Here is a 114,845-nt window from a genome sequence, read left to right as displayed (position 1 = left end):
GCAACATCATGTACAGATATATGTATATCACATAGCATGTTTTCTGATACAGGAGGAAATATTAGGGGTTGGCAGCCTTGGTTGCAAAGGATAGAATTTGCTGCAAAGTTCTTGGCAAAGAGTTTGGCTTTGTCTGATGCTGATGAGATAACCTCAGGTCCATTTATGATAGTTGGGATAGAGCACACACTTCTGTTCAGGATTCTGTTTGCTATTTGCCAAAACTGGTGGGAACTAAGCCGCTGCTCAGCTACTTTGAACTTGACAGATTGAGCATACAATTCTCTTGCGTTCTTTATTACTTTCTTATAATGGTTGCTGGCAGTCCTGAAAGCAGCTTTAGTTTCCATACATCTATTACATTTGAAGCAGTGGAAAAAGTGATTTCTGTGCGCAATGGCAGCAGTACATTCTGGAAGGAACCATGGCTGGCTGTTAGGTTTTTGCTGGAACTTTTTCGAGGGTATGAAACGGTCTATACCTACAAATAACCATTCCGTCAGGTCTGATACTATAGAGGACACATCCTTTTTAAACATGGAACGCAGAGGTAGATCCGATTTAAATGTATGGAAGCTATCCTAGTCAGCCATAGTGTATCGATATACTGTATGATGAAGTCTGGAGACTTATTAAATTTCATTTTTATCTTAATTGATACAACAGAGTGGTCGGAAGATCCAAGAGGAGACTGAACAGAAACTGAACATAGTTCAGGGCAAGTTGTGAGAAAAAGGTCTAGTAGACTCGCATACTGGCCGTCATCGTCTGAGTGAGATCATAAGCAATGGAGAAATCATGACAGAACCTCCCCTCATCATCGGTCTTGTTTGAGTGGCTCAACCATTCCACATTGTGAACATTGAAGTCTCCACATACGTGAATGTTAGCTGAAGGATAAGCAGATAGGACATTGTCAATTTTCTCAGATATGCTTTTAAAGATAGTAACTCCGCTGTTGTGGGGGCAATAGAGAGTAAATATAAATGCAGTACTGTGAGCTAGTGCAACCCGGAAGCACATATAGGGTAAGTTAGGATCTTTTCTGGAGATGTCCCTACCACATAGAAAGCCATCTTTAATATAGGCACATATTCCATGCCCATGGCGATCTTAGGGGTCAGATTTAGAAGTTAAGTTAGAGTATCCTTTAATTACAAACTTATCTAGGGAAATAGTCTATCCAATGCCAGTTTTGCTTAAAAATAAAATGTCAGGTTTAGTCTCCTGTAATTGGGGTTCAACCTCTGGAAGGTTAGAACGTAGACCCCTGATGTCGGTGAAGGAGACATGGTAGTGGGGGTCTGCATTGGAAGTTGGAGATCTGGGTTTAATCATGTATTTTTTCTTAAATCTTGTCATGATGGAATTTTGGAATTTGTGGACTAGGTCGTCAGACTTGCTTAGAGCAAAGCCAGAGAGGGAAAGTAAGAGAGAAAAAGAAACGAATAAACTTTTTTTTTTTTTGTAGAACATGATAAGTTAAAGCCGTACATATGTGTTTTACAATGCTCTGCCATATCGCATGTACTTTTTCAAAGTCTCTCTCCATGCCACTTTCTCACGTCCATCTGGCCCAGCATGCAACTTGATTTTTTTGCTTGACTACATGCTGTCTTTTTTGCTTTTCTTTTTTTCCCCGTGACATCAGTGTGTGCACACTTGCCAATTTGCATACATGCTTTAACGGCTGCTGCTTATTTGTTTGTGTTATTCCGTCGAATATTGACACAGCTGAGCTGGAGCTCCACTACACCCAGACTGCTCATTTCCTACAGAAGTTCAATCCACGAGATGATTGAGGTTGGGACTAGGGTAGCCTGTTGGTGTTTGGTCACGTATCTTTTCCAGCCAGACATCCAGATGTTTCTTGAAAGTGTTGGGGACACTCTACTATTGTTGTATTTGGGAGATTTCTTTCCAAAATTTTCCATATAATATATCATTCTCTTCGATGTTGCAGTTACTTCAGCCTCTCCCAGTAATTAATTTAATCTACTCCACATATTTTGGGTTAGTCTGAGGTATTTATGTTAAGAGGGTACAAGTTCTTTGAGTTCACCGGAGCACATTCTATTATAACAATTGTAAAACAGACACAAGAATACAACATTTCTGTGATGGGACAGATATTGGAGTTTGGCTAATAGTGTGGGATCTATTGATTTTGAGAGTCTCTTTTGGACCTTGTTTAAGAGGGAGTAGTCACAGATGCACCAGCTCAAATGTGGCAGTAATACTCCATGTAGAGACGAATGGTGGCCTTGTAAAGATGCAGGATACTCTCAGGTGTGAGTAATTTCCTAGCATGGTAGAGAATTTTTACTGTGATTTTTGTTGAATGATATTTTTCTTTCTGTCACGGGTATGTTCATCATACAGAGTTTTCGTTAGGAATATGATATTTTCATTCTGTGGCAAGTTCATACATAATAGTTTTTGGCGCCACTATAGCATGATTCCTATGCTCATTTTCTGTTCCTACCTTAATATGATGATTCTAGAAAACAAAAACAACCGAACAAGAAAAAAAAAAAGAAACCCAACAAATAATGTAATATTCCCCCTTCAAGTTGATTTGATCATTTTCAGTTATAAAACATCAACCAGATTTGTAGGGCGCCGGAAATTACAATCATGGTTGTCTTTTAGCTGTAGATGAACCTGCCAAAGAAAACATTGGAAATCCAGTGCAAAATCGTTGGAACCTTGACACACGCACTGATGGGCCATGAATCTTTGGATTGTGTCAGGGTACTGATGGTAGGTACTTTAACATACACAAATGAGATGCAGCAACATTAATCTCTATCATTGAACACAAAGTAGAAGCAGGTTCAACAATACATTCTGATGAATGACCAGCTTATAGACAACTTTACCAAGCTGGGTATGATCACAAAATCGTCAATCACTAGGAACAGTATGTGAATCCAAAATCGTCAATCACTAGGAACAGTATGTGAATCCGAATACAGGTGTGCATGTGCACATGCAACAAATTGATAGGACTTGGTTAGACAGCAAGGTCGAGATTTTGAAGAAAAACTGAGGAATTTCATAACATCTACCCTAGTTGCACTTGGATGAACACTGCTAACGTGTTTTGAAAGGAGATCAAGACAAGTTTGTAGAAATCTTAAGTGGCATTAACTAAGTTTTTGTTAATTAATATTTTTACTAAATTAGTGAAAATTCAATTTTGTAATATTGAAGACTGAAGTTAATTCTGATTGTTTAAAGTTAGTTTTATAGGTCTTCCAGCATTTTTTATAGAATAGAATAAAATAATGTCAAGAAATATGTTCTTTCTATCTTCCTAAGATCCGAAAAATAGGGTAGGAAGCATTCTATAGTATCACCAAGTTTTCGGTTCTTCTTCATTATCGTAGCAAAATCCAACAACCAAAAAAATGAGTTTTCATTAAAAAAAAACAAGGATAACTAATTACTGTTTTTATTAATTTCAACAATAAGCATTTTTATCTACCTAATTGTCATGTCACAGTTAAATATTACTGCATTATTACAAATATAAATTTGTATATTACAAATAAATAGTTACGTGACATTCACCATAAATTGTAATTAGTAGCAAGACGGACGGAGTTACTTCCCCTGACTTTTCAAAAACTGTTTTCATTAATAATTAATTTTATATCTTATCGTTTTTCATAATTTTTGGATATCTTCATTACTGCAACATGACAATTCAGTTAATAGCATTGGTTTCACTTAAAATTCAATATTTCATTTTTCGAATCTTGCTTTGACCTTTTGGCCAAGATCAAAGTGTAGTATCTGTTCTTCAGATGCGGCACTTCCATTTCTCGTTCTCTTTCAGTGGAGGAGAAATCCTTCACGACTGAGACAATTTTTATTTTTGTACCTCTTCTCCACGTTAAAAAACGACCCTGGTGTCTAACTCTGTCCCGTGGGAAGGCATTGTAAATAGGTACAATCATAAGTCTATCAAGTCAAGGTCATATTTGTTACCTGACTAGGGTATTAAGACCATATGTTAAGGTTTTGATCCTCTTCTGTTAAAGAGTTTCAAGTAGCACTAGTAATTCACATGAAAAATATGAGGCTAAGGTCACTGGTTCAGTAGGAAAACTGGTATTCATATAGGTCTTTGTGGTTCTTCCATTCTGCAGTCAGGCATGACTTGAAGGCATTTACTGAGGGGGGCATTAATGGTTTGGGAGCTTAGCTTGTTCCAAATACGAGCCACTCTACTAGAAAAGAAAGTGGCCACGTGAGCCAGGATGATGCTGGATCTGCATCTTCAGATTATGTCCTCTGATGGATGGGTTGAGGACTGGAGTGAAAAAGCTGTTGCTACAGTTGGAGACAGTTAGGGTAAGGTCTGTTATAGTGAACATTGTCAAAACAATAGCAAAAAAAAAAAAAAAAAAAAAAAACGAGTTTTCTGCGTTTTTATTTTGGTGCTTGTTAAGATAAGGTCGACAGATCGATTTTTTTAATATGTTATTTAAAGCAAAAACAACGGTACTTACTTAATTGTCATGTTGAAAATAGTAATATATCCAAGAATTATGAAAATTCATTGAGTAGAAAATTATTTATAGTTAAAAGCAATTTTTACGGAAAACTGGGGAAATTGCAATTTTTCCTAAATGTGAACACCTTTTGCGAATACAGAGGGCATACTTATTTCGCTTTTAGCCACTTTAATGGTTGACATTTTGTTTTTTAAAAAATTACTTATTTGCTTCCCTACTGAGCAAATTAGGCACAAGGACGTTTTTTTAATGTGGAGAGTGAAGGAGGGGGGGACCAGTCCCCCCTGGGAGGGAACTGGATAGTGACAATTGGTATGAAGGGTTTCCCCTACATTGACCAAAACTGTTTGTTCAAGAGCAATGATCTGATATGTGGGGTGGCCCCCACATATTACTTTGATTGCAGTATCTGCCGAAACAGATACTACACTTTGATAACAGAAAAAAGATCTTGGCCCGAAGGCCAAGAAGAAAAAGGGTGAACCTTTTTAGTTTAGATCATAGTGATAAAACTTTTCTTTTTTTTTAATAAAAACACAATAGCAGCTGTTTTACTCGATGGATTTTCGTAATTCTTGGATATATTACTATTTTCAACATGGCAATTAGTAAGTACTGTTGTTTTTGCTTAAAACTACATATGTAGGAGAAAAGAAGTTTAAGTGAAATTAAATCCCTCTGCCCCAAACAAAATAATAGAAAAAGGAATAAACAAAATGACACCTCTTTCTCGTGTAAAATGCCCCGCATTTATTTTTCAACAAAAATAACAAGATGAACAAGCAAAGGTCCGATCGGTAAGAGTTCTTGAAAAATCATTATGATTAGAATGTTCAAAGTAGATGAAAAAAAATTCTTTGTGGAATTATTAAAATTAAAAGGTCACGTTAGATGAAAGTCCTTCGTTGAATTAATAAGATTAGAAGGTGAAAGTCTTGTGTGAAAATAATGTCCTTATTTCAAGGTTTGTGTTTTAACTATAGCAAAGTTCGCCTTATTCAAAGGTCCCATGAGGAAAGTAATCGGTTGTTATTAATTCTTATAGAAAATGTACGGAATGGGTGCGTATGTGCAAAAGTGTGATTTTGGAGTACTCGCGTGGCATTTGTTTCGACAAGATTTGAAAGCAACGATGAGAAGAAAACGAGAGGCATGTTCTTGTGTCACGTCGGACCGAGAGGAGAAGAAGAAAGGAGGAAAGAAAGAATGTTTGTTGCGTTTAAATACTTTTTGAACCGGCTCCAGCACAAGATTGCTGCTGCTAGTATTTGGTTTTTAGAAAAACCGTTAAAAAGACAATCTTCCAAATTTTTTCATTGGTCGCTTGCGTCACGTGGTACTGCCTTGAACTACGTTCGCCAGAAATATATCCATTTTACATTTGTTGTTGTGAGAAAAGCGTGTGGGCGTATTTGAAATTATGTCGCTGGTGGGAGAACTTATTTTTGCGCAAATGCGCGGGGAAATTAAAATTTATAAACATTCGTTTATTTGCGCACGAGCGTGTGTGTGGGAGTGAGTCACTCACTCACAGACAGCACACAGTTAGAAAAAAATCGATCTGTTAACTCTATCTTAACAAGTACCTTTATTTTATTTCATTTTATTTTTTTTTATTAAGGATAATTCTTAATGAGTCAACCTTTCACATTATTGCTCCCGGGCAACGCCGTATTTTTTTTAATTTCTCTCTCTCTCTCTCTCTCTCTCTCTCTCTCTCTCTCTCTCTCTCTCTCTCTCTCTCTCTATATATATATATATATATATATATATATATATATATATATATATATATATATATATATATATATATATATTTGTCACCATGAAAAACAAAACCTAAAAAAAAAAAAAAAAACAGGTAGTTCCGGTATGTAAGCTACGAAGTAATCGCATTCTTTGTAGATTTTTATTTATTTATACACATTTTTTTTTTTTTTGCTGTCTTAGATGTTTGAAAAAATAACCTACTTTTAAACGAAACGAATTTACAATTAATTTTACATGCCAATGTGAGTATAATGATTTTTTTTTATTAATTAGTCTATTTTTTTTGTGAAGTTTTATTATATTTTTATTTAATTTATTCATAAAATTAGCAAAAACTTTTATTCTATATTTCACTTTTACAAATTAATTACACCATGTCTTAATGTTTTTCTCTTCATAGTTTCTCTGTATTAATTATCGTCAACTAAACCGCGTTACATTTTGGCCATTGACAAAGTGTAGTATCAGTTTTGATACTATATATATATATATATATATATATATATATATATATATATATATATATATATATATATACAGATTCAAGATCAGTGAAGGAAAAACACTGGTGCTTGTGTAGATGAGCGATCTTTTAAGCCAACGCATTTTAGGTGAAAACATGGTGCTTATGCACTTTTGTTACCGCGCTATTTTTTTTTTTATTTTTTAAATAGTATTTTCAAGCTAAATTTAAGTTTTACCATATCGTTTATTATTAAATTGTCAAGTGAAAGTAAAACAATAAACATAGTTAGAAAACACCCTTCACTCACCATGTTAAGACTGGCTTTCTAAATAATAACGTTATTATTTCGGCACGTAACAAAAGTGCATAAGTACCGAAAACATTATTATGTACGTACGCATCATGTTGAAATTAGTATTGATGCTTCCATTCAGTGTAAAGAAACAATGGATACACCCTGTAAGGGTAGCTACGCCACGGAGTGTAATTATAACACAAGTGGCAAGAAGAAGCCCAAGACTGATTGGAAATAATGTCGAGATAAGCGGAAATACACAAATGGTCAGCGATTTTAGTACTGACGTTGCTTGATTTTGAATTGGTATAAATTACAAAAATTGCGGAGATGTGCAGCTAGATGTATGTTTAACAAAAAATCACCCTTAATTACGTTATGACATATTGTTTAAAAATGGCGAACTCTTAATTTACGTCAAGGGAGATAATCCATTTTTTCATACTAAATTGGTCGCACAACTGTTCCATCCACATAAAATAAATGAAAATATCGAAAAAAACTTTCAATTGTACGTATCCGGTTATGGAGCGAAGTTCTCCGAAAAAAAAATTGGGTTTGTATTACTGTACACATAGACTCGAAAAAGTTGTCAACAAACAAATATATAACAAATAAATATTATCAAAGGCAAGATAAGTTAAAGTTACTTTTCTACCAAACTGGATACATTTTTTGTTTTTATTCAATGTAACATGTTTATTCAGCTCGAAAAACATGCAGTGTTTACCGATGTATGTATGTATGTGTTGGAAAATTCAAAATGGCGCCCGGCACTCTCTTTAACATGGCAAGTTTGGGAAAAGGTGTTATTATAAATAATAAACTAGACAAAATACTGTTAAAACCCCGCCGAATGTATGTCAACCCATGTCACGGTAACATATTGAGCGAATTTCTAACAGTATTTTGTCTAGTTTATTATTTATAACATCTTTTCCTGAACTTACCGTGTTAAAGAGAGAATCGGGCGCCATTTTGAATTTTCCAATACATCGGTAAACACTGTGCTTTTCGAGCTGAATAAACATGTTACATTGATTAAAAACACGAAAAATATATCCAGTTAGGTAGAAAAGTAACTTATCTTGCCTTTGATAACATTTATTTGTTATATATTTGTTTTTTGACAACTTTTTCGAATCTATGTGTACAGTAATACAAACCCAAAAAATTTCACTTAATTTCATCAAGTAGGTTTTTTTTTTTTTTTTTTTTTTTTTTTTTTTACAGCGAAAAAACAATTTGTTATGATACCGAGCAAAAGGTTCGATGTTTAGGAAGAAAAGCTAGTATTAAAGATGGGGAGGGGGTGTCGGCCCTTTAACTGGAGTTATCTCCCCGTGGCGTGTTCAATAAATTTCATAATGACTGACTTTAACCGTGGCCTTCGTTATAAAGACGGTCTTGCTTCAACGCGCTCTCATAAAAACGTGGTTTTCCGCTCTAAAAAAAAAAAAAAAAAAAAAAAAGAAACTACTCGATCAAATTAAGTGAAATTTTTTTTCGGAGATCTTCAGTTCAAAACGGATACGTACAATATAACCTTTTTTTCGATATTTTCATTTTTTGATGTCTTGATTAAACTGTACAAGTACCAAACATGCAATAAAACTGGATGGTTCGAGAAATTCTGGCTTAAATCAAGTTCCGTCCGTTTTTGTTTACATTATTCGTCAGCTGATCATTTTTCTTCACGATGAATGCACTGGAAAAGTCCCTTCTGATTAACGTTTACCAGGTTTAAAATATTCTGTTATTCTGAGAAACAGCCAAGTTTGTTTGCATATTTTAAACCTGGTAAACATTAATCAGAAGGGACTTTTCCAGTGCATTCATCGTGAAGCAGAATAATCAGCTGACGAAGAATGTAAACAAAGACGGACGGAATTTGGTTTTAACCGAAATTCTATTTTACTTGTACTTATTTTTCTACTGGATCATTTTGCGTAATTTTGAAATTTATACTAATTTCGACATGACCCGTAACTAGGTAATAATGTTTTCACCAGAAATGCGTTTGTTTAAAAGATCACCGATCTACATAAATATGAAATCCTTCTAGACTGGGGCAGTTTTTATTTTTGTTCCAATCCAGAGTGAATCCAGGGAGTTGGATTTTACTCATATTAAAAACCGATCTTGTGTCTAACTTTGCTATCGTAGGGAGGGTATTAAAGAGGAACCTAACCCCAGTGTAGTAAAAAATATTTAAAAAGAAAAAAAGGTTATCGACCTTATAATCTAATCTATAATTTTTAATGCAAATCACTCTAGACAAGGCATGAAGCCACTTTATTGAAGAAGCTAACAAAACGAGAACAAAAGATTATTATCGCAAAAACAAGAGATACTTATTGGTCTTAGTTTTGAAAAGAACAAAGCTGTAGGTAGGAGGAAAACAGTGAGCAGGAAGAGTTCCACAATCTTGTAGTTCTAAGAAAGAAATTACTGAAATAAGAAGCTGTATTACAATGAAGTATTAAAACAGCAAATTGATGAAGACTACTTGACCAATGAGTTAAACGAGCTGAAACAAATGAAGCAGGGAATAGATCAGATAATTCTGAAGAACACATGTCATAATAGTATTTATAGAAAAGACTGAGACTAGCAACATCACGTCTGTGAAAGAGAGGTTGCAGAGAAAAAGAAGAAAATAGACTTCGTGGCTTAGTGGGGGGGTGCCCTTTTCTCTTCCTTGCAACCTCTCTCCCACAGAAGAGACGTTGCGAGTCTGTCTTTGTTTTATCGTTATTTCCATGGCAAGTGCTCGTCTGAGCTCCAATCTCTGGTCCCCCCCCTCACCAATCTTTCATGATAAACACCCGCCTAGTTGAAACCACTGTCAATAATTTTCCCCATTCTTTATCTGTGCCTAAATTAAAACGTAGATTCCGTGAACAAAGCTTCTTTCTCAGAAGTGCACGTCTGTGGAACTCTCTTCCGTTTGCCTATTTCCCACCTGACTACAACTTGGATGTCTTCAAGTCCAACATAAACAAATTCCTGATGAACCTCCCCCTTAAGTAAGACACTATCAAATATCCAGTACTAACGATTACTACGATGCTATCCCATTGATTACTGTAAATGCAATAACCCTTATCCCCGAGTGGCCTCCAGGCCTTGATAAGTGGTGACCACCATTTAAAAATAAAAAAATAGAAGAAAGGATAGGGGCCATCAAATTACAGCTACGTTTCTGCAATTTATGAAGAATTTTCAAATAAGACAAGGATGCACGAACATTAATGTAACAACGGTATTCCATACATGGTTTGATAGTAAATTTGTTAATATAGAGAAACTATTAAAATCCAAGTTTTTTTTTTTCCTGTGAGAGATATTTCAAGCAGGATTAAGTTGTACATACCCCCAACAAACTCGTTTAACAACAAAATCACACCCCTTCACTGTTGAGGTCCCTAAATGCCAGAAAGCTTTCTACTCTAATAGTTTCTTACCACGAACAGCTAAACTTTGGAATTCCCTTCCTGCTACCTGCTTCACTGACTCTATTGATATGCAGAAATTTAAATGTAATGTGAACAAACATTTTGTTAATCTTTCTGAAGTATGATCCCAAATAGTAGCTCCTTACATCGAAGTGGTGGTATTGCCTTGTTAGGGGTGAACGTGGGTAAAAAAAAAGAATCTGCAAAGAAAAGAAGTATAAATAAAAAAATTATGGTACCTATGTTCCACAAAAGAAAAAGGCTCGGTAGAATCAAATGGTGATTTTTTTTTTATACTTAATACTATTTTCTATTTCTTTCTATGGAAATCGTCCCAGACAAGGCATAAAGCTACTTGTTATAAGAAGCTAAAATAAAAAAATAATATTTCAAAGTCAAAAATCAGAAAACGGTAAATGAGAGATGGATAAATTCTGACCTAGAAAACAGCAGTTCTTCTTCCTTTGTCTAAACCATCGCCCATGAAATGTGCGGACTAAAGGACAGAATAAGAAAAGCAAGAGTTACAAAGCTGTTGAAAGTAACTCCAAGGTGAACTTTTTACTCTCCTATAAGTCTAACATTTAAACCTGAACTTTCATACCATACCTTAACTTTTCATACTTGACACATGCCAAGCAAATTCTTCCGGACATTAGAAAATGTCACCGTTGAAGAACAACACACAAATTCTCAACTACTGAATTCTTCTATTTACCACCATGGCAAGAAAAAATAAAAAATTCTTGTGATGTCATATTATGTCAAAATATTAATTTTTAGATTAGTGCAACATAGTGCATATGAGTGTGTAGGAAAATATCAGCAGCAGCAGAGGATGGCTGGCTTGCGAAGAGATTAGCAGCAGCAATAGCTGAAAAAAGCACATATGCAAATTAGGAAGTGTGTGGGAGAAGAAAAAGGAAAAAAGGAGAGGGGGAAAAAATGCACCACGTAGAATAAAAATTGCGTGTCGAAGAAAATGGACATGTAAAGTCGAGGACAAGAATGGGCTGACATGCGGTCAGAGGAAGGAGAAATGTTACAGACTAGATGGACATGTGGCAACGAGAAACTTTTTAAGATGAGAGAGTAACTGTAACAAAATCTTCTGTTAAAAAAGAAAAAAAATGTCAACCCGGATTTTTATCTGTTTCTTTCCTTTTGTTTGTCTACAGTGCGATATTATATTAGAAGATATATGTTAGTTTTATAATGGTTTTATCTTAGCCAAATAATCTTCTCATGTCAAAAAAATGCACCCAATGTCTTTATAATTAGCAAACACAGATTCAATGGACGCACCTTAGAAAATACCTTTATCTCTCATATTTTGTTTATTTTGCTGGGTGCGTTTTATCTTATCTTTGTGGAACAAATTTTGGTAGACAATTTCATATCCTTGTCCAGGTCATGGTGCAATAGTACTCTGGATGGGTTGAGTTAGCTTCCTCCAAAGGAAAAAGTTTCTAGGTATTATCAACTTCAGAAGTGATTGTCAGTTGCATGTGTATCCTTCTCCTGCAAGATTTTTAACGACATTAGTTTTTTGCAGGAAGATGTCGCTATCCTCCCTCATACAGTGTTTGGTATTCCTAGATGGTCACTCATCTGGTATTGACCTAGCTCAACGACAGTTAACTTTGCTTATATAATGAGAACTGGCATGTCAACATGATTATGTCATATATGGTTCATGTTATTGCATAAGAATTAACCCCCCACCCCCACACCACACCCGCCCAATAAATGTTGTAGGAGTACTCTTGCCACATCTGAGCAGGAGCTGCTTGACACGTCATATTCTGCCTTAACAGAGTTCAAAATCGGCTTTGAAACCTAATAGGTAACAGAACTGTTGTCTTCCCTGAAGGTTTTTTTTCACAGAAGAGACGTTGTGAGCCTATCTCTGCTCTATTGTTATTCTCATGGCCAGTGCTCATCTGAGCTCCGATCTATTGTTCTCTCTTCCCAAACTTTCACAAAAAAACTCTATTAGCTACAGCCACTATCAACAGTTTCTCCCACTCTCTATCTGTGTCTAAATCTAAATGCAGATTACATGAACGCAGCTTCTTTCCTAGACCTGCCCGCCTGTAGAACACTTCCATTGGCCTGCTTCCTGGCCGACTACAGTATGGTAGTCTTCAAGTCTAATGTAAACAAGTTCTTGTTAAACCATTTCCTTAAATAATCCAAATTCTACCCAATTTACACCATTAACGATTACTACACTATCAACTTACATTCAGTAACCCTTATTCTCGAGTGACCTTCGGGTCTTGATAAATGGTGACTCTCTTGTAAAGAAAAAAAAGAACCCTGTTATGGAGTAAGTTTGGATACCCATTTCAGGAATAATTGGATTTACTGAGAGAAAATATAGTTATATTTAAACATTGATGCAATGGTTTGTGGTATTTATTTGGCATCAAATTTGCATTTGTTGAGCTTTTTGACCTCAATAATCAGTCTGGCATAAATTGGGTCATTTTGGTGGCCTTTTATCTGGTGGACTGAGTCGTTATTATGGGTAGTCCTAGGAGGTCCACTATCCCAGGCCTTCCTTCCATCTGTTGGATGTTGTGATTGACATTTTCAAGTTAGCAGTCCCACAAGTAATTTCTCAAAGGCGAATATTAAAGAGTAGAAGGTTAGAGTTATGGGTAAGCCAGTCTACCCATTTCAGGAATAATGACTTATCCAGGAACAATAAATATAGTTACATCTAAATGTTGTGACTGCGGTTTGTGACAGAGTTAAGATCACAGACACATATCAGTCCGTCAGAAACTGGCTTACTTCGGTGACCTTTTATCTGGTGAGCTGAAGTACTTGTTCTTATTAGTCCAAGGAGGTCCATCTTCCCAATCCATGCCTCCCCTCTTCAGAGTACAGTAAGTTTATTTTCTACTGCTTGAGGTGCACTGACAAAGAAATGCTGATTGGGGTGCTCAGACAATTTTTATAAGGCTGGAGTGCTTCTCTTTTAGGGACACTGAGTTGACTCTCCCCACATTTTGATCTTGTATCACATCTTCCTGCAGTGGGAAGGGGAAGGGAAGTAAATATTGCAATTCGCATCATTCATTTGGCGTCGGTTAAAAATTGCAAAATGCAAGTCAGAGTTTTGACCTTGCCAATCATCTGGCAAAAATTTGGTCATTTCAGTGGCCTTTTTTTCTGGTGCGCTGAAGCATTTGTACTGAGTAGTCCTAGGAGGTCAACCCTTCCGGGCCTTGCCTCCTGTCTTTCAAGTGGAGATGATTGTTATATATGGTTCATGTTATTGCATAAGAATCCCCCCCTCCGCCCGTCCTAATAAATGTTATAGGAGTACTCTTGCCACATCTGAGCAGAAGCTACTCAGCACGCAAAGCCGGCTTTGAAACCTAATAGGTGATGCACTTTTGTCTTCCCTTCAGTCTCTGAGCAGGAGCTGCTTGGTGCTTACTTTCTGAGGTACCTTTACTGGGGAATGCTAACAGAGCTACTCAGGCAATTCTTAATAGATCAGAGTGCTTCTCTTTTAGGATTGCTGGCTTAGCTTTCTCTATCTCCCAGCCTTGTGTCACATCTTTCTGTGATAGGGAAGACATTCATTGGTCACTTGGCTATAATCACGGATACATGTCAGTTGAGGTTCCAGTCACAACAATCAGTCTGACAACAACTGGATCATTTCAGTGGGCTTTTATCTGGTGGACTAAGGTATTATTTCTGGGTAGTTTTAGAAAGTCCATCCGAATGGGAAATGCCGATGGGGCTACTAATGTTTGATATTTGGCAGGTGACTCTGGGAAGAGTGGCATTTGATGGGTTGTACACATGCAGATCGATTCTATGTAAGGAATGCGAAACTTTCCACCAATTGTCTATTGGAATGCATAATTGACCTGAAATATCGGTGATAGGATTAGAACACTAGACAATGGAAATAGTAAACATTCCAGGGTGAAAGAATGTTTATATAAATTGACACAATAGAAAGCGAAGCGGGCACAAAAACAGTTACAGAGCTAGGACGAGCTGACACATTTTCTTCACTGCCAAAACGCCCACACCACACTCCTGTCACACACCTTTACTGATGTCAACATCCGTCATAACTAAATCGAAAACAGTTGTCAGTGTGGAATGAACAAGATATTTTTATAAATCAGCTGTGTTGTGTTTTATTCACTGTTAGTGTGTATATATCGTAGACCAGTGACAAAAATCAATTTAGAAATTATATAAACTGAAAAACTTATTGAACTGGTCGCAGTGAATATATAGCACTAAGGCAATTTTTAATAGGCCAGAGTGTTGCTCCTTCACACTTCCGACCTTGTGTCACATCTTCCTGTAATGAAAAGGAATTAAATGCTGCGATTTGTGGTAGCTATAGCCTCAGAATCATGATGTGTACTTCTGTAACATGCTTTTGGTAATATATTTTTTTATTAATTATATCACAGTGTTTGTACTGATTATTACCGGTTTGCAATGCCACAACCACCGTACAATTTTTAGGGGAGAAACGGTTAATGATTTACCAATAGATAAAAAGAAATATCTACATAAAGTGAACTTTTATCTGCTTTATCTATATTTTTCAGCAAAAACAAAGTTATGCTAAATCTACTTGCTGTAATTATATTTTTTATATTTATATTTAACTAGCAGGGCTACGCAACGTTACCTGAGACAAAAGTGTAACATATTCATTTTTATTAAAACTCATATTTCTTTACCTCTCTTTAGCCGTTCCCCCTCCCCATTTGTCTCTCCCTCCCCGCCAGCCCATTCCTCTCCCTCTAAATACATGCAATTTTCCTTTGCATAAATTTTTCAAGGAATTAGTCAGTATAAGGGAATTAACTCCTTGATCCAAAAAACAAAGTTACTCCCCTTTAATTAGTACATGTATATCACAAAAAAACAGATCGTTCCTGATGCATTTTATGGCAGTTTAGGGTAAAAGAATGGATAATTTTTGTGTTCTTATTCAGAATAATTCATTCTATATTAAAAAAGAAAAATAAAGAAATATATGTATGATATACGTACCCTAGATGAAATTAAAATATCATATTCCAAAAATCACATAAATTGATGAAGTAGTTTTATTTTTAAATAAGATAATAAAATTTTATGAGTAATAAAAGAGCAGCTGTTTTGTCCACCATTTTGAAAACAATCTTAAAAAAACACAAAAGAAGTGAGTCAATAATTTATGCTTGTGAGATTTATTTTGCAATGTTTACGAATTGCCATTAATAACTTAAAAATGATTTCCTTTTTCCTTTGTTTCTTTTTTATAGGCGCAATTTAGGAGACTACAAAACTAAAATGAAGGTCACGTGGGATGAGGAAGAAGGTTACCATCGTTTATCGGACAATGACAACATGTCCGTGCTCGTTACTGAATTGGGTGAATTGGAAGACAAAGACATCAGTTTCATTTGCCAGCAGCTGAACATTATAGTTCACACTCACAGAAAAAGGCTTTTTGCAGAAATACGCAAAAAAGGTGAATAGATTGATTATTCGGATTTTGTGAATAATTTGGTTTATTTGGATTATTTGAATTATTTGGATTATTTGGTTTATTTGGATTATTTGAATTATTTGGATTATTTGGATTATTTGGTTCATTTGGATTATTTGAATTATTTGGTTTATTTGAATTATTTGGTTTATTTGGTTCATTTGAATTATTTGGATTATTTGAATTATTTGGATTATTTGGCTTATTTGGTTCATTTGGATTATTTGGTTCCTTTGGATTATTCGGATTATTTGAATTATTTGGATTATTCAGATTATTTGGTTCATTTGAATTATTTGGATTATTCGGATTATTTGGTTTATTTGAATTATTTGGTGCATTTGGTTTATTCAGATTATTTGGATTATTTGGATAATTCGGATTATTTAGTTTATTTGGATTATTTGGTTTATTTGGATTATTTGGTTTATTTGGATCATTCGGATTATTTGGTTTATTTGAATTATTTGGATTATTTGGTTTATTTGAATTATTTGGTTTATTTGGATTATTTGAAATATTTGAATTATTTGGTTTATTTGGATTATTTGGTTTATTTGAATTATTTGGATTATTTAAATTATTTGGATTATTTGGTTTATTTGAATTATTTGAATTATTTGAATTATTTGGTTTATTTGAATTATTTGGTTTATTTGGATTATTCGGATTATTTGGTTTATTTGAATTATTTGGATTATTTGAATTATTTGGACTATTTGGTTTATTTGGATTATTTGAATTATTTGGATTATTCGGATTATTTGGTTTATTTGAATTATTTGGTTTATTTGGATTATTTGAATTATTTGGATTATTTGGTTTATTTGGAGTATTTGGTTTATTCGGAGTATTTGAATTATTTGGATTATTTCAATTATTTGAATTATTTGGTTTATTCGGATTATTTGGTTTATTTGAATTATTTGGAGTATTTGAATTATTTGGATTATTTGGTTTATTTGGATTATTTGAATTATTTGGATTATTTAGTTTATTCGGATTATTTGGATTACTTGAATTATTTGGTTTATTTGGTTTATTTGGTTTATTCGGATTACTTGAATTATTTTGTTTATTTGGATTATTTGGTTTATTTGGATTATGTGGTTTATTTGGTTTATTCGGATTATTTAAATTATTTGAATTATTTGGTTTATTCGGATTATTTGAATTATTTCGATTATTTGGATTATTTGAATTATTTGGATTATTTGAATTATTTGGTTTATTCGGATTATTTGGATTATTTTAATTATTTGGTTTATTCGGATTATTTGGTTTATTTGAATTATTTGGTTTATTTCATTTATTTGAATTATTTGGAGTATTCGGATTATTTGAATTATTTGGTTTATTTGGATTATTTGGTTTATTTGGATTATGTGGTTTATTTGGTTTATTCAGATTATTTAAATTATTTGAATTATTTGGTTTATTCGGATTATTTGAATTATTTCGATTATTTGGATTATTTGAATTATTTGGATTATTTGAATTATTTGGATTATTTGAATTATTTGGATTATTTGAATTATTTGGTTTATTTGGTTTATTCGGATTATTTGAATTATTTGGTTTATTTGGATTATTTGGATTATTTTAATTATTTGGTTTATTCGGATTATTTGGATTATTTGGTTTATTTCGTTTATTTGAATTATTTGGAGTATTCGGATTATTTGAATTATTTGGTTCATTTGGATTATTTGGTTTATTTGGATTATGTGGTTTATTTGGTTTATTCGGATTATTTAAATTATTTGAATTATTTAGTTTCTTCGGATTATTTGAATTATTTGGTTTATTTGAATTATTTGAATTATTTGGATTATTTGGTTTATTTGAATTATTTGAATTATTTGGTTTATTTTAATTATTTGGTTTATTTGAATTATTTGATTATTTGAAATATTTGAATTATTTGGTTTATTTGAATTATTTGGTTTATTTGAATTATTTGAATTATTTGGATTATTTGGTTTATTCGGATTATTTGAATTATTTGGTTTATTTGGTTTATTTGAATTATTTGGTTTATTTGAATTATTTGAATTGTTTGGTTTATTTGAATTATTTGGTTTATTTGAATTATTTGATTATTTGGTTTATTTGAATTATTTGAATTATTTGGTTTATTTGAATTATTTAAAGTATTTGGTTTATTTGAATTATTTAAATTATTTGGTTTATTTGAATTATTTGGATTATTTGGTTTATTCGGATTATTTGAATTATTTGGTTTATTTGAATTATTTGGTTTATTCGGATTATTTGAATTATTTGGTTTATTTGAATTATTTGATTATTTGGTTTATTTGAATTATTTGGTTTATTTGAATTATTTGGTTTATTTGAATTATTTGAATTATTTGGTTTATTTGAATTATTTGGTTTATTTGAATTATTTAAATTATTTGGTTTATTTTTATTATTTGGATTATTTGGTTTATTCGGATTATTTGAATTATTTAGATTATTTGGTTTATTTGAATTATTTGAATTATTTGGATTATTTGAATTATGCGGATTATTTGAATTATTCGGATTATTCGGATTATTTGAATTATTTGGTTTATTTGAATTATTTGGATTATTTGGTTTATTCGGATTATTTTGATTATTTTGATTATTTGAATTATTTGGTTTATTTGGTTTATTTGGATTATTTATGTCATTAAAGGGTTTCTAATAATTGCAGTTTATTTTTACCATGTTTTTGAATTGTTGAGATGATTGATAATTTGTATTATTCGACTATTGTTCTCATCTTGAGTGTTATTCTCACAACATTTCAGTCGATGCAACCTCCAACCTTCTTCAAGTGTATCTTGTTGAACTCAGGAATCTATACAGAATTTTGAACTGAACTCTGAAGGAAATTTAACAAAACTCCTTTTCAGCAACAACATTGCAATGAACACTCGCACGTTCCCTCTCAGCTTGCAAAAAATTCAACTGCATCTCTTTCTCGATTTGTCTTTCTTAAAGTAGTTGTCCTCCTCATATGCAAATGAATATCACCCATAAAAAAATATAACTAATAACACGTTGTTTATTTTCCCACTGAAAATCAAGTTCTCAACATATGAAAACGCTAAGGCAATTTTTAAAAGGCCAGAGTGTTGTTCCTTCAGGGTTGCTGGCTTGATTCTCCACACTTTTCGACCTTGTGTCACATCTTCGACCTTGTGTCACACACTTCAAAACTTGTAACTCTTCATTTTCTTCTTCATTGTTACAATAAATAAAGCAGTTAATCCTCCTTTATATGAGGATCATTCCAAGTAAAGCCTCCTATTTTTTAACTCAAAAAGTTGAAGAGCTATGAAGATGAAAGTGGCACCATTAAAACGAGTGACCTTTTGTGATTCAGAATTTATTTTTCTACATAGTCACCACCATTCTCAATGCACTTTTGCCAGAAATTCAAGGACGCATTTCTACTCCTGACACGCATTCATAATGAGGCTTGCTTTCTTAGAGTCTCACACCATCAATATCTGGAACAGAGAGATGAAACTTTCAGGTCATGAATGCATAAATTCAGTCATCATAACAATGCAACTTGTAGTCCCCTCTGATCCATTTGGGCGGAATAAAAACATAGGATGCATTACTTTTGGAATAGCGCTCATATTTTAAACCACATTTAATCCATATGAGTAGCATGTTCTTGTTCAAGGTCCCGTTACATTACAGATACAAAATATGAGGTAAAATTCAGTTATAAGTGGATTTGGAGGTTGAAGGTTCAATCCTCAGTGCGGCCGATACTAAGAATACAATTGAAAATTATTTAAGACATCTACCTGGTCATAGTTGATGGAACGAGAGCATGCTATTCCCATGGATTAAATAAAAGAAATAAATTTAAAAAATCTCATTCCTCATGAGCACCCAAAATTTTGTGTTTTCATGGTTCCTGCTATCTTGGAATTGGTGATGAAAGGACTGAAAAGTCTGCAATCAACACTGGCACTCATTCTGCTGACAACACAACATTCATTGCCATTGTCTAAGATAAGTTGAAGCTCTGGAGATAAAAGATGCAAAATATTTTTCTCTTTTGAAGACAAAAGACGAAAAGAAAAAAAAATGAAGATTTTGTTTTTCTTGGCTCAGTTATTACATGGTCCTCATCTGACATTAGCAAAAGAATTCAAATACATGGGAACAAATGCATTGAAGACATTGCCAAGGCTGTTGCAAAGAAGGTGGACTCCTTTTACCATGCAAGAAAATCACTCACATCAGAGATCATATTATTACAAAGGCACCATTCGCTTATGCATAAAGTATTATGTTGTGACATATGGACAAGTGCATCTACCACTTATCTCCCACTCTTAGGGTAAAAAAAACATCTCAAATAGGTTCCGTGTTGTCAACCAAGCTCTAACCTCTGTCCCGTTGCCACACTGTCTCATCCTTGTGCCTTTTACTAATACTTTAATGAAATGTGCTCTGATGAACTCATAGCACTAGTGCCCCTTCAACATACCCTCCCTCCAACTAATCAGACAAGCAGCAAAATGCTAGAATGCCTTCTAATTTAATAGTTTCTTCTCTTGGACGGCTAGAATTTGGAATTCCCTCCCTGTTTCCCACTTCTCTGATTGTACTAAAGTGCCAAAATTTAAATATAATGTGAACAGACATCTCGCTGCTCAACTTCCCTGTTAGACATGATCCCAAATAGTAGTGGCAATATGTTTAGTTTGGGGAGAAAAAGAGTAAAAAAAATGAAAAGAGAATAAAAAAAAAGTAAAAGAATTAAAGAATAAAAATTTTTTGCATTTGAATATTTAAAAGTAGGGATATGTATCAGGAAGCACATATCAACACCTCTGAAGTTGCGTTCTTTATAATGCATTGATAGTCCATAGTGCTATATATGCAAGTGCAAAATGGACTGTATTGGCACAGCATGAAAGGAAGTGTAATGTCTCTGAAATTATATGTTAAAGAACTATATTTGGAGTAACTTTGCAAGACAGACTGAGAAATGCAGATATTAAAAAAAGGAATAATAGTAAGACAGGCAGTTGAATTATTGACAGCTGTGAGAAATAATTGGAGCTGAGATTTATTGGTTTTCCTTCTGACGTTGTTGAAGAGGTGTTACTTTAATTTCCTTACATTACAATCTAATTTTAAAAAAAGTTTTACAACCGTGCAAAAAATGGAAGCAAAATCTTTAATATGGGGGATAGGGTAACAATCAAGAACAGCAGTTAAGTTCAGCCAGCAGAAATCTCCGGTAAACACTAGTTCCCAGAATGCTTTGGAACCATATGCAAAGAGGATGCCCAAGGGCTAGATGATAGGACAAAGAATACTTAGCTCGAACATGTGATCGAAATTCATACCTTTAATTGCTTGCGGCTGGAGTCAGGGAGGACTGAGGATGTGAAAAAATAACAGTTGTTTCAATGAAATTCACGGTAAAATGAGGTTTATTTCAAAATTAAAATTTGTTGGATTTGAAAAAGAATCTAATAATAAATCATAAGGGTCTTCAGCGATACAAAAAATACAGGACTAATAAGTGGTTCAGAAGCTTTTCTACCTGATAGTGATAGGTTAATATTAGAAGTTATCAAACAGCAGCTAAGTGTGACATAACGGCAGTATCGTCTAACGGTGTGTACATAGTCCTATGTATAAAATATACACAGACATGACAGGAAAGAATAGACACCCATAGAAATAATTTATTTCAAGAAACATATAATTAATTGAACAAAATCAAAAATAAATGGTCACAAATTTACTAACTATTATTTGGTTTACATTACGTTTGCTGTTTTTAATGCTAAGAACCCTTCTAGGTTTAGTATTGATAAGTTAACGAATATCATCTTGAGAAATTTCTTGCCATGTCTGACGCAATAGTTCAAGCTTAGAAAATGGTTTCCTTTTCCTTTTGCAAAGGTTCTGGTCTAATATGTTCAAAGGTTTTCACTTGGGTTCATATCTGGGGACTGACTTTGCCATGGAAGTTTATTAATTCCATTTTGGCTCAACCAATATTGTGTCGCCCTAGCAGAATGACAAAGAGTTTTGTCTTCCATAAATAGGGAGTTAACTTGGTTCATTTTATCACTTGAGAATATTCGTAAGAGTCCTTCGAGTGATATTGAAACATATTTAGCAGAATTGATGTTTCCTTCACACTCCACCAGGTCTGAGCAACCATCATATCAAATTGCACCTCATGCCATAACTGATAAACCCTTATGTTTCAGCGTTGGCTGCAGTCTTTTTAAGTCAGTTTAAGTCAGATTCTTTCTGAGGGAGCCTTTATACCCATACCCTTCCACTGTCGGGAAAATAATGCAAATCATGATTCATCAGAGAAAATGACATTGGTCTAAAAGGTCACAGGTCTCTCCACCATCTCACGAGCCCAATCTTTTCTGCACTTGATATTGGCAGGACGAAGATGTTTTCCTTCTCGCATCTCTACCATAGTTTTTTTTTTCTTTTTTTTTTTTTTATTACATTTTCACCCCAAACAAGGCACATTGCCACTTTGTTGTAAAGGGGATACTATCAGGGACATAGGCATCAGGGGTAGTGTAGGGATTTGGGCAGCAAGCTGTCGGTTCACGTCACACTTGAACTTCTGCATGTCAGTACAGTTGGGGAAGCAGGGACCCGGAAGGGAATTTCAAAGTCTAGCTGTCCTGGGGAATAAACTACTGGAGTAGAAAGCTCTCTTACATCTAGGGATCTCTACTGTGAAGGGGTGGGATTTAGCTGCTTGTCGGGTTTGTTGGGGGTATTTACGTCGAGGGGGCACAAGTGCTTACAGTTCGTCAGAGCATTCACCGTAAAAGTACTTGTAGAACAGGCAGAGAGATGCAACGTTTCGTCGATGGGACAGAGTTTAGATGACAGTTTAGGACCTATCAGATTGGCAACTCTCTTTTGAACCTTATCTAGGAGCGAGAGACTAGTGGCAGATGTACCAGCCCAAATATGACAACAATACTCCATACATGGGCGAATAGTGGCCTTATAGAGGTATAGGATATTTTTGGGCATTAGTATCTTTCTAGCACGGTAGAGAGAACCCACCTTCTTCGCAGCAGTTCTGGCGATACTCTCAATGTAATTGTTCCAATTCATGTTTCCTGTGAGTGTTAGGTCGAGGAGTTTAAAAGATGTACTTTCAGATAAAGAGTCATTGGCCATTGCTATTGGTGATAGAGGAGGTTTCTTGTAATTATTGAAGGAAACGAGTTTAGTCTTGGCAGTATGACCATCCATTTATGTCCCCATTCCACTACAGATCGGAGGTCATCCTCTAGTGTTTCTGCGATTTCTTTAGATATGTGTTCATTTGTTTTCCTGTTGTGTCTGTTATAGAATGTGGTGTCGTCAGCATATATACCCATCTCGCAAACAATTTTGTCAGGGAGGTCATTTATGAATATTAGGATAGACCTCTGAGGCACTCCCGCATTTATATAATATTTAGATGTACGACCGTCGAGGACAACCTGGATTTTTCTCTTATCTAAGAAGGATTTAATTATGTTATGTATTCTTCCAATGATACCATATGATCTGATTTTCCTGAGAAGACCTTCATGCCATACCCTGCCAAAAGCCTTAGATATATCTAGAGCTCTGCTCTACCCTTCACCGTTTTGTTCAGTGACTGGTATATACGTTCTGAGATTACAGTTAGGACGTCTGCTGTGGAACGGGCTTGCCTAAATCCATATTGTTGGTCAATCAAAAGTTTAGCATCTGTAAGGTGATGGACTAGAGCTTGGTTAATTATGGTCTCAAATATTTTGGCGAAAAGTGGGAGGAGGCTAATGAGGCGATAATTTACTGGGTCAGTTCTTTCGCCAGAATTCTTGAAAACTGGTACTACAGAAGCAGTTTTCCAGCAGGCAGGAAAGCAAGATTCATTAAGGCATTTGTTGTACAGTTTGGAGAGAACTGGGGCTACTTCGGCGGAGCACTTTTTTAATAGCACAGCCGGGATGAGATCAGGTCCACATGCTTTTGCAGTGTCAAGATTTCTTATGATAGTATGCACCTGAGAAGGGGTGATTTTCAGATCGTCTAGTGTGGTGTCTGTCCGCAAAGGAAAGTCAGAGAAGGGGTAGCTGGCAGGGTCCAGTGTGGAGTTTGAGGCAAACCGACTGACAAGCATGTTAGCCTTCTCAGTTGCAGAGTAAACAACCTCATGATTGTTGGATTGTGGGGGAATTGTTGATTGCCCATTATTTACTATACTGTTGTAGATTTTCCAGAAGTCACGGGTTCCTAATTTCTGTGCTTCGATGCGTTTTTTAGTGGTTTCAGTAAATTCTCTGTTAGCTGTCGCTATTTCTTTCTTACAGTTACTTCTGGCTTCTATATACTTCTGCCTGTTTAAACTGGACTTATGTCGGTGAAATTTGCGGTACGCATGCTGCCTTTGCGCTATTGCAGCTGCACAAGTAGAAGTAAACCATTGGGGAGAGTGGGGCTTGCTATAAAATTTGAGCGTGGGAACATGTGCTTCAATTGCCATTTTAAACCATTCAGTGGCCTCATTTGCGCAATGTTCAGCAGGAAGTAAAAAGATATTTCGCCATGGGGCGTCTCTGATGAGATCCCTGATGGCTTCCCAGTCAGTCTTTTTATAATATCTCGTTGTTTTGAGCAGTGGCTCTTCAGTTTTGGCTCTAAAGTTTAGGGTTATTTCAACCATTACCACTGCATGATCAGCATTCCCAAGTGGGCTGTGGGCATTAGTCACACAGTCATCGGAAACTGTGGTCAGAAACAGATCTAGAAGTGATGCATGTTGTTCATGCTGGTCCGGGAAACAGGTTGGAAACGTAACCATCTGTGATAGGGAATGAGATATAGAGAAGTTATGTGTTGTGGTACCAGCTGTGTGATTAGTAAATCCAAGCCAGTTACTGCGGTGGACATTGAAGTCACCAAATACATGCACTTGTGCGCTAGTGTCGAGGGAAAGTGCTGTGTCTATGCTTAGCCCAGCTTGTGAAGATACCTGACAGCTGTTCTGGGACTGACACCAGCTTGTGTTGTGATGTAATAGGCTTTACACGGAGGACCCGCTTCAACATTTTTTTTCACAAGACGCAATGTTCTTTGCAGAGGGCTCAAAGTGACCTGTTGTGCACTCTTTGTCCTCTCTTCTGAAATTCTTATAGGTCTGATGCTCCTTTGGTTCGTGGCATGCTTCAATGTTGTTAGATTTCTTTTTTTTATTACATTTTCACCCCAAACAAGGCACATTGCCACTTTAATGTAGGGGGCTACTATAAGGGACATAAGCTACAGGGGTACTATGTGGGGAGTTGGGTAGCAAGATATCAGTTCACATGTGCACTTGTGAGTGTTTTACAAATACACAATGGCCATTCAGTAATGCACTACTAATCTCTTTACAATTTTTGGTTCTTCTCGTTCTTCGGAAGTTGGTAGTTGTCTTAGAGATACTGGAAACAAATGCTACCTGTGTATAAAAAAACACAACAACTTGTTAACTATAAATGTGGAGCTCAGAGTTGCCTGCCAAGTTATCGTTATTAGTCTACATTTTTGGCCGTCAAGTCCCCTTTCAGCTTCCCAGGATCTATCGCCAAACGAATCTCCCCTGGTAACTGACAACTCAACTCTCAACTTATGAGATTTCTGTATTAAATAATGAATATTGCTTTGTTCTTAATGCTGACCCATTTTGATAATACGAGTGCCTCATCTGTTACATTTGCCAAAAGATCAACCTTTTTGTTATTGTAAATATTAAACTTTTGTAAATATCCTTCACTATTTACTTCAAATATTTGACTTTTTTTATTATTGTTACAATTTATTTTCCTTTGTATTTATCTGTATCCAGTTATGTAAACGGCATCAAAACTAGTTACGTAACTGATCTCCTCCCATCACAGAGTCCTGATCTGCTAGATTGGCATGTTCATTGAGCGACGCTAACATTAATAATATGAGTTTCTGATTTCTACCCGTCAACAATCACTCTCTCTTGTCAGTTATTCAATAGACTTTTGTATAGTTATATAAACAAGGTTAGGGGTTGATTTTGTAGCCACGGCTAAAATTTCGGCTAAAAAATTGGAATTTGTCACTAGCCCGAGATATCAAAAAAATATTTTAAGGAAAGAGATTTGACTCCAATGAAGTGATATTTGAAACTGAGGCATATTTTGAAACCAAAAATGGGATCATTTTTTTTTTTAATGGAAATCGCTCTTGAAATCACGTGATCTAAGGAACTAACTAACAGAAATCAGTCAATGATAAGTGTTATATGGAATAGATTTTGATCTGGAAAGCAGCAATTCTTGCCTCTTTGTCAGAAACACCACTCATGGAATATGAGGACTAAAGGACAAAATAAGGGAAGCAGGAGTTTGTTAGAGAGATGTTGAAATCGATGTATCACCCTAGGAGGGGATTATGTTTATGAATAAAGTTGAAATTTAGAGATTGATGAGTATCGGCTTGTATGATGATTTCTCATTTTAAAATTTGTCTCTGGTTATCATCTTTCTGCTTTTAAAAGTAATCGTGTAATGATATCCAGAATTATTCGCAATTAACGTTAATACTTTTATTTTCTTTCCTTTTCAGCTATGGATATTTATATTTCAGGTAAGTTAAAAAATATATATATATATATTTATATATTATATTTTCTTTGTCTGTCCCACTTTCTTGTGAAAACTAATGATCTGATCTACCTGAAATATTGTATAGACCTTAGTTATGATAAGGTGTAGCAAACTAAGTATTATGGTATCTATTCGATGTGCGGTTAGCGATTAATAAGGATTGGTAACCACAATACTACATTGTAGAAGTTCTATTCGTTGGTTGGTTGTTTTTGTTTTACGGCATATCAACCCTTTTCGGGTTATTTAATGCCGAATCCAAAGATTTTGAAGAAAAATTTTTTAACAGAATATATTTGTTGTTTTCAAGTCGGTTTCTATTTAACCCATAGTTGGGACCCTAACATGTACTACCACTCCGGGTCAGAGTGGACCTGGGAGCAATGGTAATTAAAGGGTTGCTCCACACTCCCCAAAGCCCGCAAGCTGAGGCCTCACCACTGGATATAGTTTAAGGTCATATCCAGGACCAGAAGTGCTATTGGAAATTACTGGACCGATCTGGCTGTAATTTTGTATGAATTTTTGTTATGATAAAGTGCAGCGAATTAAGTATTATGGTATCCGTTTGATGTACAGTTAGAGATTAACAGGGATTAGTAACCATAATACCGCATTTATTCTAGAAGTTTTCTCAGAAAATACTGGGTCAATCTGTTTGAAATTTTCTAGGGATATCATATTCACAAGTGATCACCAGTTGCATGTATGTCCACTTATAAGTAAGCACCAAATTTTGAATGGACTTTTTGTTATGATAAGGTGCAGTGGACCAAGTATTATGGTATCCGTTTGATGCACAATTAAGAATTAATAAGGATTAGAATTTAATGCAAAATGAGCACAAATCCAACCATCAATTCTAACCCGATGGTCTATAACTTTTGCCAGTTTTTAATGGACAAAAAATCTAGTTTCACATTTTTTTTTTTTTTTTTTTTCAAAATTCATCGGATTATTAAATATTAGCATTTCAGCCCAGCGTTGCCCGGGGTGTTTGGAGGTGTGTGTTGAGCAAAAAAAAAGTGGTATTAGGAAAGCAGGTTCGAAGCCGTACCACGAAGGAGGAAAAGAATGGGAAAAAAAATGTGACGTCTTTGCTGTTATTATAACTCTAACGCCCTCTCTTGTTCGTGGGCCGGGCCGCATCCGTCGTTAACCTGGTTCACGGCAGCATACTTGTGATGTACTTCTGGCCGTGTTCGTCGCTCCCAGCTCACAGGACCATAGATGCAACCCAGAAGGGCTACATTCTTACTTGTCTAGTGGTGGACCCCTCAAGGGTGATCAGACTTTCACTGGTCACTGGAATATATCTCTCTGCTGGCCAGGGCACGCGAAATGTGCATGACCCTAAGTCGGTGTGGCAACATTGTCGATTTCGGCTGTCACTCTGGCTTCGTGCTGGATCCAGTCTATCTCTTCCATCATCTGACGTCAGGGCATACCTGAAATAAACTGCATCTTCATTCAGGCCGGCAATTGAGAAACAAAGAAAAACTCTGGTCCATTTTCGTAAAAATTAAACAAAATAATTATTCATAAATCATTTTACACTTGTTTAAAGTCGAGTTCTTTGATCCGAGCTTCATGATGCAGGTTGTATAACTTAAGTTCCTCTAATTAATTTCGCAGCTAAGAACAAAACCTTTTCGATTTAGCTCTTATGAGCCCCCCCCCCCCCTCCCCAGGCGGGATGAGAGCGATGTGGACGCCTCGATGCCAGCCAGTAAAAAGACCCTAACTCTAAAAAGCCAATCGATTTTATAAAACTGGCCTCTTCTCCCCTCTGTCATATTGAAGATTACTTTTATTTTTTTTTCTCTGAACCTCTTTTTTTCTCTATCCCATTATCTTATTCTTTTTCTTCTCTCGTGAACTCCTTTCTCTATCCCCTTATTTTATTCTTTTCATTTTCTATTTTCTTGTGACCCTCTTCTTCCTCTTTCATGACCATATCTCTCCCTAGGTTCAATTTATTTATTTATCTGTCCAACTAACTTATCACTGGCTTGGTGGCCTGGTAGTTAAATACAACAGGTGGACCCAAATGACAACATCTCCCAGACACCAAACCAGACCTTTTGAACCCAAGTCATTGTACCTGTCTCACTCAATTAGTAGTAAAATTCATTTTTACCAAATCCAACTAGAAAAATAATCTCTTGTTCCAATGAATCCTATTATCAGATTTTATATTTTCTTTTCATTCTAAAAGATACCATTTCTTCTCTGGTGGACAGAAATCTCATAAACATCTGTTTTTCCTCGACCAAGTGTCAGCATGGTCCACCCCCCCCCTAACCATACCTCATTCTCTCCCATCTTTATCTAAACAGGATACCTGGCACTGCCTGGGATCCCGTTACAGTTATGACCACCGCCAAACCGGAAGTGACGTAGGTTTAAATTAAGGCTAGACAATTGAAAAGAGGGGATGACTTTCGAAAATAATGGTGAAAAAAGTGACCCCTCCCTGTAGAAAAGTGCCTAGTTGAGGGTGAAGAAATTAATGTTTTTAGTCAATTTTTCGGTATTTGTCGTCTGAAGGGTGAGTTTCAAAACAATACTGATCTTGTGAAAATCCGTGGCCTCTGTCGAAAGTTTTAGGCAGACATGCAAACATACATACATACAGTTATATATTGGTAGCTCAAATTTTCGACCCAAACCGATTAAAAAGCTTGCCCTGTCTCTGAATACCCTTTATGTAAAATTTAAAATGTTTAGACCAGAAATTGTCTGAGTAATTTGGTAGAGACCGCAGAGGTCAAATTTTAAAAAGCTTTGACCCCTATTATGACTCCTTAACATTTATTGTTTTGGGCTCAAATCAAGTTATTAACTTAGATCCATGTCCAAGGAACCTATATCTAAAATTTCAATTGTTTATACCCAAAATTGGCGGAGGAGTTTGGTAGAGTTCTCAAAGGTCAAATCGTTGAACTTTGACTCCTCAACAGCCAAATTTCTGGCCGAAAACGGATTACAAAGATTTTCCAAATCTCCATACCCTGTATATCAAATTTTGAGTTTGTAGACTGAAAATTGATAGAGTTATTGTGTGGGAAAATGTACACGGACAGACAGACAGACACTTTCACTTTTATAGATATATAGATTAAGGGAGGAATTACATAATAGACATTAGCAAGAAACACTTGTGACTGTTATATCACACCGAAGAAACCTGATGCAGCATTCAACCTAAGAGGGATGAACTGATTTCTTTCAAAGGAGGAAGTTTCTAAGGAATATCAAATTCACAAATGATCACCAGTTGATGTATATCCCAGTAAGCGCCAAAGCAGTGTATGTCACGTTATGCCTTCTTTTTTACTGATCCCCAAAACATGGGTTTTGCAAGAAAAATGGAAAATCTAATCAAATCTATTACAGTAGAATGTCGACACCATATTAGTATACTTCGGTTTACAGATATAGACAATTCTCGAAACCCAGCTGGCAGGAACAAAAGGCTCACTTTGATTTTAAGTCTCACTCTCTCTACATCTCTTTTACATATACAATATACAGTGAGAAGGAACACAGACCTATACACCCGAGATTACAGTCTCTAAATATACATCATCTCTAGATTTGTAGTCAAAGTGAAGCGGGTGATTACTCTGATGTTTGTCTCGTCTGGTTTTGTAGGTATTGAGTGATACCACTTCTTCTGGCAGTTAGTTCCACATGTTCCCCACACGTTGGGAGGAAAAGTGTGCTCAAACAGAACCAGTTGCCCCCTTCCGATGTCGCTGCTTATCCAAACACAAGGAATGCCCACAGGTGCTACAATCTTGTTTCAAAGGAAGCATCTAGAGATAGCCCATGTTGTATTTCCCATGCAGATATTTGAAGACTTGGATGAGAACCTCTCTCATTCGATGGAACACTAGAGTTGGAATATCCAGTTGCTTCAGTTGCTCCTCATAGGACAGATCATTAGTAACCCTCTTTTGCACTGCTTTTATGGTTCCAATGCCGCATATATATCGCGGTGACTATACTGATGTTTTTTTGTTTTTTTTACATGGAAGTCACCACTTATCAAGGCTTGGAAGCCACTCGGGGATTGCGTGTACAGTAATCAATGAGATAGTATCGTAGTAATCGTTAGTATTGGAGATTTGATAAAGTATCTTACTTAAGGGGGCGGTTCATCAGGAATTTGTTTATGTTGAACTTGAAGACATCTGGCTGAAACTACTGTCAATAATTTTCCCCACTCTTTATCTGTGCCTAAATCCAAACGTAGATTCCATTAGCAGAGCTTCTTTCTCAGAAGTGCACGACTGTGGAACTCTCTTCCGTTTGCCTGTTTCCCACCTGACTGCAACTTGGATGTCTTCAAGTCCAACATAAACAAATTCCTGACAAACCGCCCTCTTAAGTAAGACACTCTATCAAATCTCCAATACTAATGATTACCACAATACTATCTCATTGATTACTGTACATGCAATAACCCTTATCCCTGAATGGCCTTCATGTAAAAAAAAAAAAATCCAAGTTGTAGTCAGGTGGGAAACAGGCAAACGGAAGAGGGTTCCACAGTCATGCACTTCTAATAAAGAAGCTTTGCTCATGGAATCTACGCTTTGATTTAGGCACAAATAAAGAGTGGGGAAAACTATTGACAGTGGTTTCAGCTAGAGGAGTGTTTATCGTGAACATATTCTAGCTTTGGACGGACTAGCCCCTTATAGAGAGACAAGATGGGCTATAAAATTCACAAGTGGTTCCCAGTCACATGCATATCATGGTCAGGGGAAAGGACAATATTAGATTTTGCAAATTTTTGCAGGGAGATGTAATTGGCATAAGTTCTGGTGATTGTCCAGAATACCTCCTCCCCATGGAAAAACAAAAATAAAGAAAAATCTGTATGATGTACATGTCTATGACAGAAAGGGCAATATCATATTCCAAAAATCGCATGAATTGATCAAATAGTTTTATTTTAATAAAGAAAATCATTTTTAAGTATTTAATAGGAATTTGTAGGTATTACGAAGATATACTAAACTGATTCGAAACTCTATTTTTTTAAGAACTTTTTTAAGGGGTAATTAACCAGTAATGAATGTTAGATTTTTTTAATGTTTTATAATTTTAGTTTCTGGAATTCTACCAAGAAAAAAAAAAAATGAACCGGTAATACTTACTGTAGTATTAGCTGTGGGCAAGCTATACTGGTTTCCTCTGAAGGAGGAAGTTTACAGAGAATATGAAATTCACAAACTGTTCCCAGCTACATGTATATCCTGGTCATGGGGAGATGATATACAACACCTAGCATTCCTTAATAGTCACTCATCTGGTACTGGCCAGGCTCCATGTTGCTTAACTTTGGCGATCTAATAGGAACCAATGTTTGAACGTGATTATGTTGTATTTAAAAGCAAGAAATAAAAATTGTTTGGAGTTATCTCCCTTGTTCAATTCAAACTGTTTCCAAGATGATGTCACAAGAATGAACGATAATCAATATCAACAACAACAACGATTTGTCTTTATTTTTTTTTATTCGTGTTTTATTTTTAGCTTTTAATTTTGATATTTGTGATCTTTGATGTGCAATATTTTCTTTCCGTCACGGGTACGTACATCATATAGATTGTTCTTTATGGTGGAGGTGGAGTGCTAATCCTGCACAAGCATTTTTGTTTCTCCTTCTTTTTTTGGAATTTGTGAGGGTGGGATGGGGTCAAGTACTCACAAGAGGGATGTTGCAATATATATAGTGAAAGAGGTGTCGGTGCTCATCTTTATATTAATATGTGTTATAAGACTAGTTCCAAATTCCTGCACGGTTATCAACTATGACAAAAAGCATATGAAGAAAGGCCAGAGTGTATAAAAGTTTAAATGTGAACATTATAATGTTTTCTTGGTGGATAATTAGTAATAATGACAATGGCAGAAAGTGAATCAGATGAGCCTACAAGTCCACATACTTCTCACAGGGAAATATATTTCAAGTTTCATCTCAAATCAAGGGAAATAACTCGTTAGTACTTGAATCATACTATAAACAGAGTATAGCATTGCCACATTCTAACAGATGAAAGAGAACAATAAATTGTTGCATCCCTCTGCCTGTTCTACAAATACTTTAACGGTGAATGCTCTGATGAACTACAAGCACTTGTACCCCTCAACATGAATACTCTCGATAAATCCGACAAGCAGCTAAATCCCACCCTTTCACAGTAGATATCCCTACGTGTAAGAAAGCCTTCTACTCCAACAGTTTCTTCCTCAGAACTGCTAGACTTTGGAACTCCCTTCCGAGATTCTGTTTTCCCAATTGTACTGACATGCAGAAGTTCAAGTGTAATGTGACCAGACATCTTACTTCTCATTTTCCTTCATAATATCCCTGCAACTTATGTCCACGGATAGTAGCCCTCTACTTCAAAGTGGCACTGTGTTTGGGGGTAAAAATTCAATTAAAAAATAAAAAAAAGTTGTGTTCTGTTCTTGTTTTATTTCTATTGCAGTATTTAAGTTACTGGTTAGCGTTCACAGTTCATGGGGTTGGTTTCCACATTCTAGGATTTTTATTAAGATTTTAGCCGATTAATTATCATTATTCATTATTATGGTTAAATTAACAATTTCTTAAATAAATTCGACATATTGATGTCCAAACTTCCAACTCTAAGACTCCACACTCTTTCAAATTGACTTGCACACAACTATATACATAGCACACCTTCTTCCAACTTGGTCTCCTGTTCGTTTCACATCTGTTTTTATTCATCTGCCTCATTTGCATATAAACAGTGACAGTCTGAGTCACTCACGTAACCATCAACCATAAAACCAACAGTGTCACCATTTTATCCTTTTTTCTTTATTTCCTTTTTTGTTACACAACTAACTCTTTGAAGCACGCGTACATGCTAGCCAAGTAAGTTACAATTTTCTCTACTTCCCCCGATTCCAATTTTTCCCATTCTTTTTTTTTTCAAAGTTTTTCAGGATCATGCCTAGTGATATTATTCTAAATTAATTGTATTTCCTTTCTTTTTGAATAGAATACCAATTAAGCGGACACACGAAGAATGCCTTAAAACTTTCACCACAGCGTAAGTAAAATTCATCATTAAAAATAAATGACTCCCTTTTAAATATGTCAGTAGTTTACAGAACACTGTAATCATCTCTCTTTCTAACATTTATTTACTTATACACAACACATGCAAATTTAGAATTACACTTATTTTAAAAAACAAAAATACAAAAAAAATCTTTATGATTTAAGTACTTGTAATGAAATGAAGATATCAAATTCTAAAAATCATGTAAATTGATTATGTGGTAAAATATTCTGCAGTCTCCCAATTTATGTTAACTATTCTTCTCCTTCTTCACAATTTTCGGTGTGACACGATAGTGTCATGAGTGCAAGCGGAGAAGTACATACTGCAGTGAAGGGGGTGTTTGACCAGAGAAGATGGGGTGGGGGAGTGCAGAGAAATGCAAAGACTTGGCTAATGATAAGGGACCAACTGCTGAGCTATCATTCTTGGTTTGTTACACACAAGCCAAATGGCATATTGACTCAAAAATGGGAACAGAATTAAAGATTATCTTTTTGAGATGTCGGGGAAGATGTTTTTATTTGGAGGGGCATTGCTGATAAAGATGCACACAGCGTTGAGTGAGGAAGTCCAGAGGGCTGCCACAGATATCAGTGTGAGCAACACTCCCCTTCCAGGAAAGAGAGGGAGACGTATTGAGTGGTTGAGACAAAGAAAGGCCTTGAGAGGAAAAGAGAAAGGATGTTTTTAACACCCCTCCCCTCTAGGAAGAAGAGGGAGAGGTGTCGAGTGATTGAGACAGAGGGAGGCCCTGAAAGGAAGAGAGAAAGGAGAGGTGAGGAAAAGGGGTTGGATTCAGGAAAAAGAATGCTGAAAAGAGTCGAGTTATAGGCAGCAAACTGAACGGTTGGGCTGGCCAAGCGCTCCCGACCTAATGTTATGATGTTAACTAGACTGTGTTAATGGGGATCCGTGACTTTACTTGTCTGGTCAGGCGTCGTTCACAGCTTGTAGTCAGTCACCTCGAATTAGACAGTATCAGTTGTGAACTGATGAGATTAATAAATAGTTTGTAATTTTTTTGTAAACCAAAGTTCTGTTTGTTTGTGGTGAGAACTCTTCATTTGCAGCAAACTGATTGAACCATCAGAGGGAATAATGAACATGGAGACTACCCAGTACAGGAGACGATTGGCTTGAGAGGTGAAGTGCCCCATTATGGAACGTGATGTGGTGAAGACGATCATCACCTTGTCACGGGACAATGTACAATAAAAAAAAAGCACCTGTCATATTGGGTGCAGTTCGATGAGGATAAGTTCCCATTATATCTGGTCCCGCGACAAGGATAGAGACTCCCGTTATATTGGTATGAAAATTCAATACACAGCTAATTCTTCTCCTTCTCACAATTTCCAGCCTCACAATTACATAAACATCTCACAAAACTCATTTCTGCCAAAAGGAATGCCTTTCTCTGATCAACAGGCTTTTTATTGAAACCGTCTGCATTTCATATGCATATTGAAGTCAAGTTAGTTATGATTTTCCCTACAGCCTTTCCCGTATCCCAATTTCTCCCATTCTTTATTTTCAAAGTCTCATTACCTCACGAGATCACCAGCCTATAAGTAAACGCAGCAGACATTTTTTTTCTTTCTTCTTCTTTCACTGCATGTTGTACAAAAATCAAGTTTATACTAATTTTTAATCACAGATCAAGTAGTTGTTTTTTTATTGAATATATATGAGCATACTAGCAGTAGGAAAAGTAACCAATGTCATTTTTGAATTTTGGCATATCGTCGATTTCTGACAGCCCATATCAGTGGTGATCTTTGCTTCCATCATTATTGATTGTCTCTTTGATGGTGGTCATGAACTCATTGGTCTTAATAGATGAAGAACTAACATTGTGACTTTTTCATTTTGCAGTAAACATGTCCTTGTTCTCACATGCTTTCCACTTCCTCCAAATGTCCATGAATCCAAACCATATCATCACTTCCATAGACACCTTTTTGGCGCAATAAAAAAACCTACTACTGCTTCTTGATTGCACTTGTGATGTTAGTCTGCATAAGGTTGTTAACTTTATCTTAAACTAAAATCAAACTGTTCCTTATTTAATTACATTTTTTTCGATTATCAATTTTTAATACTTATTGGAGTCATTCCAGTATAAACCCTATCTAAGAACACTCCCAGACATATAAAGTACATTTGTGTGAAATTTAAAAAACTCAATCTAGCCATTTCAGAGTTCATAAGAATGAACTCATAAACACAAACCAAGTGTATTATTAATATTATATATATATATATATATATATATATATATATATATATATATATATATATAGGGATTAATAATTGTGAAATTATCAAGTTTACATAGGGGGGAGACATAACAAAATCCAATTTTTTCATGTACAATCATGACCCGGTATTTTAGTTTTTAAAACAATGGTTACAAATACAACCGATATCTTTTAGATTTAAAAAAAATATTTTTACCATGAATGGTTTGGACACTGAGAGGCCTTCTTGCGTTTTTTTTTTTTTTTTTTTTTTAAAGCAACATGGAAACACTATCTCACAAAGATTCAATAACTAAATTAACTTCGATAAGCTTGTTGAAAAAATTTTGGTGTCTTTCCCCCCATCCACCTTTTACGCTGACGAGGAGACGATATCCATAAATATTTTAATTATTTCTTGATACTTTTATTTATTTGTAAATATTCAATGAATAAAAGGATATTGTTTCCGAAACGATCGTACATGAAAAAATTGGATATTTTGTAATGTTTCCCTCTATGTAAATTTGATAATATCACAACTATTAATCCCTCCCCTTTTTAATATATAGCTCTAGGTAACAACACCTATTGAGCTTTTCATAACTGCAATACTCCTTGCTCTTATAGACCTTGTCTATAACATATGTGTGTGAGGGGGAATTAGATTATGCAAATTAACATTTACAAAATGTATACTTCAAATACAACAAATGCAGGATACAAACAATTATTCCCTTATTCCATGGAGTTTCCAAAATTTGTTTTTTTTTTATTTTCAGAGGAAAATAATTAGCCAAAAAATGTTTAAAGACTTGCCATAACATTGCTAGTTTTCACAAAAAGTTGCAATAACAAGTCTATAATAATTTTGCATAATTTCATATAGATTTAAATATTCATATATTGATGCCCCATCTTGAATATTGAGCATTTTTTCAGGATATGATAAAACTAATGTTGATAATAATATTCATATTACCAATTTTAATCTTGAATATATTTCACTGTTTCATTTTACTTCAGTCAAAGTTCTCAAAAATTAAGAGGCTCTTTCCCTACTTGATTATTATATGAGATACATAGATATTTGAATATTCCATTAAAGTTCCTTTTTGCATCTCAAATACTGAGTTAGTAAGCCAGTGGAGAACATAATTTTGCTTTCCTTAACTGACCATTTAAATATGTTACAGTATATCTTTCTTGCGATGCTTTGATCCTACCGGGTTCCAGGGCAAGAATTCATCTAGTCTGGTGGAGTATCCAGCTTTGTGCTGTTACTTGAGGTAACATCACTTGAAGATGGTGCACCATTCCTTGTAAAAACCAATGTTGTTTAGTCATACAGAGTATACCTTATTTAGGCCACAAATACTATGTAATTTTGAATATTTATTAGTCAAGATTTACTAGTGAAAAGTATCCCTCTGTCGGGTTGTCCTGACAAACCCCTGTACAAAGAGACTTTAGAGATTCAAAGATAGTGCTTAGTAGGCATTCAAGTTCTCTCATATATGTGTGTGTGTGCGCAAAAAATGTAATTTATAATATATTAAGATATGTCTTACTTTCTTATTTTATTTGTGTATACATACATATATATATATATATATATATATATTTAGTAATGTGATTGATAATTTAAAATTAAAAATTAAAAATCTTTTTCATAAGAAGGAACACAACAAAGTCAATAATTTGTACGATCATTTCGGAAATGATGTTTTTATTGCGATAGACATTAAGTCATGAATAATAATTTTGACATATAGTTTTTTTTAACAAAGTCTCCTCATCAACAAAAATATTGGGTGTTTTTTTTTTTTATATAAAAGACACCAAATAAATCTAGCATTTTTTAAGTAAGGTAGATGTATCTGGAAAATATTAAAATACAAAGGAAAATAAGCAAAGTAATATGGGTTGAGAATAAAAATTAGAATAAAATTATAAATCTGAATTTGGTTTAAATATAAGGTTATAATAATATGTTTTTAATGAAATTTAACAATTATATAAATATATATATATTTATTTACCTTTTAATTAAATTAAGTAACTTTTAAATTTTAATTAAATTAAGTAACTATTTTCCTTTGTATTGTAATATTTTCCAGATACATCTGCCTTACTTAAAAAAATGCTAGGTTTATTTATGGTATCTTTTATATATAAAAAAAAAAACCCACCCAATATTTTTGCTGATGAGGAGACTTTGTTTAAAAAAAAACTCTATGTCAAAATTATTATCCATGACTTAATGTCTATCGCAATAAAAATATCATTTCCGAAATGATCGTACAAATTATTGACTTTGTTGTGTTCCTTTTTAAAAAAAAAAAGATAAACAATAAAACAATATCTTAAAATTTTGTTTGTTTATAAGATTTTTTTCTTTCTCTCTTTTGCACCTCAAACAAGGAGTATTGCAACTAGGATGTAAGGAGTTACTGCTTGGGATCATGTCTAATAGGGGATTTTGGGGAGTTGAGCAATAATATATGCCTATTCACATTACAGTTAAACTTCTGCAGTTTAGTACAGTCATGAAGCAGGAAACAGGGAGGGAATTTTAAAGTCTAGTTCTTCGACATAAGAAACTATTAGAGTCTGTAGTGGAACAAGATAAGAAAATAAATGAGATTTAGAAGCAACGATCACTACATTTGGATTAAAATTATTATTTTAATGTATAGATAATGAAAACGGTGCAAATATGACAAAGATACATTTTTACTTATGAATCACGTGTACAGTTTGTAAATGTTCAAATGTCAAACCTGATTTGATTGTTAATTTCCTCAGCTCATACAATTACGACCCGTTGATCTTGGAGAAGGTATTTGGCGACAACAGTGGCGAGATGCCCTCAGCATTAATCAGAATAACTTGAGCTTATAAATTCATGCTTGCAAAGAGACTGAGTTTGGAGTTTTGTTTTTTGAATGTGTCAGGCAAACAGAAGTTAGTCACACCACATAAGTATTAGCAACGGTTATAAGAACTATGCAACTAAGGGCAATGACTCGTCATATGGTTATTATTAAACTGGAAGTTGCTAATGGATTGTATCTGTGTGTGTGTGAGCTTCTGCTGATACCAGAATTTCGAAAATCTGTTTCTTACTAGTAGAAGGCTTTCCAGCATATAGGGACCTCAACAGTAAAGGGATGTAATTTTGCTGCTTGTTGGGCTAGTTGGGGTTATGTCTGTCGAGGGGGTACAAGTACTATGAGTTCATCAAAGCACATTATATTAAAATACTTATAAGACAGACATAGGGATGCAACATTGCAGCAATGGACAAAGATCAAAGCTTGGCTGATATGTGCAGAACCTATTAGATCTGAGACCTTTTTTTTTTACCATGTCTAAGCAGAAACTATTGGTAGCTGCACCAGTCCAAATATGGTAACCATACTCCATGCATGGATGAATTATAGCTTTGTAAATTTATTTATTTTTTTATAGACAAGCGAGTCATCACATCAAGACCCGAAGGCCACTCGAGGATAAGGGTTAATGAATGTGTAATAATCGTTAGTCGTGTAGATTAGGTAGAAATTGGATTATTTAAGAGGACAGCCCAATAAGAACTTGTATATATATATATTGGACTTGAAGACCACCATATTGTAATCGTCCAGTAAACAGGACTGTGGCACAGGCAGGCAGTTCTAGGAAAGAATCTTTGTTCATGGAATCTGTGTTTAGATTTAAGCACAGATAGAGAGTGAGGGAAATTGTTTATAGCAGGATACATATAATTAATGCTAACGAGAGTTAACAATGAAATTGCTGTACATGCCTATACCTCCTTCAGGATTCTAAAAATGTTTAAGTTTATATTTAATAATTTCTTATGTTTTTTCAGTTCCAGCCCAAGAAACAGTTTTCCAACACCCACCACCACGTAAGTAAAGCATACATTTATAACACTTTTTTTAGAAATCTTTTTTGTATTATTTGGATTGTTTTTTTTTATTGATTGTTTTTTTTTATTGGTTGTTTTTTTTCCACAACGTTTTGGCTGATGTAACCTCTGACCATTCTCAGGTGCATTCACACTGGATGTTATTGGTGAATGGTGAAAAATAGCGCCAAGTCTATATCTTTGGTTTAATAAGTCTGGGTCCATTCCATTTTTTTTTATGTTTATTTTTAATTTTTTTTTGTTTCTTTGTCCATTTCTTCCTTTCTTTCTTCATTTTGTTTCTTTCTTCTTTTCTTTCTTCATTTTATTTATTTCTTCCTTTCTTTTGTTTATTTCTTTCTGTCTTCTATTTGTCTATTTATTTTCTTCCTTTCCTTTTTATTTCTTTCTGTCTTCATCCATTTCTTTTTTTCTGCTTATTTCTTCCGTTTTTCTGTCTCTTTTTTTCTTTCTTCCTTTCTTCTCTTCTTTTTTATATATTTTTTATATTTTTCTTGATTTATCTTTTCTTTTCATTTGTTCATTTGTTTTTTTCCTTTCTTTTATCTATTTCTTTCTCCTCCTTCTTTTCTTTGTTACTTTCTTTCATTTTTATTTCTTTTGATATTTGTGAATTTTTTAGATGGAGATTGATAATTTGTATTATTCCGATTATTTGGACTACTATTCTCATCTTGATAGTTATTCTCACTACATTTCAGCCGATGTGACCTCCGACCTTCTTCAGGTGTATCCTACCAAAGTCAGGAATTTTTTATGTCACATTTCCTTGCTTTTAATCTTACCATTTTATATATTTTTTGACTGCAGAGGCACTAACACAATGGATGCTACATTCCAGAATTTGGGATTGCCCAAATAGCTATTAATGAACACCTTGCAGATTAGGTCGAGTGATTAAAAATGACGATTTTGGTTGATGTCTGATGCGTATAGTAGTTCATTTCTCGATTTTATGTAGCATGTCTGTCAGGTTTGTATTATTCAGACTACTGTTCATATCTCTTTGTAAAACTTGGGAATTAGCACAGAATTTAGAATGGAACTGTTATTTAATCCATGGGGGTAGCATGCTCTCATTCCATCAGCCATGACCGAGTATATATCCTATGTAATTTGCTATTGTATTCTTAGTATTGCCTACACTGAAGATTGAACACTCAACCTTTAGAAGAGTGTCACTTACAACTGTATTTTACTTAGTATATCAGTTATGCCAAGGTTTCTGTGGCGTAATGGATAAAGTACTAGGTTTTCAGTTCTAAAGGTTCCGTTTGAAACTCTGTATTTATTCCAGACTTCGACAGAAAGATACTAGGAGTTCAACAAGATATATTTGAAGAATGTTGGAGGTTACATAGGTCGAATTATTGTGAGAATAACACTCAAGATGAGAACAGTAGTCTGAATTTTACTTGTCTTTACATGAGGACAAAATTAGACACAGTCAGTCTTTAATGTGGGGAAAATACAGTTTCAAAATTTTATTTTTAGCACTATCAGCCAGCAATGGTACCTGGATGCAGGGTGGGGGTTCGGCTCTTTTTGACCTTTATAGAGTGGGAAGCCTGCACTTCTTGACCTGGTGTGGCTGGCATAGAGGCTGAAATACTTTGCCTCGTCATCATCATCATCACTGTTACTATCTGGCTGTCACCTTTCTTGCCTTGACAGAAGTGAGGGGGTGAGGAAGGGCTCCTTGCCCATTTACTTTAGATGATTATAGCTGGCCTTAGAGGAGGATGCTGACTTTGTTCTCCATCAAAAAAAGGTTTTGACATTAAATATAATGTTTTGGGTTTTTCCCCTTTTGAGAAAGACATTTGTTTGGAGCTGTGTTGATAGTTATTAAACTTTCAACGTAATTTAATTCACAGATACAACGAGGTCTTACCAACTGGAAAATTATTAGTCTCAAGAAAACCAGCAGAATAAACCGATTGTGTTTAAGGGGATTTTTTCTGTAAGAGACAGATATTAAATTTGCTGGCCTTTCTTATAAGAAGAAGACAAGCAGATTATCAGCACATGTTATCTCCAAAAAGGAAAGTCCCTCTTTGTTCATGGAACTTAAAAGAAGAAACTGTTCTTGGAAGATAATTTAACCTGAACTGGTTATAGAAAGAACTTGCCTAGGATTGTCTAAACCTTCGTGATGAAGGCTTTTGTAAAAGCCGAAAATTAAAAATTTTGGTACTTGTGCACTTTTGCCACCGTGTTGAAATTCATCTATCCAGCGTGGTCTCAGCTTAGATTGAATTCACTACATGAGTTTGTAGTGTAATTCAAATCTTGTTGGTAGCTGAATACTTGATGCTTCGCCAGAGCTATCAAGGGTATTTTTTATTGTGACGCCATCACTAGACGGGGGTGCCTATCATAGCTTAAGAGAGTCCCATCTACCCTCAAGAGAAAGATAGACTGTGCCAGATTATCAACTTAGTATTTTACCTTGCGGTACATACAGTGCCTCGCCTTCCCAAATGGTCATCCATTTGGTACTGGCCAGGCTCAACTTGCTTAACTTCGGTGATCTGGCGAGAACCAATGTGTCAATGTGATTGTGCCGTATATATAAACTGTGCTGAAATAATAAAGTTATTATTTTGAAAGCCATTCTTAACATGGGGAGGGCAGGATGTTTTGTAACTATTTTATGCTTCCACCTAACAATTTAATAAAAAAGAGATATTGTAAAGCTTGAATTTAAGCTGAAAAAAACTAAAAATAGCACAGTGGCAAAAGTGTACAAGCACCAAAATTTTATATAAATAAATATTTATTTGAAAAAATAAATATTTATTTGAAAAAATAAAAATACTGCACGAGTCTGATCTTCTAATTGTCATGATTGAATTTCATTTTCACCATGTTTCTAAACAGTGGATTTCTATTAATTTTAAAATTCTCACAATCTAAATGTTGTGAGTTCAATCCCTGCATAGGGTAGTACAGTGACGTGCAGAGAACTTTTTTAGGGCAGGTGCTCAAGTAAGAAAAACTCTCAGTGGGGCACAGGCCTATAATATATGTCTCTGAAAAAGGCATTTTTAAAATAGGAGTAAAAGGGGGAGGTGTTTGGGAACCTCTAGAACCCCCACTCGCTGCATGTCTCTGGGGATGTATATTTTTATTTTCTCTTTGATAACACTAAAATAAATTTCTCTAAACGATATCCAACAAACATTGATAGTTCATTGTTTGTATGTAAATAAATTCAATCTATTTATATAAAGTTAGAGATGTTTCTATGTACAGGATTTACTCCTAAACTAATTAACTAATCATTATGAATTTTGGAGCATAGTTGCGAAACATACGGTTCGTAATGTGGGATATATTTAATTTAATTGAAATTTATGCAAAGGGCACAAAAAGGGACAAACCTTCGATTTTTGTGAAGTTTTAACAATAAGTTTTTTATATTTAATGAATAAATATTCCTCCAATTTCAGTTTCTTTGTAATATTTTTTTACTTGGGAGTCACCACTTATCAAGGCCCAAAGGCCACACGAGGATAAGGATTACTGAATGTAAGGTGGTGGTGTAGTAATCACTAATGGTGTAAGTTGAGTAAAATTTGATTATTTATGAGGATGACTTAACAGGAACTTGTTTACATAGAATCTGAAGGATACAATTGGGAAGCAGGCCAGTGGAACAGTGTTCCAAAGGCAGGCAGTTCTGAGAAAGAACCTTTGCTCATGGAATCTGTGTTTAGGTTTTAACACAGATAGAGAGTGAGGAAAACCATATATTGTGGTTGTAGTTAATTGAGTGTTTTTTGTGAAAGTTTGGCAAGGGAGGGGGGGGGGGACTGAAAGATTGAAAATAGCGATAGAGCAGAGACAGGCTTGCAATGTTTCTTCTGTGGGAAAGAGGTTCCAAGGAAAAGAAAAGGACATCATCTACTAGGTTTTGAAGCTAATTTTGAAGTCTCTCAAGGCAGGATAGGACACTCCGAGCAGCTTATTTTAGGGTGTACCTGGCTTTTATACAGATAGACGATTGCATCAACAGTGAGATACCTACTGCAGCGGTAGAATGATCCAACTATTTTTCCAGTGATTTTGGCAACAGATTTGATGTATGTGTTCTATTTCAGACCAGAAGTGAAGTTCCAGAAGCTTGTCAAGACAATTTCAATTTGGGCATATTGGGGATCATTTAAAGGGTTTTAAGAGGCAACCTTCCATTTCAAAATTCAGATTAGTATTAAATTTGATATTAGACACCAATTACACAAGATTCCTTGAATTTCAATTTCTTGTTAATCCTGAAGTTTTAGAATCAAAATAATGGATTTTAATAGATTAACCTTTTTCGTGATTATGTTTGAAATTGACCAGATTTCATTCGCATATATCATCACAGTGCATATGCAAGCACTTTCATTGTATTAATATCAGTATATATCCACCACCACCATTTTCTTTTTACATAGAAGTTACCACTTATCAAGGCACAGAGGTCACTCGAGGAAAATATTAACCTGGCATAATATATATATATATATATATATATATATATATATATATATATATATATATATATATATTTAGTGTGAGGGATTGAATACTTGATTCATTTTTTTTTTTAAATGTGATATTTCTCTCTCATTCTTTTTTTATTTTCTTAAGAATTCTAAAAAAAATGAAAAATGATTTTTTGTGCTTAAATTTTTTTTCAGTTCCTCAACCAATTAGTTCTTATGAACGCACAACTAAAGACGTACGTATTTTGTTTTTTTTTATTTGGTTGTTGGGAGTGGGGTGTAGTGCTTGCCAACATGGAAACATTTCAACTTCAAAAATACTAAACTTCTCATTAACGTTAATCCGGCTCCATTCAGAGAATTTCCCGCATTACAAACTCTGACCAGGCACAACGGTCAACCACAGAAACAGATACAAGTGTTAGCCAATCTCAGTTCCAGCAATGAAAACCCAGGATCAGCTTGTCATCCTCTTTCGCTGCCCTGAGCCACGTTTTCAGCTAACTTTTGCATTGTTTTTTTTTCCAACCTGCTGGGGCTGGATCGATGACTTTGTGGATGAAGTCATCTGTATGACAGCAAAGAGCATGACTGAACCAACAAAGATGTCTTGTGAGGAGAGCTTGTTGTAGAAAGGATATATTTCCATGGGAACGAACAGCAGATGAACTGTTGCTGACGAACACGAAGGATGCATTCGTTGGCTCATCTTAAACGTATCTATTACGGGATAAATAAAATATGTGAGGTGCCTTCAATAAGTTTCCAGACTTTTCTCGTATGGGAATTTTCATTGATAGTACACCCATGAAACTCTAGTCCCCTTCAAAGTAATCTCCTCCGGCTGCAATGTACTTGTACTATTCCAACAACTGGATGGCCCCATAGAAGTCCTCTTGTGTGAGTGTATCAATGACTCTCTTCGCAGCCTCTTATCTCCTCAAACATCTCATAACAACAGCCTCTAAGGTCTTCCTTGAGCTTAGGGAATAACCAAAAGTAACAGGAAGCAAGGTCTTAACCATAGGGAAGGTGAGGAAGTGTACCGATGCCCATCTTTGTCAAATAATCTGTGACAAGGATGGAGTTGTGAATTGGTGCATTGTCCTGGTAAAAATGCCACTGACCTGATTTGAAGAGTGCTGGTCTCTTCCGGCAGAATGTGTTCCTGAATTCCCTTAAAAATCTCAACAGAGTACTTCTTCTTGACTGTCTGTCCAGTGGGAACCTGGTGCATATAGATCATGCCCATGCTCTCAAAAAAAGGATCATCATAAGTTTTTGGGTGGATTTGCTCTGACTGGCCTTTTTTGAAGAGCCAACATGCTTTCACTGGGAACTCTATCTCTTACATAAGTTCAGTTTCACATTATAAATAACTATGAAAGTACATGAGAAGGCCTTTGTAGTGACTGATGTTTACACATCAGCATCCAAAATCAAAATGCGTAAACCCGTTTGTACGTACATTATTTGCGCATACACTATCTTGAATAAAAACAAATAATTTTTAACCAATCAGAGAATCTTTTGAATCTATTCAAAAATGTTTTTTTCTGGGAGCCACTTCAATCCTTTAACAGAATCAAATTTTTCTTCAATAAACCAGTTGAGCTGAAATCCATGAACCAGCACCCTCTGTGCCTCTCTGTCAGGCTTTGAGCCTGCTGGCATGTCAACTCACACTTAAAAGCATGACACATAAACTGCTTGAATCCCTTCTTACCATCTGCGCACTATTAACCTATTCATCAATTGAAATATTCCCAACCTTTCTCACTGAACTTTTTTTCTAATATGATAAACAAGGAACATTGACTCTTGTTAACAGCTTTTAATGAAATATTATATAGTTGAGTCGAGTAATTTTGTTTATGATTTTCTAATCCCAGTAATACATGGCTCTTTAACTATCGACTTTGTCTTCTTCGATATCTCAACTAATGAATTCATCCTTGTTTTTACAAGGACTCTAAAATATTTATAAATATTCTATGTTTTTCCTGTTACTGTAAACTTTTATTTTAAACATATATAAAACTAGCTGGCCACTCAGCATTGCCTGGTCGTACAATACGCTTTAACATGATATTTTAATTTATGGAATCAATCTCCTGCTGATTATTATATATTACGAGGAATAATTTGCCTGGTAGACTAATTCACAAAAAAATTAAAAACCAAAATAATAATGATAATGTTGTTCATCAAATTCCATCCATGTTTGTTTATAATATCATGTCAGCTGATATTTGGGCTTGATGATAAATGCCCTGGAAAAGTCACTTCTGATTAATGCTTAGTTTTAAAATAAGATGAAAAAGCAAACAAAGAAATGGTTTGTGGCAATTTTAAATGATACCTCTTCTTTTATCGTAAATTAAACTTATTAATACAAAATTTTTTTAATTAAATGGTGAGGTACATCCAGGTTTGAACAAGGGATAATTCAATTTGTAGTCAAATGCTCTACCACTGAGCTATATTTCCAGATGACAATAAATCTGTTTTTTTTTTTAAGAAGAAACAATTTGCTGAGATTTTATCATTTCCCTTGGCCGGTGTAACATAAAATATTCCCCTGTAAAAGTTCTTTTTTATCTATAAGAGAGAAATTATTTTATCGGATTTTTTTGATTTTCAATACTTATCAGATGAATTTCTATATAAAACATATCTAAGAACACTGCCAAACATATATATTAGCTTTGTATGAAATTAGCAAAAGGCAGGCTCATGCATTTCGAAACCTATGAGGAGGGAACTCACACACACAAAGTGACTTTTATATAATAGTAGAGATATCTCTTTTGTGAATTATAGACCCCTAAACCTTCATGCTAGACCTTGTCAAAAGTCTTGAAGATATAAAGCACTACCACGCTAGATTCACCTGCAATATCCAGTGTGTTCAGAAATGATATCTAGGATACATGCAGTTGAATGGGATCGCCTAAATCCATACTGTTGATCAGAAGAGAAATTTCCAGGTGGTGGACTATCGCTAGATGATTCAAGGTGCAAAGATTTTAACAGTAGGAGTATACAGATCAGTTTTTTTTGTTTTTTTTGCCAGAGTTCTTGAAAACTGGTACCAGAGTGGCAATTTTTCAGTTATGAGGAAAGCAAGATTCAACATGTCGGAACAAATACATTGAAGACATTGCCAAGGTTGGCGCAAAGAAGGTGGACTCTCTTTATGCTAGAAAATTACTCACACCTAAAAGTATCCTGTACCTCTACAAAGCCACCATTCACTCATTCATGGAGTATTGATGCCACATCTCAGCTTACCACTAGTCTCTCACTCTTAAACAATGTCCAGAAAAGACTCTCGAATTTAATAGGTTCCGCACTATCAGCCAAACTCAACCCTCTGTCCCATCGCCACAATGTTGCATCCCTGTACCTGTTTTATAAACATTTTAATGAAATATACTCTGATGAACTCATAGCACTTGTACCCCACCGACATATATACTCCCAACAAGCAGCAATATTTCGCCCCTTCACTGTTCAGATCCCTAGATGCCGGAAGGCCTTCTACTCTAATAGTTTCTCTCCTTGGATGGACTGCTAGATTTTGGAATTCCCTCCCTATTTCCTGCTTCTCTCACTACTCAACTCCCCATAATTTCCTGTTAAACATGATTCCAAATAGTAGCGTCTTACATCCAAGTGGTAATCTGAAGTTGTCAAATTGTTTTATGATAGAAAATCCATGGAACCATGCACATGATGTTCCGATCCCATTTACGTCGTTTTTAGTTTTATAATTTTGAACACTCATGATGGAATAATGCAAGGAATGGTTTGTGTAAGGTAGTCCTTTCATTGGTATTTTTATTGAGATTTAAAAAAAAAAAAAAAAAAAAAAAAAAAAAGCAACTTTTATTATTATTATTATTTCTACTAGTAGTACTACTACTATTACTACTACTACTACTAATAATAATACTACTAATACTACTACTACTAATAATAATAATATTACTACTACTAATACTAATAATATAATAATAATATTACTACTACTAATACTAATGAATGGGAACAGATGCTTATCAGATTCTCTTATGCGGGTTTTTGTCTGTATTGGAAAATCTGGGAGGGAGTGGTTCGCAGTTTGATCAGTTTTGATCACACTGCTGTTCAATCTTATCTATTGCCATGCAAGTGATTTCATGGTCGTTAGAACTGTTAATAACCCATGGTTAAACGCACTCAATCTATTTTCCAGAAATTATGAGTTCCTAATTACTGAGATGCGATGCAATTTCTAGCCATTTCGATATACCTACCCTTAGCTTTGCCTTTTATGGTCTAACACAGGTTTCTTGATGCTGCAGATTATTTAGTTAACTTTTTCTGTTTGAAATGGCAGATTGCTTGGTGCCTATACAACTACACATGTCGAAGGAAAGTAGAAAGTTGACTTTAGGTTTACTTTGAGCAACCTCTAGTCCTCACATTTCATGAGCGACGTTTCTGACAAAGGTGGAAGAATTGCTGCTTTTTAGGTCAAAATCTACCCATTTAACATTTATCATTGGCAAGTTTTTCATCTTGAAGTTTTTTTTTTAGCTTCTTACATTAAGTAGCTTCATGCCTTGTCCTGAGTAGTTTCCATTAAAAAGAAGTGAACAATTGGGGAGAGTGAAGCTTTACTCATTCAGTTATCTCCCCTATATACAGCACGATTCATGTTGATACACCAGTTCCCGTTAGATCACCAAAGTTAAGCAACATTAAGCCTGGCCAGTACTAAAATAAGAATTCCAGGTGCTGTATGTGCTCTCTGCTTATCTCTGCATTGTTTCCTGTCGTCTAGCACTTCTCTGGACTCAAGCAGTGCCAATTCAAGAGAGGTGTGGTTGGAGATTGCGCAACTCTTGCCTCACAATTACACACGCAACTACCTTTGCAGGGGGTATCCATTGTCTCTTGAGATTGAACGGAGGCATCGTACCTCCCCTGCACATTATTTAACAGAAATAGAAAAAATTTTACTCCTCTCTGATGAGACCTCTGAGGGATTCCTAATCAACATGTTGGTAATATCTTGTCGATGTGAGTAACACTACTTTCTGTTTGAGGTCAAAGAGTTTATAGTGATAACAACCACTATTACAAAATGATAAGCATTCCAGAGTGGGTAAAGGTGTTTATCGAAGCGACACTCTAGATGGGTTGAATCAGCTTCCTCCAAAAGAAGAAGTTTCATGAAAATCTCAAATTCGCAAACAGTTCCTAGTTGTTTGCATATCTCCATCAACAGAGATGATACTAGGTTTTTGCAGTTCTTGTAGGGAGGTGGTGAAGTTTTTCTAGTATTCCAAAATGGTCACTCATCTGATAGTGACCAGTCTCAACATTGCTTAACTTCAGTGATCTAATGAGAACCAGTGTCAATGTGATTACTAGGGCTATGACAACAGAATATTCTTATCATTGCTTTGACTCTCGAGTATATATCCGACAATGTTAGGCACAGTTAATCAACCGAGAACCACATCACTCGATATAAAAGCATATAAGATATCAACGGATGCACACTCGAGAGTCAAAACAATAAGAAAAGAATATGCTGTTGTCCTAGTCATAATTATTACACCATATATCAAAGATACTTGGAGGCTCATCAGTTTAATGCCTGTTTTACATGCTGATATGTTTTGGATGGTTTATTAGCGAAACTAACCTATCTCTGACCACGTTTTTATTGATCCCTCTTTCTCTCAAGGCCATCCTCCTATGTTTTTTTTTTTTTTTTTTTTTTTTTACCTTTTCATGTAAACTGACTCTTGCTACTTCAGTTAATAAATCAGGAGATATATCGACAGGAAACTAGAAAAAGTAAAGTGAATGTTAGCAAAATTGGTATAATGTTAGCCTGTCAAAGTTTTAATGTGTTTTCTTTTTGTTTTAGGCTGAACTTCTCTCCGGAGAAACTGTGACCACATCTCTATGAAAAAAGTCTCATGCACAAAGCATGTTTCATTTCTTATTATTGCTGTCTTTCTCTACACACATGTATAAGGAATATTGGATAAACATGAAAACAGACGAGTAAAATTAATAAGCAAATATTTATGACAAGATTTGACTCATTCTAAAAATTTTCACATTTTGGAATGAAAATATTTTCAAACTGAAGCCCAAGAGACTAACCAACCAACAAAGAAGTGTTCATGCCTTGAAAAATATAAATATTGTGGAAATTAGAAAAAAAAACTATTAAGACTGTAAGGAAAATTGCTATAATGCTAATTTCTTTATTTGTTGTTAAAGTTTGATATGTTTTCCTTGACATTCATCACGGAAACTGATAACATTTTTATGCAGAAAGAATATTCTGTTTTTTACTCTTGCCCTCCCCTCTGTCACTACCCCCTTTCTCTACGAGCAGACAAAAACACACACTGCTTCTATTTAAAATTCTCTTCTATATAATTTATTGCAACAAAACAATTGTGACATGGAAGAAATGTACATATATATGTTCTATTTTTTTATTACCGTTTTATCTGTTTGGTTACATATGTTTCAGATGTTGGACCATGTTTATGATTTAACAGCCTTGTCAGACCTTACAGACTTCTGTAAGGTCTGACAAAGCTGTTGGATCGTAAACATGGTCCAACATGCATATGTAACCAAACAGATAAAACGGTAATAAAAAAATAAAACACATATTTGCTCTGCAATAGTATTGAGCACTCTCTTCAGGTTTTTACTAATTACCAGTTTTACCTTTTATATATATATATATATATATATATATATATATATATATACATAAAAGTTTGTTCATTTTTAACTATTTCTTATCCATCTGATGAAAGCTTAAACAGTAACAAATGACTGGAGTGCTATATGTTTTGGTTTTGATTTTAGCTGATGGCACCAAAGTCATTTTTTAACTTTTGAAATCACTGCTATATATTGTGTACAATAAAATATATAATAATTGGTATAGAGAATTTACTCTATAATAATAAATATGAAATATGCATAAATCAAAATATCGTGTTCAAACATATTTTATGACTGAGCAACACTGGGTGTTTAACTAGTAAGCTATATAATTTTTTTACAACATAATAAATGATATGGGAGAAATACGAAATTGTAATATAAAATCTAACAAACTATTTAAATTGGTTTTGTATTATTTTGATGTTAATTAAAATTCGTCTTATATCCAATGCAATTGGTCTTTATGTTTGTTTGTTTTTCAAATATTGCTAAGTTGAGATAAAAAGAGAATAAAAAAAAAAAAAAAATCAAATATACTTAAAACTATCATTATTAAAATCCAGCAGTTTGCAATAAATTAACATTACGTCTGAAGCAAGTAAAAATATTTTAGATACACATGTCACATCATAATTCTTGTGCCTCAAAATCTAAATTGTAAATGTTGTAAAGCTCCAACCCCTGTCCCTTCTCAGCCAAAAAACCATCATGCATCCAGTGGATTCTACCTTACTATTTGAAGAATAATGTAGTAGGCAAAAAAGAATCAGGAACACAGATAGGAAATAGTCAGTATCGCCCACCTCGTAATGATTTAGCTCCCAGTAGTCCATCACCAGGCGCACTTTGTTTTTTTTCTGCTGTATCACAGCCATCAGGGGAATTAAGCCTGGGGGGGGGGGTCCTAATTTATCCTCTGGGTATGGCACGAGCCAACCATTATCTATCCAGGTGTATTCTACACAGATTTCTGCCGGCACTGGGTATTCTGACACACAATTGTGTAGCCTTTCAGCGAGGTGGTCCTCAGACTACTTCCACGATGCGGTCCACGTTCGGTTTTGATGGTCAAAGGTGGCGGTGAAATCCAGTTCATTAATAGAAATGGCTACGCATTTAATATTTTTCCTGCCAACCAGCCGCACTGGTCCTGTAGGCTAGACAGCGACACCTCCCAGAGCTTTTATGGCGTTGATCCCTAGGAGTAAGTCAAACCCCAACGGTTTGCCACTCACCACCAACACATCGATTCTGGCAGACACACCTTCATCAGTGGATACAGAGACCGCTCCAACACCGCAGCACATATGGGATATTCCACCAATCGTTTTAACACTCACGTTCGTTTTTCTCCAAGACCGGCACCGGTCTGCATGTAAAATCGTCCTAGAGCATCCGGTATCAATAAGCGCCAAACATCGCGTCCCGTCAACATGAATGCTTAACCACCAGGAGCGTTGTGTTCGCATCTTGGTGGGGAAGGAGACTGTCACACTAACAGGAATATTCTGGGCCCTGTTGTTGGGTGAGCATGTGGCCACAACCACGTTCTGATTTTGTTCCCCAGTCGTCATCAAAATTCTTACTCTTGACATTAGCTCCCCCATGGTCAATGCTTCGATGTTTGTCACCTGTTGAAGAGAAATTGAGATGGCGTCAGGGAACCCAGTGACGAAAGTCAATTTTGTGAGTCTCTCTAAGCCATCTCCTGTGAATCCGGCCAATCCAACCAACTGCCTGATTTTGTTGGCGTAAACATCCACACGTTCACCAGCCCATCTGACCATAGTTATTTTTCTGTATGCTGCAAATGCGTCATCGGTAAATGCCTCTTTTAATCAGGCCTCAATCTGTCCTATCTTCTTTTGATCGTCCTCCTCCATTTCCATGTAGAGGGCCAGTGCATCACCTTCCAGGTATAAAGGTAGCAGACTCGCTACATCATCCATCTGCTGAAGTTGTGCGACAAGTCTCACTTTTTTCAGCCACGCTACAACGTCTCCCTTGCCAGAGAATGGCTTGATAATATCACTGCTTATCCACACCTTCGCCATATTCGGGCCGAAATAGCTCGAAGAAAAATGTAGTAGGCAAAAAAACAATCAGGAACACAGATAGAAAATAGTCAGTATCGCCCACCTATAGAAGAGAGAGATTTCTTGGCTGTAATAGTTTTTGAGTCGGCGTTAATCATTAGATGTAACCAAACTAAATGAAGAAAAATCATCTATATATTAATATGATAGCGTGTTTATTTTCTGTGTAATGCTTACATCTGGGTCGTTTAATTGTTATGTACTTTCATTTCTTATAATAATTTTACTAAGAATTCTTCATAAGTTTTGGTTTCAGTTTTGGTTTCGATTATAGCTGATGGCACTTAAGTCATCTATTTTTTTTATAAATAATTTTAACAAGAATTCTTCAGAAGTTTTGGTTTTGATTATAACTGATGTCAGATGGCACACCAGTAATCTATTTTTTTATTATAAATAATTTTAACAAGAATACTTAATATGTTGTGGTTTCGGTTACGATTATGGCTGAAGAAACTCAAGTTATATATATATATATATACATATATATATATATATATACATATATACATACTATACAAAAGCCCCCCCCCTCTTTGGGTTGAGCACTGTTGTAAATAATCTCACTCGCTACTTAATTTGGCTGAAAAATGCGAAGCTCGCGGTTTGTTTACAAACAAGCGTTTGAGCACTTTACAAGTGGCAGACGGATGTTTATTTAAATAGACATTCGGACAGATTAGTTGTGGGCACCGCTTCCGTGGTTGAGGGGTAGAACTGCCGACTGTCAACACAACGGTTCTAGGTTCGATCCTCGGCTTGGGAGAGGTGCTAGTCTAGCGGCACTGATGAGTTGTGATACAACGAAACAGGACTGTTGTATGTTGATGACTACAAATATATTTATATATATATATATATATATATATATATATATATATATATATATTTCATAAATTTTTATTTCGGTTTTGATTCAAGCTAATGCACCCAAGTCATATAGATATATATTTTTTTATTTTTGGAATTGCAACTTTATAATATATCAGAATCGATAGAACATTAACTCTATAATAATATATACAAAATCTGCAAGAATTAAAATATCATACTTATGCATACTTTACAACTGGGCTTTGAATGTTAGTTTCCCTATGTTTTCACAAGGACCAGTGATACTTGATAAAATTCAATTGTAAAGTTACACTCTTCTGGAGGTTGAAGGTTCAATCCTCAGTATAGGCAACACTCAAAATACAATTGCGAATTACTTAGGACTTCTACTCAATCGTGGCTGATGAAATGAGAGGATGCTCGCTAGATAGATTAAATAAAGAGCTCCGTACAGATTCCTGAGTTCAACAAGATATACCTGAAGAAGGTCAAAGATTACATTGACCGAAACGTTGTGCATATAACATTCAAGTTAGTCAGTTTATCTTAGCAGCATATCAACCCTTTTGGGTTATTTAATGCTGAAGAATTGGTTTTGTTTATCTGTTGTTTGTTATCTTCTAGATTTTGTTGGTGTTTAAATTTAAGTAAAAATAAAGCTTTTTTGATGGGTACCAGTTATATATTGTGTTTTTCCGATGTTTTTTTTTTCTATTTATATTTCATTGTATATCTTTGTTTCTTTTAAAGATTCTAGGATGTTTTCAGGATCATGTTTGTAAAAGATGTCTTTTAGTTTGTCTTGATAATATTTTGTTCGAGTTTGACAGAGATCCTTGCAGTTTGTTAGGATATATTTTATTGTGTAGAGTTGTTGACATAGGGTGCAGTTTGGTACTTCTTCACCTTTTAGTAGATACTAGCAAGGGGTACCCGGCGTTGCCCGGGTGTTTTTCGGGGTATGTGAAAAAACCCCGAAGCGTTGACGACGCGCAGTTGGAAAATAGTAAAGTGTTAAAAAAACAAACAGGTGCGCGTTTTTGATTGACGTGACGGCGATAGGTATTCAGCAGTTACGATTTTGTGCGGGACAGTTTTGAATAAATTGGTTTGTTTGTTTTTAAAAACACGCTCCCTGTTTATTAGGAGGAGCAAAATGAAAGCTACAGTCTGATATGACGAAATCGACATTGAACAAACGTTACTTAGTTCTCTTGAGACAACTGGCTTTCGGCCTGTGATTAGAGTCGAGTTTCGCTTTTTTTATACCGAAAACTGAATGTAACGCGTGCCGATGCGGGAAATGTGGAATAATTAACGTTTGAAAGTCAATAAAATTAAATAGACAGGCGAGCTCCGTGGGTAACTCTGAGATATTACAATTTATAGATGATATAAAAAGTTTTAAGAAGTTGTGAACCGAGCAAGCGCTTCTCTGAAAGAAGCCTTTCGTGGACATCGAGGAAAAGCGAACATACATACACACATACATTTTCACTTTTATATATATAGATGAGTGGGTGGCAGCAGTATGTCCTATTTGAAGTCTTGCTATTATTACTTCTTTTCTTGCCATTTTCCTGTTGGAGACTAACTTCTGCCCATTCTTTGAGGATGGGTTTGATTTGATAAAGTTTGTTTTCTTTACAGGAGTTCCATAGTTTTTGCCATTTGGATATGATGAAGTTATTGATTAATGGTTTGTCGTCAGTGTAAGGTACTTTTGTGTGGCTTGAGTTCATTTTGAGTGATTGTTCTGTATCTATTTTATCGTTTCCTGTTAGTCCAACATGGCTGGGTATTCAGCAGAAGGTAATGTCTTTGTTTTGGGTAATGAAATTGATTCTTTGTAGGAGATTGATGATCAGGGGATTGTTTAGATTTTTGTTTTTTAGTGATGTTAACAGAGATAGGGAGTCCAAAAGTATGATGTATTCGTTATAGTTGAGTTCAAGGGTAAGGCTTCAGCATTGAAGATTGATGTGTTGTCTGGTCGCGTTTTTGGAATATGATGTTATTACAAATCGCTGCACTCTCGACTTTATTCTTGTCCTTTGAGTCGTCAGTATATATGTGTATCCAATTTGGATGTTGCTCTAATATGTCATTTGAGTGGTCTATGTAAATTGTGAGGTGTGTGGTGTATTTTGATAGGTTTAAAATGATTCTGGGTGGTTTTAGTGACCAAGGAGGATGTTCAGGGAATTTCGATTTATGTTGTTTTTGTCTATTTGACAGTTTTTTTAAGTGAATGTTCCATTTTTAATCCAAAAGTTTTTATGTTATTTTTTTTTCATTTGATATTCAGGATAGAAAACACAATTGTAAGTTGGATTTGTAGAGTTCAAGAAAAGTTTGATGTATTATTGTATTATTGTAGTGCAAGTTTTTCTCGCCTTAGGTGGAGTGGACATTCATAGGCTTCTGCATATAAATTATTTACAGGAGAGTTGCTATAAGCTCCCAGCGTCAGACTGAGTCTTTCATTATGGATGGTTTCTAATGTTTTTAAATAGGATTTTCTGGCTGTTCCATAAATGAAGCAGCCATAGTCTAGTTTTGATCGGATCAATGTTCTATAAAGTTTTATTAGAACTTGTCAATCTGCTCCCCAATTGGTATTAGCAATCACTCTCATTAGTTGAATTGATTTATTGCATTTGACTCTCAGATATTTTATGTGAGGTTTGTAGGTCAGTTTTTTGTCAAAGACAATGCCTAAGAATTTATGTTCTTCAACTATTGGTATTTCTGTGTTATTGAGTTTAAGAGAGGGATCCAATTGCAGTCTTCATTGCTGGCAGAAGTGTATACATTTGGTCTTAGTTAGGGAGAATTTGAAGCCATTTAACACTCAAGATGAAAACAGTAGTCAGAAGAATCCAAATACAAAAGTTATTTCTCTTAGACCAAAGAAGGGAAAATTATTGCCCTTGGAGTAGAGTAGAGTCCACCATGACAGGTTGGGAAGTAAACAAAATAGATCTTGCATCACAGACTATAATCATGCATCGAGTGTCTTCTACATTGCCATTTAATCTGTATGCTGAATAAATCTGATAATGGTTATACTTTGTCCTCTGTTCATTTTTAAGTTGATATTAAACCAATAACATGTTTATCGTCAGGTATAATAATACCAAAACCAAACGCTTTTCATTTGTTCATTATGCAAAACTGGAGTGGTTTTTGGCTTATTTAGGAAAACGTGGAAGATTATTAGAATATCTTCACTTCTACAAAATTGTGTACATTTCTGTGGTGTTCATACAGAATTGCAGTTCCAAATAAATCAACTCTTTGATGTACTTACATATCAGACAAAAATAAATATTTACACCAAGCCATTTTCTGTGGTGGACACTGAAGTCACCAAATACATGCACTTGTGTCAAGGGAGAGTGCTGTATCTATGCTGTCAGAGACTTTGTTTATTAGGGTGCAGTCCTGGGTCGAGGGAGAGCGGTAGAGAAAATAAAAGTAACTAATGTAATGTTGCATGTTAAGTCTAAAGCACATAAAGGCTTGATCGTTCAATTCTAGGTTTGTTTCTCTAGGTATTACAAATATAGACTTCAAGTTTGTGCATATGTTTGTCAGAGTCCTTACAGCAGAGTGGGAGATATCCAGGCATGTTAAAATAGTTAGAGAGGATGGAGAACTGTAGGTTAGTCTCACTTAGTGCTAAGATATCCAGGATGTTTGTTAGGAGAAATGCTTCAACATCATCTAAATTAGTTCTAAGCCCACGGATGTTCGTAAATGCAAGCTTCAAGGAAGGAGGCAACTTGGATTTGTTTGTCTCTAAGCCTGGTTTAAGCGTAATTTTTTCATTGTACTGTCATCATATTTTTAAAGAGTTTCAGTTTAGGTAAGGGGGTGCTGAACAAGTGGTTATGCAGAATACCAGATATGCAAAACAAGTAGACTATCAGCTGATCTTTCATCAACTAGGATTGTGGCCTCAGGAAAGCCCACCAGGTATGAGTGCAGGGTCCATTTCCATGCGCGACTTGGCACTATAAACATCCCAATATTATACAACTGTTGATAGAGCAGCCGCTCTAAGTGCTACCAAAGAGTTAAGGCTCCTGTACTACCAGTCGGAAACAGCAACCAGGAACTGTCAATCCAGTACCCTCAACCCATCAGACGAAGGTCAACCAAATCTAATTGCACTGGCATATGTGGCACTCAAGCACTCCCAAGTGCCCAGTTTAGAGGGGTGGGATGTGTCGGGAGTGGGGAAAACGGAGTTCATTGCCCTTATCAAGAAACAAGATCTACCACTGACTGTTTCTGTCGAATTCCTGTGATAGTAACTTAAGCAGACAATCACTGCCACACTGGAGAATGTTACCAAAGATATGCTGCGGCATATTTGGCACAAGTTTGATTACAGACTTGACGTGCGCAGAGTCATAGGCAGTGCTCATATTGAATATTTGTGAAAATTATGAAATCAGTCATAGAATCTACAAATCTTAGATTATTTTTTCTTTAAAATGTTAACTAATAAAACTTATGATGTTCAACATAAAGTTTGTGCAGTTTCATTAAGATACAATGAGTAGTTTCCGAGAGATTAGCATTTAAAATGACTTTCTTTGAAGTCATTTTTATTTAAACCTTCATCACTTCCGGTTTGGCGATGGACGCAACAGCAAAGATGTCACGTTTTATTTTTTCACGATTTTTCCTCCTTCGTGGTATGGGTTTGAGCCTGCCTGCCTACTATCACTTTTTTTTTCTCTTTTTTTTTTTGCTCAACACACACCTCCAAACACCCGGTCAATGCAGTTTTGGGATACCCTATATATTATATATAAGACTTCGACCCATCTTATTTGCTGTATTTTCTCGCTCTCTTGGTATCCACTCTACGGTTTTCTTTTTTGCTCTTTCATATTTGGTCAAATGTCTTGCCTGTTATTGATAAATCTAATTTTTTTAATTGTTAAATCTCTATATATAAAGTAGTAGCAAGTGTGTGTGTGTGTGTGTGTACAATTCTCTTACAGCACACACCACTGGACCTATTGTGACCAAATCTGGCATGATAGTCTCCCACCTAGAGATAGTGCACACCATTTTTCAAGGTAAAAATTAAAGGTCAAGATCAAAGCCTATGTATATATACTCTCCTACAGCCCACACCAATGGAGCGATCATGACCAAACCTGATATGATGATGATCTCTGACCTAGCGATTATGCACACCATTTTTCAAAGTCAAAAGTTAAAGCGATTACCTAAGCATAAAGCAAAGTTCCATGCGAAGTGCAGATATCTTTGCTAGTTAAACAATAAAATAACATTTAGACTTCAACTTCAAACTTATTTTAATTGAAAGCAAAGAAGATGATGGCTAAATAGTTAACAAGACAAACTGACAACCTGGGTGTCCCAAGTTTGAATCCACTTTGTAACATAGAAACATTTTCACTTTGGATGTTGGCAACCTTCATGTGGTAGTTTCCGTAAATACCCAATGTCTTTCTAGAAAGGATTCTGACTAGAAAGATAGAAAACCAATGTCAATTGTCAGGAGAATTATTTGTTCATATTTAGATTACTTGAACTTCATCTTGCGTGTTATTTTCATTTTCCATGTCGTAGTGGATGAAGCACTTGGTAAAATTCAGTTCTAAATTACACTTTTCTGGAGGTTGAAAGTTCAATCCTTAGTGTAGACAACACTCAAAATACAATTGGGAACTATTTAGAATTTCTACCTGATCATGGCTGATGGAACAATAACAAACTACCCTTGTGGATTTAAATAAAGTATTCTGTTTGAAATTCCATGCAGATTCCAGAGTTCAACAAGATACACTTGGAGAAGGTCGGAGGTTACATCAATCAAAATGTTTGAAGAATAACACTCCAGATTAAAACAGTCGTCATCTGAATAATACGAATTATCAAATCGTCATCTCAAAAATTCAAAAATATAATAGAATCAACTGATTCACACAAAATAGATGAAACAAAGTGAAATATTTTATTTCATAATAAAAACAAATGGTTTAATGGATAAATTTGATAAATATAAATCTTTTTGAACAAAAACAAAATGATATGAAAATTCTTGAAAAATCATAAACAAAAATTTGTTGCAATGAAAAAAGATGTGAAAACGTTAACAGGCTATTGAGGTTGTTCAGAAGTTTTGTTACCTTGGTGATTGGAGCACAGGAGAAGCAGGTGCTAGATTGGATGAAGTAAGTTCCAAGACCTTTTTCTATTATTAACAAAAAAAACATTACCTTTGTTGATTAAGTGAAGAGTCAATCAGGCATTTCTTTTAATTGTAGTTTAAAAGAAGGGCCATGTAACATTCCCAAACCAGGAATGAAGCAAAAATGGTAAGAAATCCTGTTTTTTTTTGCTTAAATAAAATGACCATATATCTAAGCACAGGGTGGAGCAGGCGCTAATATGTTTGCAGTAAATAAAATAGAGAAAATTCAGGAAATTGCTTCTGTTACTAACTAGTAGAACACTAGAACAGGGTCTCATTTTATCACTGAAGTTAAGCAATGTTAGGCCTGGTCAGTACCAGATGAGTGACCATTTAAAAATAATAGGCGCTATATGTATGCGGACCTTGACCTAACATTATCTCCCCTAATGGGTATATACATGCAACTAGGGACCGTTTGTGAATTTCATACTCCCATGAAACTTACTCCATTGGAAGAAGATGGTTCAAACTGCCTACGTGAGTACTGCCTTAGTACGATACAGTACTGCTGACCAGGGGAAGAGTATATCAGACATGTGTCTGCAGAGTGATGATGTATGGAAGTGAAACTTGACCAGTGAGATTAGAGGACATGTGTTGCATGGAGAGAAATGATATGAGAATGATACTCTGAATGTGGAATGTGAGTTTTAAGAGGAACATGGAATTTGGACAGTATAAGGAGTGTGTGGAATGAATAAATCCATGTAGACAGACTTTGCTATGAATTGATAATCACACATCTCTTCCATCTATAGCCTTTGAGCCCCTGGAGGGGCGTAGGCCATCTACAACTTTTTGTAGATGTTTTTGTAGCGAGGAGTTCTTTTTACAGGGTGAAGGTGCTGGCCACACACCCAACCTTCCCAGAAAGTACATACAGCGCCTAGCCTTCCCAAATGGTCACCCATCTGGTATTGGCCAGGCTCAATGTTGCTTAACTTTGGTGATCTGGCGAGAACCGGTGTGTCAACATGATTGATCTCTTACTTAAAAGATATTGTGAGCAGCGAGATGTTGTCTCTGCTAATTTGGTTCGTCGTCCCAAAAGTGCAGAAGTTATCCACGTGACATGAATTGCGAGCCTGAAAGCATGTGTAAAATGCAAAGAATGCAGCAATAGAAAAAACTGAGTAAATAGTGCAAAAGAAACAGATATGAATTGAACAAACATTCACAAATCAAACATGCACCAACCTATACACACATACTCACTATATTCCTTAACTAATGGGGTGCGCCCAGTCTTGTCCAGTCATAAAATATGTTTAAATATATTTTAATTCATGCAGATCTCAGTTTTATTCTTACAGAGCCAAGTCTCTTTTGAATATTATAATAATATTACTTATAGTACTGATTCCATAAGTTAAAAGAAAAAAATGACATGGGTGTCATCAACTAAAATTAAAACCAAAACATTTAGCGCTCCTGCTGCGTTTCTTACTGTTTGAGTTATTAACAAATAGATAAGAAAGATTTAAAATTAAACGACTTCAAGATATGAATGAATTTGTGCATGCACAAAAGTAACAGAAATATGTTGGCAAATTAAAATGAGCATTTTGCATTTTAAATTGCCAACATATTTCTATTCACATTATCCATCCAAAGATTTTATTCGTCATAAACCATCCTTGGTGTATGATTACTATTTTCTGTTAATTTCAGTGTTATGTGACCAGTAGTTTAAAAGTTTATTGGTTAAATATTTTCACAGACAGACAGACACACATACATACACTTAATTATTTATTAATATAGATTAAAGATGTTTAATGAACAAGTAATAAGTATTAAAATAGTATGGAGAGTAGAAAGTGGATGTTGAGTTACTTTTGCCAGTTTTATATCTCTTGATTTTGTTCTTTAATCCTCACATTCCATATTTCAAACAAAGGTGGGGAAAAATTAATGTTTCCTGGAGAGCCGCCAACCTAATAGGTTCCGAACTTTCAGCTAGGCTTCGGCCTCTCTCCTATCAATCGATGAAATGTTGCATCCCTCTGCCTGTTTTACAGGTATTTTAATGGTAGATGCTCCGACAAACTACAAGCCCTTGTACTCCCCTCGACATAAATACTCCTGACAAACCCAACAAGCAGCAAAATCCCACCTCTATACATTGGAAACCCCCAGATGCCAGAAAGCCTTCTTCTTTAATAGTTTCTTACCCAGAACTGCTGGACTTTCGAATTCCCTTCCAGATTCCTGCTTCCCTGACTGTACTGACATGCAGAAGTTCAAGTGTAATGTAAACTGATATCTTGCTGTTCAACTCCCTACATAGTATATAAACAACTCAACTAAAAAAGTCTTTTAAAAAACTTCAAATAAGCGGAACATTCAATTAAAAAAAAACTAAAACAGTAAATTGAAATATGCAGAAATAATTTATCTTTTGGGATTGTAGAACAACAAATTGGATTAAGATGAACTTAAAAAAATTAAAACTAATATTTGATCGATGATGGAACAATAAGATTTTTTTTTGTGTGTGTGTCTGGGGAGGAGGAGAAATAAATAAACATTTTAGAAATGTTTTAAACTTTACTTAAAATCATTTCTAAGCCATGCAAGAAATAGTTAGACCAAACAACAAAGGAAAAAGTAGGATCCTCTAAAATAAATGCACATCAATTTAAAAAAAAAGAAAAGATTTTAAAAAGTGTTTCAAACTTATTATTAAATTATTTCTAAGCCGTGCAAATGCACCAAATGAATAACAACAAAAATAATGATTCTCCAAAATAAATATGTTAATTTTTTTTTCTTCAAAATTCGCTAATGTAATAAATTTCAATATAAAATCCAAGATGGCCACCAGATCTTTAAAAATGTTATTCAATTTTTTATCATTTATCTTAGCTGAGACTACTTAATTGTTTTGGTTGTATTTGGTGCATTTGATAACATATCTAAAGATGATCACAATCTATCATTTCCACGATTTCTTACATAAGTGTTAAAGATGTTTAAGGAACAATTACTAAGGATTAAAGCAATAAAGAAAGTAGAAAGTTTTTTAGCAGTCTTATAACTCTTGCTTCACTTAGTTTTTTATCCTTTAGTCCTCCCATTTCATGAGCGATGTTTCAGATAAAGGGGGAAGAATTGCTGTTTTTTTGGGTTAGAATCTGCATAACACTTACTGTTGGTTAGGTTTTGACCTTGAAGTACATGTTTTTTTTCTTTTGAAGTTCCTTACATCAACTGACTTCATACTTTGTTCAGAGTAATTTCCATAAATAAAGCTAAAATATACAGAAACAAATTATGTTTTCAGATTATACAACAATAAATTACATGCAATGAACAAAGTAAACTATTGTGATTTAAATGTAATGTGAACAAACATTTCGATGTCCTTATTAACCTGAACTCTAATTTACAGTAGCTTCTTACATCTCACTGGCAAGGTGCTTTATTTGAGGTAAATATAAGTAAATGATACTGTTGTGGTGGCACCCACTCATTTACATATGTGGATAATATTACACATAAATAGCAAGACTCGGTTAGTCTGAGTGTGTGTTAAACAGAAGCCACCGAAGGTCGAGCCGAGAGCAGATATGTTCTCCAGCCAAGACTCTCTTACTTGACAACCATTATGTAAATATACTGTAAATATACTTTTCCTAATACACTTCTTATTGATCTACCTTTGTTTTTGAGACTTCATTTGTATTTGGTTCAACCTGCAAACATAACAGTTGGCGACGAAGAGGAACATAACAGATACAAAAACAAAAAACACTAATGATCCATGATATGAGTAGGTGTTAGGAAGTGACTCTTAAAATAAACAAACAGGTTTTGGAAGTAAATGATCCAGAATAATAGTTAGAAATGATTCATGAAAGCATACAAAAGCGGTCGGAAATGTAATCAGTGGCTACTGGGAGTGACTAAGAGGACGAGTCATTTTCCGCTTATCGGTCACTCTTTGACAAAAGACCAGAAATAGGATTTCCGATTTTGGGTCAATAAATTTAGAAGTCAGAGTTAGTTTATGTATAGTTTTCAGTTTGCAACAGTAGACAGTTTGTGGCTTTGAGCAGATCAGGAGAGCCTTAGCAGACCTGCGATGAACTGACTTTAGCTGAATGATAGTGAGGGCCAGATGATATCAGTTGGCTTTTAGTTTATGCACTGAAACTTTAAGATGCTAACGTTAGTGTTTGGAGGGTCGTTTTCTTCAACAGTACAACTGATATCTACAGAATATATTGAAGTTTGTATTTTATACTTGCAAACCAGTACTCACATCCTTGGCAATCATCAAGAATAAGAATGAGAAGAAATGATAAAGGCGAATAGAAAACTATAACAAACAACGTTGAGGGTCGGTGATTGTCGAGAGGGACAGCATAGATGAAAAATTTTTTTTTATTAATTAACAAAATTTTATCGACTATCGTAATCTAGAAAATGATAGTGGTCCAAATTGATCAACTTCTGAATTGTTATCAAGCTAGAATGAGAAAAAGAAAAGGTGAGTAGAAAACCATGTTGGGGATCAATGATTGTTGCGATGAGTAGCATGGTCTTGCAAATCGATTGATGAAAAAAAAAATTTTTTATTAAAAAAAATTCTATCGACTATCTTAGAGGTGGTCTAGAAAATGATAGTGATCAACTTCTGAATTGTTATCAAGCACATTTTCATAAATAAATAAAGTTCACAATGAAAGGCATGAAGACCATTTGGTGTCAATCTTGGATGGATACTGAAAATGCACAGGATGGTACTATTGTATTAGAATTTATTCTAAATAAACACAAAAAAAAAAAAAAATCCTGAAGCTAAAGGAAGTGTAAAGCATGGATTCCAGAAAAAAAAAAAAAAAAGAAAGAAAGAAAGAAAAAAGATGGCTGCTTTAAAGACTTTCCTTAACATTTTTGATACTCATCATGTTTGGTGGCAAAGGTTCAGCTAAGAATTGTACCAGAAAGTCCAATTTGATCATTCTTCAATCTATTCATTCCAATGTTAGCTTTTATAGTTTTTCACAATGCTTATGACGAACATGTCACAAATGTTTCAACGCCAGAGCACCAAAATTTAGAATTTGAGATTCACTTTGGTCAATTTAATTTGATAGAATTCAGATTTTCTGAAAGAAAACAAAATAAATTTATAAAAAAAATTACTTAAATAAGAATAGATAAGTTTTTGATGTACAAAAATAAAGGTTTTTGTTTGTTGTCCAGAATTCAACCTAATTTAAAAAAAACTAAACAAAAAAAAACAAACACAGAAAAATCTTATGACATATGCATCTTATGACGTACGCATCTGTCACGGAACAAAACCAAAATTCATGTAAATTGATTGAATATTTCTTTTTATGAATAGAACATCTTTTTTTTCAATAGTAAATTGTATCCATTACAATGCTGATTTTTTTAAGTGATCAAATAGGAGGAGGTAATGCCTGGAAAGAGTCTCATTACAACAGAAGATACTATATTACTCCTCAAAAAAAAAAAAAAAAAAGAGGAGGTAATGTAATGGGAGGATGGTATATACTGTACTACCCCCTTCTTCCACCCAACGGGGATGATGCCTAGGGAGATGGTCTCATGGTGAATGAACATATAATAGAATAGCCGTCAAGGAGCAGGTAATGCTTGGGAGGATAGTCTTATGATAACAGAGCAGATATACACCTCACTCTCCTAAATTGAGCCTTAATATCTTTAGCCAAAGATGAAATCTTCATTAGTAACAGATAAAATTACTGATTCAAGAAAAATTTTAAACAAATTTAATTTATAACCACAATCTTTTCCAAGAATAATATTTACATTAAGTGTAGTGAAATTATATACATACATATACACACACACACATATATATATATATATATATATATACACATATATATATATATATATTAGTAATTTATATGCAGTAATAAATAATGATTGAGCAGAATGGCATGGCAGGCGAGTAGGCATATTTGAAATAGTCAATTAAGTAAATTCGTGCCTCTGTTCAGTCTCGAAAGACAAAGGATACTCACTGTAGGAGCAGCTGTGCATGTAATTTTGAGGCAAGGGTTGCGCAATCCCAACCATGCCTCTCCTGAATTGGCTCTGTTTTAGCTCAGTGGCAAGGAGAAGTCTAGGATGACTGGAAACAATGCTGAGATAAGCGGAAAGCACATACAGCACCTAGAAGTCCCAATGGTCACCCGTTTAAGACTGACCAGGTTCAACATTGCTTAACTTCAGTGATCCAGTGCGAATCGGTGCATCAGTGTGATTATGCCGTACATTGAGTAAATTAGTTAGTGTTTAACAGTGGTCACGGATAAAAGCTCTGGGACAGGCTTCTGTCTACACAACTGCCTAGAAAAGGAAATGGAAAGTTACTTAAAATAAAATCTGAAATGTCCAGGATTAATGCCGGAATAAACAGCGAGATGTATTAGTGTGATTTTGGTATGTTCTTTGTCTTAGACTAGTTGTCTTACTAGGACAGTGAAAGGGTGGGAATTTGCTGTTAGTCGGGTTGCTAAGGTATATTTTCATTGAAGTAAGTTCATCAGTCATACTATTTCACACATACATCGCTCCCAAATGAGACATATTTCGACTGAAGGGGCTACTGCTATAGTCAGCAGCAAGATGTTTATTCACATTTAAATTTTTTCATATTGATAAAGATGGAGAAACAGTGAGCAGAATGAGAATTCCAAAGGTAAACGGTCCAAAGGGAGGAACAATTTAAGTAGAAAATCATTTAGTATCTAAGAACCTCCAGAATGAAGGGGTGAGATTTTGCTGTTAGTCAGGTATTTTCATTGAGGAAATACAAATGCAGTGCATATTCACTTGTTCTCTTTGTGTCAAAATGTAAATAAAAGTAGACATATCTTTCTCCGTGTCTATGTGTAAAACTAAAACATGACTATGTGTTAATTTATCTTTTTGTCAAGTGTCGATATGACTTACAGTGAGAATCTTATGTGAAATAAGCAAAGTATGTTTTTTATTTGATTCTAAATTTAATAATTAACTAATTATTAACCATCACATAGAACATGGGAAGGTGTGAGAAGTTTTCGAGTCCTTTAGAAAGAGCCTACTTTCTTTGCAGCAGCAGATAACATCTTAATATATTTCATGTCAGATGAGAGTTTGAACATTTGATTCTCAGGAAATGGTGCTATTGGCTATGGGGGCGTGGGAGACAATGGTTCATATTTTGCATTAATGTATTTAGCAACTTAACAATCACTCCCACTGCATTTCCTATCACACAATACCTAGTATTTCACTATGGTATCTAAGTATCAACTAAGTTCAACATTGCTTAACTTAATTTGTTTAATCTAAGGAGAATAAATTAAAAAATTTGTTTTTGTTAAATCTTAATTATTTTCTTTAAAAAGAAAAAAAAAAGAAATCAGTAATAAATACAAACCAATGACTTTTTCATACAATGTCCGCATCTCTTTGTAGGAATTTAGGTCTTTTCTGTTCCCAGGTGTCACGTTCAATTCGTAATCTGGGCCATACGTAATGTAATACTGCAAATTAAAAAAAAATCACATTATAGAAATTAGAAAGTCAAATTGTGGCTCTGCCAACAAGTCGCCGAGCCTAGATATCATGTGCCATGGATTTCTCCATCTTCATCGTTCTTATTCTAGCCGTGTCATCATCATCTTTTTCACACTAGCGACTGTCGATATGAGTCCACAAGTATAAAAATAAAATAAACATGAGGAAACAAAAAAAAAAACACAGACTCTGATGCTTCACATATATGTGTGTGTGTGTCTATCTGCTAAGTTTCACATCTACGTCCTGTCGAGGCTGGGTTAGTCTGCCATCAATTCATTTTTCAATCTCCCAAAGTTTTCCCGATCTGGCCCAAGCCACAATCTGCCTCAACTTTAAGTCCAACTTTGTCGTTCGTCAATTGTTTCTACTGTTGCTACTCCTCAATGTCATAAAACTAAATATATACCTATCCATTGTTCAGTCCTTTTGCTATCGCCATTTGTGACACCCTGATTAAACTCTACCCTTATTTCTCTTTGTCTTCGTTAAGAACAAATTCCTATCCATTGTTTATTAATAAGTTCTTTTATTACTCGCTAAACCTACTTCATTTTCTTTTGTCATCCTTTGTTTTTCCCTACCTCCCCAGCACTCAACGGCCTCAGTCGAACATAGTGTCACAAAATAACGATGTGTTCTTTTTTGTTTTTCTCTAAAATAAATTATTTATATGAACAAACTTTTGACTTTGACATATTTTTTCATTTTGTAAATCATCTTTCCTGTCGGAGATATAAAGTCCATCAGAGAGATGTTAATCATGGTTGGCTTAAATGTCTTGTACCACACGTGGCTACATGGTATGGGTAAATAAAATAAAATATTGGCACTTTGAAACATTGTTTCATATTTGGATTATTGTATAGAAATTAGAAATTAGCCAAATAACGATGTTAAAGTTGAAAGCTTGTGTATTCTTTAAGATAAATAATTTATTTTGAGGAAAAATAAAAACACATTATTTGGCTTTCTAATCTCTATACTATTATTACACATGAAAGGCAGTAATTGCTAAGGATGCAGTTAGGAGATTTGGAGTTCCTATCCCAACGCGGTTACCACCTGACGAAGGCCAGAGGAATAGTTGGCCAAAATGTGGAACAACAACTAAGAAAGATGAGGATAATAGTTCATAATAAATAATACTCATCTAAATAATGAATTCCAATTAAAATAATATATATACCATTCGGTACGGACCCGACTATGGCAGATCAGATAATAAATAAACGTGGATTTATAAGATAAAAAAATCCAACCTTGATCGACCTTCGGTGCCCGTGGCGCAGTGAATAGAGACGTTGAATCTCTACGGTTCCAGGTGAGAATTGTCTGAAGATAGCAGTTTCAATCCTACCGAAAGCCGGCCAGAGGCTTACTTGGCCAAAATGTGGTGAGATGACAACAACTATGGAAGGCAGTAATTGCTAAGAATGCAGTTAGGAGATTCGGAGTTCCTATCCCATCGTGGACCTGACGAAGGCCAGAGGAATAGTTGGCTGAAACGTCGCGAAACAACAACTAAGTATTAATCATGTTTGACAAAATGTATTCTATTGCCAATTTTCTTCAAGTAATCACTGTAGCAGAATTACCTAACATATTCCTGTGATGCTATGAATCCTGTCTTCTCCCAAGCTAAGCCCCCCCCCCCCTACAAAAAATGCTTAAAACAAATTAGTCATGTTGGTATGATCATGTGAAATGTTCATCCTGTTTTACAAGAAAAATTAGAATTGTCCAAAGTTTTGGAATTAACTACTTTTTTTTTTACATAGGAGTCACCACTTATCAAAGCCCAGAGGCCACTCGAGGATAAGGGTTAAAGAGTGTACCATAGTCAATGGGACAATATTGCAGTAATCCTTATTAGTGGAAATTTGGTAAATCAGATTTCTTAAGGGGAACGGCTCAACAAGAACTTGTTTATGTTGGACTTGAAGATGACCATATTGTAGTCAGCTGGAAAGCAGGCAAACGGAAGAAAGTTCCATGGACGGCGTGCAGTTCTAAGAAAGAAGCTTTGTTCATGGAATCTAGGTTTAAGTTTAGGCGCAGATAAAGAGTGGGGGAAATTATTGATGGTGTTTTCAGCTAGACGAGTGTTTCTCATGAAAATTTGGCAAGGGGGGGACCATAGATTGGAGCTCAGACAAGCACTTGCCATGAAAATAACGATAAAACAGACCACATATTTGATAATTTTTACATCCGTTACAGAGCCGCATGACATGTATGCAAATGAAGAAGCCGGTGCGTGTTAGGTGACGTCACAGCGGAGGAAGAAAAAAGCACCACGTGGTAAGGACAGAGAAAAATGCGCATGCCGGCGTAAGACACCTATGTGGCCTAACCATGTGGCTTAATAAATGCCTTTTATTTCAATTTTAAAAAAAGTCGAATTTCTTTCCTTTTTTTGTTTCTTTTGCAACTGTAAAACATGAAAAAGAAAAACATAAAACATCTTGTAAAACATGAAAGCAAATGATTAAACAAGATCGCACACAATGATTTCACTATTTAGCCACTTATGTACGATTAATGTATGACAATTGCTCCTGCTGCCTTTCTAGAGATACCATTCAAGCAAACTGTGACAACTGTTGATTCTAAAAACCCAAAAGATATTTGACAAAAATAAATTTGATTTTTTTAAGCCTGGAAAAAAAAAGCTATTGATTTTAATTTTGATGAACTGGCATGACACTTTCTTTTTTTGCCATTAAAAATCTTTAACAAGTTTTTCTTTCTACAGGGCAGCCCACTTAAAAGTAGCGCAGAAAATGTAGTAGAGAGGAAGAACCTTTTTTATTGTTTAAATTACCTGTAGCCTTGTTTAAATTACTTGTAGTGTTATAAAAGATGCTGGAAGAGCTACCCGTTGACATCTATGCATTTCTGGGCATGTTTAACATTTGCAGATGGTGCCTGTAGATCTTCTCTGGTGATTCTCCTGATAGCATTGGTAATGTTCTCCTTCAGTTAGTCTAGACTGTGAGGATTATTTGCATAAACGTTTTTCTTTTAAACTCCTCCAAAGATAAAAATCACATGATGACAAGTCCGGGGAACGTAGTGACCATAACCCTTTGGTTATTGTTCTCTCTTCCGTAAACATGTCATGAACTCGTGTCAATGATCTGTGAGATGTGTGGCATGTAGCACCATCTTGTTGGAAAAAGAATTTTATTTTGTTTTGTGGTGTCAGTTGGTTGTTAAGAGAAAGATTAGAGAGATCGGGCTACTTTTAAGTGGTCCATACTATATATTTTCTTTTTTTTTTGGTGATTGTTAAGATATAGTCAAGAAATCGATTTTTTAAAAATATGTCGTTTTAAGCAAAACAATATTACATACTTAATTATCATGCCGAAAATAGTAATATATCCAAAAATTACGAAAAATCATTGAGTAGAAATTTATTTCTGGTTACAAGTAATTTTTACGGAAAATTGAGTAAAATCAAATTTTTCTTAGACATTATGAACTAGACAGTAGGAGGCTAAAAGCAGGGGACATAACTTTGAAAGAAATATTTTAGATTACAATATTGCAATATTTGTTGCCTATAGTGATAGACATTAAAAACACAATAACAGTTGTTCTATTTGATGAATTTTCATAATTTTTGGATATATTACTATTTTCGACATGGCAATTAAGTATGTAAGATTGTTTTTGCTTAAAATGATATAATTAAAAAAATCGATTTGTTGACTATATCTAAACAAGCACCTTTTTTTTTCAGACTTGGGGAAAATATTTAGGAATTTTTTTCAGGCTTAAGAGCAAATATTAAATAAACTATTTCTTTTTAAGTCTCGACAAAAAATTTTAACACAATAACAAATCTGCATAAAATAAGTTGATTTTAATTTAAACGGACTGGCATGATGTTTTTTTCCGTTAAAATCTAAGATTTTTAACAAAGAACAAGCCACGTGTGTGTGGTCCCCCTCTTGTGCTGCATGTGAGATGACGCCACAAAAAATAGTGAAGAAATGATGAATGTGAGAAGTGTGAAAGGCCAACGTTGCCTTCACATTTTTGCCAAGTTTCAGAAAAATCTAATGGATGGATCAAACGCTATGGGGCAAATAGTGTCATTTTTTACCTCTTTTGAGCCCCTGGGGATGCCGAATCCCAGTGTAAACGGATAACAGTGCAGTTTCAAGCCTTAAAACACATATTTCAGTTGACCACCATGAAAAACCACTATATAGTCAGACATATCAAGTTTTTGTTGAGAAATATGAAAAAAGAGTCACAAAAAGGGGCGTTTTTAGCACTAAATGTCACCGGGGACGCGAACCAGAATTTTGCCAAGGTCACCTATACTCGATTTATATTAAGAATAATGGCCTCCACATTTTTCCCAAGTTTCAGAAAATTTTAATGGATGGATCAAAAGTTATGGAGCAAAACATGTCATTTTTTGCCATTTTGGGCATTTTTGACCTCTTTTGAGCCCCTGGGGACACAACAGAAATTTTTACAAAATAAATATTTTTACTGTGCATATCTATTTAATAAAATACAATTTGTGGCAAAATTTCAGGAAAAACTACTGGACGGTTATTTGGCAAATGTCCGGACTAATGGATGCACAAACGGATGCAAGGACGCCACTGAAAACACAGGTCCCTCTCCAATAAATCGGGGGACCAAAAAATATCTAAGAAAAAAAAGTTTTTTTCTTTTATTTTTCAGACACTGTGGACTTTAGAGACAGTTAACCTATGGAACCAAGAACTGAAAAGTGAACTTGCGTAATATCAGAAAATGTCTGATCCATAAACAAGGCAAAAGTGACGTTAAATCAATAGAGTTCTAATAATTTCCCCTACTGCCTAACTGTGCCTGAATCTAAATGCAAATTCAATGAACAGAGCTTCTTTCCTAGAACTACCTGCCTGTGGAACTCTGTTCTGCTGATCTGCTTTTCAGCTGACTACAATATCACCATCTTCAAGTCTAATGTAAACAAGTTCTTGAGCTGTCCACTTAAATAATCAAATTTTACCCAATTTTGACCACTAATGATTACTATACTTGTCCAGTGACCATAGTACACTCATTAACCATTCTCCTTAAGTGGCCTTCAGGCCTTAATATATGGTGACTTCCTTATAAAAAAAAAAAAATAGAAAAAATAATGTATATATATATAGATTTAAACATGTGGTTATCTTGTTATAAAAATAAAAATAATTTTAACTATGGCATAAATTCTGTTTTTATAACAAAAATTAATCCCACAATGACACAAATTTATAAGATTCCAATCTGAAACTTACAGAATTTTGGGGTCTGGCCTGGAATTTCCTCTATATTAATAAACAACAATTTTTAAAAATCTGTATGATGTATGTACCTGTGACAAAACAAAAATAACATATTCTAAAAATCATGTAATTTGATCAAGTAGTTTTAACGTTTTGAATATAATATTTCTGTTCCTCATGGGTACATGCATCATACAGATTTTTCTTTTTCTTTTTTTTTAAATATAGGGAAAATTTTGGACATGCAACAATTTTTAATCTTATGACAATCGTCCAAACAAAATTAAAAAAAACTAAATAATAACTGCTCATTCTAAAAAGGCAGTTAAACTTACTCTATGATCAGGGATATTTTCAGATAGCCGCCTCCCGAGAATTGCAGCAGTGATAAGAGTCCATGTCTTGGCAGTGTTTTGAAAATTATAGCCTCCTGCAACAACAATAATAGATCATTGTTTTAATGGCTCTCTTGCTTTAAGTAAAAGCACTATTATGTAATTACGTGATAGTAAAAATTCAAAAAATTATGAAAAATGACCAAGTAGAAGATCTGATGAAACTATTTTTTTTTTTAAAAACAAAAAGAAAAAGACCAACACAAAAAAATTGTACATTCTCAATCCACCATTTTCCAATTGGAAAATTTCTTTTTTTAATGGAAATTGCTAGAGACAAGGCATGAAGCCGCTTGATGTAAGGAGCTAACAAGAACGAAAGCTTATTATTGCAAAAACAGGAAAGTTTTGAAAAGACCAAGGCTGGTAGATTGAAAGAAAACAGTGAGCAGGAAGAGAGTTCCACAACCTTGCAGTTTTTGGAAAAAGAAGCTACTGGAATAGGAAGCTGTATTAGAATGAAGTCTTAAAACAACGAATTAATGGAGACTATTAGACCAACGAGTCAAACGAGCTGCAACAAAAGTATCAGACGTTTCTGGAGAACACATGCCATAATATTTGTAGAAAAGACTGAGACTAGCAACATCACGTCTGTGAGAGGGAGGTTGCAGTGAAGAAGAAAGTTTGGGGCCAATCAAATTACAGATACGTTTCTGCAATTTATCAAGAACCTTCAAATGGAACACAGATTCACCAGCCGAAATATGACACCAAATATGAAAATTATTTCGCTGTTTTAACTTAAGTTTGTTGTAAAAATTTTGTACCTCTTTGCATAGATCTAAAATAGTTTGATTGTCTCAAACATAGAAACATAAATGCGAAATCAAAAATTCTTATTAAAGTACTTATGTAGAATATTGACTATTATCGTGGGTATATTCCGGGCAGGTTACATAAACCACCAAAATGTGTTGAAATGCTTAGCCAACGAAATTGTTCAGCACCTTTCATCGATTCATGCTGATGGATAACGCAGTCTGTATTCTGTATAAGTACCCATTTATCTTATTATAAAGTGTGCATGTCTTGTTTATTTTGACTGGAAGTAAAGAAAAATAAACTGGTGTGAACTCAATATGCATCCTTTTGGTTATTTGCTGATTCTGGGGTGCTTCAAGTCTAATTAGTCCATGCAAAGTCTTCCCTAAGACTAATTTATTAATGAAAAAATTTGTACCAATGAAATAAGTGGTTTTATTATCTTTACAGTAAATATATTTTATTTAAAAATACTTATTTGCAAAGATTTCCCAAGACTTACCTCCACCAAGAAGTAATAAAGGCAAGTTAAAGGTGCTTAAATAGCGTACACAGGCAGCCAGACCACGAGGCGTGAGATTGAAAGAGTTCATGGGGTCACCAGTGATACCATCTGCACCACACTGACATACAATAGCTTCAGGTGCAAAGACTTGAAAAATTTTAGACAACACTCTGTTGAAGAAATAAAAGGACAAAATAACAATACAGATTATCTGAAGAAAATCGTAACATGTACATCTAAGATATTTCTTACTATTATTTTTACGTAATTAAAAAAATGATCATTTTTTTTTTTTTTTTTCTGTTTCATTTGTGATAATTTTTTAACAGCAAAGTGAATTAATTTTGGAAAATATTTCATTTTGAATTAAATTTTAGTTAAAGGGAAAACAGAAAAAAAAAACTTTGTTACTAGTGTTATAAAATTCTTGAATGTGTCTAAATGATGCAGGATGCTAAGTGATGTTTAGAAAGACAGAAACAAAGAAGCAGATAGTATGATACGCTGTGAATGGCTTACTCCTATCTTCTCCCATCCCTGTAAGCCTTATGACATGCAAGCGTTTTTGTTTATATTCAAAGTCCCTTTTGTTTTCGCTTGTATCTACATGTTCATTACTGCTCTCTCTATATATATATATTTATTTATATTTTATTTTCAGAAAGTTTAGATGAAATTAGTCATCAGTACCATTGGTTTCAAATCTGATAATAGGGAACCGTTTTAGATCCCCATATCAAATTTTCTTCAGCCGATACTCATATCTATGTATATATTATTGCCAGTTAATATTTTCCAGAAGGAAACCAATCAATGCATTTTTAACAAGGTTCATACACAAATGCTCAATGCCGAAGTAGGTCAAGATATACGTTTTATTTGTTTTACATAAGCATTTATGTGTTGCTACACATTCATGAGCATGTTACGGTCCACCAGTTATAAATAACTAGAGAGCTCTTCAGGGGATGGTTTTTATACAAAAGTAAAGTTCGTAATGAAAGTTGGAATTTACAGCAGATCTTGATCAAAAGAGGATGAAATAAATCAACAGTATTTAAATAAGTGAACAAGATGAAAAGAAAATGAAAAGAAAGAAATAGAATTAAAAATATATTTTATTCCCTTTCTTTTTAACTTATTTAAAATGCAAATCTCAAGTATCATGGTTCAATTGTGTTCTAAACAGAAACATTCATTTTGAATGTGCCCCCTGTCTTATCACAGAACTTACTGTTGATTTTATATGCCAGGCCTTTCTGCTTGTGCAGTCATAAAACTTCTCAAATGCACTTGTAATATTAGGCTATACAAGTGTGTTGGATATTTTTCAATTATCAACTTATTAGAAGTATTCTGATACAAAACCTATCTAAGAACATTCCCAGACACAAAGTAAATTTATGTGAAATTGAAAAAAAAAAACAGCCTAATTATTTCAAAGTTCATAGGGAACAAACTCACAAGTGTCTTATATATATAAGTTATTTATAATATTACTTATAAAACAGTAATCTACGAACATGTGTTTTGAGGTACTACCTCTCATCAGTGTACCTGGAAACACATGTTCGTAGATTATTGTTTTTTTAAATTTTATTTGTTTATTTGTTTACGTCCAAAAAATATGAGCGATTTTCTAAGGAAAAATATTTTCCACAATCTTCAAGGTTGGAGACGCTATTAACCGTATTATTGTTGTAAAAAATATCAACAAAAAATCGACATGCGTGTATATATATATATATATATATATATATATAGATATATATACTTGTTTATTGTTATAAACAAGTATTATCAGCTCTTTTTATTGAGCACTATCTAACAACCTCGTTGAATTCATTAGTCCATTACTTTTGAATATAAAAAAACCCGAGTGTATATATATATATATATATATATATATATATATATATAGAAAGCAACATTTTGTCATACCTTCTGAAGAAAGCAACAAATTCTGAATCTTTGAGTCCATCTATAAAAGGAACATTTACGCAATGATAGAGGCCTTTCCCAAAACCAATGTCGTTTGCTTTACCAGTTCCTTAAAGAAAAAAAGAAATCTTATTATTGTTACATGAAAAATGCTTGTCCCCTTTTTCATGTAAGTAAAAATAAAGAGAATTAGTAAATGAAAATAAAATCAGAGAAAACGTGAATTGAACCCTGGAGATAAGTTTTAAAGAACAATAGGTTTTAAATGGAATGTCCAGTAAATTGTTGATTCTGATAAAATATTTAATAAATACAAATTTCGATGGAAACTATGCACATTGTTAAGTAGAATGAATAATAAAATATGGTTTATATGAATTAGATAAGTAAGTTAAATTCCTTTGTAGAACAACAAAGGAAAATGGGAAATTTCCTGGTCATCAGAATGTTTCAAAAAACGTGCAAATCGCGCATATTGATGACACGTGAATTATAGTTACATTGGCCAGACATACATGTGATTTCTCAATATAGGAAAGAGTTTGAAGTAAGAGTTAGTTAGAGAGAGAGTCGGAGAGTCAGACGAGAGTCCGACCAGGGACACAGAGAGGTTCAGACCGAACCTTGGCACCGTCTGGAAGCAAGAGGGTTTTAGAAGAAGATGTAAAGAAGAAACTTTGAATTCCTGGATGCAAAGCCATTTTTATTTTGGTTTTGCGGTGGACACATCAGCTAAACTTTTTTTTCACCTTCTCCTCCTTCGCGCTACGGGTTTCAGCTTTTTATGAGCACCCCGGCTAGTTTTTAATAAGAAAATCATTTTTAAGCAATTAATAGAAAATTTTAGGCATTACAACATAAATCTAATAAATATGAGTTATGTTGCTTCTCTATTATACAAATGAAAAATATATTGAATTTCAAGTGAAACAAATGATACATACGTAATTGTCAGGTCTCAAATAGTAACATATCCAAAAATTAAAAAAAAACAATAAGGTAGAAAAATAAGTATTAATGAAAAAAGAAAATTTGTAAAAGGAAGCAAAATTATCATATGCTTATTAAAAAAGATATAAGTTAACAGGAGAAATAATGAGCACAATTCAAAATGTCAGACAAAACTTATTCCTTCTATAAACTTTATTGAAAACTGATTTTCATTAATAATTATTTTTCTACCTTATCGGTTTCCATAATTTTTGGATATGTTACTATTTGAGACATGACAATTATGTAGGTACCATTTGTTTTACATGAAATTCAATATTCTTTTCATTATTATAATATAGAAACACCTAAATTATTGTTGAGCTATCTCCTTTGTTTTTGAGATTTATTTTCAAAATTCGTGGCAAGACAGTCACTTCTTGAATATTGATAAAATTTTATTTTTTATTTAAAAATAAAACTACTTGATCAACTTATGTGAGTTTTGGTATATGATATTTTTGTTTTGTCACAGATATATGCATCATAAAGATTTTTCTTTCTTTTTTTGTTTTTTTTAATATCGGGGAAATTCTAGACAAAAGCTGCGGTTTGAAATTCCATACGGATTTCTGAGTTTACAGGGTGGAACGATAAAATTGTTACCATAGAAAAGAGGACATGATTCCATTTCTGTTTGATGAAAACCGGTTTTCTTTTTTTTATTGCAGACCATCTACTACTTGGTAAGTTGTGTACAAATCCCAAGAATGATATGAGTCTTTTATCATGACTGAAAATGACACAATGTTCAACGAGCAAGATTGGAGATGAGCCGTTGTACAACTCATGCTCTCTACCGATCCAAGTTATGACAACAGGACCATTGCCATCACCCACGAAATACAAATCTGGACAGTTCAATGCTTGAGGGCACTGGTGTGGTTTCAAGTGCCACCTCACATTTTCAAAGTTGGCTTGAAAATCAATACCAAAAGTGTACTTGGATGTGTTGATTGTGGTGATCCCCTGGTGTAATCAGGTGGCTGCTGGCAGACCCTGGGTGTGGCAGTAGGACTCAGTGCTAGTCCACAAGTTTAATGAGACCCAGGCTTGGCTTTAGAAGGAGTGCTACGACTTTGTACCCTTCTCTCACTAGCTCCCGACCTGAACCCGCTGGACTATTTTGTTTGATCATATATCAAAAACGTCACCAACATGACTTCCCACAACACCAAAGTCAGCCTAATCATTGCCATCCGCAAAGCTCCCGCCAATTGTAGAAAAGGCATGCTCCCAGTTCAGGACCCATTTCAAGGCGGTGATTGAGGCTGAAGGTGGCCACATTGAATAGATGTCAGCTCTACTACATAATCAAGTTACCCGAATTGATTTTTTCAATAAAAGTTTTAAAATAAAGCCGTAGTATTGTTTTCTGATCATTCTATTCTGCACTAATATTCACCTGAAGAAGGTCAATGTTTACATCAATCAAAACATTGTGAGAATAGTAATCTGAAGAATTCAAATAATATAATTTTCACAGTTTGTCTCTTTAATTCTTTCCATTAACAAGTTTTCATAAATGAATCCAAGATTTATGGAGGATGTTACCTGGATAAAATCCGGCAGAAAACTTATGAAATGAAACGGTAAATACTTTTGAAGTGGCAGCAAATGCATCTTCCACACCTGAAAGTTAAAAAAACAAAACATTATTAAACATGATGATACCATGCTATTGTCACTATGTTGATGCTGGGCCCATAACCTTTGATGGTTAATTATGAACATTAGAATTAAGAATTAAAAACATACCTTGTTTGTTTTAAGGAAGGCACCAGCGTCAACAAAAACGAAATTAATACGTAACCATGTTTTTCGTTTAACACACAGACAGAAGAAGACGTCTGTCTTTTATTTACATTTTAACACAAAGAGAGAAAACAGGTATACTCCTTGTTTATATACAGACTAGCGGGGGGTACCCAGCGTTGCCCGGGTGTTTGGAGGTGTGTGTGATTTTGGGTAAATCAAAACACCCGGGTGTTTGTGTCGGGGGGGGGGGGGAGGTAAAATAAAATAAAAAGTTTTGGTAGGTAAGTATGAGGATTTAACCTGAATCCTTGAGGCGAAGTTGGAAATTAAAGTGTGAAAAAAAAAAACGTGCGACGTTAACCATTGGGCCACCACGAAATACTAACGGAAACATGTTTGAATTTATTTAACTATTTAGAATTGGCAGGTGCACGTTTTAATGACTTAATGAGGTCAACTTTGACTGTGGGACAGTATTTTATTTACTGCGGGAACGCTTTTTTAAATTTTTATTTTCCAAGATATTGGGGGGGGGGGAACCAACTCCCCATAACAAGGGGATTGTCCAAATTGAATAGCAATTGTCTGATATAAGGAAAATTTCCACATTAATCAAAACTGATTGCTTTCGGACATTTTCGGCGATTGCAACCGGATAAAAATACCGCCAGAATTAGTGTCGCTTTTATTATACGAAAAAGCCTAATCCACATGCGGCGAGCGAAAAATGTCGAATATTTATCTTTTCAAAGTCGAGCAAATTAAATAGACAGGCGACCTCTGTTGTTAACTCGTAGATATTATATGTGATATAAAAAGTTTTAAATTGTGAGCTGACCGACCTCTTCTCTGAGAAAAGCCTTTCTTGGACATACACAAAAAGCGAACATACATACACACATTTTCGCTTTTATATATATAGAAGATTACCTAAAATACAAGTCATCAAAGCATAAAGCAAGGGAACTAATCTTTCATAGAGTCCGAGGGAAACAATTCTTACACTTTTCACAGATTAAAACCTATATCTACATTGATAATTTTCAACACATCGTATGAATCCAAAGATTCCATTATTGGCATTGGTTTCCCAAACATTATTCAAGTCACAATTCTTTTTAGAAAGGCATCGGAATTATGAGAGGAACCAAAGGTTGCCACCATTCTAAGTCAGAGTAATTTTTTATGGAACGAAATGTATTCAAACTTAGGTCACCCATATCGTCAGTCCACGTCATTAATCACTTGCCCGCCGTCAACTCTCATTAAACATGATGCCAACTTTCAACAAAATTTAATACACACTTATAAATTACATAGTAACATTTAAACCAATAATATGAATATCCAATGACCCCAAAATGTAAAATCGAGATAAACTTCCCAACCTGAAAGTTCATGATTCACTACTGGGGACCCATTGCTCCCTTCTAATTGCCCAATCCGAGAGATACAGACACAAAATAATTTCCTGATAGGGCAGAGAGCCTTCTATTCTGATAGCTTCTTCCTTTAAATTGCTAGACTTTGGAATTTCCTATTTTCTTGACTGCACTAACATGTTGAAATTTAAATGTAATGCGAACAGACATCTCGTTTCTCAACTCCCTACATAATACCCTTGTAGACAAATAGTAGCTCCTTCTGTTCAAATGGCAACATGTTTTGTTTAGGGTGAATAAGAACATATAAAAAAAACTTTATATTTGTATCTATTATTAATGCAAAATGGTTTGGATATGTTGAGGGTGAAACTGTTACGAAACTCGCTTTTAAATTAAAAATCTTTGCAAAGTGAACACGAGGAATGCTGATTATGAGAAGAGCAGATGCCTTGATAATTCACTCGGACCAAGCTTGTGATCGTATCGAGTGGAAACAAATACCTATCATTGCAGACCTCTCCATAGCTCAGGACTAATTCAACAAAGAATATAAAGTAATGCAAAATTTAATGCATATAAATTTATAAATTATGGTTTATTGATTATAGTAGCTCGAAACTAATCACAACACATATGGTCTTACATTGCATTCTTTATCTATCCAGTGCTTAACAACCGTTTTAAGAACATCAAGATGTCAAATAGCATGGACGCTAACATGTTATAGGTAAATGTAATATGGTATGACATCACTGTCAGTGATCACAATTCCTAAAAATAACTGGATATTTGATATTGCCTTGGGTATTTCAAAAGAAGATACACACGGCTCCCTGTCATTCTGTCTGTTTGCTGATTATCACATCCGTCTAGATCCAACGCAACCGTATGAACAAATTATCTCTCAATAAACAGGTAAAGGTAATCTGTTGGTTATTATTCATGTGTTTACGCGGATATTAGTAAGTTTTTTTATGATGTATTTTAAGTTAATTTCATAATGGTTAATTGCTATCAGATGCCTTGTACAATGATCTCCATAAAACTGGCGTTCATCTGGACCAAACATGTGATTATACCAAGTAGAGATAAAAATCTATTACAGTGAACTTCACCTTAGCTTGGGACTAACGCAATGATGAAGATGAGATAACAAAAATTCTTATGAATTCACAAATTTTGGTTTATTGACTTGATTGATTCCTTGTTGTTTATCTTGGTTGTCTGAATTTTTTTCTTTCTTTTTTTTTTTTATAAAGATTAGCTACTCACAGGAGGTACTGCATGATGGTTGGCAGTGAAAGAGTGCAATTAATCTGTAACAGCAACTCATATTTAAACCACACAAGGCAAATTGTTACTGAGACGTAAGAAGCTACTGAGAATTACCGATGACCACATCTATATGGACACCCTAAGTAGGGAGATGAGCAGTGAGAGATCTGTTCACATTACATTTAAATTTCTACATGTTAGTACAATCAGAGAAGCAGGATACAGAGAAGGAATTACAAGGTGTAGCAGTTTGAGGGCGGGAACTTTCAGAGTAGAAGGCTCTCCAGCATGGGGAGGATCTCTACAGTGAAGGTGACGTGATTTTACAGCTTGTGGGGTTAATCAAGGGTATTTATGTCAAGGGACCGTCAGTGTTCTTAGCTCATAAGAGCACATATCATAAAAGTACTTGTAAAACAACCACAGAATACAACATTACAGTGATGGGACAGGGGTTGGAGCTTGGTTGTTAGTGCAAGATTTATTATATTGGACTCTTTTTTGGATCTTGTCTAATAGAGTTGATTGATGCATCGTCCCAAAGGTGGCAACAATATTCTATTCATGGGTGAATAGTGACTTTTTAGAGATATAGGATACTGTCAGGTGTGAGTATTTTTATAACACAGTAGATCTTGTTTGCAGCAGCTTTGGCAATGTTTTTTTATGTATTTGTCCAAATCTTTAAATTATATTTTGTGTGTACAGAGAGAATTATCTCCCTTACACTTAATTCATCCTAAAGTTATGGTCAGATGTTTACAGTGAAAAATTAGCAAAATGAAAATCAGTAAATTGACAAATTGAGAAGAAATATATGAAATATCCACCATAATTAGAAATTTCATGAAATATTTTTATGGTTTCAGTTACAAGAAACACTCCCAACCAGAAAAGAAAGAAAATATCAGCCATATATATTTCACCATCCTTTTTGCAATCGAACCGTATTCAATGCCAATAAACTTCAGTCTATGCTCGACTTGTCCACCAAATATCTTTGTTTGGTGGTCAGTAATCTACACTTTGGTGATCGTCTCATCAGTAGGTGGTCTGATTCTGAATAGGTCTCACACTCATGAAACTTTAACAAGCATTATTATCATAAAAATGTCAAAACAATACGCAAAGTATTCATGTTCAAGCTCATGTTACTTGACATAGGAGCGACTTTAAGAATAACTTTAAAATTCCTGTATTCGATATTTTCAAAGTCTAAAATGTTTTGTTTATATTTCTTTCAATTACAAAAATAAATGCAATCACATAAATTAATTTTATTTCTGAGTTTTTTTTATGTTCATATTTGGTGCAAGCCAAAGGAAGTAATTCCTATTTGAGGAATGTGGAGTTGTCTGCCCCTGGCGGGATGACAATTTTGCAAATGGAAGAATAAAAAAAGTTTTGTTTATTCAATCATGTTCTTTCTTTTTATCTGTTATCTATGTCCTTTGATTATAAAGTAAATGAACAAGTCAAAGGATATTTAAAGGTTGGTCTTAGAATAAACTTTTGAGACTAATTCTTATATTATTTATAACTATGAAAATGTAATACACACACAAACATCTTTTCTAAACAGACAATGTGACCTTGTGGCATGGTCCCTAGTCTTTTTAGAGAGATTTTAGGATAATGGTAGCATCTTTGAATAGTTTAAAAAACCACATCAACATTTAATATGAATTCGGTATGAAAGTTATGTTATAGCTAAGGAAGAAAATGAAAGATATATATACGAGGCCTGTCTAAAAAGTATCCGACCTTAGGCCAGAAAAAATATTTCACATACCTGATGGGATTTGAACTCTAATCCCTTTCAAAGTAGGTGCCTTGTGTTTGCACACACTTAGCCCACCAGTTCTTCCATTGTTGGAAACACCTCTGAGAGCCTTCTTTTGGAATGGTGTTCATCTCTGCCGTCGCGTTCCGCAATATCTCTTCTCTACTCTCAAAACGAGATTCTTTCAGTGGTGTATTCAATTTTGGAAACGAGCAGAAGTCGTGATAACTGGAGTTGAGTCATGGGTGTACGGGTAAGACCCAGAAACAAAAAGACAGTCGTCGCAATGGAAGCATCCCGAATCTCCAAGGCTGAAAAAACGCGACAAGGACGAAGCAAAATCAAGGTGATGCTGACTATCTTTTTGATATCCGTGGAATTGTGCATCATGAATACACACCAGAAAAACACACAGTTACAAAGGAGTAACATCAAGATGTTCTCTGACGTCTCTGTGACACAGTTTGGCGCAAAAGACCAGGCATGTAGACTGCGAAAAGTTGGCAACTGCACGACAACAACGCCCCTGCACATTCATCCCATTTGATACAACATTTTTTTGCCAAATATGGAATTCCAGTCGTTCGCCAATCTCCCTATTCTCCAGACATGGCTCCTTGCTACTTCTAGTTGTTTCCAAAATCGAAAATGCTACTGAAAGGATCCCGTTTTGAGAGTAGGGAAGAGATAATGCAGAACGTGATGGTGGAGATGAACATCATTCCAAAAGAAGACTTCCAGAAGTGTTTCCAGCAATTAAACAATTGGTGAGCTAAGTGTGGGCAAGCACAAGGGGTCTATTTTGAAGGGGATTAGAGTCCAAACCCATCAGGTATGTGAAATATTTTTTCTAGCCTAATGTCGGATACTTTTTAGACAGGCCTTGTATATATATGGGCATGCATAAAAAAAATGGAAATAAATGAAACATAAAGAGAATAGAAAGGTCACCACGGGTAAAAAAAATTTTATAACAAAATATTTTTATACAAGAGATAAGAATATAAAAATTACTTTTAATCATGAGCATGTTTATAATACAAACACATGTAGGGTTAAAGAAAGTTGAGTGAGTCACAAGTCAAAATGTAAATATGCGTATGTAAGTAATATATGTGTGCATTTAGCAACATGGCATTGTGTATGTGTGTTGGTTTACCTTGTTCTTGTTAGTGCATGTATAGATGTGTGCAAATTGATTAAGGCTGGTACATGAGTTGCTGAGTTCTTTTCACTTCCCTTAGTCCAACGACATGGGGTCGGGGTGCGAGCAGATGTTCTTGGATTCTTCTGTGCAGGTGCAGCTGGTGAAGTTGTTTTTCTTTTTACATGGGAGTCACCACTTAACAGGGCCAGAAGGCCATTCAAGGATAAGGGTTAAGTCTAAAGGAAACTGATTTTATTGGCCAAGTCTTATATGATTTTCTAAGCTCACACTGGCTTACTACTTTTGCATAGATGTGTTACTTCTTGGAACTTGAAACGATTTTCATTGGTTGGAAAATATTTTGAGTTTGTACATTCCTGTAAAAACTTACTTGCTTTAGGAAGTGGGGAAGAAAGCAAATCCAAATGAAGCAGGGAAAGAAAGGAGGTAAGCAATTTAAGGCATTTGCTTTTAGTGTTAATAGGAATCACTTTGCAATTCAGTCGCTACAATGTATATCATTAGGTATAGGTAGGCAAGTTAGGAAAAATAGTACCAAAAGTCTACAAGCAGTACATCAGTAGCAGCAGTTACACAGACAACAGCAACAGCGCTTGGTGGTTAATGATTTTGAATTTATTTATTTAACTAGTAGATCATCCGATGTTGCCTGGTCATAAAATACATTTAAATGTGATATTTTAATTTATGCAGATTTTGTATATATTGTTATAGAGCCAATTCTCTACTGATTATTATATTGTACCCAATATGGTGTGGTTATTTCAAAAGTAAAAAAAAAAAATAACTTGGGCGCCATCAGTTAGAATTGAAACCAAAACATTTAGCATTCCAGTCTTATTCATTGCTATTTGGGCTATTGTCAGACAGATAAATAGTTAAAAATGAACCAACTTTTAATGTATAAACGTATATTTACACATGTGTACAAAAGCACTTTAAGTTGACTTATGCCTACCAAGTTCAATTTTTTCAATTTTGACCCTTTAGCAACTATTTTTACTGGCCTTATATATATATATATATATATATATATATATATATAAAACAATAGTCAATAGTCCACAAAAAATGCAATCATTTGACCTGCCTTGTGTCACTTTGTAACCTTGCATCTCAGAGAAGATACAGTTTGAAAAAAAAAAAAAAATGGAGACAAACAGATATAGTGAGTTTTATATATATACAGATTTCTAAGCTCAGTGCTGACTGGTGTAAGCATTTAATTTCCTTTCTAGCTTCCATAATCAGAAGCCATTTCTCATGTCAGCCAAGCATGGGATAGTTCACTGTTTACTTCTTTCTTACTCACAAGATGGGACTAACAGCAACTCATCCACATTGCTTGGAATGACAACAAATTTATCTTGACCTGTAACCTTTCTGCTAAACTCATAGGCTCTGGTGTCAACAATATCCTGGATACAGCCGCATGTAAACTTAATGTGACACACACCGTGCCTATATAGATACAGCCTGACTTCAACACTTGCGTACATAAAAACAGTCTCATCCATGATTTTGTTTCCTTCCTTTACAAACAGGACATTCATCCTACCTATCATATATGAAATCTTCTCTAATAATCGGACATTTACTTAACATCATAAACTCTAACTTTTTTTCTTCGTCCATACTCATGAGGTTGAGAATATCTTCCTCCCCTTGACCTGTTGCAATCTTGGTTCCATCATCACCACAACAGGCCAAGGAGAGGAAGACATTCTCAACTGCATCAACAATGCTCATATCGCCTTCTGTTGACTTTGATCATGGCTCTTGTTTTGAAAAGAAATAAGGCTGAACACCCAGGCCCTTGTCCACACTATTCTCCTGTATGGCTGCAAGACTTGGACTACGTGGGCAGGTGACCTATGCAAACTGAGGATATTTGACCATCATATCCTCCATGTCCACTGGCAACAGTTTTTCTCTGACAGTACAGTTTGCAGGATCCACTCCCTCCAAAAATCTCTTTTTACCAGATGCCTCCGTTGCTTCAGCTACGCCCTTCATCAACACCCAGATGATTTCATCCGTGAAGTCATCGATCTAGCTCCACTATCAGGCTGGAAGAAACATTGCAGTGGTTAACTTAAAACCTGACTCAGAACAGTGAAGTGGGATGTTGTACTGATTTTGGGCCCCCTCTTTTAAGGGGGTCCATCGTTGGAACTACAAATGGCTTGCACTTATAATGGAAGCAACCTTGAATCATTGTGCCTGGTCAAACAGTGTTCAGTGAACTTGTTAGAAAGAACCGGTCCAACCAACTCAGCATGAATACCCCAACCATGATCATACTTATGAACATATTCATTTACTAACATTCTTCTCTCTTATTTCTTTTTATTTACACGACAATGAAAATGACTCAAAGTTATTTTAAATATTTGAATGGAACTGTCGTTTTATTCTACTTATCTTCGGGTGAAGATAGTCAATACTCAGGAATCCAATGGATAAAGACAAAGATAAGGAGGCATCTTTACTCATTGTTGATTGGTGTGATTCCCAAAGGAGTTTTTAGTAGATCTTTAGTGTCCGGAGAAACCAATGTGCCCTGTAAGCTGATTGGTTATTGTGTTACCAAATCATCTAACAGGGTATGTCATTATGTGTTACCAAATCATCTAACAGGGTATGTCATTATGTGTTACCATATCATCTAACAGCGTATGTCATTATGAATGCTAGTTATTAGGTTACAACAATTTGAGGGTTCTTGATAGTGCGGAAATATATCTTTAATTTGATAGACCCCACCCTTTCTTCTCTGCAATCTCTCTCTCACAGACATGATATTGCTAGTCTGAATCTTTTCTATAAATACTATTATGGCATATATTTTTTCAAAACTGTTCGATTTATTCCCTGCTTCTTTTGTTCCAGCTCGTTTGACTTGTTGATCTAGTGGTCTTCATCAATTTGCTGTTTTGATACTCCATTGTAAAACAGCTTCATATTCTAGTAGCTTCTTTCCCCAAAACTACAAGCTTGTGGGACTCTCATCTTGCTGACGTTTTCCTCCTGCCTACAGCTTGGTATTTTCAAAACTAAGGCCAGTAGGTATCTCCTAATCATCTTTCATTCTTGTTAGCTCTTTACATCAAGTGGCTTTACACCTTGTCTGGAGCGATTTCCACAAAAAAAAAAAAAATTAATTTGTTTTATTACATACTTAATAAAATATAAAATAAAAAAATAAATTTTTAAATAATTACCGTCTCCATGATGTAAATCCAGATCAACATAAAGGACTCGATCATAATCCTTCCGCAATTCGAGAATTCCCAACACGCAGTCGTTGACATAACAGAATCCAGCAGCTTTATCTCTACAGTAAAACAATTTAAACATTTTTATAAGAAATGTTTGTCATCAATTATATGTTGTAGTTTCATCTTTTTAAAATGAAGATAGACACAAATCAAAATAAATATTTACTAGCAGGACCTGTGGAAATTCCGCAGGGGACTCATTCATATGTAATATATTGATGTTGGCATTCTGTAGATATTCAGTGTAAATGAAGATGCTCTGAGATTATTGTAGCTATTTTGTTAAAACTGCAAAAATATTTATCCAAGCTAGCAGGAACGACCGGCATAGCCAGGTCATAAGATATGCTTAAATATGATATTTTAATTCTTGCAGATTTCCTATATATTATTATAGAGTTAATGTTCTATCGATTTTTATATATTATAAAGTTGTGATTTCAAAAATAAAAAATATATCCTTGGGTTCATCAGCTTGAATCAAAACCGAATCCCAAACTTATGAATATATATATAACTTTAGTTTCTTCAGCTATAATCGAAAACGAAACCAAAACTTAAGAATTCTTGATAAAATTATTTATAAAAAAAATAGATTACAAAGGTGCCATCAGCTTAAATCGAAACCGAAATCAAGACTTATGAAGAATTTTTGATAAAATTACTTTTAAAAAATAGATTATTGGAGTGCCATTAGCTGAAACCGAAACCAAAAATCATCTAAATTGATCAAGAAGTTTTATTTTTAAATAAAATCATTTTTAAGCAAATTTGAGTTTTTCCAATATCAGCCCCTACCCCAAGTTAAGAATATCTTTTTAAAATCTCTCAAAAGTTTGAATTACTTGAAATTATCTCCCTTGTTCTGCAAAATGACATCAAAAGATCTTTGTAGTTTAGCAATAAAATTTGGTTTCCTTTTCTTAATCATTTGATCAATTTACATAATTTTTAGTGTAGAATATTATATGGGTACGGACGAGGTACCTTCAATAAATTTCCAGACTATTTTTGTACAGGCATTTAAAATTACCATAGACTCTTGAAAATTCAGTATGTTATGGCTATATATCTTATGAGATAACTGACCAATTTTTATGATTTCGGGTTCAAATGAACAGTTACAGCAGGTATTGGAATACATCCTACTAAAACTTGATTGTTGCAGTTAATGAATTTCAAAGATGCAATCTGAACATGAGGACACTCCAGAATAACAATATGCAATAAATTTCATTTTAAAACTTGATAAAAATGGCACAGAAATGTATGGAATGTTTCAGACTGCTTTTGGACCATCTTTTTGAGTGACATAAGAGATTCAGTGAAGGGGGGGGGTCTGTAAGGAATGATGTTGGAGGAGCAAGGAAGTCAAAACATCAAATAAAGAATTTCATGGATAAGGACAGTCATGTGTCTATAGACACAATTAATGCACAGTTTGATGTCAGTGTGGGACTGGGGCACTGTATACACAATTATTCAGGAGGGACTGAAGATGCAGAGGATTTACACAAATGCACAAGTCCACAACTCCATCCTTGTCACAGACTATTTGATCAAGATGGGCATCAAGACAGTTCCTTACCCTCCATATAGTCCAGACCTTGCTCCGTGACTTTTGGTTGTTCCTTAAGCTCTTAGAGGCTGTCGTTCTTAGACAATTGAGGAGATGAAAGAGGCTGTAATGAAGGTCATTGACACTCTCACACAGGAGGACTTGGGGCCTTCCAGAAGCTGTTGGAATGGTACAATAAGTGCATTGCAGCAGGAGAAGATTACTTCGAAGCGAACTAAAGTTTCATGTGTGTGTACTATCAATAACAGTGTGCATACAAAAAAGTCTGGAAACTTATTGAAGGCACCTCCTATACCATAAATATTTTTGTTTATTTTTTGATATTTTTGTTTATTTTTTGATATTTTTATTTTTGCATAGCAGGAAGAGTTATGGACTTGCATAGACATTTTTTTTTTACAGCAAATTAACAGGAAAACTTACTAATTTGAAACCCTAGCCCCTAAAAAAGAAAGAATCATATAAAAGAAATCTATTTTAAAAACAATTCGGGAATTTGTTCTGCAAACTTTTTCAGGATTTCTTACTTTTGAGCATGATGCCATCCACCAAACCAATTGATAGCGATTTGGCAGGGTCGTGTTTTGTCTGTAAGACAATGAGCCGCTTGGACTGTACTGCCTGCGATATGAGTGATGTAGTCATAAATGCCTTTTTGCATCGGACAATCATAAGCTACAAGAAAAAAGATATGATAATTAATGAATTATTAAAATTAAAGAAATCTATTATATTTCTCTTAATCTGTTCATGTCTGTTCCATTTTTTCATATGATAAGATATAGGGAACTAAGTATTATGGTATTCGTTCGATGCACAGTTAGGAATTAATCACGACAATATCACTTTTATTTTAAAAGTTTGATGTAAAGCACTCATTCTGAATTTATGGGTTATAACTATTGTCCATTTTTACTGTCTAAGCAGTTTATTGTCTGTGATTTACAGAAATCGATACACTAAAAAGTCCAAACATTCAAATAAGTTTTGGTTTAAATTAAAATTTAAATCATTTATGGAATTTTAAGACACCATCGTAAGTGTATTATTCAGACTCATCTTGAGTGTTATTCTCACAATGTTTTGGTGGATGTAACCACTAAACAAAAGTCATTCTCTTAGTCTCTGAAGTCATTCTCTTAATCTTTGGAGTCTTTCTCTCAATCTCTGGAATCTGCACAGAATTTTAACCAGGAATGCTTTATATAATCCATCGAAGTAACATGTTCTTGTTCCATTAGTGAATAGAAGTCTTAAGTAATTTGCAATCATATTATTAGCATCACCCACACTGAGGATTGAACCTTCAACTTCCAGAAATGTTGCTTAAAACTGCAGTTTACTGAAGAAGATTGGAGGTTACATCAGTCGAAACGTTGTGAAAATAACACTAAAGATGAAAATAGTTCTTTGAATAACCCAAATAATACAAATCATCACTCCTCATCTGGAAAATTCAGAAACTATTAAAATTTTCCTTAGATTCCATCTGAGGTCATGAGGGGCAATTATCAGTTAGGTTCATAAAATAACTGAAATATTTTAAAATGTAAAGAAACAAAATTCATACGTTAAAAACAGATTTTCATCATTTCTGTTGTAGCGGAACTAACCTATGTTACCTACTAATAAACTATTCCAATCTCAATAAATATCGAAAGACTAAGCTATAAGGCATCAACAGATATCCAGTGGACCAACCTATTGAATGCTTTGCAATACATATTGTTACTTTATTTTGCCGTTCTGTTTTTCTTTACCAACCCTAACAGGGCTATAAAAATTTCATAAAACAAAAATAAAATAAACAAAGAATATTCCAGTGAAAAATGTGTTTAAAAAAGGTTTAAACATTTAAATAATTAAAATTTGAAATTTAAGAAAGGTAAAACTATATATATATATATATATATATATATATATATATATATATTCTTTTTTAATTTTTTTAAAAGAAATATTTACTTACCTTTAAAGATATGAAGCAAGCTTTTGCCTCGGTCGAGACTTTTTCACGCAATATCTTTCTGTTGATCATTTTGTTTTTCCTCTTAGAGACGTAAAAATCTCTTTGTGTAATAGCTTGTTAGGATGTTAGGTGGGCAGTTTTTAAGTTTCAAGTACAAGCACACGGCTAACATGAGAATGTTATAAGAAATAGGATGGCACTTTTTAAAAATGAATTATGAAATGAATATTAAAATTTGAAATTTAAGAAAGCCAAAATGATATATGCTTTCAGCACCAGGAAGGTACAGCTAATATATAAGATGTGTTTTTAGAGACAGCAAACTTTAAATTACAATAAATCACAGAAAAAATATTTTTATACCACAAATACCGTGTTCCTTTAATAAGTTTACAGACTTTTTCGTATAGGCACTTTCATTGATAATACCATCGAGGAAATGTTGCTTCCCTCTGCCTTTTCTACAAGTATTTTAATGGTGAATGCTCTGGCGAACTGCAGACACTTGCGCCCCCACGACGTAGACACCCTCGACAAACCCAACAGGCAGCTAAATCCCACACAGTAGAGATCCCTAGATGTAAAAGTCTGGATTCCATTCCAGGTCCCTGCTTCCCCAACTGTACTGACGTGCAGAATATGCTGTCTAAATAATAATATCTACAACTAAGGAACTCTGGTCGCAGCTATCTTTAATTTACCCGACTTTTGCAAGTTATTTTCGAGATATTTTTTGATCGCCGCGTAGCGGGGAAAACAGAAACTGGCTTCCAGCACAAAACTAGGTCAAACATCACACTACTTAACATTGTCGCACCTATTAATTTCGCTTTATAAACGTCAACTTAACACACTTATTAATTCTTCTATTCCCATGGTCGAGATGATTAGGTCATAGTTTTTTTTTTCCATTTCTTTTCCACCTCCGCGTCAAAGGTTCGGGATTTTTAAACAGGGTTGTTTTGATCCCCCCCCCCCCCAACACACACACACCTCCAAACACCCGGGCAACGCCGGGTACCCCAAGCTAGTGATTACATAAATCCCCAAAAATTGGAATAATAGTTGCTATTGTGTTTTATGATATTTATGTCATCTTTAATTTTATATATATGGCTCGCAGCCTCTCTCCCACAGAAGAGACGTTCGAGCCTATCCTTGTTTTATCGTTATTTCCATGGCAGGTGCTCATCTGAACTCCAATCTCTGGTCTCCCCTAGCCAATCTTTCACAAAAAACACCCGTCTAGCTGAATCCACTGTGAAAAATTTCTCCTACTCTTTATCTGTGCCTAAATCAAAACGTGGATTCCATGAACAAAGCTTCTTTCTTAGAACTGCACGCCTGTGGAACTCTGTTCCGTATGCCTGCTTCCCACCTGACTACAACTTGAATGTCTTCAAGTCCAATGTTAACAAATTCCTAATGAACCGCCCCCTTAAGTAAACACTTCATCAAATCTCCACACTAACGTAATGTACTTGCAATAACCCTTATCCATGAGTGGCTTCCAGGCCTTGATAAGTGGTGACCACCGTGTAAAAAAAAAAAAAAAAAAAAAAAAAAAAAGAGTAGAAAGTTGACCTTGGGTTTTCTTTTGTTAGCTTCATAACTTTTGTTTTCCTTTAGTTTTCAGATTCTATGAACAATGTTTCTGATAAAGTAAAAGTTATTGTTTTCTGGGTCTGAAATCTTGTTGGTTTTTTTTTTTACCTTGAAGTGGTACTTTTTAGCTCTAAACATCAGATAACTTCATACTTTGTCTGGAGCGATTCCCACACGAAAAAAGAAATAATCAAAAGGTTGATAGGCACAACTTACTCAAACCATATTGGTCAGCTTCTGTTGTATATTTCTCTTCATCATCAACATCATTTATTGATTGCAGAAAATGGAGATATTCACACGAATGGAACTGTGTAATCTGATCAAAGCTGGCAGGTTCAGGATCCACAATCCTGCAAAACAAGGAACACATTAATCACAAATTGGGGGAAAAAAAATTGTTAAATAATAGAAAAAAAAAAGTATGACCCATTGGGTCATCCATTGAGTTGAAGTCAGGAAAATAAGGAAACAAAAAACGAGTTCATTAACCATCTTCTATATAAATACCAGTAGGGGTTCCCGGCATTGCCGGGGTGTTTGTAGGTGTGTGTGTGTGTGTGTGTGTAGGGGAGGGGGTAAGTAATAACCCTATTTAAATATAAAAAAAATGATGTTAAACTTGTTAAAAGAATTGGAAAAACCAACAAAAACAGCAAAAAGCAGAAGAAAATGGCATAAATAACCCTCTCGGATTGAACCTGCAATCTTAAGATAACAACCGCGTATTTGGAGGTGTGTGTGTAGGAGGACGGTAAACTAAATAAACGAAGTAATAACCCTGTTTAAATAAAAAATGTTGCCCAGGTGTTTGGAGGTGTAAAAGAAAAAAAAGTTTTGGTAGAGAGGTTCGAACCCAAAGCCTCGAGGTTAAGGTGGAAAAAAGAGTCTGACATGTCACCAAGACACTAGAGAGACAGAGAAGTGAAAACAAATGACATTAAACGTTTAAAAAAACAAGTTATGCTAACGTCAGAGTGTTTTCTAGGTCAAACATGACGTCATCGTCATAGTAGTAGTAGAGAAAGAAAATGAAGGAACGATTGTTTTTTGCTACCCCTCCATGTAGAAAAGGGTCCAGTTGAGGATGAAGGAATGAATGTTTTTAACCAATTTTTCAATATTTGTTGTCCGAAGGTTCGAGCTTCAAAATGATACCTATCTGGTGAAAATCTGTCGCCTCTGTCGAAAGTTTTTGCAAGACACACAAACACACATTTTGCCTTTTATATATATCTCTATATATAAAGCGAAAATGTTTGTGTGTGTGTGTGTTTGTATGTCTCGCAAAAACTTTCGACACAGGCTACGGATTTTCGCCAGATTGGTATCAATTTAAAGCCCCAACCTTCGCCCGACAAATATCAAAAAATTGGCCAAAAACATTAAGTCCTTCACCCTAAAATCATCAGTTTTGTACAGGGAGGGTGTAGCAAAAAATCCTTCCTTCATTTTGCCTTTTCCATGACTACTGCGACCATGACGTCATGTTTGACCTAGAAAATGTTCATGTTAGTTTAACGTGCTGGTTTTTTAAACGTTTCATTTTGTCACTACTTAGTTGTTTGTCTCTTTGGCGTATGCGTAACGCATCAAGCTTTTTTTTTTCCGCCTTACCCTCGAGGCTTAGGGTTCAAGCCCACCTTCCGACCAAAACTTGTTTTTTTCTTTTCCACCTCTAAAGACCGGGGCTTTTTCATACCTTGCCGCCCCTCCACACACAACGTTGTTATTTTTCTGATTTTTTTTTTGTTTTGGTTTCTCCGATTTTTTTAACGTGGTTATTACTTACCTCCCCCCCCCACCCCACCCCACCCCTACACACACCTACAAACATCTGGGCAACGCCGGGGGCTGCTAGTCTATATATATAAAAGCGAAAATGTGTGTATGTATGTACGTTTGCTTTTTGTGTATGTCTGCAAAAGGCTTTTTTCCGGCGGATTCTCGAGGCCGTCGCTCATTTTTAAAACTTTTTATATCACGTCTAAATGATAATATCTACGACTTAACAAAATGGGTTGCCTCTCTATTTAATTTGCCGGACTTTTAAACGTTAAATATTCAACATTTTCGGATCGGCGCGTGTTGCTTTCGTTTTTCGGTATAAAAAAAGCGAAACTCGATTCGAATCACTGGCTCACGGCCAGTGGTTTCCAGAAAGCGATGTAACGTTTGGTCAATGTCGGCTTATCATCATCATATTAGACGGTTGCTTTCATTTCGAGACGAGACACTCCCCCTAACAAACGGGGAACTGATTTTCTCACATTTTATTTTCCAACTGAGCCTCAGGGCTTCGGGTAAAATCCTACAGACTTACCAAACCTTTTTTTACCCCCCCCGTCTCTTTTTGATTTAAGAGCACACACCTCGAAACACCTGGGCAATGCAGGGTACCCCCCGCTAGTAGATAGATAAAGGACAAAATGTGTGTGTGTGCGTTTGTATGTCTTGCAAAAACTTTCGAAACAGGCAAAGGATTCTGACCATTTTGGTATCATTATAAACCTCGGTCCTTTGGACAACAAATATCGAAAAATTGGCCAAAAACATTCTATTCTTCACCAGCAAGTTGGCAGTTTTCCAAACAGTTTATTGAAAACGCTTAAAGGTGCAAAAATGCTGAGCCAATGAAATCGCAGCAGCCAACGCCATTCAAGAAAACATTTATTTGCTATCATTGATTGTTATTAAAAAAAATTTAAAAAGAAAAAAACTAAATATTTATTTACTTCCCACTCCTATTTAGAGATCGATCTGTTTTTTTTTTTTTTTTTTTAGTTTTTGAAACAATTTACAAAGGTGTGGGTGATCTACACTAAGAAAAAGATGGGAGGGTATTACTATTTTTCCCCTCATTTCATTTGGTTCTTTATTTTTTCATTCTCTCTTAGAGTTTGTAATTTATCTCACTCCCATCATCTTCCATGTAATTTTGGTAAATAAAATATATTTTTAAAAACATTTAGGAATATTTTAAGTAGAATTAGGCCATAGAGTGAATGTGGTATTATAGTGATTTAGACAAGTTTAGAGTTAGATAAAATAGTCAGGTCAAACAATTTTTATATGACTATCACCTATTGTAAACAATTTTGGCCTTGTGACTAATTGATAATGATCGTGTTTAAGTGTTTATATTGTGAATAATTAATATTGTCTTATTGTGAATAATTAATATTGTCTTATTGTGAATAATTAATACAATAATAGGCACCTCTACTTTGTCTACCATAAAACATACATTCAATTTACAAACAACTTAGTTATAAATAAATTTAGAAAATAAATAAAAATAATTACCTCATATGTTTTAACAAGCCATAAGCCTCAATTAAACCATGAACTAACTTGGCCTGAAAAAAAGAAATAAATAAAAAAAATAATAATAAGCTATATGCATAAAAAAAAAGGCATCAGTCTTGGCTGATATCAAGCAAAATAGCTGGAAAGGATCAAGAAAGATGAAAATACAAAGAGAAAGCACTAATCAGACATCCACCGAAATAGTGCAAAGAGAACTGAGACCTTGGTGAGGCTTATTGCCACCCAAATCTCAGTGAAGATCAATGGTTGCTGCCAGCGAGAAATCAATAGCAAGTGGTTTTTGCAGTAACACAAATTCATTTGCAAAGGTTTTCGAAAGGTCCATTGATGATGGTAGGGATACAGGATGTGCTTCTATTCAGGACCCTGTTTGGTGTTCGCCAAAGGTAGAGCATGCTAGAAATCTGAGAAGACTTGTCATCCAGACTCCAGGGAACACCACCAGTTGTTATCAGTTTACATTTACATTTCTCTTTCTCCCAGAGAAGACCAAGCTGCATGGAATTTCAAATGGAACCCTTTATTTAATCAATAGTAGTAGCACGCTCTCATTCTGTCAGCCATGACCAACCATAAGGACTATACTATTGTCAAAATTGTTTGGGTGGTTTACAGAATACGCCGGAAGATGCCAAACGAAAGTTTTGTAAATTTATTTTTTTTGAAAACACTAGATCATTTTTAAAATGAAAAATATATTATTTCTGTTAATATGAAGCTAATTCAATGAAAAATTGGTAAATGTTACTATAGGAATACCCTGGCAAAATCACCGTAAAAAAAAAAAATCGTCTGCGTCCATCAAACTTAAACAGCGAAACAGAACTCGAAAATGAAATCAAACAAAATTTATTTTTATTATTATCAGAAAAGATGTATTTTCCCTGTTATTTTAGTAAGAACGAATTACTATTTCGGAAAAAAATTATTTTCGATAAAATAAAGGTGGACACATACAATGCACACACCACTTATATATTTTTTCTTTTCATCTTTTTTCACTTTTTTTCTACCAGATTATCCAAGAAAAAAGAAAAGAAAAGAAAAAAAAAACAATATTTAGAGATTTGAAAAGGGGAGCTCAGTTTTTAAATTTGGTCCATAGTTGTCACAAGAGAATATTATTTTATTTTCCAAATTATTTATCACACAGTAGAACCACAGCTACCGAGAGATAAGGCCAATGAACATGACAGCGTGACGTCATAACCAGATCAATATGTAGGTATAGAAAGTTTCCAGTGTTCAACCATGTGGTTATAAAAAATATTTTTCGTTGCCTTAGATTGCGCATGTTTTTTATTCTCCTAAAGAGAAAAAAACAATTCTCCATTTGGATAATTATATAATTGCAATTATAATAATTGGACATTGGGATAATTTTAATCTAATAAGATATAACAATAAATGGATTGTTTTTTAATTTTATATCTGTCGAAGAAAGTCGAATATTTCATTTTATTTTTATTTTTTTAAACTGCAAAACAAACAATTTTTATATGAGAATATTTTTCAGTCCGCTCTTTTAATAATAAATAAAACTTTTCATTGAGTATTTCCAAATATTTTAAAGTTAGAAGCATTTTTCACAACAGTTTTTTTATTTATTTATTTTTTTTAATTAAAACGATCGATGAATTCACTATATTAGCACTGGACATAATTTATTTCTTTGAAATATATTTAAAACTTAAGTTTTTGTTTGTTTGTTTTATAACATTTTATCTGGGGGGCTTTCTAACTATTCTGCACTTTCACCTTACAATTTAATGAAAAAAAAAAGATACCATAAAATTTAACTTGAAAATCCCATCTAAATTAATATACACTGTACAAGCATTATTATTATTATTATTATAACAATGACAACAATAATAATGATAAAAAGGTTCCTTCACAGGGAACATGGACCCTGCGTAAACAGGTTTTAATTTAATGGTTGCTCCCTAAAAAGCGCATACTTAATCACAAAAACTTTTTTGAAGATACTATTTGAGGCAAAAAAAGGCCAAAAGCATTATTTGAATATGTATGAAAAATAAATATAACAAAAAATAAAAATATTAGTGTGAAAAAAATATAATAATAAAAATAAAAAAATGAAAATAAACTAAAAACAAGCACGAAATAAAAGTATGAATCAAATTTAATTAAAGAAATTAAAAAAAATTAAAAAAAATAAGATTACAAAAAAAAGTGCATGAGATATATGCAAAGAAAGTGAAAGAAAGCCATTAAAGAAAGCCGTTTATACAAGGTCCACGTTCCCTGTGAAGTGCCAAAAAACACTGTAAATGACATCGACTGGCGCCACACCAACTAGTCCTGAAGGGTCAGAGAGTATGGAAAGTCAGAGGTGAGAGAGTACTAACCAGATCTCCACTGGAAGTGTGCAGTTAAAATCTGGTACCTTGGGGAGGCATTGTCACCCAAACCTCAAGAAACACCAATGGCCGATGCCAACGAGAAATCAATGGCAAACGGCTGTTGCGATAATGTGCAATCATCTGAACGAGTAGTCAAGAGGTGGAGAGCACTGGAAATCTGGGAAGACTTGTTGTCACTCGGTAGCCAGCGAATAGCACAAGTTACTGCCAGTGAGCGATTACTGATGATGGCCTGTGAGACAACTCCTAGTGAGTGAAATAATAATAATAATGTCCCCTCCTAAATTCACCACCACCCTGACTTAATATCATAGATGTTTAGTATATTTTCTTAGTTTTTAGGAATTTTTAGGATTCCTAACTATGTAACTGATGAAAATACGCTACACATTTTGATGATTTGGTTGGTTGTTTTTGTTTTACGGCATATCAACCCTTTTCGGGTTATTTAATGCCAAATCCAAAGATTTTGAAGAAAAATTTTTTTTAATAGAATATATTTGTTGTTTTCACATCGGTTTCTATTTAACCCATAGTTGGGACCCTAACAGGTACTACCACTCCGGGTCAAAGTGGACCTGGGAGCAATGGTAATTAAAGGGTGGCTCCACACTCCCCAAAGCCCACAAGCTGGGGCCTCACCACTGGATATAGTTTAAGGTCATATCCAGGACCCCCATTGAGGGACTTTTACCCTCTGCAGGGGGGCAGTCGGCGTATTCTAATGCCCCACCGACAGGGCCACATTTTGATGAAAACATGGGAAAAAAATGGACATAGAAGAGAAAAACAAAACTTTAAATATAAATTCTGTATTAAAAGTAATAATTATTTAAATATTTCAACATATAATCTTGTAGGGAAAATCCAGGACCCCAAAAGGGGCACTCTGGATAGGAACAAAAATAAAAATTGTCTCAGTCATGAAGGATTTCTCCACCGGCTGAGGACAGAAAAAGTGAATTGTAGCATCAGAACAGATACTACACTGTGATCTTATCCTGAAGGCCAAGAATTGATGGTGTTTTATGTTTCTTTAATTGTTTGTTCCCTAAATTCATAATTCATTTTTATCAGTATTAGATTGCATATTGCTTTACAATTAAGTAATTTTACATCAATAATATTTATATTTCACATTGAATTTTTTTTTTTTTTTTTTTTTACATGGGTATCACCACTTATCAAGGCCCAGAGGCCACTCAAGGATAAGGGTTAATAGGTATACATTAGTCATTGTGATTTTAGCATAGTAAACAGTGGGAATTTTGTAACTTGGATTACCTTAGGGGGACGATTCAATTAGAACTTGTTAACATTGGACTTTTTCTTTTTTTTTTCATAGGTATCACCACATTATCAAGGCCAAGAGGCCACTCAAGGATAAGGGTTAAAGAGTGTACAGTAGAAATTGGACAATATAATAATCATTAGTAATGAAAATTTGTTAAATTTGATAACTTATATGGAACGGCTCATCAAGAACTTATTTACGTTAGACTTGAAGACAACCATATTGTAGTCAGCCGGAAAGCAGGAAAACGGAAGACAATTCCACAGGTGTGCAGTTCTAATAAAAAAGCTTTGTTCATGGAATCTACGTTTAGGTTTAGGCACAGATAAAGAGTGGGGGGAATTATTGATAGTGTTTACAACTAGACGAGTGTTTCTTGTGAAAGTTTTGCGAGGGGGGACCATAGATTGAAGCTCAGTCGAACACTTTCCATGAAAATAACGATACATCAGAGACAAACTCGCAACATCTCTTCTGTGAGATAGAGGTTGCAAGGAAGAGAAAATGACATCTCCTACGAGGCTACGAAGTCTATTTTGAACTCTATCAAGGCAGGACAAGTCCTTTCTAGCAGCTCCTGCCCAGATGTGGCAACAGTATTCCATCCTTGGACGTACCTGGCTCTTATATAAATAGAGAATAGCATCAGCAGTGAGATATCTACTGGATCGATAGAAAGATCCCACCATTTTTCCAGCGGCCTTGGCAACAGATTTGATGTACGTGTTCCATTTAAGATCAGGAGTAATAGTCAAGCCCAGAAGTTTTGGGTTCCTTTCTTTTTTTTTTAACATGTTTTAATGCTCTTTTTAAAAATGCCCTCATATAGTATCGACAGTGAGTTTGAAAAATCTTACCTATATTGCCTCCAGGCATTTTTCAGTTAACAGGCCTTCTATATTTCGGTGGCCATGGTAGAACCCTGGGACATGGGGCATCCTTTGCAACTCCTCAAAGCTTACGCAACCACTTAGTAAGCACCTTTTCCATCAGAATTAGTATTTTTTTCCACATCTTGCAAAGGGTTTGCTACTTCAATCTTTTGTTGATTAATTGCTATCATGAACATCATGAAAGAATAGCTCCTACCCAGGAGGGAGTCATAAACTCAGAAGATCCAGGGACGGCTGAAGATGTGTCGCGATGGAGTGAGGCCCTTGGATTACCCATTCTTACAGATGGAAACTCGACAATTCATTGTAGAGTTAGAGACTTGTATTACACAGCTGGAGTTGGGTCCCTTCGATGAGATAATACCTGCCGAGATTGAGGGTGGTTGGCTGCCTCAACTACAAAAGAGTTATTACGAGAAACTGAGCGATTTGGATCAAACCTATTGACAGAGACCAGCCCTTACATGGAATCTGCCTTTCAGTTCTCGGAGGTTTCTACAATCACAAGGAGAATTTATTTCTCCTTCATTGTTAAACCCCTACAAATACAAATCACGGGGCCTAGATTTAGTGGACAAGAAATGGAGTTTGGCCGCATGAATTTCAGGAACTTTTTAACTAGATTTGAGAACTGTGTGATCGGCATGGCCAATGATGCAGAAAGGTTAAACTTCTTGAAGTGTTCCCTCTCAGACAGCCTAGAGACTAATAAATCACCCGAGTCGCACCAGTGCACCATGTCTATTTAAAGAGGGAGTATTTGGACCTGGATGAAATCACTGACCAAATATTCTAAGATATTTTTTTTTTCCAAAGAAGAAGAACTGAGGGATTTCATTTCCAGGATAGCGTCACTGTTGGAGGAACTGGGAAACTCCTCTTGTGACTTTTCTGTGGATGACTCAGGCAGAGTCACTCTTATGGCTAAGATTCTCTTCAGAAAATTTCCCCAAGAATTAAAGGGGGAGATAATAGCTCTAACGGATAGGCAGGTACTGCCATTGTCTTCCATATTAAGACCCCATAGTGAAGCAATCAAGAGATTACAGATTAAGGGCAGTGCTTCTACCGCATTTATGTCAACCAGAAGACAGAATATGTCTCAAAAGTTTGTTCGGGGGAACGCAGTTACTCGTTCCTTTCATGTGGATGTGAACAATGCAACTTCGACTGGTTATTCACACACTTTATCTCCTATCTTATCAGTTACCTTTTCTTATGGAACAAGAACTGTGTCAGTCAATTGCCTACTGGACACTGGTAGCAGGCGGACATATTTCGCGGCGGATGTACTGAAAAGTTTGTGTCCGATTGAGACCCTTGGTGTCAATTGTCAGCGGAGACTGTCTACCTTTCTTGGTGAGTGTCAGTGTGGGTTCACAGAGGTAGTCCTGGAAATTGAAAATGGTTCAGGGAGGACTGTGACATCTCCTGTCTTAGTGGCTGATAGTATGGACTTGTCAGTTTGATTGACCAATTTGGAATCTCTATTACGGGTCTTTAGGGATGCAAAATATTCTTTGGCTGGTCAGTTTGAGACTGGATTGAACTTAATACTGATCAAGGCCATAATTGGTTTGAACCTGATTCACCACTTGAACTCATTGAAACTGATCCTATGTTTGAATGGTTGGACCTTTTCGGTCCCGCCTGGATTGGTCCTGTTCGGAGCAGTGGACTCTTTTTTTTTTTTTCAGAGAATAAGCCCCCCCCCCTATGAGGTTACTCACTTCTCGTGATGGAACACACTTCCCAGATCGATGCCTCACATTTGTGTTTTGCCATTGAAACCCAATCAACATACCTTAATCCCTTGGCAGAATGCTTTCCTGACAGTACTGCACGGAGAGAACTGGAACAAATATTTACTTTGGAGTCTCTGGGGCTACCCAGTCAGGAGGCCTTCTCTGATTACAATCAAATACAGATGAAGCGTTTTAAGGAAATGGTAGAGCTACGGGACAGAAGCTATTACATGGAGCTACCCTGGTATGACGATACATTAGCCAGAGTCCCCTCCAATCATACAACTTCCTTGCGTGTCTTAAACTTGGTGGCGGCAAACTTGACTAAAAGAAAAATATAGCGGGGGGGGGGGGATATCTGCGTCGGCTGGTAAGTGAGACTAGTGGGGGGATTATCTTGCGTCGGCTGGTAAGTGAGACAAGCGGGGGGATATCTTGCGTCGGCTAGTTAGCAAGACTAGCGGGGATTTAAATGCGAGGTGATCTTTAAGGCAGTTTCCTAGGGGCTTGTATTCTGGAAAAAAGAAAAAGGAAATATATTCCAAAACTCCTTTTTCTTTTTTGTGCTTTGAGACAGGAATGCGTGAGAAATTATGTTAAGTGTCTGCCTCTCTGGGCGTCTGCGGTGCCATCTTCTAATTCTTAGGCATGTGTGATTCATGTGTGAATGTAATTTCACGGTATGCACTCCCCCCTGCTTCTTATTTAAAGCAGCTGAATACCGCATAGTGTGGTGTGTTTGTTTTTTTAGTCATTGGCATTCTGGCAGTGAGAGAGGTTGGATACACATTAGTGCTTCCAGACCTTCTAGGTCGCAACAGGGCAACCTGTTGCAACTTTCTCCCTGTTTCGAGCCCCAGCACAAGGAAAATTTGCCACAAAACATAACAGAAAAAAAATTAAATAAATAAAATAAAAAGTCGAGTTAGCGTTTCAACATTTGAACAACGCTCAGCTGACACCGATGAGTGCTGGTCTTGCCCGATCCATGCTTGACAGGAATTCACGAGAATTCGGGCCAAATTATGCAAGAGTACCCATTTTTTGTAATGTTAAAAACTAGATGCTGGTGTTATGAATACTGTAAGCTTTGTTACAGTAAAAAAAAAAAAAAGTTGCCGCAGCTTTAAAAGTTTCATCCTTGTTTTATTAAAGAGTTTCATTCTTTGTATTTTTTAAGGTTAAAGCGTTTTTGGGTTTGTATTACTGTACACATAGATTCAAAAAAGTTGTCAAAAAACAAATATATAACAAATAAATGTTATCAAAGGCAAGATAAGTTACTTTTCTACCTAACTGGATATATTTTTCGTGTTTTTATTCAATTTAACATGTTTATTCAGCTCGAAAAACATACTGTGTTTACCGATGTATTCGAAAATTCAAAATGGCGCCCGACTCTCTCTTTAACACGGTAAGTTTGGGAAAAGGTGTTATAAATAATAAACTAGACAAAATACTGTTAGAAATTCTCTCAATATATGTTACCGTGACATAACTTGATATATATTCGGTGGTTTTTTAATAGCATTTTGTCGAGTTTTTTATAGCACCTTTTCCCAAACTTACCGTGTTAAAGAGAGAGTCGGCCGCCATTTTGAATTTTCGAATACATCGGTAAACACTGCATGTTTTTCGAGCTGAATAAACATGTTACATTAAATAAAAAACACAAAAATATATCCAGTTTGGTAGAAAAGTAACTTATCTTGCCTTTGATAACATTTATTTGTTATATATTTGTTTTTTGACAACTTTTTCGAATCTATGTGCACAGGAATACAAACCCGAGTTTTTTTTAAAACTTTACCATAACATTTACTTTTTAATTAAAGAATAAAAATTGAAAAAATGTTGCCGCAGTTGTTTTGTTTTTTTTAATGTTTTCATCTAACAAAAATATCGTTGGTTTTCTCTTAATATTCGCATAAAAACTACATTTTGTATTATTAATGTTATCAAATGTTTTGATTTATTATAAATATCGTTGAATGAGCGTCCTAAATTATGAGATGAAAAAAATGAATGAATCTCTTAGTAAAATAGAGTTGTCTCCTTCTGCACAGTGAACTATTGTAAAACAGTGCCCAATATTCTGGAATTATTGGACAATTTTCATTAAATTTTATCAAATTAAAATCAAGAAAAAATTCATTGCAAGGTAAGATTTATAAATAAGATATTCAGACGGATCCCCTAAAAAAGAAAATACTGAAAAAAAAAAAAAAAATAAATAAATAAGTTTCAATTTAAAATTATGCATGTCTGGTCTGTAAATAATTAAGTTCTACTGCGTTTGGTATAAGCTATTTGGGTACTTGTATAGTTTAATCAAGACATTCAAAAATGAAAATATCGAAAAAAATGTTATATTGTACGTATCCGTTTTGGACTGAATCTCCGAAAAAAAGTTTCATTTAATTTGATTGAGTATTTTTTTTTTTCACAGCGGAAAAACACGTTTTTATGAGAGCTCGTTGAAGTCAGCCATTATGGAAATTTTTAACACGCCAACGGGGAGATAACTCAATGTAAAGCGCCGATACTCCTTCTCCATCTTATTACTAGCTTTTCTTCCTAAAAATCAAACCTTTTGCTCGATATCATAACAAATTGTGTTTTCGCCGTAAAAAAAAACAACAAAAAAAAACTACTTGATAAAATTAAGTGAAATTTTTTTTCGAAGAACTTCGTTCCATAACGAATACGTACAATATAACCTTTTGTGTGTGTGTGTGTGTGTGTGTGTGTTTTTCCGATATTTTCATTTTTTTTAATGTCTTGATTAAACTGTACAAGTACCACTATTTGTTTACTTTTTCTCGATTACTTGATCGATGACGCAGGGGAATGGGCGACACTGAGTCCGCGGCAAACTGTCAGATAAAAATAATTTTATTTCTCTCTCTCTAAATATTTCATGAAGTAGTCTTGAATATTTTTTAATGCTAATAAGTGCTAATTTGAATAAGCACCCAATACTCGGAATCAAATACATAAAAACTGAAGCCCCCCCCCTCCCCAGGATGCTCATCTCCCATTTCTTACAAGCATCAAAATTAAAATCAAATTTCATTCCGTTGTCATAAAACGAAAAATGTAAACAAAATATTAAACAATCATAAAAACAGCAATAATATTTTTCTATAAGTATGAAATAAAATCATTTTCATAAACCAAAATAAAATTCTAAATAAAATACTTCAAAATTTGTAAACAAATTATATTCAATAACAATATTAACAAAAATAAATAAAAATGTTAGACAAGACGAACCCGATGGCGTATTTTATCAGTAAAATCAGACCATTTCAACAAGTTTTGATTAAAGATGTAAGCAACCATGGACTGTTTCTGAGAAGAGTCATTATCGTTATTCATTTTTAAAAATTCAGTGGAATGATCGGGCTCAGATATTTTCAGATCTGGACTAGAATTTGTTGAACTCTGAGATGACGACGATGACGAAAAATCAAATACGGAAGAGGAGGCCATATTTAAATTTGCCGCAACTTTGCCAAGAACGATAACTCACAATTTACGGAAAACAATAACTCAATTATTCCCCTTGTAACAAAAGATTTTGTAAAAAAGTAACACATGATTTATCTATTTACTATGCCTCCCCACGGCCCCACGGGGCAGAGTTAGACACCAGGGTCGTTTTTTAACGTGGAGAAACACATGATTTAACAGAAAAAAATGTACACGTTTTGTCCTAGGTTACGCGACATTCCAGTTTTTGTGTGGAAAGGTGTGTGTGTGTGTACACACACACACACACACACACACACACACACACACTTTGTTTTATGGTGCATAACCTGTAAATTTTACCTTTTTTTCAATTTGTGGCAAAGTGAATAATTTTTTGTCAATTGTGAGCTATCCTTCGTAGCATTCATACAGACTGTTTCGCTGCATTGTAGTTAGACAAGCAACTTGCATACAGTCGAGATCAAAACTTGACTACTGAGAACATGCGAAAGTACAATGATAAACATTGTCAAATGCTGAAAGCTCCATTTGTTTATATAAAGTTATACACTAATAGCAGTTAGTGATTTCACTTACTAGAAAGATCAACCCAAAAGGGCAGCATATTTAGTCAATAGTCATTTACAGACAAACTGGATCACACACACACACACACACACACACACACACACACACACACACACACACACACATATACACACACACACATTTATGGTGCATGTAGTACAAGGGAGGGCAATCATTTCATTGCACGGGTCACATTAAAGTTTGCCAGTTTTATAGGGTGACAGAGTATGTAAATCGAAAATAATTAAGGTGCTTGTTTAGATGGAGTCGACAGATCTATGTTTTTTGAATATACAAAAACAATATTACATGCCGAAAATAGTAATATATTCAAAAATTACGAAAGTTCATCAAGTAGAAAATTATTTATAGTTAAAAGTAATTTTTAGAAAATCTATACTCCTATAAGTTTTTTTTGTTTATGTATCGATATTCATGTCGAATTCTTTTTTCTATTTATTTAAAAAGAAAATACAACTTTGTTATACATGGGTCATGGAATTGCATTCATCTGCAAAAGATCCAACTAATTTGCATATTCTTTTAAATTTTAATTAATTACCTAGGAGTTTTTTTTAGTTTTCTTATGGGATGATCATTTTTAGTTAACGATTACATTATACTCATGCAGATTTTCTACATGATTTATACTTGCATAATATTTGCGTAAAAAGGTTATAGTAAACACAAACCTCTTTTTATATATATTAATGTATGTGTATATATATTTGTTTTAAATAATTTGCCTACCAAACTCCTCTGTCAGTTTTTGGTCTACATACATGAAACTTAATATATAGGGTATTCGAACCCATGTGAAACTTTATATTTGGGTTTTAGCCGGGGAAAATCTGTGCAGAAGTGTGAAAATTAAAGAAATGGAAAAAGTAAATTGTAAGATAAACGTTTTGGTTTTGATTCTCCGTGGTGCCGCACGAGTCATTTGTTTAAAACTTTTTAAATCGTTATGATATATTGGTTCCAATATATTATAAAAATAAATACAAAATCTGCATTAATCAAAATATCATATTTAAGCATATTTTACGACCAGGAAATGCCGGGCAGCCTGCTAGTTGAGTATAAAGCTATAAAAAGTAAAGTCTCGACACAGGGGACAAACCCGGAACAAATATTTTAGATTATTTGTTCATGGCTAAAATATTTGTTGTCTATAGCAATAGGCTTTTTTTTTTTTGCTAAAATCACAATAGCAATTGTTCTACTCAATGAATTTTTTGAATTTTTTTATATATTACTATTTTCGACATGACAATTAAGTGTGTAATATTGTTTTTTGCTTAAAAAAATGTTTATAAATCAGTTAAATGTTACGAGTATGATTGTCTGTAGTTGGAAAAAATGGATCAATTGGGTCTTTTTTGTTATTTTCTTTACAGAAAAAAAAAACATTTCAAAAGCCCCAAAGATATTTTTTAAAGTTTTGAATAGAAATGAGTATTTGCTATATTTTCAGCTATATATATATCTGTTGTCTAATTGTACTAAAAACACAATAGCAGTTGTTCTACTGGATGAATTTTCTGATTTTTTTTATATTACTATTTTCAACATGACAATTAAATATATGATATTGTTTTTACTTCAAACGACATATTTAAAAAATCGATTTGTTCACTATCTTAAAAAGCACTGTTGTATCACATATCCCTCCATATTTGCATGAATAAACCGGAAACCAGCAGGGGCAGCGACAGCAACAATAACGGCAATGCTAAGACAAAGACGCTCGTCGATGCAACACAAATGAACACAATGACTTCAAATCCCATTTCTTTAGATACACACATCATTAGAATAGCTCGCACGTCACCTCAATTAAGAAATCCGCCAGATAAGGCCGCACAGCAAAAGAAATACCAAAATACAAAACACAAACATCGCAGTAAACGCAACTCAGGCGGCATAAAAACGCAAATAACTATTCCACGAAACAATGCAACAATACAACACTGACTAGGTTACATTCACAACTTTCTCAGCTTTAAATCGATATAACACATGCATAAACCAAACAGACGATTCCCTACAACGCATTAAAACTCACAAAACAAACACATCTGAAAGGCAAAACTCAAACCAATGGTCAAACCTCTCATTGCATTCTTAATACGTCCGCTATAAAAACACCAGCTTTTCCGACAACCGACAGATCGGCCCTAGTGTGGCGTGCTGTGAACCTCGCTAGCAACACCAGATACTGAAATTACTATGCACACAGCCAGCACCGCCCACCGCTGCCATCTCACCCGCGATCCTGATACAAGCCCTTTCTTTTTTCGGTCACCACCAGATCATCGCCGCTCACCAACCCCTCACTAGCGATACCAGCTACTAAGGTTCGCCGCACTCACTAAGCCACATACCTGCATCACCGCCCTTCACTCAGCCAGACCAAAACTTAGATTGCCGCTGAGTTCATCTCAACTCCCGACTAGCTTTCTTACTGACGCGCCACCATCGCTGCTGCCGACATCAAGACCATCCTGACGCGCCAGTTAGTTCGTTTCGTGATCATTTAAACTTTAAATAAACATTTAAATTTAACCTTTCGTTTATCTTTTTCTTGCTTTCCATACACTCATTTTGTATATAACAGCACCATAATTAATATTTAAAATAGACAAAAACAAAAATTATTTTCATTATTCAATGTTTTAAATTACTGTAGAATATTTATGTAAAGCATATTTGTTTAAAATGCAAAATGACTCAGTTTAAACATACAAAGTGTTTGACAAATTTGATACATTTCAGAAAGGAAACAAAAGCATCCTATCTTTACCAATAATTGATGTTTGTGCAATATAATAGAATTTCAAATAAATGCATTTCAGTTAAAAACACTGTTACATATTTATGTGTCATATCGAAATTATCAGGTTGATAAGAAAATTCTTTCAGTTTTTAACTTTTAAATTCAGATGAATATATCTCGGTTCAAACAAAAATTTATTGATCGAAATAAGCACCATCAAAATCAACACACTTGCCAAGGCAAAACAAGTGCATTTATGCCAGTAATGAAAAAATCTTGCGTTCTGGTGGTGATGAAGTCGCGTAAGTCGTTTTTGATATCACTTAGGTTTTTGAATACTTTTTCATGCAGAAAATTGTTGAGATACTTAAAAAGTGGTAGTCAGTAGGGGAGAGGTCTGGAGAGTATGGCGGATAAGGCAGAGTTTTGTAGACCAATTTGTTCAACTTCTGGAGGGTCGGTTTTAGCAATATGCGGTCGGGTGTTGTCGTGAAGGAGAATTTAGCCTTTTCTGTTGAGTAATGCTAGGTGTTATTGTTAAAGTTTCTGATGCATTTCATCCATTTGTTGAATGTAATGATTTCGTCTGTATTCCCAAAACTGTAATGGATAAGACTGGTTGCAGACCACCAAACAGTAAGCATGACCTTCTTTTGGTAGAACTCTGGCTTTGGCAAGTGTCAACGTCTAACCACAAGCTAAATATTGCCGGTTGTTGTAAAGAACCCACTTTTCATTACAAGTCATGACCCAGTCGAGAAACAGGTCGTTCTTGTTACATAAAAGAAGGCAAGATGACATTTCATAGCAGCATCTCTTTTGGTTGTTGTTCAATTCATGAAGCACGCATTTATCTAGATTTTTGTCTTTCCAATCTTTCTCAAGTGGTTGGAAATTATTGTAAAAGTTACGTCTAATCCAGAAACAAGTTCTCAAACAGTTGTGCATGCATTGGCTTCAACTAAGGTTCTTAATTGATTGTTGTCAACATCCGATGGCCGACCACCATTACTGATCATCTTCAAGACTCTCATCGCCGCCACAAAATTTCTTAAAGCACCATTATGCTGTGCATTCGGTAGTTGTTCCTTGGACCAAACACTTTGTTGATATCGTAAGCTGTTTTCATTAGTCAACCAGTTGACCTCCCCCCTCCCTAAAAAAAAAAACAGGACATGGTTAACATGATATTACACTTGTTGCAGTGGGTCAAGAGGTGAGGTATGAAGGTGCCAATCAACTGTATAATGATAAGTAGACACAAAGGTAAAAAGATAACGGCAATAGTAAAAGAAGAATAAAAGACCATATTGTGTTTTATTTACACAGAAAAAATGAAAGTGGAAAATTATAGGGACTGGAGATCAGTCTGAATGAGAAAGGAGACGGAATTTTGGGTTCGTCACCAAAATCCGTTTTTCATGGTAACAAAAATGAAAGAAAAAAAAGAAAAAAAAGCATTTAAAGCAAATTTCTTGCAAATGGGGAACTAATGGAAATGAGCAAAAGAAATACAGACCCGAATAAGTTTAAAATGATCCAAGTTTATTAAAACAAAAAGTTATCAATTGCCTTTATTTCCCAAGGCTGGGGTTAAAAAAACCCTTAAGAAACATTTAAAAATATATAAAAAATAATACAAAAAAGACGACAATTCTTACTTGTAAGAAAGGCTGAAAGAAAACAAAAAACAGAAAACAGTCCTTTTTTTTAAATTCAGTTTTTCTTTTAACAAAATGTTCAGTCTTTCCATAAAATGTTTTTTTTCTTTTCCGAAAGGAATCACAAACAAAAAGTTTCTTTGATCTAAAATGGGAGAAAGAAGTAAAATATTTTTCCTTTGTGAAGGCTCAGGTATCTTTTAATTCAAAGGGGAGAAACAGAAGACCATAAATCCGCTTTGGTAGGCTTTATGTGTACAAATACGGGGTAAATTCTTGAACAAAGAGAGAATTTTCTTTCTAGGGGCGATATTCTGCTCGTCTCGCCTGAGAAATTAATTTTTGTTCTTTACAGAAAAGAACTCCTCAACACACGACGGTTTCCTTCGTTAATCCTTTGAGAATAATAATTTACCAGTTGTAAGACTCTTGTTTGTCTTTTAATAACTGATAATAATTTTCCAGTCGTAAGACCTTATTGTCTTATAATGACTGAGAATAAAATAATGTCAACAGTTTAGTACCACCCAATGGAGTTCTAAACAAACGTTTTTCTCCCCAAGGAGGAGAGAAAACCCCCCCCGTAATATCCTGTTTGACAGAGCCGTAGTAGCGTCCTTCTTCTTGGACGGCTAGGTTCGAACTGATGAAAACGGGCAAAAGCCCTTTCCTCCTCTTCCTCCCCCTCCAGAGGGTAGGAGTGTAGCTGACTGCTAGAAAGGGAACTATAATGATGATGATGATGATGATGATGATGGTGATGGTGGAAGTGACCTGCAAGGGCCAGTCAAGAAATGTGTTCCTTTCTCCAAATGCCGAGATGTTGAATGTGTGTAAATAAAAAATAAAAATTATTTCTTTATAAAAAATTTCAACAGGATCAGTCTCTTGAACAGGACAGCTGGATGTCTGTAGGCATTGGAACAGGCAACCAGATCATAGTGGGTACTGGAACAAGCACTGGATGTTAGTGGGCACTGGTTTGAGTAGCTGAACATCAATGAGCGCAGGCACAGGTAGCTGGACATTAGTGGGAACCGGAAACTACAGGAGGCACTTGTTATATTGTTACTTCTGGCACTAGATGTATGTTGTAAAGTAGTTGTATCGTCGTCATAAGATATTGTATCTCAATACCCGATAATGACGGTCACAATAAGAAATTTAGTGCATGGTAGCAAGAAGACAGACAGAGTATTAAGTGAAACATTTATTGAAAGAAACGAAATGGTTGAAAATGTCTCTCGTTGATAAGAAGTATCTGAGAAGAAGGGAATATCAAAGTCCTTGTTATTAAGGTTTGTTAGTAATGAAAATAATTAGAAATGTCTCTTGTTGACAGTTTTTTGAGATGAAGAGAATATTAAAGTCATTGTTATTAAAGTTGTTAAAGATGGGAATAATTTGAAATGTCTCTTGTTCTGTTGGAAATTTATCTTGTTTCCAGATAAATTTGAAGCGAATGTAACTAACCTGAAAAAATAACAGCATGGAATAAAAAGGGGGAAGTTAACGAATAAAATATAAAGATCTTGTTTTAGAACGAAGAAGAGACTTTATTCACAATAAAATTAGTTGCAAATTTTTCCCTTTGCGGGCATTAAATTTAAAAAACGCCAAGGTAACATATAATGAAAAAAATGACACTGGTTTTTATAATGAAGATGTCGTATCCATGAACGAATACAATAATAAGATTCAAAATAGTAGATCCTAATCACACTCTCATATGTAATAAATTTTAGGAGCGTACTCACAAATTGAAAGCCAGTCAGGCATGTGCCTTTTTCTTTTCTTTTTTTTTCGTTTAAAGTCCTTTTAGAATTTTCTCTTCCTCCATGTGCGAGCAAAAAACCGTAGCCACGCAGATGGATTTCAGAAGCATGCGTCATCGCATGTCCGGGGTATTCTTGCCGGGTTTTCTTCTTTGAAGGAGGCTCCAAAATTCCTTGTCTGCACCGGGCAATGAACATGTCCAATCTCCACGTCGCTGGAACCAAAAAAGAGAGCGAATCTCGCGCTGGGCTCGTTACGTCATCACGGAGCTAGCATTTCCCTTTTCTTCAAATTAAAGGGAGTTTCATACAAACCCAAAATGTACGAAACTAAGAATCAAAAAAGATACAAAATACAAAAAATCAAATACAAGAACCAGATAAAAAATAATAAATGTAAACAGGGCGGGGGATGCACTATTATTGGTACAAAAAAAAATTCCAACAGTTCTTAGGATTTCCGAGAAGAAGAAAATATCAAAGTCTTTGTTACTAAAGTTTGTTGTTGCCATCGGTGGGTGAATAGCCTCTGCTACTATGAGAAAGAAAGGGTGGAGGCATTCGAGTTTTAGGCAGCACTTGCTATCTGGTGATCCTTCTATTCACTTAATGTTTCATTTTATTCCCATTTTTTTTTTCATTTTATCATGCATGCATGTTGCATCTACATCCTTCATCTTCTTCCTTCGCTAAAACATAACTTTTATACCTCAATTCATATTAAATGTCAGTATGGTTCTTGGCCCTACTCAGGACGGTCCAAAATGGCCTCAACCAAGACCAAGAACGACACCAAAATATAACCTTATTGTTACAGCAGTGTTTGGTCATCAACTTATCAATTAAACAAAATTATAATAAAACTAGAATTAATTTGGTTAAGATAATTTTGTTTTAATGAAAACCATCTTTAAGCTGAAACCTTCAACATAACTAAAGTACTAAATTTTTAAATAAACATTTCATTACAAATTGCAAATAAAAATCTTTGATATTTTAACTGATGAAGTAAAAATTGTTTTGAATAATATTTTTTATTATTCGGTTTTTAGGATCAAAATATAGCATGTGTTGTGTCCATATTAGGATCAAAGTGTAGTATATGTTATGTCCCCAGTCAGAGGAGGAGAAATCCTTCTAGACTGAGGTAATTTTAATTTTTGTTCCTAATCCATAGTGACCCATTTTGAAGAAGTGGATTTC

At 34.7% G+C, this 114,845-nt stretch overlaps 2 protein-coding genes across 2 annotated transcripts; one reads left to right on the top strand and one right to left on the bottom strand.

Moving 5' to 3' along the window:
- The first annotated feature begins 6,396 nt into the window (after positions 1-6,396).
- Positions 6,397-50,889, top strand: LOC145286293 (uncharacterized). The gene is made up of 7 exons (XM_080135153.1): positions 6,397-6,538; positions 15,822-16,030; positions 26,687-26,707; positions 33,777-33,827; positions 39,960-39,998; positions 44,711-44,751; positions 50,445-50,889. Exons 1-7 carry the CDS (start codon positions 6,531-6,533, stop codon positions 50,484-50,486), a joined length of 411 nt encoding a protein of 136 aa, XP_079991279.1. The 5' UTR covers positions 6,397-6,530; the 3' UTR covers positions 50,487-50,889.
- Positions 50,890-64,962: 14,073 nt separating this feature from the next.
- Positions 64,963-106,866, bottom strand: LOC145286292 (histone deacetylase 8-like). The gene is made up of 11 exons (XM_080135152.1): positions 106,639-106,866; positions 97,020-97,072; positions 93,930-94,066; positions 90,667-90,814; positions 88,504-88,616; positions 79,465-79,542; positions 76,921-77,029; positions 74,977-75,149; positions 73,650-73,744; positions 67,887-67,992; positions 64,963-65,568 (listed from the first exon to the last, which is right to left on the bottom strand). Exons 1-11 carry the CDS (start codon positions 106,855-106,857, stop codon positions 65,540-65,542), a joined length of 1,260 nt encoding a protein of 419 aa, XP_079991278.1. The 5' UTR covers positions 106,858-106,866; the 3' UTR covers positions 64,963-65,539.
- Between the last annotated feature and the right edge of the window lie 7,979 nt (positions 106,867-114,845).

The sequence above is a fragment of the Euprymna scolopes genome, chromosome 10 (assembly GCF_053919585.1).
Source record: "Euprymna scolopes isolate OS-2025 chromosome 10, ASM5391958v1, whole genome shotgun sequence".
NCBI classification, from domain to species: domain Eukaryota; kingdom Metazoa; phylum Mollusca; class Cephalopoda; order Sepiida; family Sepiolidae; genus Euprymna; species Euprymna scolopes.
The sequence above is the reverse complement of the archived record's forward strand: the minus strand, read 5'-3'. Positions and strand labels throughout refer to the sequence as shown.

Excerpts from the sequence above, each read along its gene's own strand:
- LOC145286292 (XM_080135152.1), bottom strand. The coding sequence starts at position 106,857 with ATGGCCTCCTCTTCCGTATTTGATTTTTCGTCATCGTCGTCATCTCAG. Across the intron at positions 94,067-97,019 it reads GGCTTGTTAAAACATATGAG|GATTGTGGATCCTGAACCTG; the intron begins GTAATTATTTTT and ends CTTGTTTTGCAG. Across the intron at positions 75,150-76,920 it reads TTTGTTGCTTTCTTCAGAAG|AGTGTTGTCTAAAATTTTTC; the intron begins GTATGACAAAAT and ends TTTCTTCAACAG.
- LOC145286293 (XM_080135153.1), top strand. Across the intron at positions 16,031-26,686 it reads TGCAGAAATACGCAAAAAAG|CTATGGATATTTATATTTCA; the intron begins GTGAATAGATTG and ends TTTCCTTTTCAG. Across the intron at positions 44,752-50,444 it reads ATGAACGCACAACTAAAGAC|GCTGAACTTCTCTCCGGAGA; the intron begins GTACGTATTTTG and ends TTTTTGTTTTAG.